Source organism: Crotalus tigris, unplaced genomic scaffold (assembly GCF_016545835.1).
Source record: "Crotalus tigris isolate CLP2741 ecotype Arizona unplaced genomic scaffold, ASM1654583v1 scf7180000018974.730210, whole genome shotgun sequence".
NCBI lineage: Eukaryota > Metazoa > Chordata > Lepidosauria > Squamata > Viperidae > Crotalus > Crotalus tigris.
In genome coordinates, this window is record NW_024097305.1 from 554,771 (window position 1) to 693,875 (window position 139,105).

The following is a 139,105-nucleotide window of genomic DNA, read 5'->3' on the forward strand; positions in this document are numbered from 1 at the left end:
GATAATACCCGTGTAGGGCAATGTGGTAAGATAACCAATTGTATGAACTTCTCCTTTTCTACTAAGTGTGAACGCTAGATATAAACTTCTCCCTTTTACTGTGTTAAAAGTAGATACGAGTCACCCCTTGGGCAAAGCGGTATTGACAACCTGTGTAAAAGTGACGCCCTGGGAGAAGCCCGGAGTTCAGAATTTGCCATGCTAATGCTCTGAACCTTTGCACAAATAAATCTGTTTTCTCCAACTCTTCGTGGTCTTCTGAATTAATAAGAGGATTTCTACTACCATTATCTGGTGAGCCAGGCAGGAAATAAGGAGTCTTGGGGCTCTCTGGAGGGCCCACCCCGTTGCCAGGGGCCCGTCGTGTTAGGGGGAACATCCCAGGCGCCATCGGACCCTTTACTCTGAGGGACTTCCCTGTGGCGCAGGGCTCCGGCGGCAGCGGTCGGCCTCTCCAAGAACCATAGGTGAAGAGAAAGGAGACCAGGAAACTTTCCAGCTGGCCAGAGGACGGAGGATTCGCCTGCAGGCAAGTATTGGTTGGGGAAAAATCCCTCCCTGTAAGCAGGGACGGAGGAGAGGACTGATCACCCTCTCTTTGGAATAAGGTGGGAGGAATTTTGTGAGTGTTTGATGTGAAAGGCTACTGCGGTTCCCAAAGGTGGCTGTGAGTGTCCAGCACCCTGGGTTAGTAGAGAGTGAGTGGCATTCACAGTTCCCACTGGAGACCGTGCTCATCCAGCTCCCTGGGTCGAGCGTGAACAAGTGGAAACCCTAATGTTATCCTGAGTGGAAGGACCCCTTACCTTCCTCTCATCCCTTTTCCTCAGTTGTCTTGCCTGATGCCCTGGGAGGGTCATGGGGGGTGGTGGAAGTGTGCCCCTTACTCCGTTGGGGTGTATGTTGAAGCATTTTAGTTCTGCGTATGGGACCCAGGACTATGGTATTAAGTGGAGCAAGCACAAGTTGAAGACTTTCTGTGAGGTAGACTGGCCAAGCTTTAACGTAGGCTGGCCTGACACGGGGACATTGCATCCCTCTGTCGCTTTAAAGGTACATCAGCCCCATGTTAGGATACCCAGACCAAGCCCCCTATATCGTTGTGTGGCTCGGCTTATTGCAAAGACCTCCACCTAGGAAGATTCATTTTATTTCAATTCAAAAACATGGAGTTAAAGGAAAGCGTGCAAAAATCATATTCTTTATCCTCCTTTTCTATGAACAATGCTTTCTTGATGGTAAAAGATAATATAAGATAAAGCTCAAGTGGAGGAGGTTGTTCCAGGACATTTTTTCTTCAGAACCCAGGTAAGACCAAACTAGGGCCTTCAAAGGCACCTGTCTCACAGAAGGAATGAACTCCAGAAGTAAAACTCAAACCATTTTGTAAAGCTTCAGTATAATCTATACAAGTAATTTAATGATGGAAAATGGGATTGGAATTTCCATCACTAAGCACATCATATAACTACATTGCTTAGCAATGGTAATCCAGTTAGTCTCTGTTGCTCTCTTTAAGCGAGGACCTCCCAACTAGTAACTTTTTGTCAGCGTCCCACAAGTAAAGGGGAAACCGGCAGGAATTTGAAAGTCCCAAGAGGCTTGCAAGCAGGTTCGTGAGTGGGTGAGTGCTAGAGTGAGTCTGGGGGTATGGGTATTGCAGTACTAGTGTGTATGTATGGAAAAGGATGATACTGTGGTGCTAGTATGCACTGTAGCAGTGGTGGCAAACCTATGGCATGCGTGCCAGAGATGGCATTTGAAGCCCTCTGTGGGCACACGTGCCATTGCCCCAGCCTCGCCTCCCCCCATGACCCCACCAGCAACCCCTGGAGGAGAGTTGCCCCTGAGTGTGGCCCACACTCAGGTTGCCGCTATGATGGGGGTGCCAAGAGGAAGGGGAGGTGGCAGAAATAGGGGACATGGAATGACTTTAGGCCGAAACCAGTGTGCCATAGATAAAAAGGAAGGGCACTGGAAGGGTGAATGTTCAGAAAGGGATAAGGATGAAGAACAAGGAGGGGAAAGAGGCAGGTTTGTGAAGAACTACAGAGGTGGCCCAGGAAGAAACCAGGGAGGGAAAGGACGAAGAGGAGGATTTTCAAGAATTCCCCTCATAGGCCTGGCAGAAGTGGAGGAATGGGACTGAGACCAACTGGGTTCAGCCCGCCTCCCGGAACCCGTGGTCAGTCTAACAGTAGGAGGCAAACCTATTCCCTTCCTTGTGGATACCGGAGCCACCTGATCAGTCCTAACTCAACCCCTGAGCCAAGACTCCCCCCACTCCATCAATATACAAAGAGCAACGAGGAAGATAATACAGCGACCATTTTTGGAACCCTTAATTTGCACAACAGGAGGAAGAACCATAACTCACCAGTTTGTATATATGCCAGATTGATCCCTAATTTTAGTTTACTAGCAAAACCTCTGTATGAGGCAACAAAGGGGAGTGATAAAGAACCGTTGCGATGGGAAAAGCAGGAAACTAACAGTTTCACCACTCTCAAGGAAGCTTTAATGCGCGCCCCTAGTTTAGGGCTACCGGATTTGGAAAAGCTGTTTCAGCTGTTTGTAGATACGAAGCAAAATGTGGCAGTAGGAGTTCTCACCCAGAAAGTAGGAACCTGGCATCGTCCTGTTGCTTATCTGTCTAAGCAGCTTGATAATGTTGATAAGGGTTGGCCTGCTTGCCTTAAAGCGATTGCTGGAACTGCATTGTTAATACAGGAAGCTAATAAATTAACTTTTGGTCAGGAACTTGATATTTATACGCCGCATGCCCTCAAAGCTGTCTTGGAAGCAAAGGGACATTTATGGCTGAACAACCCATGCATGTTAAAGAATCAAGCCCTGATAACACATAACCCGATGGTTATATTAATACAATCAAACTCACTGAATCCAGCCACATTGCTGCCTGAATCAGACCTGGAAACCACACATAGCTGCATTCAAGCCATTGAAGAGACTTATGCTAGCCGCCCGGATATGAAGGATGTTCCTCTTTCCGATTCCAATTTTACAATATATACAGATGGAACTAGTTTTGTGCAAGAAGGAACTCGGAAGGCAGGATATGCTGTAGTAACTTTGGAGGATGTATGGGAGGCTGAGCCCCTCCCCCCAGGCACAACTGCTAAGTTGGCTGAATTGCATGCATTGACTAGAGCCCTGGAGCTGGCAGAAGGAAAATGTGTTAACATTTACACAGATATGTGTAAATGTCCAAATATGTCCAAATATGCCTTTCTGACAGTGCAAGTCCATGGAGCGCTATATAAAGAAAGAGGTCTTATTACTGCAGGAGGAAAGGATATCAAGCATGGATCTCAGATATTGCATTTACTGGACAGTGTGTGGGCACCCGGGGAAGTAGCCGCAATGCACTGTAGAGGGCATCAGAAGGGAGAGTCAGATATTCAGCAAGGAAATAATAAGGCAGACCGGGAGGCTTGTATAGCAGCACAAAAGACTAGCTGTGCAGGCAAACAACCTAGCTGCGTGTGTCCCAAAAGAGCAAGAGCAAGCTAAACCAATCTACTCCCTGGATGATTTGAAGCAAATAGAGGCACTTGAAGCACGGCAGGAAGATGGTTGGTGGATCCTGCCAGACCAACGAGTCTTTATTCCAGGATATATGGCATGGGATGCAGTGCAACAAGTTCATAGGCAACTGCACCTGGGGAAGACTGCGTTGGCAAATGCCTTGCATTGGGAGGTCTACATTGACAATATACACAGCATTGCTGCAAATGTTTGTGCTAGGTGTGAGATTTGTGCGGCTAACAACCCAAGGCAAGGACCCCGACTGCCTCAAGGACACCAACCCAGGGAAAACTACCCTTTTGACTCCTTGATGATTGATTTTACTGACATGCCACATTCAGGTCCCTATAGAGCAGTGGTTCTCAACCTTTCTAATGCTGCGACCCCATAATACAGTTCCCCATGTTGTGGTGACCCCCAACCACTTATACATCACCAGGTGCCAGGGATGTGGCCAAAGAAAAGGGGAAAAAAATGGCGGACAGCCTTGTTTGGTGACCCATGTGAAATGGTCATTCGACACCAAATGGGGTCCCGACCCACAGGTTGAGAACCACTGCTATAGAGCAATGCTAGTTATAGTATGCACATACACTGGATGGCCGGAGTGCATCCCAACAAGGACAAAAAAAAAGCAACTGCGGTCGCAAAAGCCTTGCTCCACATTATTATTCCCCGGTATGGGCTGCCATCTAGAATCTCTTCAGACAATGGTCCTGAATTTATCCATAGAGCCACCCAAAAGATAGCTGCTATGTTAGGAATAACATGAAGCTTCACTGCAATTTCCATGCTCAGTCGGGAGGAAGGGTGGAGAGGATGGATAAAACCATTAAGGAAAAGTTGGCAAAAATATGTCAGGAAACCCAGTTCAAGTGGCCAGACGCTTTAAACATGGCCCTGGTTGCAGTTCGGTGTGCCCCACAAAGGGGGCTGCTTATATCACCGTTTGAATTATTATATGGCAGAGTCCCTAACTTACTCAGGCCAAATGTGCAGAACACTGGACAGGTGGCAGATACTATCAAATTGAGACAGCTGCAAGCTCTTAACACAGTAGTCCAGCAGTTACAACAGTACGTCTTGACCCAAAGGCCCCACGTCTTGATTACACCTACGCATAATATACAACCGGGACAGGAGGTCTGGGTGAAGGACTGGAAAAGGGAAGTTTTAAGCCCTAAGTGGAAAGGGCTGTATATTGTTGTTATGTGTTCTCCCCTTGCTATTAAGGTGGCTGAAATCAAATCGTGGATCCATTGGTCCCGAGTTAAATTGGCTGCCCCTGCCCAGTGGTCAGTGAGAAGTCACCCGGCTCAACCACTGAAGCTGACAGTCTGTAGGCTAAGAAGGAGCCCCTCCCTTTCTGGTGACATCCCAGAAGCTGTCCCCCTGTGAACGGGAGAGGTGAAGAAAACCCCTGCAGGTGTTACTCCAGAGGCTAACACCCTTCGCACAAAATGAGTTTTCCTGAGTTTAGAACTTCTTCACTCTTGATCAAAGTTGTTCCACTGAGACCTTGAAGTGGTCAACAGTGCTGTTATATTGTATGTTAGTTGTGTGTCCTTGGTGCTCTCTGAGCTTGGTGGCTTTCTTGGAGACATTTCATTCAGTGCACTGATGATGTTACCTAGTTTGGTAATGAAATATCTGCAAGAAAACCACCAACCTCTGATAGCAACAAGGACCCCACAATTAACACACAATATAACAAGCATTGTTGGCTACTTGAAGGTTTCGGGTGAAACAAATTTGATCAAGAGTGAAGAAGCTCTAACTCAGGAAAACTCATTTCACTTTCAATCCAGAGTTACAAATATTCTCTTCTATGCATTTTTATTGTCTCTCTTTCAGACTAATCATTTCCATCTCCTTCAGTTGTGACTATGGTGCTGGAGAAGACTCCTGCAAGTCCCCTGGACTGCAAGGCAATCAAACCAGTCAGTCCTAGAGGAGATCAACCCTGACTGCTCTTTAGAAGGCCAGATCCTGAAGTTGAAACTCAAGTACTTTGGCCACCTAATGAGAAGGAAGGACTCACTGGAGAAAAGCCTAATGCTGGGAAAGATTGAGGGCAATAGAAGAAGGGGACGACAGAGAATGGGGTGGCTGGATGGAGTCACTGAAGCAGTAGGTGTGAACTTAAATGGACTCCAGAAGATGGTAGAGGACAGGAAGACTTGAAGGAACGTTGTCCATGGGGTTGCAATGGGTCAGACAAGACTTTGCAACTAACAACAACAACAACAATACTTAAGAAGAACTTTAGAAATTAAATATAAGGAACGGTTGCGAGAATTGGGTATGTCTAGTTTAACGAAGAGAAGGACAAGGGGGGACATGATAGCAGTATTCCAATATCTCAGGGGCTGCCATAAAGAAGAGGGAATTAAGCTATTTTCCAAAGCACCTGAAGGCAGGACAAGAAGCAACGGGTGGAAACTCATCAAGGAGAGAAGCAACCTAGAACTAAGGAGAAACTTCCTGACAGTGAGAACAATTAATCAGTGGAACAGCTTGCCTCCATAAGCAGTAAATGCTCCAACACTGGAAGTTTTTAAGAAGAGACTGGACAGCCATTTGTCCGAAATGGTGTAGGGTTTCCTGCCCGAGCAGGGGGTTGGACTAGATGACCTCCAAGGTCCCTTCCAACTTTACTACTATTACTATTACTAAATTATTTTTATTTAAACAACCCATCAAGAAATCCTTAAAGACAGAAATTAAATAAGGAATGAAACCTAGGAAAAAAATATTTTGGAAATGAAAACCCATAGATTGGGATTAGGGACAGCTGCAGTGAGGTGGGTGTCAAATAAGAGAAGATGGTGTCCATAGCTACAACATTGAAGTTTTCTCTCACAAACATACACACAAAACACAAAAATGTTTTTTTGCCTGAAAAAAAAGAAGGTGGGATATTAATCTGCAACTCTGGAAGAAACTCCATTTCTTCCAGGTGCTCAATCTGGGAGCAGGGTAAATACACTTGTAATCCTAAAAAGAGATACAATATTTTAGTCAGAATAATAGAATAACAGAGTTGGAAGGGACCTTGGAGGTCTTCTAGTTCAACCCCCTGTTCAAGCAAAAGGCTCTGTAGTACCATTTCAGATAGAAGGTTGTCCAATCTCTTCTTAAAAATCTTCAGTGTTGGTGCATCCACAATGTCTGGAGGCAAGTCATTCTACTGATTAATTGTTCCATCAGGAAATTTCTCCTTAGTTCTATGTTGCTTCTCTCTTTGATTAGTTTCCAACCATTGCTTCTTGTTCTGCCTTCTGGTGCTTTGGAGAATAGATTGACCCCCTCTTCTTTGTGGCAGCCCCTGAGATATTGGAAGACTGCTACCATTGTCACCCATAGTCCTTCTCTTCATTAAAGACAGGCTTAAGATACAGAAGGATCTGGACAGACTTGAACACTGGGCACTAACTAACAAAATGAAATTCAATGGTGAAAAAAGCAAGGTTCTACATTTAGGCAAGAAAAACCAAATGCACAAGTACAGCATAGGTGTCACCATGCTCAATAGTAGTAACTGTGAGAGGGACCTCGGAGTCCTATTAGACAATCACTTAAATATGAGCCAGCAGTGTGCTGCAGCTGCCAAAAAGGCCAACACAGTGCTAGGCTGCATTAACAGAGGGATAGAATCAAGATCACGTGAAGTATTAATACCACTCTTCAATGCCTTGGTAAGGCCACACTTGGAATACTGCATCCAGTTTTGGTCACCACGATGTAAAAAAGATGTTGAGACTCTAGAAAGAGTACAGAGAAGAGCACCAAAGATGATTAGGGGACTGGAGGCTAAAACATATAAGGAACGGTTGCTAGAATTGGTTATGTCTAGTTTAACGAAGAGAAGGACAAGGGGGGACATGATAGCAGTATTCCAATATCTCAGGGGCTGCCATAAAGAAGAGGGAATTAAGCTATTTTCCAAAGCACCTGAAGGCAGGACAAGAAGCAACGGGTGGAAACTAATCAAGGAGAGAAGCAACCTAGAACTAAGGAGAAACTTCCTGACAGTGAGAACAATTAATCAGTAGAACAGCCTGCCTCCAGAAGCAGTAAATGCTCCAATACTGGAAGTTTTTAAGAAGAGACTGAACAGCCTTTTGTCTGAAATGGTATAGGATTTCCTGCCTGAGCAGGGGGTTGGACTAGATGACCTCCAAGGTCCCTTCCAACTTTACTACTATTTCTATTACTAAACTAGGCATACCCAATTCCTGCAACCATTCTTTGTATGTTTTAGCCTCCCATCCCCTAATCATCTTTGACATTCCCATTCCATATGGCAGAGAGGTCTAGAGAGCATCCTGAAGAAGTTATGCAACAGCTGTTACGAAAAACAAAACCATCTTATTCGGAAGGGAGAAGATAAGGAAGAAACTCAAGATTCTCCTGAGGAAAATCTTCTGTGATTATACCCTGTAACAATAAGAGTTGAGTTACAATGCTCCTTATGGGGTCCACTTCCCAACCTGGTCTACCCTGAAGTGTTAACATATATTTGTGTATAAAAATATTTACATAAACAGGAATCATTCATTTGGAATCATTTTACTAATACATAATTATGGGGTTCGTATTTATTATTTGATCAATAGCCCCTGGTTGGTTGGTTGGTTTTTGCTCATTTTACTGTCTATTAGATTATTTTAGTCTGGGCTGTCTGATTGAATTTAACATTCTTCATTGTTTTTATGTTTTCTCTGATTTTGTACACTACAGTAATCAGAGTCCACCAGAGTTGGCAGCCAATCCATTGCATTTAAATAAATAATAATCAAAGGCAAGTTAAGCAACTCTTCACTTTAAAAAGTTCTTCAAGAAACCACTGTACTGTGGGTTTTTTTCAGCCAAAAGTGTTTTGTGTACTTTTAAGTATCACTGATCCAAAGGAAATTATACTTGCATTTTCCATTGGGCTACTATAGTAAATCTGGCCATGAACAAGACAAAGTAAATTAATTTCTTACACTGCAGAAATCTTCTAGTGAACTGGGATTCAGGAAGCCATTCTACTAAAGGCATATTAGGAGGAGGAAGAGTACAAATCAAGCAGAGATACAACAGGGAAATTCTTTCTATATAATTACTATAGCACAGTGGTTCTCAACCTTTTTAATGCCGCGACCCCCAACTGGTCATAAGTCGAGGACTACTCAACTAGTGCAGCACCGTTTGCAGAATGGGACTTTTGGCGGGCTCAGCAGGGCAGAGATAGCCTGGACAATTCCTATTGGCTTTTGAAAGCCAATAGAATTAGACTCTATTCAAGAGAGTCTATTCTATTGCTTTCAAAAGCCAATAGAATAAAAGGGAGTAGCACAGCTAAGGAAAAGGGGGGAAAAAATGGCAGACTGCGTTGTTTGGCGACCCCCATGAAATGGTCGTTCGACCCCAAATGGGGTCCCGACCCACAGGTTGAGAACTACTGCTATAGAAGATATTTCAGCCATAAAACCATAGTACAAGAATTAAGGGGAATAGTATAGTAAGCTGTTCATAGGGCTACAATTGTAATTATAGGATGCTATAGATACATTAGGTTATATAATTAACATTTTGTCTTCAGGCATATTAGCCAATCTCCCCCCCCCCCTCTTTTTTTTTTTTTTTTAGAATTGTTTAAGAGAATTGTTTAGAATTGTTTAAGAGAAAGGTGGGCACTTTGCTGGCTGAGGAATTTTGGGAGTTGAAGTCCACAAGTCTTAAAGTTGCCAAGGTTGAGAACCCCTGACTTAAAGTCTTTCAGGGTGTTTGTCTTTCTGGATCTGGTAAACTCACTAGGTTTCTCTCAAAACAAATCTTTATAACGGGGTTATCCAGCCTTGGCAACTTTAAGACCTGTGGATTCAATCCAGAGAAATCCTCAGCCTGCCACGCTATCTGGGGAATTCTGGGAGTTGAAGTGCACAGATTTTAAAGTTGCCAAGGTTGGATGCCTCTGTTTTATAGGATGGTGAGTTAGTTGACTGATCAGAGGGTGAATGGACAATATTACCACCAGGATGGGATTCATGAAGATACCCTCTCAAGTTGGCTGGTGCATATTCTTGGGCTTCTGGGTCCAGAAGTAATGGGACAGCAGTTCCAACCCATCTACTGGCCCACACATCTGGATGACTCCAAGTTAGGGAAGACCACTGTTGCTTTTCCTTGCCCAGATGGCCTTTCCAAACCATCCCTTTTGTATCTTTCTAATTTGCCTTTCCCATTTTGCTGTGTGGGTGTGATGAGCTTCATATATTATCTAATGACAAATCTAAAGGTGCTGAAGGGCTGGGCCTCATAGCCGATGGGGAGGGATTAAACTATCTCTACACACATGTTGGAAAAACAGGCGTTTGCAACTATGCAGTTGGCCAATAAGCTGGCAAGAGCCAGGTTGATCCATAGCACAATCCTAAATCCTGACTTTTCTGGAGCTCTTTGCAGAGTAATGTTGGGCCAAGGGAGGGAAAAATGCCAGGAGATGTTGAACTGTCCCCTGGGAAGTAGTATGGAAAAGTAGTCATGCTCTCTTTTGTAATGGACACCACACACTGTTTTCTTTCCAGCACTCTGGTCACCGAGGCTGGTTGGATCCAAGACATCTTCACACGGCACCATTGTTCGGCATTTTGTCTTCTTCCTTCCCCAGTTGTCCCTAGGAAAGCAATTGACCTTGGTTTCTTTGCCAAGCCAAGTTGGCCCTTGCGGAATTTTGCTCGGCGATTTTTGAACCATACCTGTGATGGGGCCAAGAAGGGTTGGGGAGAAAATGATACTTAGCTTAAGTATTATGGAAATTTCCCATTGTACAAAAAAAGTTCTTTGCAGCTGTGGAACTGTAAAGTCTGAACTTTGAAAGTGGAATTCAAGCAAGGGAAATTCCTGCCTTGCAGAAAATTAGCAGCACAGGTGAAAACATTTGGGATCAGCTATTTTATTATTATTTTTCAAAGTGTATACATATAATCTTCCATTTACAACCACAAATGGACCATAATCTCCAATGGATTGTTAAGTGAGCCATACCCAATTCAACCTTTTTTGCCATGGTTGTTATGTGAAATATGTGGTTGTTAAGTGAATCAAGTCTCTCTCATTCACTTGGCTTGTTGGATGCCAACAGGGAAGATCACGAATGGTGATCATGTAACTCCAGAACACAGCAAACCAGTGTAAGTATGTGCCAATTGCCAAGAGACAAACTGAGATCACAACGATGGGGCTGCTATGACAGTCATAAGTACGAGGCCTGTTGTAAGTCATTTCTTCTGTCCTGTTGTAACTTCAAACGGACACTAAACAAATGATGTATGTTGAGGACTACCAATATATCGCTGTATAAGGATTTGTCTTAATGATCATTCTAAGTGCTTCTTTCTCTTCTCTTTGACTCACATGAGAGTACAAGGAGTTTGCCCCATGCTACCCACATAATCAAATGTGAGGAAAGCAGAAATACACCCAGAGACAGATGCAATTTATTTCTTCATTACCTGGACAAACACACACCCCTTATGCTGGTAAATGAGTCAGAAAGAATCCATGTGAGTAGGACAATGTTTCCCTATGCTGGCCACTTCCAGATGAGTAAACCTCAAATCCCAGAATTCAACAACCAGCGTAGCCATTGATTAGAAATCTGGGAATAGCAGTCCACACATCTTAAATTTGCCAGGGTTGGGAAACGTAGTATAGGACTTTGGGATACAAGGTAGCTCTTAATGCAGAGCTCTCAACCTTTGCGGGTTGGTGGCCTGGAGGGAAAGGGAGGAACAGGGAAATGTGCCTGTGCACCTGCGCAAATGAGCATGCACACACAATGGGGCGCTAGCACTCATGCGCATGCACAAACGGGCTACTAATGCCCACGTGATGCTGGTGGCAGAGCTAGCACCCCATGCATGCGCATATACCTGCATGCACTCGCCAGCCATTCCTGTGGCCAACAGGCCCAGTCCCGGGCCATGGCCCATAGGTTGGAGACCCTTGTCTTAATGCAATAGTGTACTTATTCCTTTCTTATTAAGAAAACATGTCTCCAACATGCTCATTGCTTTTAATTACTCCTACAAAATGCACTTTCTAATGCACAACTCTTTTTAATATATACATTTCAAATGTAGTTATCCATAACGGACAGTTGTTAACACCTAATTTTATCAAATAGTTAGATTTCATGTTTCATCACCTAATTCAGTGTTTCTCAACTTCAGCAATGTTAAGAGGTGTCAACTTCAACTCCCAGAATTTCCCATCCAGAATTCGGGGAGTTGAAATCCACACCTCTTAAAGTTATTAAGGTTGAGAAACACTGCCCTAGTTTATACCATTCTATATGAAAGTTTGAAGATAGGAAAATATGACACTAGGGGGCGCTGTGGTTGTTAGACTGCAACTTACAACATCGAGAGAGGTCCTTGGGGTTCTCTGCACTTGGTTGTTTTCTTGCAGATGTTTCATTACCCAAACTAGTTTTGGGATAATGAAACATTTGCAAGAAAACAACCAAGCTCAAAGAGCACCAAGGGCACCTCATTTCAACACAGAGCTACAAATATTTTCTTTTATCAGTAAGTACAACATTGTCTTAGCAGATGTCATCATCTTATCATTTAAAGAGTATTCATAGGCTTCTTTTCACAATTCCTAATTAAAACAAAACAAAACCAAAGGTGGATCACTCTTCTAGGGCATGTGCATGTAAAAAACATACATGCTTATATGGGATGGTATGCACCCATTGCTAGTCAGTCATCTTTGAACTGCAAAGCCAAGTTCTTTTGCATGGCAAATGGAGTGCAATCAAATTAATTGAGATTAAACTTTCCTGAATGTGCAATGAACGTTAGCACACTCAGGAAAGTTGTTAAAATCTCCACTTGTTAAACTGAACAGCCAGTTGATACATTCTGGGTGCAGGAAAACTTATTACACCATAAAGAAGAGCAGAATTGCAGGTAGCTTGAATAATGTCCAAGATAAGGGTAAATAGGATGTCCATAAGGGAACATAAGGGTATTACAAAACATCCAGGAATGCTCCTGTAATAAATTGTGAAAACTTGAAAAATAAGACTCCAAAGCCCTGTTCAGAGAGAGTTGTAAAAAGTCAAACCACTAATTAAGTGATTTCTGCATTTCCATTTATGAGGATGTGCAAATCCACTCAGTTTTCTGCAAAACTGGTGCCCAGATTATGACAAAGATCATTCAAAATAATGTGTAATGGGCAATATAATGAAATTTATAAGCTCCATTTGAATCAGAACCACTTCTCATTGGGGGTGCAGGAGAAATTTACTTAAAGTCACATTCAACTGCCAGGATTTGAATTCTGTAGTTTTGGGACAAACACGGACTAAAACTTAGTTACCTGTTGAAGTTATATGTTCTCCAAATTTTGCTATACAATTTGTCGATCAAAAAATAAGGTAACTTGGGAAACCTCTGCCCCCAAATTCAAAGCAAGCCTTAGCCAAAAATTATTTAATTAACGGGAAGAGCAAGAGGCAAAACAAGAGTCTAAGCCAGCATGTGTTTCACGGTTAATTTAATCCTCTTACTGGCAGTGGCCAATCTGCTGTTTTGTACAACTTTATAATTATTGGCAATTAAGAATAACAGAATAACAGAGTAGGAAGGGACCCCCTGCTCAGGCAGGAAACACTATAGCATTTCAGACAAAGAGTTGTGCAATTTCTTCTTTAAAACCTCCAGTGTTAGAGCATCCACAACTTCTGGAGGCAAGTCATTCCACTGATTAATTGTTCTAACTGTCAGGAAATTCCGCCTTAGGTCTAAGTTAGTTCTTTTCTTAATTAATTTACATCCATTGCTTGTCCTGCCTTCAGGTGCTTTGCAGATTGTAATCCAGCTGAGCACAAAGTACCAGAAGATCTATACTTGACAGCTGAATCTTTGTTAGGGAAGTTTGACACAGCAATAACAAAATGAAACCAACAATAACCTTTGCAATAAAATCTGTTACCTTGAAAAGCTTGTGATGATGATTAGAAACAGAGGCAATACTGTACAGCAGTGTTTCCCAAACTTGACAATTTTAAGGCATGTGGACTTCAACTCCCAGAATTCCACAGCCAGTGCTGGCTGTGGAATTCTGGGAGTTGAAGTCCACATGCCTTAAAATTGTCAAGTTTGGGAAACACTGCTGTACAGCAACCTTGGCAGCTTGAAGATGGGTAGACTTCAACTCCCAAAATTCAAGGCTGGCTGGCTGGGGAATTCTGGGAGTCAGAGTCCACCCGTCTTCAAGTTGCCCAGGTTGCAAAACACTGCTGTAGAGACTATAGAAATGGGAATTTCTGATGGCCAATCTTCAACATTCATCTGGAAAGGTTACAAAGGCTCACCTGAACTCGAGCTTCAGGTAGGTTGGCAGACATGGCCAGGCGCTCCCTAGTGTTCACATCTGGGTAATGGGTCTCTTTGAAAGTGTTCTCCAGAGCCTCCAATTGTTCTTCGGTGAAAGCTGTACGGCTCCTCCGTCGTTTCTGGGAGTGTCCATAGGGCAGGTCCAGCAACAGGGCTGTGTGTTTGGAGAATGGGGGAAGGGAAGGGTCATCATCGGTGACTTTTATCTCCCCAAATCATTCCAAGTCAAACACTCTCTTCGGATCTGTAAGTACTCTGTCAGTGTCAAATTAGAGCAAGATTTGATGGGCAGTCCCCCCTTTTCTGCTCATCCCCCCCAAAGAGGCATCCACGGAAGGGTCAAGGCTATCAAAATGGCAGATATAACTGAACAATAAAAGTCCTGCCCCTTTCCAACGTCTGTCATGTGCATCCCTCATATGTAAAAAGAGGCGGGGCTTTGATCGCCCCAGTTGCGCCCAACGTTTTGACATCATTCCCATATTTATTTGTTTATTTATTTAAAGCATTGATCTAGCCGCCCATCTTTTAATCAACTCTGGGCAGCTCCCAATGAAGAGACATAAAATCACATTAAAGGCAGTCCTGGACTTACAGATAGTCCTTGACTTACAACAGTTTGTTTAGTGACTGATCAAAGTTACAACGGCACTGAAAAAAGCGACTTGTGACTGTTTTTCACACTGCACTTACCACAGTATCCCCATGTTACTAATTGAACAACTGCATTGATCCACTTAACAACTGTGGCCAGAGAGGTCATAAAATGGGGCAAAATTCTATTAAGAATTGTTTCATTTAGCAACAGAAATTTGGGGATCAGTTGTGGTTATAAGTCGAGGACTACTGTAAAACAATCTAAATGTAGTAGAAGAAGAGGTAGAGCCTGGGGCTGGAGTCAAGAGAGGAATCAGTCTGGAGTCATTATGCTCCCACGAGCGATCCAAGTCCAGCCACTCTTGAATGCCATTAACTCTTCTTTAGTGCCAATTTAGTGCTAGGTGTAAGTTGGCTAGATTCTTGTGTAGAGGCCTGAGCCATTAGTCAATTTAACTGAATGTGTGATGTTGATTCTTTGCACCTGACAACAGATTAGCATGTTGCTGATCCCTTCAACCAAAGAATGTTGGCTGGTGGAGACTTCTGCAATGGCCCCTGCTCATTAGAATGGCCTCAACCCTGTCAATCTTTCTGTAAGGCTTTAAAAACCTGTTCTGTATTCCTGAGCCTGGGGCACTGAATGTGTCCCCATTTCCTGGCTTTATTGTTAACTGGCCAAGTATCTCAGCTGCTGTATATGTTTTGGATGTTTTTTATTGTTTTAAAATGTGTTTGTTGGTTTTAATTGTTGTATATTTTTTAAATTGTAAGCTTCCCAGAGTTATTGGTTGAGATGGGTAGAGGAAGGAAGGAAGGAAGGAAGGAAGGAAGGAAGGAAGGAAGGAAGGTGTCAATGCTGCTAACATCGGATGGTCTTGCTTTGACAACAGATGGAAATGCAGCCATTTTCTCTATTGCTGTTAGAATTAGTTGATGCTGGGAAGGGAAATAGGGATGAGAGTCCAGCTAGTCGTAACAATAATAACTTAGCCGTGGGAACCCAAGGACATTGGGCCCAGAGCTGATAGTGTTTTGGCAGGCTGGAGAGCTGGGGAGAAAGCCCGTGCCTCAAGCTCATTGGGGAATGTGATTTATGACTGTTTATTGGAGGAGGGAATTATACTTTGTTACTTTGTATCCAGAGGAGGGGAATTTAGTTTTTATTTTCAACTATGTAGTGCCAATTCTTTGTTTCTCAAATAAAAGATTATTTAAGATAAACAATGCCTCAAAGTTCTTTTGAAGAGTTTCATCTGTCGGAACCATGACATTAGGAAGGAAGGAAGGAAGGAAGGGAGGAAGGAAGGAAGGAAGGAAGGAAGGAAGGAAGGAAGGAAGGAAGGAAGGAAGGAAGACTCAGCCAATTAAAACATTAAAAACAACAAAAACCTGGTGCCAAATCAAAGTTTTACAACTACCCCTGTGAAATTTGGAAAGTGCTGGCAAGGGAGAGGAGAGATTGAATCTTTGTCATTCCCCTTTGAAGAAACCTATCCACTGTTTTAGAAATGAGGCTTAAATTATAGACAATGATGGTTGAACAAGGTATGAAGGCCATTACCAACCTGACAGTGGCTGTGTGACCTTCTCAGTGCCAGCCTGACAGACAAGACTCTCTCACCTGCCAAATGGTCTGCCGTGAGGACCCTGCAGGAAGCAGAGGGCTGAGTCCCAGGAGTCGAAGGCAAAGTATAACCCTCCAGTGTTTGTTGAGGGGGCTGCAGGTTGTACCCCAGGGATGGGAAGGCAGGAAGTGGATAAGCAATGGCTCCATGAAGGTAGTACATCATGTCTGCTCTCTTTGCCTGGAGGAGGCGAAAACAGAGGAAAAGAAAGAGGTGAAGATATATTGTTATGAGTTGATCGACATTCTTTCTCATATCATTCTCAAGGCTGGGAGCCGGGGTGGGGTGGGGAGTCTGGAGAGAGGAGGTTGAAAAATTCAAGATGGTGGACACAACCACTCAATCAAAGCTCCGCACCCTTTTTTGTGCATCGGAATGCAGATCGTCCTCGACTTATGACCACAATGGAGCCCCAAATTTCTGTCGCTAAGCGAGACATTTCCTAAGTGAGTTTTGCCCCATTTTACGACCTTTCTTGCCACAGTTGCTAAGTGAATCACTGCAGTTGTTAACCTAGCGACACAGTTTTTTAAGTGAATCTGGCTTCTTGGTTGGCTTGGCTTGTCAAAAGGTCGCAAAAGCTGACCTCAGGACACTGCAACTGTCATAAATATGAGTCAGTTTCCAAGTGTCCCAATTTTGACTACGGAGGATGCTGCAACAGTGTGAAAAATGGTCATAAGTCACTTTTTTCAGTGCCGTTGTAATTTTGAACAGTTACTAAATGAACGGTTGTAAGTCGAGGACTACCTGTATACTGTACATTTTAAAAAGTCCAAAGACAGGCAAAAAAATGGTGCAAAACTCTGAGGGAGAAAACAAATCAGGAGGAACTGAATATGTACGACCTGGGAAAGGGGGATATGATTAAAACCTTTTAAATATATTAAGGGTGTGAGTAAAGTTCTAGAACAGTGTTTCTCAACCTTAACAATTTTAAGGCATGTGGACTTCAACTCCCAGAATTCCACAGCCAGGCTGACTGTGGAATTCTGGGAGTTGAAGTCCACATGCCTTAAAATTGTCAAGGTTGAGAAACACTGTTCTAGAAGGTAATATTATCAGTATTAAGCAAAAATCAAGAACATGGCAGCATAACCTCAAACTGGCAGAAGTGAAGTTCAAAAAGAACATTAGAAAAAATTACTTCACAGGAAGAGTCCTGGAAGCCTGGAACCAACTCCCAGTGGAGGTAAGTGGGTCAGTCATCAGTAACTGCGTTTAAACATGATTGGGATAAAGTAACGCATATCCATCATCCGACAAAAATTAATAAATAAAATATAAAAATAATAATTAAAAATAACAAATTAATAACTTAAAAAGGAAACAAAATAAAACAAAAAAACCCTCGAAGGGCAGACTCTATGGTCCACTAGATCTTTTTCTGCCCTCAGTTTTCTATGTTTCTGTGACACATTTTTTTTTTAAATCAAATGGGAGTTATTTCTGCATGACTTTTTTTTTACCCTTTTTGCAGCTCCTTCTGCTGTGGGCCTTTCACCACTGCCAGGTTGTGCTGCTCTTCTGCATTGCAACCCTCCCTTTAGACTGGCAGAAAGCTGTCCCAGCATGCAGTCAGCCGTCACACAAGTCAAGGCAAGCCAAATCAATTTTGCATTCTGCCTTTAGACCAGCGGTTCTCAACCTATGGGTTGCGACCCCATTTGGGGTCGATCGACCATTTTTCGGGGGTCGCCAAAGGCGGCGATCCGCCATTTTTCCCCCTCAGGGGGCGGCGCCGCGCATGGGGGCGCCGCCGCGCATGCGCGCTGCACATGGGGCGCCGCCGCGCATGTGTGCCCCCGCCCCCATGCGCGCGGCAGCGCGCATGCGCAGAACATTTGTGTGACGGGGGTCGCCGTCACACAAACGTTGAGAACCACTGCTTTAGACGATATTGGAACCAGGGAAGCAAACATCGCTTTAACATTGCTACAACTGAGGACAAACTTAAACCTGTGCTACTCGTGCCTTAGGGACAAAAAGATGGCAGGTTGTTTGATCACAGGTAACATGTCAGTGTTATCAAATCTGAAGTTTCCCTTGCCGTGTTGGAACTTACTCCATAAGTTATTGATTTCCTTCGCACCTTGTCGCAATCAATTCAATTCTCAGCATTCGCACAATACAGGCAATCTTCAACTTACGACCCCAATTGAGCCCCTAACAGGCAGGACCCACAACACACCCTGCCTTCTCATCCTCGTGGATGTAATAGGTTGGATGTATTAGGGGAGAGGCGATCCTTCAAATAAACCGTATTATGGTTTAATATCATGCCGTAACTCACCCAACACACTAAAATAACAGCTGGCTTCCTACGACGTGGTTAACTAAACCAACTCAGTCTGACATTAGCTCAGTCGAGCATGTTGTCTGAATGTCCCGAGAGACATCTGGCATTTGACGTGACAGATTCTCACTAGTAATGTATGCTATTCGGCTATCACTAAGCTAGCAAACTCCTAAAGAAAATAGCCCAGATAGTCAATATCAATGGCCAGCAGATGTTCTACCATAGGATGTTCAAAATGAATTGGGAGAAAATGGCCAAACCGCATTTATTATAGCCGAGGAAATTTTCTTCCAAACTTTGATCTCATCATAATATAGCATAATTGCCATTATTATTAGTTTACACAATCACAGGCCAAGCTAGGAAGGTTTGCTTGCAAATGGAGCACAGTGTGAAAAAGCGAGGATAAACCCAAGCAAAAAGTGCAATGAGGAAAGTGCTGTTAAGATACAAGGAGAATAAACAGGAGGTGCCCTTAAATAAAACAGGGCTGGAAAATGGTAAGAAATATAACATAGTTAGGCTTATATAATACAGGTAGTCTTTAACTTATGACCACAGTGGAGCTCAAAATTTCTGTTGCTAAGTGAGACAGTTGTTAAGTGGACCATTTTAAGACCTTTCTTGCCACAATTGTTAAGTGGGGATCCTAGGACACTGCAAATGTCATAATTATGAGTCTGAATGACTATGAGGATGCTGCAACAGTCATAAGTATGAAAAATAATAATAAGTCATTTTTTTCAGTGCTGTTGTAACTTCAAATGGTTACTAAACTAACTGTTGTAAGTCAAGGGCCGTTTGTACTCTTAACCCAAATTTTGAGCTGGTACAAGGTACTGAATCCTAAACTAACCAATTGCTTACCTTTGCAAAACGTCCCAAACCCTAAGTCGTCACCAAGATTAGCAGTAGCCAAATGCAACATGTATGGGAATGCACCTGCTAGGTTTATATTTAGCTGATTCCCTGTGTTGTGTGAACGCAACCAGTTCTATCAGTCTGGGGTACAGGAGGAAAGGAAGACTATTTCACCTCTTATTCCAAGAAACCTTTGGAAGTGTTTAGACAAATTAGTGCCTCAAGCCCATCTGCAAAAGACCAGAGCCTAAAATCACCAAACCCACACCACAACACAAATCAATTTTCTCTGAATTTGGCATGTTGCGTTTATCTCTAATTCAGAAGTGTTACCTTTGTCACACCCGTATCACTTACCAGCTGCAAGATCTCTTCTTTACTCTTTCAGCTTTGCGGACCTGGTGACAATTCCTCTTCTCTTCTGCTATTTAACCACTTTGGGATAGGGGAAAACAATATATATATCCATCCACCCCCACCTCCCCTTACCATCTCATCCCCCGCCTACCCAGGCCATATCCAAGAGGAACATAACCAAAGATGGATTAAAAAGTGTGGGGTTTTTTTCCCCTCTCTGGGAGTGGGGCTGGGGGGCTGGGGGGATTTGAGTAGTCTTAAGCAGAGCTCAGGGACGTGTGTGTGTGTGTGTGTGTGTGTGTGTGTGTGTGTGTGTCTCCATGTGTCCATTTTGTTCACCATTCAAAATGTGGATTAATTTTCAAGGCGGGTAAAAGAATGCCAAGAGTTGAAAAGCTGTGTCCTCCCTGCTCTCTTTGACCCTCCAAGCGGGCCTCCGGCTTCTGCCTTTTCTACTAAGCGGTCATTAATTTCCAAAGAGAATAGAATGGAAAAACTAAGGGACCATCCAATTCTATGAAGAAAAGATTTCTCAACGTTGAAATCTTTATTTGCCTAACCCAATAACTTTTAACATTTTGAAGACAGAGTAGGAAAAAACTTTAAAGAAAGGTAGCCAACTAATTAAGAGAGCCAGAGAGGGAAGTAATGAAATGACCAAGGAGTGCCTTTGAGTTGTGAGTGACTGCACAGAAAAATGATCTTCTTTCCTTCCTCATTCGTTCACTCCTTCGTTCCGTCATTCATCCAGTTTTGGTCACCACGATATAAAAAAGATGCTGAGGCTCTAGAAAAAGTGCAGGGAAGATCAACAAAGATGATTAGGGGACTTAAGGCTAAAATATATGAAGAATTGGGTATGTCTAGTACATGAAAATAATAGTAGTAGTAGTAGTAGTAGTAGTAGTAGTAGTAGTAGTAGTAGTAATAGTAATAATAATAGTAATAATAAAGTTGGAAGGGACCTTGGAGATCATCTAGTCCAATCCCCTACTCAGGCAGGAAATCCTATACCATTTCAGACAAATGGCTGTCCAGTCTCTTCTTAAAAACTTCCAGTGTTGGAGCATTCACAGCTTCTGGAGGCAGGTTGTTCCACTGATTAATTGTTCTAACTGTCAGGAAGTTTCTCCTTAGTTCTAGGTTGCTTCTCTCCTTGATCAGTTTCCATCCGTTGCTTCTTGTTCTGCCTTCAGGCGCCTTGGAAAATAGCTTGACTACCTCTTCTTTGTGGCAGCCCCTGAGATATTGGAACACTGCTATGATGTCGCCCCTCGTCCTTCTCTTCGTTAAACTAGACATACCCAATTCCAGCAGCCTTTCCTTATATGCTTTAGCCTCCAGTCCCCTAATCATCTTTGTTGCTCTTCTCTGTACTCTTTCTAGAGCCTCAACATCTTTTTTACATCGTGGGGACCAAAACTGGATGCAGTATTCTAAGTGTGGCTTTACCAAGGCATTGAAGAGTGGTATTAATACTTCACGTGATCTTGATTCTATCCCTCTGTTAATGCAGCCTAGCACTGTGTTGGCCTTTTTGGCAGCTGCAGCACACTGCTGGCTCATATTTAAGTGATTGTCCACTAGGACTCCGAGGTCCCTCTCACAGTTACTACTATTGAGCAAGGTTCCCCCCTGTACTATATCTGTACATTCAGTTTGTCTTGCCTAAATGTAGAACCTTACTTTTTTCACCATTGAATTTCATTTTGTTAGATAGCGCCCAGTGTTTAAGTCTGTCCAGATCCTCCTGTATCCTAAGTCTGTCTTCTGGAGTGTTGGCTACTCCTGCCAGCTTGGTGTTGTCTGCAAATTTGATGATTTCCCCATCTATACCCTCGTCCAAATCGTTGATGAAGATGTTGAAGAGCACTGGGCCCAGAACAGAGCCCTGGGGCACCCCACTACACACTTCCCTCCATGTAGGTGCAGTTCCATTGAGAGGACTAGGGGTGATAGGATTGCAGTCTTCCAATATCTCAGGGGCTGCCACAAAGAAGAGGGAGTCAAGCTATTCTCCAAATCACCTGAAAGCAGAACAAGTAGCAACGGATGGAAACTAATCAAGGAGAGATCCAACCTGGAATTAAGGAGAAACTTCCTGACAGTTAGAGCAATTAACCAATGAAACAACCTGTCTCCAGAATTTGTGGGTGCTCCAACATTGGAGGTTTTTAAGAAGAGATTGGACAACCATTTGTTTGAAGTTGTATAGGATCTCCTGCATGATCAGGGGGTTGGACTAGAAGACCTACCCGGTACTTCCAACTCTGTTATTCTGTTAATTTTCAGGTCACCCATTCATCAATCAAGCAACAATGCTATTTCCTCCACGGCCATTCAATTAAACTGTTTATGATCAACCTTATCTGCGGTGGTCTTATTCTACTTCCGCAAGCCTTGCCAGTACAATTGCATCTGCTCACAACAAATGCCCCCCACTATGTGAGTTTTTGCTTGCTGATCATCGCTTCAAGGGATCAGTCAATTTTTATTTGGTTCAGGGCTGATTGATTGATTCTGCAGTCCATGGAATTCTTAGTAACCACCTCCAGATCCATAATTGGAAGAGGTTTATCTTCTTTCCCTTGCTGTTTTTCAATGACCAATTTTCACAGCCAGGAGTTACTATTGGAAAGGCCATTGCTTTAACTATTCTGATCTGTGTTGTTATTGCCTTCTTCAATAGCGCTAATCTCCTATTTATTTCTCCAGTACGCCATCCATCTTTATTCTTCAGCACAAGAAAATTAAAATACAGATAGTCCTCAACTTATAACCCCAACGCCCAAAATCTCTGTTGCTAAGTAAGACAGTTGTTAAGAGAGTTTTGTCCTATTTTATGACCTTTCTTGCCACAGTTGTTAAGTGAATCACTGCAGTTGTTAAGTTAGTAATATGGTTATTAAGAGAATCTGGCTTCCCCATTGACTTTGCTTGTCAGAAGGGCACAAAAAGTGATCACGTGACCCCGGGATACTGCAACTGTCATAAATGTGAGTCAATTGCCAAGTGTCCGAATTTTAATCACGTGACTGTGCTTCAATGGTTGTAAGTGTGAAAAACGGTCATAGGTAACGAACAGTACTAAACAAATGTTTGTAAGTCAAGGATTACCTGTGTCTGCCATTGTAAAGATAGTTCTCAACTTATAGCCATTTGTTTAACAACCATTAAAAGTTAAAACAGCAGTGAAAAAAGCACAACCAATCCTCACACTTATGACCATTGCAGCATCCCCTTTAGTTACATGATCAGAATTTGGGTGCTTGGCAACTGGCATGTATATATGACAGTTGCAGCATCCTGGGATCATGTGATCACCATTTGGGGCTTTCCCAGCTGGCTTCCAAAAAGCAAAGTTGGTAGAGGAAACCAGATTTAGTTAATAGTCACACGATTCACTTAACTGCAGCAATTCGCTTAGCAACTGTGACCAAAAAAAAAAGGTTGTGAAATTGGGAAGACTCGCTTCTCAGTTGCCTTGATTAGCAAAGGAAATTCTGGTCCTGAATGGGACTGTAAATTGAGGATGCTGTAAACATCTTTACTGTTTTCCCAAAGCTGCTTTTTCAGGAAGCCACTGGACTTTCTTGTTTTTCTTTGAGGACATTTCACCTCATCCAAGAAGCTTCTTCAGCTCTGACTGGATGGTGGGGTGCATTTTTTTAGAGAGACACTGAGCCATTTGGAGGTTTACCTGTGTCCTCAGGGTCACCTGAATAAGGCAAATGGGTGTGGAGCCTTCTTGGAACTGCTGAAAGGACTGTGTCCTTCCATCCAGTCAGAGCTGAAGAAGCTTCTTGGATGAGAAGTGAAACATCTTCAAAGGAAAACAAGAAAGTTCAGTTGCCTCCTGAAAAAGCATCTTTGGGACAACCATGACCTGGATGATGGAGAATCTCCATTGAAATCTTTACTGTTTGTTAACTGTGGAGTCAGTTACTTTTGTAACAGTTAATATAAACCCAAATGTTTCACTTTCCATCTTTGCTTCCACTTTATCTAACAAAATCTAACATCTCTTTATCTCAAACTGAGTATGTGTGGCCCTCCTGTTGTTTTTTTCTAGCTATCATTTCTTCACGCTCTGTTATTCTGAGAATATATTCATGGTATTTAACACTTATTTGTCTAGTTGTTAGGGCACCAAGTTAGGAACCAGGAAATTGTGAATTCTAGTCCCGCGTTAGGTGGGACTGAAAATCTCCATAAACAGGAGATGGTGAGTTCTAGTCCTCTCTTAGGCGTGAGAGCCAGCTAGGTGACTTTGGGCCACCCACCCCAACTTTGTGGTGAAATACAATATCCAAGATTCTTACAAAATTGCAGAGTTAAGGAAATAATTTCCCAAATATTTAATATCTGAATTTACAACCCAGCAATATTCAGGTTTTTCCCAAGTTAGAAACTTTTTTTTCCACTCATTCCCTCAAGTCCTTAATCCTCCTTACTCCATTGGCCAAGGGAACATTGCATTTAGAGGGAGCGGTTACTGGGGAAAAAAATGAATAATTTGCTGTTTTATGAGGATGCAACAAGCAAACAAAGGGTTTAAGGAGAAGACTTGAGCTGAGCTGGAATGACCCAACTGCAAACCTGTTTGGGGGGGAACTCCCCCCTTGTACCAGATGACAGACACAGCTGTGAAGTCCCATCTGAGATCTGGAGACCGAAAACGATTAATTATCTAAACCCTTTTCAAGCAGATGCCCTCCATGTGTATGGGTGGGATGATAGAAATGATAGTTCAGTTGATCTGGGAGCCCCCCCCCCGCTTAGGAAAGGATGAGTTATCCTCAGAAATTGAGAGGAACGGAGGCCTCCTTGTTTTCCAGACAAAATCATTGCAAGAGTGAAGGCGTATAAGGCATATGTGGGCCTGCATATAAATCCACTCACGGAGTGGAAAAGACTCAGGTAAAACTCAGCTTCAAGTTTGTAACCCAGAAGCTGAAGTGAATAGCAGCTTGTGGGTTTGTGATATATGTGGCCTGCAGGTAGTCCTCGGCAAACAACCATTCCTTTAACTATCATTTGACGTTACAATGTCACCGAAAAAAAGGGACTTTTGGCCCGTCCTCACATCTATAACCATCACTGCATCCCCATGGTAATTGCAATTCAGTCGCCTGGCAACTGGTACGTACAGGTTGTCCTCGACTTACAACAGTTCATTTAGTGACTGTCCAAAGTTACAATGGCAGTGAAAAAAGTGACTTATAACCATTTTTCACACTTACAACCATTGCAGCCTCCCCACGGTCACATGATCAAAATTCTGATCCTTGGCAATTGGGTCATACTTGTGACGGTCGCAGTGTTGTCCTGGGTGTCATGTGATCTTCTTTTGCAACCTTCTGACAAGCAAAATCAATGGGGGAAGCCAGATTCACTTAACAACCAGGTTACTAACTTAACAACTGCAGTGATTCACTTAACACTAGTGGCAAGAAAGGTCATACAATGGGGCAAAACTCACTTAGCAATTGTCTCACTTAGCAACAGAATTGTGGGGCTCCATTGTAGTCGTAAGTCGAGGACTGCCTCTATTTACACCTGTTGTAGTGTCCTAGGGTTACGAGATCACCATTTGTGAGTTTCCATGTTGGCTTCCAACAGGCAAATTCAATGGGGGAAGCCGGACTCGCTTAACAACCAAATGATTCACTTAACAGCTGTACTTATTTGCTTAACCACCCTGGCCAAAAAGGTCATAAAAAATCAGGCATCTCACTTAACAACCATCTTTTTTAGCAACCAAAATTCTAGGCCCAACTGTGGTTGCAAGTTGAGGACTACCTATATATAAAATTAGCCAACTGTATCTGCCACCCAACGAATCATCCAGTTTTAGATAACTAATGGAAAGAGAAATTTAAAAACTCAGCTGCAAACTTGCAATACGTGGAAAGGAGAAAAGAAAAGAAAAAAGCAGCCTGCAGATGCTCAGAGGCTTCCCCTTTGCAGTTCCTACAATGTAAGGACCCACCCCACTTTGCATCTTAAGAAGACAGAACTCTTGGAATAGTTCTTCCAACAGGAATCCTTTATTAAGAGAAAATGGTTGCAGGCATGCTAGACAGGACTTGGGGTCCAAGCTCTCCCATTCAAGGTTTTAAGGGGTTCCCCAGTAGTCCCACCCAATCAACCCCCCTTCCCAGTGATAGTTTCAAGTATCACAATTCCACCCCGTTTCTTCTTTCTTCCGTCTGGATGGAGACTTCAGATAACTACATGAAAGGCAAATACTCTTCTTTGTTAATGCTAATGTTCTCTGGTGTTAACGCTTTGAGGTTACAATAGGTTACAATAAACACACATTCAGCATTCAGCTCTTTGAAGTCTACTGAAGGAAGTGAGGGCCATAAAGCCCCTTTGTTCTCCCCCTTCTCTCCCTCTTATGGCAGAATCCAAAGAAGGCAGAATTGGGAGTTTCTATATTTGATAATTAAAGATGAAATATGATTGGATTCTGACATCCGGCCCCTCTTAAAAATAAGAGAGATCCACCTGAAAGAAAACACAAGTATAAAATTTAGTCAGGCTTGTTAGGATACTCTGTGTGAAACTTCTTCAATAGCTTCGGGGCTCTGACATGACGTTTATGGACCCACTCATTTTGTGAGGGAGGGAGGTGTTTCCAGGCAACTAGGTACTGAGTTGCTCCATGATATCTCCTAGAGTCAAGGACTTCCTTTATTTCGAAGTGTTGTTCACCCTCCACCATGATTGGAGGTGGTGGGGGGGGGGATTTTTGGCCGTAGAGGTGACTGATGCTCTCTTTTCAGCAAGCTGCAATGAAAAATTGGGTGTATTTGCCTGAGATTTTTGGGTAATTCTAATTCTACTGTTACTGGATTTATGATTCTTTTAATTGGAAAAGGTCCTATGTATTTTGGTCCAAGTTTTTTACAGGGCTGTAGGGACTTTAGGTATTTTGTAGATAAGTACACCATCTCTCCTATAATGAATGGTGTAGGCTCAACCCTTTTTTTATCGGCTTGTGTTTTGTAAGCCTGCCTAGCTTCATCTAGTGCTTTTCTGACTATTGGCCAGGTGTTTTGTAATTTTTCCATCCATTCTTTCAGCGAGGGGATCGTTGGTTCGTTTGGGGTTAATTCTGGCATGGGGTTGAAACTTTGACCGGTGGCTATTTGAAAAGGAGTGTAACCTGTGCTGGAGTGGACTGCATTATTGTAGGCAACTTCTGCAAAGGGGAGTAAGTCCGCCCACTCGGTCTGCTGGAAACTAAGAAAACATCTTAAATATTGCTTAAGTACTGAGTTCATTTTTTCAGCCCCCCCATTTCCTTGAGGGTGGTGGCTAGATGTCAGTCCCTGAGTGGTTCCTAAGAGGGATAAAAATTCCTTCCAAAATGCAGACGTAAATTGCACCCCCCTGTCAGAGATGATGCGTTGGGGTGCCCCATGCAATCTGTAAATGTGTTGGATGAAAAGTTTTGCTAAGGCTTTTGCAGTGGGAATCTTTTGGCAAGGGATAAAGTGCACCTGTTTGGAAAACAAGTCCGTGACCGTCCAGACCACAGTATTCCCATTGCTTTCTGGCAATTCCACTATAAAATCCATGGCTATTTCTCTCCAGGGGGCTGAGGGACTTGCCACTGTTTGCAATAGTCCTGGCACTTTCCCTTGCAACCTCTTTGCCGTGGCACATTTTGGACAACTGGCTATATAACTTTCAATGTCCTTTTTCATGGATGGCCACCAAAATTGCCGTTTAATTAAATGTAAAGTTTTTACAAATCCAAAATGCCCTGCTGATTTTGTGTCATGGCAAAGGTGCATGAAAGTTACTCTTTGAGTTGTTGGTATATATAACTTTTCCCCTATCCAAGGCAACCCGTCTCTCATTGTGCACACATTTTTGTTTTTCTGGAACCAATCATCTGTTTCCAAACTTTTTCTGAATTCAATTCCAGTTTGGCTGTCCAGTTGTGGTTTTAATTTGGCTTGGGTTCTTGTGGTTACTGGTGCTGCCAGTTGTGACTCTGCCATTATTGGTCTAGAGTCTGTGGTTCGTGCGCTGTTATATTGGGGCATGCGAGATAGTGCATCTGCCAGGAAGTTCTTTCTTCCTGGTAAATGTTTGAGCTTAAATTGGAATTGGTGAAAATGCTGGGACCAGCGGGCTTGTTTGGGATTGAGTTTCCTGGAAGTTTTCAGGGCTTCCAAATTTTTGTGATCAGTCCACACCTGGAAGGGGATTTTGTTGCCTTCCAGGAACTGTCGCCATGTGAGTAATGCCCAACGTATCCCATAAGCCTCCTTCTCCCATACGGGCCAGCGCTGTTCTGTTTCCGTGAGTTTCTTGGATGTATATGCACAGGGTTGCAATACTGCATCATCATTTTCTTGTAATAGCACAGCCCCCACTGCCACATCACTTGCATCTGCCTGTATTATGAAGGGCTTGTCCATGTCTGGGTGCCTTAGTACTGGTTCGGCAGAAAAAAGTCTCTTTAGTCTCTCAAACGCTGCTTGGCACTCCATTGTCCATGTTAGTGGCTGGCTAGGTTTTACTGAGGATGTTCCCTTCGTTTTTAGTAAGTTGTGAGGGGCAAGGCTATCTGTGCAAATGAGGGGATGAATTGGCGGTAAAAATTTGCAAAGCCCAGGAAACTTTGTAGTTGCTTTCTTGTGCGGGGTGGTGCCCATTCTAATACTGCTCTGACCTTCTCTGGGTCCATTTCAATGCCCTGTGGGGATATGCGATAGCCTAGGTAGTCTATCCTTTCCTGGTGGAATTCGCATTTTGAGAGTTTGGCATATAGGTGAGCGGCTCGCAGCTTCTTTAAAACCGCTCTGACAAGTTTGACGTGTTCTTCTTTTGTTTCGGTAAAGATAAAGATAAGAATGTCGTCCAAGTAAACAAGGACCCCCTTAAACAGGTGCTCCCTTAGAACGTCATTGATTAATTGCATAAAGACTGCAGGGCCCCCTTGTAATCCAAATGGCAAGACTTTGAATTGATAGCACCCCATGGGGCAGTTAAATGCAGTCTTCCATTCGTCCCCTTCCTTGATTCTCACGCGATAGTAAGCTTCCCTTAAGTCTAGTTTAGAAAAATTTTTCCCTTTCGATAGGTGTGACAGCATGTCTTTCATGAGGGGCAGCGGGTATAGGTTGCTTTCACTGATTGTGTTCAGGGCCCTATAATCCACGCATAAACGTAAAGAGCCATCCTTCTTCTCTCTAAAAAGGACCGGGGCAGCCACTTTAGGCTTAGCTGGTTCAATGAAACCTCTCTCCAGGTTTTTTTTTATAAATCTTTCCATTTCCTCCTTCTCCTTTGGGCTCATGGAGTATAATCTGGGTTTCGGGAGTTTTGCCCCAGGCTTGAATTCAATGGTACAGTCTGTGGGTCGGTGGGGGGGAAGCTCATTCGCCCTCTCCTCACTGAAGACTTCAGCAAGGTCCCTATATTCCTCTGGTATTTCTGTTAATCTTTTTTCCTCTCCTATGGATGCTTTTTCTATTCTTGATTCTGGTAGCCTCTCTTGGGGTTTTAAGTCCATAGGGTCCCCCTTCGGGAATTTGATTTCTGTCGTCCTCCAATTTACCCAGGGGTTCCATTTTTTCAACCATTCCATCCCTAGAATCATTGGGCATTCCATACCTGGGGTCACCACAAACGTTAAGTCCTCTTCATGGTTGCCCAGGGAGAGGTGTATTGGCAGAGTGGCTAGGGTAGCTGGCACCCCCCCTGCTATGGATCCATCTAGCTGGCCAAATGAGATTGGTTGTTCCAGTCTCCTGGATGGGATGCCCAGATTCCCCACTAGTGTTGGGCTAATGAGGCAGCGGGTGCAGCCAGAGTCTATTAAGGCTTTCACCTTCACAGCTTCGGGCATGGGGGGGATTAATATAGTCACTGTTTTGAAGATGGGTGTGATGCGTCCACTTACCAGGGGTTCGCCTTCCGAGCTGTCATCTGAGGCATCCACCGTCCCTGTGGTGTAGGCTGGAGTTCTTTCCCCTTGGTGAGCAGAGGTGGGGTTTTCTGCAATTTCCATCATTTTCATGGCTGTTTCTTTTGGCTTAGCTGAATACCCTCTGGGTTTGTTGATTGGGGATCTGTCTGGGTTGTGCTGGGGGGCCTTTGAGCGGCATTCTACAGCTCGATGCCCTTCTCTTCCGCACTTGAAACACCCCATCTGCTTCTTGGCTGTATCCGATGATTTCACCGGTTGGTGTGTCAGCTCAGGCGGGGGGCGGCTCCATTGTTTTCCTCGGCGATGCCTCTTCAATATGTCGATCTCTGCTTCCTCTGCCAAGACGTACCATTCCTCAAGTCGATGTGGGTCTCCTCGGGGCAGGCAAGCATCATATAGATCATAGTTTAGTCCGTCTTTGAAACGGCCAAGGAGGATGTCTTCTGGCCAATTCAGTTTGCTGGCAATGGCTCGGAATTCTTGTGTATACTCAGCCACTGGGCGTTTGCCCTGCCTCATCGTTGTTATTCTTTCACGGGCTTTGCGATCAGCCAGGGGGTCTTCAAATCGTCTTCTCAACGAGGACATGAAACGGTTGAAGTTACTGAGTTCTGGGGCATTGGAGTCATGCAGGTTCACCACCCAATCTGCAGCTGGTCCATCCAGGGCAGATTGCACGATCCGGATGCGGGCTTTGTCGCTGGGGATGTCCTGCCCATATTCCTCCATGTAGCTGAGGACTTGGGTTAGGAAAAACCCCAAGCGTGTTGGCTCCCCTTTGAATTTCACCTCCAACGGTGGACGTCTTGGAATGGATCGGTGCCTCCATTGTGGGTGGTAGTGTCTTCCGTCCAGATTTCCATCTTGGGTCCGGTAGGGGGTGGGAGCTCCTGGATCAGTAAATGTCCTTGGGGTTGCAGGTTCCACGTCCCCCTCGGTGTCTCTCCCTTTGTGGCTCCAGGAACTGGGGCGGGCGTAGGGCTCAGGAATCTCCTCTCCTAGGGAGCTGAGAGTTCTCTTCATCAGGTCAATAGCTTTCTCTAGGATCCAGTCTGAGTACGGCATACAGCTTCCTCCCTCTTTACTTGCGTGCAGGGATTTCTCCATCTCCTGCTTCCATTCTGGTTGCTTGGTCCCCCGTCTCAGGGTCACTTTTCTTGATTCCTTTCCCCACTCGCTTTTCTTTCCAACGCCCATCGACCAGTGAGGCTTGTGGTCCTGTGTCTCCACCACTTCTTCTTCTGAGAAATCTGGCCTCTCGGATCCCAACATCTGGCAAGGTTCCAACTGGGTCAGCGGCTCTCTTTCCAGGGAGTTTTCTCCCTCTCTTGCTTCGTTGTCTGACATGGTAAATTTTTGCAAAATCCCCCGGCAAGGGTCTCCCTTCCAGGTGGATTAATTTTGCAAGTCCTGTCTAATGTAAGGACCCACCCCACTTTGCATCTTAAGAAGACAGAACTCTTGGAATAATTCTTCCAACAGGAATCCTTTATTAAGAGAAAATGGTTGCAGGCATGCTAGACAGGACTTGGGGTCCAAGCTCTCCCATTCAAGGTTTTAAGGGGTTCCCCAGTAGTCCCACCCAATCAACCCCCCTTCCAGTGATAGTTTCAAGTATCACAATTCCACCCCGTTTCTTCTTTCTTCCGTCTGGATGGAGACTTCAGATAACTACATGAAAGGCAAATACTCTTCTTTGTTAATGCTAATGTTCTCTGGTGTTAACGCTTTGAGGTTACAATAGGTTACAATAAACACACATTCAGCATTCAGCTCTTTGAAGTCTACTGAAGGAAGTGAGGGCCATAAAGCCCCTTTGTTCTCCCCCTTCTCTCCCTCTTATGGCAGAATCCAAAGAAGGCAGAATTGGGAGTTTCTATATTTGATAATTAAAGATGAAATATGATTGGATTCTGACATACACTGTATGTCCGATTATTGAAGGTCTGGCAATGTATCTGTTTCTGGAGGTAAATAATGCTCACTCCCATCTTTGGAGGGAATCCGAGCTGACCTCCTGCCGTCCACATTTACCAGGTCAACATCTTCTTCAATCCCATCTCATTTGACCCATGCCTGGGAGATGCTGTTACGTGAGGACCATCATCTAGGGCTCATCAGCTCTGGCCTTGCTCCCCAGCCGCCTCCTCCTCCTCCTCCTCTCCAGGAGACCCACCCCAACGTGGGGCTGAAGGGCCCCTGCCGAGCAGCATTGACGGGAAGTCTGTGCGGTTTACTGCTCTCCCAAGAGCTCTGCAGCCCTGGGGTCAGAGGGGATGGGAGATGATCGATGCAGCCTTTTGAAAGGTCACTTCAACTCCACTGAGTCCCAACCTTTTGACAGCCGAAGCAAACGAGAGGAGGGGATAATAGACAGTCAAAGGAATGGAGGGCTTTGTGGCCCAAGTATTGATTAGGAATTGGGGAGCTGCTGGACAGGCAGTGCTAAGCAGACTCCAGTCATGGAGCAGCATTCTTTGCCTTTGTACACAATACGGTATGTGGAGGGGGGGGTGTTTGTCACCCAAATCTTTTTACCCCTTCATTCTGACTTGATCCCCATTCTCAGGGAAAAAAGATTAAGTCAACAAAACGCCTCTTCCCTGGAAGAACAAAGTCAAAGTCGGTGACTTGTTACCAAAATGTTATTGGACAAAAAGCAAGGACCCACAGAATTAGGAGATCAGATTAGCCCCTGATGAAGCCATGGCTTGCTTATTCAGAGTTTGAGCCAGTCACAATGGCCTCAATGCCCATGGTTCACAAATAATGGCCAGCTTCACACATTAGAAGGAGATTAACTAGCCAATCCACCCAACAAGTTAGCATTCGTTAAACCAATCAAGATGTTCTTTCATCTGCACTGCTGATAAGGATAGCAATCAGGTAGTCCTTGATTTATCACCGTAATTGAGCCCACAATTTTGGTCATAAGTCATGGCAGTCATAAAAGTATCCCCGTGTGACCACACCATTTTTGCAGCAGTTATTAAGCAAACATAGTGGTCGTAAAGCAAACCCATTGTTTGCTATGAGGTCATTTTTGCAGGAAACCAGAAGTAAACATCGATTTCTGGCAAAAAATGTATAAATTGGCCTCATGTGACCACGGAGCACTGCTTACAGTCATAAATGTGGGTCAAAATACATGACCCACAGAAACGTCTTCAGCTCCATTCCCCACCATCCAGTCAGAGCTGAAGAAACTTCCTGGATGAGAAGCGAAATGTCTTCAAAGAAAAACAAGAAAGTCCAGTTGCCTCCTGAAAAAGCATCTTTGGGATTCAAACGAAATGTTTTGGGAACGGTCTCTTCAGTTGTGGGCTGGCCTGTATGCAACTGCATGCCATCCCCGGTTGTCTGACCTTGAGGTTGTGTCTCCAGAAGATACAGTGCATAGTGAACTTCCCCCCTCTCCCATCCAGCTTCTTCCCCCCAAAGTTCATGACAGACTGGTGTGGAGCAAATGCAAAAAAGTGCAGGCGTGAGGTGGCAATTCTGACAGAGTCTAAAGCAGGAAGTCATTCAGAGGCATAATATAATGCAGTGGTTCTCAACCTTTTTAATGTCGCGACCCCCAACCGGTCGTAAGTCAAGGACTACTCAACTGGTGCAGCACCGTTTGCAGAATGGGACTTTTGGCAGGCTCAGCAGGGCAAAGACAGCCTGGACAATTCCTATTGGCTTTTGAAAGCCAATAGAATTAGACTCTATTCAAGAGAGTCTATTCTATTGGCTTTCAAAAGCCAATAGAATAAAAGGGAGTAGCACAGCTAAGGAAAAGGGGGGAAAATGGCGGACTGCATTGTTTGGCGACCCCCGTGAAATGGTCGTTCGACCCCAAATGGGGTCCCGACCCACAGGTTGAGAACCATTGATATAATGCCTCTGATAATATAATCAGGTGAGCATGACTGAAGCTACATCAAGAAAATACTGTAGTGCTTAAAGGTTTGGGAATTCTTTTGAATGTTCAATATTTCTGCATTAATATGGCCTGAAACATGTTCTGTTCTCCACACATCTTAAAACTAGACAAAGGGAACCTAACGAAGTAGATGTGTCAAAACATTATACTTGTTCATTGATGTATTGAGTAAAATAATGCAAAGCTACCTATTTCTACGTAGCAAAAGTATGTAAATCTTTGCTTTCGGTAACTGACGTGCCTCTCTTGGGAAGCCACATCTACAACTAAACAGTTCTGTTTACGGTTGATCAGTCCTGCACATTCGGCTTGGAGGAATTTTAACCCATTTCTCTATACATCTCTGGGATGTTGGGGTGCTTCCTCACACAAACTGCCTCTTAATTCAGCTCCGTCCACTACATTTCTATAGGATTAGGGTCAGGATTTTGATTTGGCCATTAACTTTGTTTTGGCCAAAACATTAACTTTCTTCTGCTTTAGCCATTCTTTGGTCCTGTGGCTTGTGTATTTTGGGTTGTTGATCTGGTTGAATCACTCACTTTCCTTTGAACTTCAGTTCACAGGGACCCTGCCATTTTCCTGTAGAATCTGCTGGTGCAGTTCAGAATCCAGAACTTTATCAAAGCTGGCAAGCCATCCTGAGCCTTAGCAGCGAAACGGGCTCAAACTATGATACTGTCACTACCAGGGCTTTTTTTGTCATAGAACGCTCAGAATGGAGTTCCAGCACCTTTTTTGGATGGAACCTTGTAGGGTAGGCAAGGCGGGTTGTATAATGTTTGTGAGTTCCTGCACCTTTTTTTTTTTTTTTAACAAAAAAAGCACTGGTCACTACCAGGTTCCATTGATGTGATAAGCTTCTTTTGCTGGAACACAGTGGTTTCTTTTGACCAAACATATCGCTTTTCATTCATAGAACACAGAATCATAAGGCTGGAAGGGACTTTGGAGGTCTTCTAGTCCAACCCCCCCTGCTCAAGGCAGAAGATCTTATACTGGGATGGGCAATTCATTTTCCCAAGGGGTCACATGAGAAACTGGGACTGTTGTGGAGCACTGAAACAATGGGTCTGTGAAGGTTTATAGGCACACACACACATATGTAAATTGGAAAAAAATAGCCCTCCCCTTCAAAATAAAAGCAAAGCAGTTGCAATGCATACATGATATATTCTTATTTACATTTGGATTTCCAATTAACAACTGACCTCACACAGACTGGATAGGGATAGCCAAAAGGCAGGACATGGCCCAGGCCCATAAAATGCCCAGGTCTGCCTTATACCATCCCAAATAGTGATCCAATCTACATTTGAAACCCTCCAGTGATGGAGCACCCGCAAACTCTTCCATTGATTCATTATTCTCACAGTCAGAAAATTTCTCCTTACTTCTAGGTTGGATCTCCCCTTAACAAGCTTCCACCCATTGCTTCTTGTCCTGCCCTCTGGTGTTTTGGAGAATAAGTCAATCCCCTCGTCTCTGAGACAGACCCTCAAGAGCCATGGTGGCGCAGTGGTTAGAATATAGTATTGCAGGTTAATTCTGCTGACTGCCAGCAGTTCAATTCTCACCTGCTCAAGGTTGGCCCAGCCTTCCATCTTTCCAAGGTCGATAAAATCAGGACCCAGATTGCTGGGGGAGGGCCACATGCTGACTCTGTAAACCGCTTTGAGAGGGCTGTAAAGCACTGTGAAGCGGGATATAAGACTGTTATTGTTATTGTTCAAATATTGGAAAACAGTCATCATGTCCCCCTTAATCCTTTTTTGATAGGCTAGATATATCTAGTTCCCTCAACCATTCATAATACGATTTAGCCTCCAGACCATTTATCATCTTTATTGCTCTTATCTGTAACATCTTTTTTGTATCATGATGATCAGAACTATACACAATATGTCGAAAGAAAAGTATTTAAACAAAAACTTCTACTTTGGTCTGATCCATGCATAGAATATTCTTCCAATGGCCTTCTCACTTATCCATGCAGTCTTCTGTGAACTGTAGATAGGTAGCAATATTCTTTTTGGATATCATTGCATAATCCTCGCAACCCTGCCATGCACACTATTGTTGTTCAGTGTTCTCACTGATGGTGGTTTGGGAACATTGACATTCACAAATGCAGGAGAAGCCTTTAATCCCTTAGACATTACCCTACATGCTTGTTCTTGGTGTGATCACTCCTGAGGATAATAATGGTCTTGAACTGCCTTGGTGCAGTTGGTGCACAATCTGCCTGACCGTAGACTGGTTGAGTCTAAACTTATTTGGAAATAGTTTTGTACAGTGCTTTTTTTGTCACAAAACACATGGAACGGTGTTCCAGCACCTTTTTTTGAATGGAAGAACCAGTTCCTTCTAAGCTGCCAGTGCGAGTGCAGGTAATCCCCGAGTTACAAGCGTTCACTTAACGTTCTCATGCTTCCCCTTCCCTTCCTGCTGTGCGGGACTCACCTGGAAAAGGTCTGTCTCCTCGCTGCAGCGGTTCCTGCTGCCTCTCCGATCTGAGGCCAGGGGACACATCCACAGCCCCCAGCAGCCCGATACGGGCTCCGGAGGCCTGGAAAAGACCTCTGGAGCTGAGATCTATGGCCGTGGAATGATTTTGCACCCCCCCCAGTGGACCAATCCAGGCTCCGGAGGCCTGGAAAGAACCTCCGGAGCCCGGATCTATGGCTGCGGAGTGATTTTGCGCCCCCCCCCTGCGGCCCGATCCGGGCTCCAGAGGCCTTTTCCAGGCCTCCAAGGCCCGGATTGGGCTGCTGGGAGGCCGTAAAATCACTCCGCAGCCATAGATCTGGGTGGCAGAGGTCTTTTCCAGGCCTCCAGAGCCCACATCGGGCCGCCGGGGGCTTTGGACGCATCCCCTGGCTTCAGATCGGAGCGGCAGCAGGAACCACAGCAGAGAGGAGACAGACCTTTTCCAGGTGAGTCCCACGGAGCAGGAAGGGAGGGGGAAGCATGAGGTATCTTGGTTGGGGAGGCCTTGGGGGCCTGTTCCATCAATAGGCCCTCCATGGCCTTCCCCATCCTGAGATATGTCATGTTTATTTAATAAGCCATGTGCTTTTTAACGAACAAGGGAGTGATCTCGCTAAAAAAATGAGATTCACTCTACGAGTTTTCGAATTACGAGTGGAATGGGCAGGCTCCATTACATTCATAACTCGAGGACAACCTGTAAAGCTCTGGCTCAATGAAAGGAAGGTGCCCAGGGAAATCAGGGGTATTGAAGGTTGACCCGGAAACAGTTCCACGGCCCTGAAAGCAGACCCTCTTCTCTGCCTTGGTTCATGGGGTTTTCCCCGCTGCCGCTGCCTGTCCTCACCACCGTGTTGGCCACCAGGGACTACGACTGACTCCTGGAGCGAATCTCTTCGAGAGATCAGGCACGCTCCCAAAGCAGCAGCACCACCACCACTTTGGTCGCTCTGGCTCCGGAGGAAGACTGTGTGTCATCAGAGGCAGAGGAGGACGAGGTGGCAGAAGACATGATGGCTCCGAACAAGCACCCTCTCAAAAGCCACCACAATGGCATCCGTCAGCTGATGCTGCTCACGTGATCGGTGCCGCTCCATAAGGGCTTTTCCATAAGTGGAGCCAGAGCTGTGTGTGAGTTCCGTCACCTTTTTTTTTTTTTCAAAAAAACCCACTGGTTTTGTAACTTTTTCCAGCCTGGTGCATACCAACTGTTTTTCAGAGGCCTTCAAAAATCTTGTTTGAGCCAGGCCATACTTGATATGCCTCTGTCATCTCTTTGCTTAATTACTGGTAATACCCAGACTTCTGCTCTTTAAATAAAGCAGGAACTCTCATGCTCACACCTGATTATCATCCCATTGATTGAAACACCTGACTCTAATTCCCCTTCCAAATAAACTGATAATTCAAGAGATTCAACTACTTTTGCCATACAGAAATACGTAACTTTGGATCATTTCCTCAATAAATAATATAATCTTTGCAACTCATTTAATTGGGTTCTTCATTTAGTTTTAGGACTTGTGTTGAGAACAGATCACGTTTTAGATCATATTTATGCAGAGATAAGGAACCATCCAAAAGGGTTCACAAACGGTAATTGCCAATCATACCTGATATAGACAAGTGGCAGGATTATCTTGCCCGCCCACCTTCCATTTTTTGACTATATCAGGGCTTTTCAACCAGTGGTACAGGTACCACCTGTAGTACATTGGCACCTGACAGGTGGTACGCGACCATCCTACAAAAGTGGTAGTGGGGGAGGGGAATGAGCTGAACCGGTGGCAGCACCGCACAAGCCTGAGAGAGAGATGGCTGGAGCTGCAGGGCTGTCAGGGCTCAGCGGAAGCACCAGGATCAGTGCCAATCAGCTGGAATCCAGGGTCTTATGATTTACATTCAGATGCTTGGCAACTGATTCATATTTATGACGGTCACAGTGTCCCAGGGTCATGTGAAGTGACCAAAACCTGCTGTAACCACCCAGCAGACGGGGGGAATAAAAACCAAACACCCCCCACCCAACCCCCGCTGCCAATCCTCAACAGAAATGCTCACAACAATGAAAACCTCAGACAGGAGGAAGAGCGCCACCAGGTGGGCAGGCAGGTGTCTTGCTCGGCTGTGGCTTTGGGGGCACTTTTTTCAGTGCCATTGTAACTTCAAGCAGTCACTAAGCGAACTGTTGTAAGTCGAGGACTATCTGTACTTTATCACTTTTTTCTTTTTCTTTGGTCATCAAGTTTTTGACATCTTGCTAGGCAACTGGTGGTACTCGGATGTTGCCGTATCCTAAAAGTAGTACAATGGGTGAAAAGGTTGAAAAGCCCTGGACTATATAACCAGAACATTTTTTTATTGTTTACTGTAAGATGAGAACATGACAGAAGAGAAGTAAACATAACCAGAACAGGAAGCTTTCACAATGCAAGTCCAAGGGTTCAGTTTGCTTGATGAGAGTGACTGAAACCAAACTTTAATGCAACTATGAAGACTGGAAACTTGGGACTAATCTTTCTTGATAATTCCATGACAACCTGTTACAAGTTTATGGAGGCGAGGTGGAATAATATACACTGTGGATAAAATAAGCACCCTCTGTCTACCCAGTAGTAAGCTTTTCACTCTGGGACAAGGCCTAGCAACATCATGGGCATCACAAGGTACAAATTGCATCTGACACATCTGTCAATAGCTCAGCAGGACACTTAACAGTCACGCATCCTTCACCCTTCCCAAATTTGTCCCGAATGAAGCTCAGCATCTTGATCAATAACCAGGACAATAAGATTTGGGGGCAGGAGGGCAATCAGGCCCTGACCCCCGCAGAGAACCAAGAAGGCACTTGGACCAAAAAACCCACATTAATGCAAGTTAAAGCAACAGCTTCTTCATTGTGAGGGTCAAGGAGGGTTGCCTCACCTCTGACTTTCCCCCACAAAGTCAGTGCAGGCAACAACTGTCACCAAAGCAGCACAGCGCCTACATGTTAGCTTCATGGCAATTAGGGAAGCAGGATGAACACTATAGACAGGATTGTATAGAGGCAATCCCATCCCTCACATCAACACACACCAGAACCCAGGAGATACTACTACTACTACTACTAGCAGTAGTAGTAGTAGTAGTAATAATAATAATAATGAAGAAGGAGAAGTCATCTAGTCCAACCCCCTGCTCAGGCAGGAAACCCTACACCATTTCGGACAAATGGCTGTCCAGTCTCTTCTTAAAAACTTCCAGTGTTGGAGCATTCACCGCTTCTGGAGGCAGGTTGTTCTACTGGTTAATTGTTCTAACTGTCAGGAAATTTCTCATTAGTTCTAGGTTGCTAGAGTGAGGTGGGGAAACTAGGCGGAAGAAGAATTAGATATGATCACTGCCTTATTTTTGAAAACAATAACAAAGATGGAATAAATAAATAAGTAAATGGTAAGTTTATGGTTCAGAAGCAAGGAAAAGCGTGAACTGGTGTGAGAATGGAGGAATAGCACACTAACTTGGAATGACTTGGTGACTTGAGGGTGCTGTCTCCAGCTTTCAACTTGCCTATTCTTATTTTATTCTGCACTTCGTTTTAATTCAGTTTTCTATTCTATCTTTTTCATATGATTTTATAGTTTGTATCTGTAAACGGCCCACTAGGACAGTGAGATGGACACTGTCCAAATTTGATGAACAAATATAAATAAAAAAGTACTGATCAGCTGATCAGTTCATTGTATAAACACTAGCATTGTCAAAGTGTTTGAATTCACAGCTACTAAATACACCAATAGCCACCCTTTTGTTTTGAAATAGGTGCAATTCATGGAGGATTGGGCTATTGCTAATGAATAGTTTTGCTGGTTCTTTCCAATCATTCAACCGCTAGAATCGTAGAGAGATTATTTTACATACCAGTGGCTAAGGACCTTCCTGAGTACAGCTAATTAGATACTGTGAGAATCCGCAGAATGCTAAATTCAACACCTTTTTGGTTTGGCCCAGCAGGATTATTAGACACACTCCATTTCTTGTTTGTTGCAACAATAATACTGAATAGAATAGAATAGAATAGAATAGAATAGAATAGAATAGAATAGAATAGAATAGAAGCTGGAAGGGGACCTTGGAGATCTTCTAGTCCAGCCCCCTGCTCAACAGGAGAACCAGTACCATCTCAGACAGGTGATTGTCCAGTCTCTTCTTGAAAATTTCCAGTGATGGCGCGCCCATGATTTCTGGGGGTAAGCTGTTCCACTGGTTGATTGTCCTCACTATCAGGAACTTTCTCCTTAATTCCAGATTGCTTCTCTCTTTGATCAGTTTCGAACCATTGTTTCTTGTCCTTCCCTCTGATGTTTTGATGAACCACCTGATCCCCTCTGCCTTGTGGCAGCCCCTCAGATACTGGAATACTGCTATCATGTCTCCCCTATTTCTTCTTTTTTTAGACCAGCCAAACCCAAGTCCCGCAGCCGTCCTTCGTATGTTTTGGTCTCCAGGCCTTTGATCATCTTAGTTGCTCTTCTCTGAATTTTTTCCAAACTCTCAACATCTTTTTTGTGATATGGTGACCAAAATTGGCTGCAGTATTCGAGGTGTGGTCTTACTAGGGCTTTACAAAGTGGTACTAATACTTTGCGTGATCTTGATTCTATCTCTACTTTGAGATCAAACCTGCATGTGCTCTTCCAGCAAAGATGTATTTTCTGTGATATGTTGAGATATAATGCATCAATAAATGACTCATTACCAGTAAGAATTACAGTTCCTAGTTGCTTCTCAAGCCCACATCAAACGGATCGTGAGATTGAATCCTGTAGAATTGTTTTACTAGAACAATCAGGAACGCCAGCAGGATCAGACTCAGAGGAGAAATTAAGGGCCCTTATGAGCAGGTGGGCTTGCAAATGCAGCAGGAACAGACAGACTTTGTATTTGGAAGTAACAGAGATCACGTTTTTTATTTAGAGACAAGCACTTTGTGGCTAACACTAATCCCCTCAGATACACTGCCAGATTTCACCGGCACAAGAGCTGAAAAATGTGGTGCAGTTTCCTTTTGCTGTTAAATGGGAAACCCAATGCAACAGTTGTGTAAGCCATTTAAAGCACATACATACATCTCCCAAATACATCTTGCCAATAGAAAGCAAGATCATCCCAAAGTTTATTTTAAAAAGATGTACTGGAAGAGGATAGGAGAACATTACAGAAACATCAGCAACTGGATTGCTTTCACATTCAAACCCAATTTATCTCCCAGGCTGCTGCGGTAGAGACTCTTTCAGCCTCTCATTCGAGACCTCAGTGTGAATGAAGAGAAGACTTTTCTCTTAAATCAGAGGTCCTCAAACCTGGCCACTTTAAGACTTGTGGACTTCAACTCCCAGAATTCCGGGAGTTGAAGTCCACAAGTCTTAAAGTGGCCAGGTTTGAGGACCCTTGTCTTAAATGTTCAGGTACAGATAGTCTTCGACTTACGACCACAATTGAGCCCAAAATTTCTGTTGTTAAGTGAGACATTTATGAAGTGAGTTTTGCCCCATTTTATTAACTTTCTTGCCACAGTTGTTCAGTAAATCAGTACAGTTGATAAGTTAGTAACAAGGTTAAGTGAATCTGGCTTCCCCATTGACTCTGCTTACAAAAGGGGATCGCATGACCTTGGGACACAGCAACGGTCATAAGTATGAGCCAGTTGCCAAGCATCTGAATTTTGATCACATGATCATAAGGATGCTGCGAAGATTGTAACTGAAAAACAGTCATAAGTCACATTTTTCAGTGCCGTTGTAACTTTGAACGGTCACTAAATGAACTGTTATAAGTCGAGGACTACCTGTACTTCAAATGTTAAGTGTCATTCTCAAAGGTGCTTTTTTTTCAGGAGGCAACTGGACTTTCTTGAAAACATTTCGCTTCTCATCCAAGAAGCTTCTTCGGCTCTGACTGGATGGTGGGGAATGGAAGGATTTATATTCCTTGCAGATGGGGGTCTTCAAACTTGGCCCTTTTATGACTCATGGACTTTAACTCCCAGAATTCCTCAGTCAGCATGCCTGGGAATTGGACGCCTCTGCCCTAAATGGTCTACCAGAAGTGGTTAGGTCAATCCTCATCCTTTCCATGACTTACATAATTCTAAGACTTTCTGGGAGTTGAAGTCCACAAGTCATAAAAGGGCCAAGTTTGAAGACTCCTGTTTTAGAGAGTCATTGAGGCCATTTGGAGGCTTACCTGTGTCCTCAGGGTCACCTGAGTAGGGCAAATGTGTGTGGAGCCTTCTTGGCTACAGGATGTTTTCTGCCCTGTGTCCCTTCACTGTTGAAGACAGGCGCAGGCTGTTGGGGATGAGTCTGTGTTGCCTGCCTCTCAAACTGAAGCGCAAATGGTTCCTGTAGTCTGCAATGTGTTCTGGAAATCTGTGCATACTCCCTCATCATTCCAAGGGTGTTCATCCCAAAGTGCATAACTCAGGGGTAGGCAACCTTGGCTCTTTTATGACTTGTGGGCTTCAACTCCCAGAATTCTTGAGCCGGCATGGCTCAGCTTGGAAACCTCTCCCTTTTTCCTCAGCATGGCTGGCTCAGGAATTCTGGGAGTTGACGTCCACGAGTCATAAAAGAGCCATGGTTTCCTACCCCTGCCCAAATGCCTGAATTTTGATCACGTGATCGTGAGGAAAAAATATTTAAATATTTAAACCAGGGGTCTTCAAACCTGGCCCTTTTATGACTCGTGGACTTCAACTCCCAGAATTCCTGAGCCAGCATGGCTCAGCTTGGAAACCTCTCCCTTTTTCCTCAGCATGGCTGGCTCAGGAATTCTGGGAGTTGACGTCCACGAGTCATAAAAGAGCCAAGGTTGCCTATCCCTGGCATAGCTAAATGTCTGTGAAGATTCTCAGTCATCCATGTCATGATTGTCCCAAAACTAGAAAGTCCAGGTGCCTCCTGAAAAAAAGCACCTTTGGGACAACCATGACCTGGATGGCTGAGAATCTTCATAGACATAAAGCTAGGTGTCATTATAATCATGTTTTCTCCAATCCTGGGTGAAATGGAGAATCCCTCACATGCCACACAGTCCCACTCAGAAAAAAATAGTAAGCAAAAATAAAATAAAAATCCTCATAATCCTAAAGGCAGAAAGTAACAGAAATGAAAGCAACACCGTTCACTACAGGGAGTCCTTGACTTATGACAACTGAACCCAAAATTTCTGTTGCTGAGTGATGCCGTTGTTAAGTGAGTTTTGCCCCATTTTAGAACCGTTTGTGTCATAGTTGTTAAATGAATTGCTGCAGTTGTTAAGTTAGTAACACGGTTGTTAAATGAATCCGTTTCTCCATAGACTTTGCTTGTCAGTTGGTCGTAAAAAATGATCACATGACCCCGGGACACTGCAACCATCGTAAATATGAACCAGTTGCCAAGCATCCAAATTTTGATCACGTGACCGTGGGGATGCTGCAACGGAGATAAGTGTGAAGAACAGTAATAAGTCATTTCCTTCAGTGCCACTGTAACTTTGAACAGTCACTAATCAAATAGTTTTAAGTTGAGGACTACCTATGTATGTCCAAATATCTTTGTTCTCACAACTTCACTGCCATTTGTTCACTAAACTAAACTTTGTGGTTGAATGGAATTAATAACAAAATATTTTATCAATTCCATCCAATCACAACTTCCTCCATCTTCCCACTACCTCTACCCTTCACTCTTTCTTCACACTTGTGTTTTGAGAGTTAAAAATTCATTTATTCTCTCAGTATGATCAAAGAACCTCAAGGTGTCTCCTTCAAGCTGGCCAGCCGCTTTTCTATTCAATGCACAATCATTCAGCACCCCTTCAGCATTGATCCTCTCTCCTCTTGTTTTACCACACTGCACTTCTTCCTGATCCACTTTTCAATGCATTCAGGTTTTGTTTCTCTGATGTCCCCAATTCTCATTTTCATATAACCAGGTGCACAGAAACGTATTCATGCACACAGCCAGTTTTGCTTCTTTCAACATTCATGGCTGCCTTTCTATCTATATTTGCACACCTAAATATTTCTCAAATCTATTTTCTTTAACAAATATTCTCCAAAGATAAACAAATCTGTTTGCTATATATAGCGTATGTGTGTATACATATATGTATATATATGTATATATAGTGCATTCAGAAAGTATTCAGACCCCCTTCACTTTTGTCAATTTTGTTATGCTGCAGCCTCATTCTACAGTTATTGAAATTCATTTTTTTCTCCTTAATCTACACTCAATACCCCATGATGACAAAGTGAAAACAGATTTTTAGAAAGGTCTGTAAATTTATTAAAAAGAAAAAAACCAAAATATCACATTGGCTAAGTATTCAGACCCTTCACTCAGTACTTTGTTGAAGCACCTTTGGCAGCAATTACAGCCTTGCGTCTTTTGGGGTATGATGCAACAAGCTTTGCACACTTGGATTGGGGGATTTTCTGAAATTCTTCCTTGCAAATCCTCTCAAGCTCAGTCAGGTTGGATGGTGAATGTCGGTGGACAGCCATTTTCAGGTCCCTCCAGAGATGTTCAATAGGATTCAAATCAGGGTTCTGGCTGGGCCATTCTAGGACATTCACAGAGTTGTCCCTAAGCCACTCCTGTGTTGCCTTGGCTGTGTGCTTAGGATCATTGTCATGTTGGAAAATGAACCTTCAGCCCAGTCTGAGGTCGTAAGCACTGAGGAATAGGTTTTCATTGAGGATATCCCTGTACTTTGCTCCATTCAGCTTTCCCTCAACTCTGACCAGTCTCCCAGTCCCTGTTGCTGAAAAACACCCCACAGCGTGATGCTGCCACCACACTTCACTGTTGGGATGCAATTGGGCAGGTGATGAGTAGTGCTTGTTTTCCTCCATCCATAATGTTTAGAATTGAGACCAGACAGTTCATTCTTGGTTTCATCAAACCAGAGAATAAAGCTCAGATTGTAGAAGGCTGCAGTGATAGTTGTCCTGCTGGAACTCTGTCCCATTTCCACACAGGATCTCTGGAGCTTGGTCAGAGTGACTATCAGATTCTTGGTCCTCTCTCTTACTAAGGCCCTTCTCCCGATTGTTCAGTTTGACTGGACGACCAGCTCTTGGAACAGTCCTGGTTGTGCCAAACTTCCTCCATTTGAGAATTATGGAGGCCACTGTGCTCTTAGCAACCTTCAGTGCAGCAGAAATTTTATTGTAACTTTCCCCATATCTGTTCCTTGCAATAATCCTGTCTCTGAGCTCTGCAGGCAGTTCCTTTGACCTCATGGCTTTTGCTCTTCTACAGTATGTTGTCTGCTGCGAGGTATTCTATACAGGGGTGTGTGTCTTTCCAAATCATGTCCAATCAATTTAATTTACCACAGGTTGACTCCAATCAAGATGTAGAAACATATCAGCAATAATCAAGAGAAATGGGAGGCACCTGAGCTAAATTTCAAGTGTCTGAAAACTTATGCCAATGTGATATATGTTTTTTCTTTTTACAACGTTTATAACCATTTCTATAATTCTCTTTTCACTTTGTCACTATGGGGTACTGAGTGTAGATTAGTGGTTCCCAACCTTTTCTATACCCTGCACCCCTAGAACACTTCTGATATATTCTTGCACCCCTTACAAAAGTTCAAAATAATAGTAATGAATTATGCATATGCCCTATAATTTTGAAAACCCAAATTTTCGCACCCCCTGGAATATTGTCTCACACCCCCAGGGTTGGGAACCCCTGGTGTAGATCAATGAGAAAAAAATGAATTTCAAAAACTGTAGAATCAGGCTGCAACATAACAAAATTGACAAAAGTGAAGGGGGTCTGAATGCTTTCTGAATGCAATATATAAAGCCCTCCACCCCTACAATCACGCTACGTAGGGATGTCACATTTTGCTTTATTAAAAAAAATACAAAACAGTATTAACAGATATACAGTTAAACGTATACAAAGTCTACAGTTTTATTACTGTAGTGTTACAATCAGAGAAGAATTGCAGCCCCAAATGGCTGGGTTGGCCTGGGGGGAAAAGAGATCGTGTTTTTCTAAGTCTAAACTACTTAGGAGTCATTTCAAATCTTGCCTGTGAAGGAAGAGCAAAGGGCAGGCTCTAGTTGGTGAGCAACAAACATCAAAATGATAGCAGAAAGGGGGAGGGAGGAGTTTAACCAACATGTTGGTGTCTAGGGAACTTTCATTCTTGGAGGTTAAGGAGCATCTGAGCTCTCTAATAATGATGGATTAATCAGTATTAATCCTGGTACAAGCTTGTAGTGCAAATACATTCCTTTGGTTAAACAGATCGTCTGCTCACCCCAAGAATCTTCCTTTCCTGAAACCATCACTTTTACTCTAATGCTAAATAAACACATGCATATCTGAGCAAAAAGATGGATTCCACCCCACCATCTTTTAAAGTACCAAAGCCAGGATTATTAATATTCTGCTTTGCCCGTGTATTTGTCGTATTTACTTATCTGTCACATCTATAAAACATGCTTCTTGCTAACTAGCTGGCTGTGCTGCCTCTCTATTTCTATGGGAACTCTGACAGTGTTCATCCAGATCCCAAGATAGGATGCACTACCTAGGCCAAGAGGGTTCAAGCGTGGCGACTTTTAAGACTTGTGCACTTCAACTCCCAGAATTCCCTACCAGCATGGCTAGCTGGGGAATTCTGGGAGTTGAAGTACACATCTTAAATTTGTCCAAATTGGAAAAACACTGGCCTAGGCCTAATAGGAACATGAATTCCCAGCATTTTAAAATGCTCCCACTGGGCTTCAGAGTGTGATATACTCTGCAAGGGAAATCTTACCTATTTTTTTTTCCCAGGAAAGGTCTTGACAGGTTTATGCACCTCTTGCTTTCCAAACCCACCTGGGGCTTAAAATGCACAATGCTGTCAAAGGAGAAATGTAGTGTTTCTCATCTTTCATCAGCAGGATTCATACACCGCCAATCTGAAGGGTGGTCAATGGGTTGGGTCCTAAGTGCTGTGAGGCACCTCATCTTCACTGACTGCCACATCAGAAGAGATTAGAATGATGTAAACATTGATAGCTAAGATCTAAAGGAGCCTTTGTGCAGACATGCCTAAAATACACAGCCCTTCTAGAGGCCAGTACAGACTGGTCACTGTTGAGAATTGGCTACTCACACAGCACCCAATATCCCTAACTAGACCACCAACATAGGTACCCAACATACACTGTAGAATACGTAAGGGATGTCTTTCACAAGCAATAGCAATAGCACTTATATACCCTTCACAACGCTTTACAGCCCTCTCTAAGCAGGTTACAGAGTCAGCATATTGCCTCCAACAATCTGGGTCCTCATTTTACCGACCTCGAAAGGATGGAAGGCTGAGTCAATCTTGAGCTGGTGAGAACCGAACTGCTGAACTGCAGGCAGCCGGCAGTCAGCAGAAGTAGTCTGCACCACTGCATTCTAACCACTGCACCACCACGGCTCATGGGCTTTGAAGTCTTGGAACAAGGTGAGGAAAGAGTGATCCTTAGGCGCCTGTTGAATAAAAAGATAAGGCCTTTGACAAAGCAAAGGAACCATGTTACTAGCCATTGTTTAGTGGAAATGTCAATTGTGGGCACTCTTTTTTCACAACCAGAGTTGCCCACCTGTGGGAGGGGGAGACAACTGGTGGGAGGGGGGCCGCTTCCAATGGTGAGAGGCACAGAAAAGTCCGCATTACATTAGCAGGGTTGTCTCACATCCCCGTTCTTTGTGAGAAAACAGGCGAGGCAGGTGTAAGAGCTCTCCACAGGACAACAGAATTTATTCTACATACTTGTATTTTAACAACTCAGTGGCCAGAGTGAGAGACTTCATACATAACTGTTCAACTGGCAATTACAAAAAGCCATTGGAGATGAAAAAAGCCCCCGGAAGGCCCTATTACAAAATATTTCAAGTTTAACCAGAGGGAGAATTTGGGAGTAAGTTATGAATTTTCCCCATCACCTCTCCCTCCCCATTTGAGTAACAGCCCTTTGAAAATGTGATCAGTGCCAAACACGATCCTGCCTCTATCTCCTCGTTTGCAGAAAACAGAAGCTAACTTTCAAAAGCTATAAGTCCTACCCCAAGCCAAAGGCAGAAGCAGCTAGTTTGAATAACTCCTGAGCAGGGAGGAATACAAGGTCAGTGGGCAGCTTTGCCCCCTCAGTAGTTTCAAAGAAATGCTACCAGCAGCACAGACCAAAGCCATCTGGATTGTTTCCTGCAGTTTGGTAGCAGCTTGTCACTTGGGAGCGTCTCTGGTCTCTTACAGTCAAGACCTAAGCAGGAAAGCGGCGCTGGAGTCACACCCCAAGGCCTGAAATCCCTGACTTTCTATAGTTTTATTTTTCCACCCATGACCTCCTCTGCTATGCATAACTATCCCTTCCCAGGTTGTGTTTCGGTACAGCTTCTTGAGCCAGGTTCCTTCCACCTGTGCAACTCTGCTCCTAGCTTCCCTCCCTAAACTGAAGCCTGCATCCCTTCATCATCTCTTCGGCTTGCTTTCTTGACAGTCATGGGTCCATGACCACCTTCTCCGCCATTCCTGTAGCCCAAGGCCAATCGCAAGACCCCCAAATTAAATTAAAAAATGTAAATTAACGCTAGCTTTTAAAGCCCATAAATAGGACGGGGGAAGAGGGAATAGTGGAACTTAGTGCCTCTTGAAGTTATTACGATCTTCTATGATAAGTCTGTCTCCAAACCCTTCCCCACCACAGGGATGGCTGACTTTCTTGGGTCACAATGTATTTCGCCTTGACTACAATGCCTGGCATGCAGACACGGCCCGTCACTTTGCCAGCAGAAGGAGCTGCTTGCTCACAATTCCTTGGGACGCCTGTGAGCCAAGAGGGGGAAAAGTCTGGGAAGGGTCTGCTGCTGGCTACGGGTGTGTCTCTGCAGGCTTTATTATTGCCCTGCGATAAAAATGCGAAGGAGAATAGCAGCAGCGTGGAGGCGGATCATCGCTTCACTTTGGCATCTTCCTTGATCTTCCATATCATCAGCTCCATGCAGGCTCGGGCATCCTCACTGGAGTCATGACCTTCCACTGTTAGCAACCAGAAAAATAAGAAGCCTTCATTTACTTATGTCATGGGTTTATAGGCCCACCTAACTTCAACGGTGGGACTCTGGGTAGCATAAAGTAAAAAACAAGCAAAACCCCAAAATAAATACATAACTGTCAACAATGCTAAGATTGGAGATTCTTGCTTGGACAACATATGGAGATGCAGCCTTTTTCTTTATTATGCTTTACTCTTAGAATTAGATGATACTGGGGGGAGGGGGAGGAATGTGATGGGAGTTAGTTAGACATAAGATATTGTAATAAAAGATGATAAGGCATGGTGGGCGGAAAGCCAACATTTCAAATTAATTTGAATGTGAGAATGTGATTTATGACTGTTAGTTGTAGGAGGGAATTGTGTTTTAATTCCCCTCAAGGGAGGGGAAGTCAGATTTTAGCTTCCACTATGTAGGTGCCGAAGCTATGCTGCTTGAATAAAGGTTCTTTGAGGTAAACAATGCCTCAAAGTTCTTTGAAGAGTTTCATCTGTCAGAACCATGACAATAACATTAAAAAGCACACCCAATATATAAAGCGGCACCGAACATGATAATAAAAGAAGCAAAAGGGAACCCCGTTCAACTGGACTCAAATACCTTGGGGCAGGGGACAGGGGACAGATTTTAACAACTTGTCTAAAAGGAGAGGAGTTAAGCGCTCTGCCATATGGGAGGGAGGGGAAATTAGCTATTACACTAGGGGGCCCGATTGTATCCAAGTTAAGAAGACTAATATATTACGTAGATTTTAAAAAATTGCTGTTTTTCAAAAGGCAGCAAATTTTATTGCAGTGGTCGTTGAGTGAATCAATGTTAAGTGAACAACATGGCGGTTAAGAGAACACAGTGATCATTAAGCAAATTCATTATCCACAATGGGCATTTTTTTTTTTTTGCTGGAAGCTGGAAACAAACACTGGTTTCCAGTAAAAAAATATTTTAAGTTGCAGTCAGGTGATCGCGAGACACTGCAAATGACCATAAATAGCAATAGCAATAACAGGTAGACTTATATACCGCTTCACAATGCTTTACAGCTGTCTCTAAGCAGTTTACAGAGTCAGCATATTGCCCCCCCCAACAATCTGGGTCCTCATTTTTGCCCCAAAGTCTTACCGCTATCCTGGATGATGCGCTTGAGGTAATCCGCCATCAACGTACGCAATGCCCGCTTGTAAGGCAAACCCAGGCGGTGAGGGAAGACGACAGCTGTGTCTACCACCATAGAGTGGATAAGCTAGTAAGGGAAGGAAGGAGAATATTTATTGGATTCTTCTGTATATTCTTCCTTTCCTTTTGGACTTTTAATTAAAAGGGCTTAAATGAAAGAGTGTATGTTTCAAGGAAGTGCATCTCAAAAGGTAGGCCAGAGAAGGCAATGGATTTGAAGGGGGATTTACCCATCAACTAGCTATGGCCATCATGTCAGGGGAAGGGTGTGTGTAAAACATGTGTGTGTTTCCATGCAACATTTACCTTTAGTGCAAACAAGTCACTTTCTAAACTATGGCCTATCAGGATAGTTTCTGTGCTGAACATACTCAAGAGAACCGCCTGGACATCCCGAAGAGTTATTGACGCGTTCTCCAGATCTGCCTCTGTCACACCTGAAAACCTGCCAAGGAAAGGTTGGTATCATCAGCTGTTTTTTTATTTTTGTTTTAATTCTGCTGCTTTTCAGACATATGGTTACCACCCATCACGTGTGCAATTGTAGGCTAACTCTTGCTCAGAGAACCTCCTCCCTTTTCTTGTCACAAAATCTCTTGAGCAAAATGGACCCTGGTTTCTTTTTGGCAGCACTCCGACGATGATGGCTAAAAACAGAAGGCATGCCTCCCCACCATTTTCTACTGGGAAATAGATAAAAACTGTAATATGGGCAGGAATGTAGATACAACACAAATTCAACTTTCTCCTTCAAAGCCAATGCTACCCACATGTGCCACATAGCCCTCTTGACATCTCAATATTACATGTTTCTAAATATCACCACAAAAAGTGCTCCCGGCCCTGTCTTATTGGAAAGCACAAAGTTCAGAGCAATAACCCAGAAAGAAACACGAAAAGCATGTTCCTCCACAGGAAAAATACTCAGCTCATTTCTTGGGGCAATGTGATCTAGACAGATCAACGGTTTGGGAGTGCAAACCTTCTGAATTAATTTTTCTGATTCACAAACCAAGCCAAGCAGAGAACAAGGCAATGGATCTGAAATTCAAAAATAAAGATCACCAGCTGAAATTCTGAAAAGAAAGCAGCATGGAGGAAGTTAGGCCAGCCTAGCTTCCTCCATGTCACCTTCTTTCTAGTGTTTCAGCAGGCAACTCTAAAGGTGCAAATGCTTAGCACAGTGGTTCTCAACCTTTCTAATGCCGCGACCCCATAATACAGTTCCCCATGTTGTGGTGACCCCCAACCACTTATACATCATCGGGTGCCAGGGGCGTGGCCAAAGAAAAGAGGGAAAAATGGCGGACAGCCTTGTTTGGTGACCCCCGTGAAATGGTCGTTCAACCCCAAATGGGGTCCCGACCCACAGCTTGAGAACCACTGGCTTAGCAGATACCCTGGCCACTCAACTGCTGTCACCAAATGCACAGACTTTTGTTTATGTTCCTCATGCATTTTCACAATTTGTGGGGCCCTCACCGAGTGTTGTAATCCACAACTTTGGAGTCTGGTTTGACAAAGGTATCGTAGATCACTTTCAGGTCTGAGTTGATCACAGTGACGCGCGTCAGCTCTAAACCCTGCTTAGTGTAACACTGCAGAAGACAAGGTATGAGAGACACAAAGAAAGCACGTTTTAGGAAAGGTTCCCACCAGCTGTTGGACAACAATGGCCATTCATCAGACCTCAGCCAATTTTGCAATCAAATGGAAAGATGTGAAAAAGAATCAGGGGAAAAAATGATTCGGAAATGTTTCCAGTGATTTAGGTGTGGGACTCGGTATGCCTTATTTTGCCACATTTCTATTCTGCCTTCTTTCTGAGGCGTTCAGAAATTGTAATTGGTACCTTCCACTCTATGTTTTATCTCTGCAGTAACGTTCTCAGCTAGGGTTAAGTCGAGTCTTAGATCCCTCTGCTCTGATAGTCCGCCTCACCAGATGTTCTCCAGACCTATGGACTCTGCAACACCCAAAATTCCAACCAGCAGAGCTAGACTGATGGGAATGCTAAGGGATGCGGCTTCTACAAACCTAAAGAGCACCAGCTTGGGGAAGGGACGTAGCAGGTACATCTGTGTCTGAGCCCCTTCTCAATGATGCTCAAATTAAATTTTTTAAAAAGTTCAATTCTGCAAACACATGAATTATGGAAGTGTGATGAAATTTTGGTTCAGGCTTCTAGATTCTTCCCTCTTCCAGAATGCACCAGTGTATTCCATCTCCCCTTTCCCTGAATTCGAGGCAGGCAACATTTTGTGGACTCTGAGCAAGATCAGTCTTGCTAACTGTTTTGTTCTGGGACTGCCTTCTCACCACTTTTTTCAGCTGAGTTTTTATTTTCTACTTCTACAATGCAAACAAAAAAAACACGTGGGCCTCCGATTGTGCCATTGTGGCCACCATCCTGGCTTCTTTAACCACATCCTGGTTTATGTCCTTGCTGATTGCCTCCTCTTGAATCTCAACAGCCTTGTTTTACTTAGAAAACCCTTTCTATGTTACCCAATCACTTCACTAAGCATGCAAAGTGGTATCAAAGTTGTTTCCATTCAAATATACTGGACTGTTGGGGCACAACATTTAAATACACATTCCTGATGAAATATGAAATCCTTAACATTATTCTATACACATAGCCAACCTACCATTTCACAGTCCAAGGCGTAGATGCCAGGATGCCCACCTGCACGTGGCATCTTTTCAAATGTCTTCACAAAACCTTCCAGACTTTCCTTCCGGCCATCATGGACATGTTGCTTAAGGTGAGAGTGGGGGAAGAATTAAAGAAGTGTTAAAAAGCTATCCCTGGAGAAAGGATCAGGAGGTCTCCAATCTTGCCCACTTTTAGTTAGCAGACTGGTGGTCTTGCAAAATGCCAACCTGAGTAAACACAATATGGGAAGTAAAGGTTGCTTCTTTTATGGTGGATGGAGAGAAGACTGAAAACTGACTTGCTCCATAACACAGAATCAAATGATCAATAACAATTACAAGAGTGAAAGAGAACACTTTGTTACAGAATTAAAAAAAAACTGACAGAAGTTCTCAAGAACATCGGAGAGAACAACACAGAAAATAACAAGTGTATCTGGACGGTAATCTTTTCAAAGAGCAAAACTTGTGATGTCTCGGCGGAGAACAGGATGTACTTCACATATAAGGCCCAATGACAGAAGGCCCAATATTCCATCATCTTTAAGGTGGGAAAGGCTATCTTGAAAATGGGGATGTATCAAGACAGCACCCAGGAATATCAGTTTTGAGCACAAAACATTCTACACGTTCCTAGAGAGGTGTGGGCTAAAATCTCTGGGGAGCAAAACGATCTGATCCCCTTTAGTTTCCTCACAGCTCTATTTCTATATCCCTCTAAATGCCAGAGTCTCTCTCACAGATGGTGGAGAAGCCCATTTCCTCAAGGAATGCAGCAGCCTCAGGCCTGTTACTTCCTTTTCCTACCATCAGTTTCCCTTATTCTCTGTCAAGAAAAGTCCTGTTGATGTCTTCATACTGTGACCAGGGTTACTATGTAATTACGATATACTCTGAATTATAGCTTTGGGATAGGGTGGTGGTGGTGGTGGGTCAAACACAGGCTAACAGCATGATCCAGCTGAAAAAAGTACACACAGTCCTAGGCTGGGTCAACCAAAGGCTAATATTAAGATCAAGATAATTTTTTGTTTAGATCATACTTAGAACACCAGGTTGATATTTTAGGAAGGGCTTTGTTAAACTGGAGTATGTTCAGTGAGAACTTAGATGATACCAGTCCTGGAAGAAAAAAAAACTTCTGAGGGGGTATATTGGGTATGCCTTGTCTAGAAAGAGGGGGGGGGGGGAATACACAAAGATATGATAGCTGTCTTCAAGTATCTCAAAGGCTGTTGTGTAGAAGATGGGGTAACACTGATCCAGGGAAAAAAAGACAAGAAACAAGGGATTTAAAATAACTAGAAAGTTAATTTGGGCTGGTCATCAAGCAAATTTTCCAAAGGCCAAAAGCTGTTCCACCATAGAACAGACTGCCTCAGAGCCAGGATTGTGTTAGCACAAAATTGGAAAGCACTGAAAGCCCCACCCCCCAGAGGAAGAGGTGATTGGGAAAATACTGGAATGTACAGAAATGAATAGACTAACAATGACAATTAAAGATAAGACAGAGTCAGACTACTATGAAATCTGGGGAACTTTTTATGATTGGCTGGAAAGAGAATACAGTTAAAAGATAGTTAACATCAATTTAGATGGAAGAAGAAGGAGCAGATAAGGAGGGAGACCCAGGCGACACAGTATTGAATAACTGGAGGTTGTATAAATGTTTATAGAAGTATATACCGAGAAGGTTAGATAAATAGAAGTATTAATCTTATTGTATATAATATAGATAGGGAAATTTGGAGGAGTTGCTCGGACATTACCCCTGAATTGTATCTGAAGAGGGATGAGAGGGAAGAAAGGAGAGGAGAGAGAAAAGAGTAAAGGAGGGGAGAAGGAAGTAGGAAGGTTGGAGGAGAAGAGGAAAAGTGGGGAGAAAGGGGAGGAGAGTGGTGAAGGAGAGGAGAGGAAGAAGAGGGAAGTAGGGAAGAGAAGAAAGGGAGAAAGAAGGTAGAGAAGGAGGAGTGTGGATACGGTGAAAGGGGAAATGGGCGAGCAACACCAAAAGTCATGTGTATGTATTTATTTCATTTTATTAAAAGTATCTTATATATGAATGTAAAAAGAATGTATGTTAACATCTGATAAATATTACGGTATATGTATGGGGGAGAGCTTGGAAAAATAAAAAATTATTAAAAAAAAAACACTGCCTCAGGAGCAGCTTTCACTGGAGGTGTCTGAACAGAAGCTGAATGGAGTATCTGTTGGAGATACTACAATAGTGGACTCTTGCACTGAGCACATGGTTGGATTAGATGACCTCAAAGATCCCTTCCAGACCTTACATTCTCTGATTCTTTGATCTCCGTCCTTCTATTTGGGGAAAGGTTAACTTGATTGAGACTGCAGCATTGTCCTCAGTAGCCAGGGCCCCGTTCTAAGCTTCCATCTCAAGCTCTTACAGAAAATTCATGGGTGATCAGTCTGCTGAAGATTAACAAGTCACAAGGACTAATTGGATGAAATTAACACTCGTGGTAGAAGAAGAGGAAATATTTTTGATATAACGGCCCATGTGCTTCATGGCACAGAGCCTCGTTTTCTGAGAGACTGCATATTTCCATTTGTTTCTGCCAATCCAGTATGTTTGAACAGCTCCTCTCTATTAAATGCTGCCATCTTGTGGGACTGAGGAAGTGGGTCTTCTCTGTCTCTGCCTATGGAGCAGCATTCTCCGTGAGATGCAAATGGCACTCCCTCTCCTGGGGTTCTGGAAAGCCCTTAGAACCTGCATTTGTTCATGGGCCTGGATTTAATGTGAGTATTGATGCATTTGTGGGGTCCCGCTGTATCCGTTAACATTCTGATAGTCTGAGTTTGGGCTGCTTATTTGGGTGTGTGTTTTTACCGTTTGCTGGATTTTCTAGGCCAGGGGTGTCACGTGACGTGTTGTGACTTTTTTGCCATTGCCAGCACAGTTTCGTTATGATGCATCCGGCCCGCGGGCTGGCAGTTTGAAATTCCTGTTCTAGGCTATCCAAAGTCTGATGCAGGGGTACCTAACCTTGGCAACTTTAAGACTTGTGGACTTCAACTCCCATGCTAGCTGAGGAATTCTGGGAGTTGAATCTACAAAATCTTCAAAATTGCCAAGGCCGAACATCCTTGCTCTAATGCATTAGGCCGCTATCACAAATTTAATAATAAATTAAATATTTTATCCTATTACTACAGAGAATGGCTGATAGAAGGAGCCATGTTTTTTTTCAAGCCAAAATAAGATTGAAAAGCATCTCCAAAGCATCTTCTATGAAACAGAGATCAAAGTAGCAAAGCGATGGCTATACTCAGAGAGAAGGTGGTCCACTTTACCTTGTACTTCATGGTTTGACCTAACATGGTTACATACTTTTGCAATTTGGCATCCGAGTGAACCCACGGCTCCTGAACAACAGCTATAATGTGTTTCCCAGCCACCTGGCACTGCAAAAAGAGAGAGAGCGAAATGCTTAAATGGGAAATCTTCACTGTGCACAAAACCATCAATCAAAGATTAAGCAAAAACTAGTCTGGTTGAGATAATCTTGATTTTAATACCAACACAACTCCTTTCTATCACAATTCCCCTACCTGGGGAGGGTTATGTTTAAAATTATTACTTATAATAAAGATGCAGGCTAGGAAAATGATGCTAAAGGAAAAAGGAAGCAAGCAGTAGTATGAATAATTACATAATGAACACAGAAAACTAAAATAGCTTACTTCTGAAAGATTTGTAAGCCATATCATTTAAATAATCTCTAAAAGGATTATGGACTAGTTATTGGAGGAGTGGGGTTTGATGACAATTGGTCTGAGCTAAGGTGATTGTAATGAAATGGATCCCATTTTGTCTCCATCACAAATCTGATTGTGTTTATTGTCTTTCAATTGTGTCCTTGTGCTTCTTACTTAAGACAACAATAACCTTTCATGTTAGAAAATGCTCTGAATGAATATTTACTCATTTAGGATTTTTTTAAAAAAAATGTTTGCAAATCTTTGCTATTAAATGTTACTGGAACTTCATGAAAGCCCTCTTGATATATAAACAGAGTCTGAGGGAACAAATAATGCCAAAGTGCAATGTCTGTGGAGATTCTCATCATCCAGGTCATAGTTGTCTCAAAGGTGCTTTTTCAAAAAGTAACTGGACTGTTGTTTGAGAAAGAAAAACAAGACTTCACCCAAGAAGCTTCATCAGTTGTGACTGGACTGTGGGGGCATCCTATCCTTCCATTTCCCTCACCATCCAGCCACAACTGATGAACCTTCTTGGATGAGAAAAGAAACATCTTCTTTCTCAAAAAACAGTCGGGCTGCCTTTTGAAAAAGCACCTTTGAGCCAAAATGTGGTGCTTCTCTCATTTTTTTCATTGTCCTCCAACATCCAAAGTGCAATCTGACTGTGTGACATTACTATTAGAGATTGGAGAAATACATGGCCAGGAGCAGAGAACTAAAACCTAGTGGTTTGAGCTCTCAGAGCAGCTTGCAAAATGCCATCTGTGCATAACCTCACAGGTTTCTTGTGAAAATAAAAATCAATGTCGTGCACTTTGAATTCCACTGGAGAAAGAATATGCTTTTTGAAAAGAATGTAAACGATTACCTCTTTGCTTCCGCAATCTCCCCCAGTGATGGATGCATTCTTCTTTACGGACACAATTTCCAGAAGATGTTACCATGTATTCTGTGCCACAACGACAACAAATCCTGCAAGAACCTTCCAGAAGAAAAAGAAGTGGGTGAAAACATAGATTTTGGGCTCTCAGTCCATTCTTATATATCTATCTAAAACACTATAAAAATTCTTCTATTTTCTCCCAATGAGATATACGGATCCTGCTGTTTGGGAGTTCATCAAAACAGGAGCCCCTTGACCTCAACTGCAAGGGTGACTGTACTGATTGTATGAAGTGGCATCCAAAGAGCCAATGGCTCTTTTCTCTCATCTATGAACTGTTTCTAACCAATATTCAAAGAGGAAAACATTGCATAGGTTGCTTTTTTTCCCCCAACCAATCAAAAAATGCAAGAGTCCCATGAGGCAAGCTGTTAGGAGATTCAACTGCTTGCCACCTTATGGTAAGAGGAACGATTGTGTCGAGGACTGAGAAATAATGAAAGAAATCAAGTACAGGTGGTCCTCGACTTGCAACCCCACCTGGAACTGAATTTCCAGTTTGCTAAGCAAATTGGTTGTTAAGTGAGTTGCGCCCTTTTTTAGCCACCTTGTTTTGCCAGGGTTGTTAAGCCAGTTACTGCAGTGAAGTGAATCATTTGGTTGTTAAGCGATCCAGCTTCCCCCGTTGACTTCTCTTGTTGGAAGCTGGCTGGGAAAGTTGCAAATGACAATCACGTGATCCCAGGACCCTGTTGCCAGGCACCTGAATTTTGTTCACGTGATTGTGGGGATCCTGAGACAGTTGTAAGTGTGGTGACTGGTCATAACCCCCCCCCTTTTTAGTGCTGTTGTAACTTTGAATGGTCACTAAATGAATGGTTGTATGTCAAGGACTACCTGGAGTTCAGGCAGACAAAACATACTTTCTGTGTCAACATCCTCATTCATTCTGGAGAAACGTTTTGTTTCTTGTGGCAGAAAGAGTTTGCAGTAATTCAGCTGAGGAAGACCTGATTGGTATTAGCCTGACATATGGTGTCTACTGAAAAGACTGAAATCTATGGAAAAAAAAGACAGTTCCTTTCTGTCCCTGAAGGATGTACAAATAGAAGCCCCAGAACCACATTTAGCCCCTATAATAAGTCTTGGCCAGGGGTAGGCAACCGTGGCTCTTTTATGACTCGTGGACTTCAACTCCCAGAATTCCTGAGCCAGCATGGCTCAGCTTGGAAACCTCTCTCTTTCCCCTCAGCATGGCTGGCTCAGGAATTCTGGGAGTTGAAGTCCACAAGTCATAAAAGAGCCAAGGTTGCCTACCCCTGGTCTTGGCTAAGGCCTCTTCTAGGGCAATTGTAACTGCCGCAACAGCATGAAAGAATATGAAAGAAGGGGAAGATTACTAAATACCAAGAGATTAAACACATTGCTGTATTTCATCGATTCCCCCCTCAATTTCAGACCCCATAATTGTTTGTTCTGACCGTGGTTACTGTACTGTACCTGCCAGCTTATCATGCCAAAAACAACAGTATCCCCTTCCCTAAAGTAGGCACCTGTGCTATACAGCTATGACTATCATACGTGCTCTCCAATGACTGGGAAATTCTTTCTGAGAGAGCTGAAACCCTATTCCCCCCCCTCCCCAAATTACAGTTCAGCTTTTCACAAGGTTAGACAACCACACCTTCCTCTGATCTGACGGCATGAACACAGGGAACTGCTTTAGATGTAGGGACGGAATCTGTTTACCTGGCCTAGTGCTCTTATGACTGACATTAACTTTTTGCTGTCTCTGACAGAAGTCTTCTCTCTGTGTCGGCTACTTCAGATCTTTAAAGTGGAATAGCTGCAACCTAGCCTGGGCCCTGGGCCCTCCATTAGATGGATTTGCTTCCAAGATCCTAGCACCAGCCTTGAAGGCCTTCTGAGGCAATCACTCTACTGGATTCCGATGTGGCATTTTATGATTGTTAAATAGACAGGCAGACTTACAGACCACAACCTCTGAAATGTGTCCTCAGACAAAGGGCACCCTAGATCACCAATATCTTCTTCACTACAGGTAGTCCTTGCCTTACGATTTATGTGCAAAAATAAAACAATACCTACAGTAGGTAGCTTCAGAATATGCTTAAAAGCTCATTAACATCCCATCCACCAGCAGTCAGTGTAGATGTCTGCCTTGAAGGGAATATACTGGCCGAGGGTTTCTTTCCTGACCTCTCTTCTTCTTCCCATTAAACAGAATGGTTCTTAAGAGTCAGAAACTCTCCGGTCCAGCAGAACTCACCATCAGTCAATTTCTTCTCTTCCATAGCAAAGACAACAGCCCGGCCAGGTCTCTCGGGACACGGTAGCGGGTAGCCGTGCTCCTTCAACTCATCCTCTGTCAGCACATATTCTTTGAGCCTTCGGTACAAGGTAGCCCCTGAGAACGACAAAGGTTAGGAAATGTTTATCTAGCCATTTTCTCTAGCTATTTTCAGACCAATATCATCCACACACCCGGAAACATTCTGGACAGCTTACGCAGCAATAAGATGGTAATTGCAGTTGAAGCAGCATAAACCCAAAGCAAAGGCAGATCTAAGCATCAGGCGGGTGGGGTAAAGTAGGAGGAAATGCTGAGAAGAAATGCTAGGCAGCTCTTTCTACAAAGACCATCATCAGAACAATCCGGCCGGACTAGGCCAAGGCCTACGCGTCTTCAGCATTTGGTTTCTTATGGTGGTCATTTCCTCTGGGGTGATGGCGACATATCTCTCTTGTAACTTTGTTCTCCAGATGCACGGATTCTGAGATGGGCTCTCCTCAAGACAGAAATAACCCTAATCCTGATAGACCTGTCCTTCGTGAATTTAAAGCTACAGGTTATCCTCCCCTTACAACCGGTTGCTTAGCAACTGTTGGATGGACAGACTTCTCCAGTGTTACTTATCACTTGTTTTCAAAGTTCTGAGGGTTACCCCCCCTGCCCCGCCCCCTGAATCTTCGGTGCTCTCCTTTATGGCTGTTTGTAATTTCCAATGGTCACACGATCGTAATTTTCAGCAGTGTTGATGTTATTTATTTAGCGTATGGCATTGAGCATTTGGATAACTACTAAAATTATGTAGAAGGGGCATTGTCTTACCTGAACGCCTTTTCTCAGTACGGAGATGGAGAACCCACCAATGGGTTTTCTCCGTCTGCCTGCTCTTGAGACCAAGTAGCCAAACTTGACACGCCCCCTGTGCTAGGAGGCTGATGCAAGGACGAGGTGTTGGCTCTCTAACTCCTAATAATGGCCTGACTGACCTAAAGGGTGGGTGTGGATTCTCCATCTCCATACTGAGAAAAGGCATTCAGGTAGGACAATGCCCCTTCTCCAGTACAGGAGATGGAGAATCCACCAATGGGACATACCAAAGCCTCACTGTCCCGATGGGTGGGAAACAGATAAGGCCAGATCCACGTCCCCAGAAACCACCAGTTGGAGGACCCCCCGACAAAAGGAGGTGTCTGCCAACGCAAAGTGGTCAATCCTATAATGGCATACAAATGGGGAAGGCGAAGACCATGTCGCAGCTCTGCAAATCTCCTTGATGGACGCCTGAGTGGCCCATGCCGCAGATGTGGCAGCACTGTGAGTGGAATGGGCTGTGATATGACTTGGAGCCGGCAGTGAAGAAGACTGGTACGCCTCCGCGATACAGGCCCTGATCCACCTTCCTATAGTGCCAGCGGACACCTTTTGTCCCAGGGAAGCCAGACGGAAGGAAATGAAGAGGGCCTCAGATCTGCGAAAGGGTTCCGTGCACTTGATGTAACGCCACAGGGCCCTGCGTACATCCAGTGTGTGCCACTGCCTCTCCAAGTCATGGGAAGGATTGGGGCAAAAGTTAGGCAAAATGACTTCCTGTGCCCGAGGAAAGAGTGAGTTAACCTTGGGTACGAAGGCGGGATCCAACCGAAGGACTACCCAGTTTCGGTGGAAGTTGCAAAGATCGTTCCTGACCAAGAGAGCAGCCAGCTCGGAGATACGCCTGGCTGACGTGATGGCGATTAAGAATGTGATCTTAAGAGATAAGGCCCGCAATGGTATATTGGCAATGGGCTCAAAGGGTGGTTTCGTGAGTGTGCGAAGCACACAAGGCAGCTCCCAAGAGGGGTACCTGTGTACCACGGGAGGCCTAGTGTTGCATGCACCATTGATGAAGGCGCGTATCCTGAATCCATGCAAGTGAGCAACATCGACAGGGCCACCACCTGCCTATGAATGGTCGCAGGGGCCAGGCCTCTGTCCAGACTGTCAAGAAGGTATTCTACGATCTGAGGAATAGTTAATTTGTAGACATCCAGTTGCCGCCTTCTGCACTAATGGCAAAAAATTTTCCAGGTGTAATCATAAATGCGATTGGTTGCCAGCCTATGAGAGGCCTGAATCATGGTGATTGCCCGTGGTGAAAATACCTCTTGTGTCATGATGCTGCGCTCAAGCGCCAGGCGGCTAACTGTAACCACTGTTGGAGGACTTCTTGGTGTAAGGATACGCGATGCGGGGGAATCTTCTACGGAGGAGAACAGGACAGATTCATTAGGTCGGCAAACCAGGGTCTCTGTGGCCAATATGGGGCCACGAGGATCACTTCTGCCTGTTCCTGGAGCAGTTTGCGGATGGTCACCAGAATGAGCGGGAGAGGGGGGAAGGCATAAAGTAGACCTTTCGGCCACGGAGTCCGCAGGGCGTCCGTCCCCTCCGGCCCTGGAAGGTAATAACAGGAGAAGTACCTGGGGAGTTAGGCATTGCTCAACGACACAAACAGGTCGAAGACTGGATGGCCGAACCTTAGGGATTCTCGGAAAAAAGATCCGGATGTAGTCCCCATTCCGAGGGATCTATCGTAGAGCGACTCAGAAAGTCTGCCTGCTGATTCTTGACTCCCGAAATGTGTTCGGCCCTGAGGGAGGCCAGGTTGGACTCTGCCCAGAATCCCAGCAACCGGGCCTCGTCCATAAGGCACTTGGACCTGGTGCCCCCCTGCCGGTTCACGTGGGCCTTGGATGCCACATTGTCCATGAGGATCAATACGTGATGGCCCCTGATCCGGTGGCAGAATTGGCGAAGAGCTAAGTGAATGGGCCTGAGTTCCAGCCAATTGTTGTTGTGTCTCAAGTCTGCGTGGGACCAACGGCCCTGCGCAAACTGAGACTGTAGATGGGTTCCCCAGCCAAACAGACTGGCATCTGTTGTGATGGTAATGCGGTCCGGCCCCTTGAAAGGTGACCCCTTGGTTACCGCTTGTGAGAACCACTAGCGTAGAGACCTGAGGGTATGGACCGGGAGCCTCACCTGCCGGCTGGATGCGCTGGCATTCAACCGCTGGAATGATAGGAGGAACCATTGAAACTCCCGCAGGTGAAGTCTGGCTCAGGGGACAATGGCTATGCAGGAGACCATTTTTCCCAGAAGTTGGGAGAGTAAGATCAGTGGAACAGTACAGTCCTTGTACACCCAGCGAGCCAGGTCTCTGATGCTCCTGGGAGAGATAGACCAGTTTGTGGTGTCTATGATGGCTCCCAGTTGCAGAAGCCTGGATGAGGGAACGATCTGGCTTTTTTGGAAGTTCACCGAGAACCCGTGCTGTTGGAGGACCTGAATAGTTAGTTCCAGGTCCGACTGGGCAGCCCGGAAGGAGGACGCTTGGATCAAGATGTCGTCCAAGTATCACTGGATGCGTACCGGTACCTTCCGTAGATGGGCGGCTAGCACAGCCAGGATCTTGGTGAACACCCTGGGCGCCGAGGAGAGACCGAACGGGAGGGCTTTGTATTGGAAGTGATGGCCTTTGTAACAGAACCTGAGGAACCGCCAGTGATCTGGATGGATGGGAATGTGGAGATACGCTTCCATGAGGTCTACTGATGCCAGGAAGTCTCCCTGTCTGATGCCTCCCAGGATAGACTGGAGTGATTGCATTTTGAATTTTTTGTATGTGATGTAATAATTCAGACTCTTGAGGTCTAGAATTGCCTTCCATCCCCCCGAGGTCTTGGGGACCACGAAGAGGATGGAGTAGAATCCCTTTCCTTTGTGGTCCGGCGATACCGGTTCTATGGTCTGAATCTCTAGCAGATGTTGAATGGCCTCCTACATAAGTTCCTTTTTGATTGGATCCCGTGAAGTGGAACAGGTGATGAAGCGACCCGGGGACAGGCCAAACTGGATTGTTTGTAAGGGGGTCTTTCGATTGTGTCCATGGATATGAGTTCCCACTGATGGAAGAAGTGGACAAGTCTTCCTCCTATGGGAAGTGTGGTATGAGAGTCACTTGGACCTCCTGTAAGGGTGTCCTGCCCCTCGAAATGGCCTCTTGTTTTGGTACTGCTGCCTGAGTCAAAAGCCCAATCTGTCACACAGACGGTCATATGGCCTGTCCTGCCTAGGTGTGTATGGACAGGAGGGCTGGGTGGCTGCCGAACCTGCTGCCGGCCGAAAGGACTGCCTGCGGAAATAGGGAGTGGCACGTTTGTCAGCCCGTTTATTAAGATGAGCCATGACCTTCTGCTTGTCCTTGTTTTCCACAAGGTACAGAGTCAGGGCCTCCCCAAAGAGATTTTTGCCCAGGTAGGGGGCAGTTGTGAGGCACCATTTGGCCTTGGCGTCGGCCTGCCAATGTTTTAGCCATAGCATCCTTCTGGCTGTAATGTTAGAGGCTAGGGACCTGGCAGCAAAGTTGGCCGACTGTAGAGTCACATACGCAGCATATTCTGTTGCCGCCACCATTTTGCTCAGGTCCTTGTGGATCTGAATGTCCTCGGAAGGGACTCTGGCCTGAAGTTGACGAAGCCATAAGAGGGTGGTTCGGACAAAGGACGTGCAAGTGGCCGTTTTAATTGCCCATCCCGCTGATTGATGGGTCTTTCGAAAAGTTATGTCCCATTTCCTGTCGTCCGCTTTAAGAACCTCGGACATGTCCTCAGAGACTGCAGTCTGGGACACCAGAGGGGTCCAGGCTTCGTTTACCTTGGGGACCTCCAGGGCCTCAGTTAAGTCTGCAGAGGTACTAAAAATCTTTTTATCTGTCCCGCCTACAGAAGGAAATGAGGAAGGGGTTGGCGGAAAGGGAAATTGGAGCAAGTAACGAGGACTGCTCCCCTGACCACCTGACCAGGTAGTAAGTCTCTCTAGGCTTAGGTCACGGTTGTTAAAACAAGACCGAAGGCACAGTTGGGACCCGCTATAGACTCCGCCCAGAGGCCTTAGGTGGCCAGTCAAGGTGCACCAGATAGCCCAATGAAGGCTGCAGAGGGCCTGAAAGGAAGGCCTAGCAGAGGAAATGTGAGAGGAGGTTCAAAATGGCGGCTCCGATCAAAATGGCCTGGGGCCTAATCTGGGGATTACTGGGACTACAACTAATGGACGCAGGCTTATGAGGCCCAGAAGGGAACCCACGTGGCACATCCAAAATGGCAGCCGCGGGGACCTGCAGCGGTTGCTCTTATGGTCAGGGCTGTGCTGTATAAGCGGAAACCTGGTTACTGAAAGGAATGAGCAACCAAGCCCTAAATCTGCGGAGTAACAAGAAGAGGGAAAAATCCGTTTAAATCTTCGTTGCCTTCGGCGGCAACCAAAATGGAAGCCGCAACCTTCGGGTCTGTCAGGATGGCCCTCGGGCCTTCGGAGGCAAGTTCCTGAGCCATACAGGCAACTGTGGTGTTATTCGCTGTGAGGGAAGCTGGCGATCGGAACGTCTCCAATCACTCTGGAAAAAGCCTCCGTTCCTTTAAAAGTGCCGTTCGTTGCCTTTTCGGCAACCAAAATGGTGCCCGCGATCGTGCAGCTATGAAAAAAACAGCTCTGAAGGACTCAGAAGGCAATTTTGAGGCAGTTACAGCAGCACTGGCCTAACAAGGTAATGGTCAGTAAGGGAAGTTTTCCCCAGAGCCCTGGGGGAAAAAAAATGGGGAAGCTGTAGCTGCCCCCCCCCTCAAATCAGCCGATTTGAGGTAGAGCTGAGCCCAGCACTGCAGAGGGATAGTTGGGAAACAACCCAAAAATTTTCCAGTAGGGGAAAATTCCTGGATATATCTACTAACCTGACTGTGAAGGTATGAGGCAAGGAGAATTCACCAATGGTTTTTCTAACCTGCTAGATGTCTAATACCTGAGAGCCAAACCTGACATGTCTTCAAGAGCTTGAGACCAAGTCAAGACTAGGTCTCCTAGCACAGGGGGCATGTCAAGTTTGGCTACTTGGTCTCAAGAGCAGGCAGACGGAGAAAACCCATTGGTGGATTCTCCATCTCCTGTGCTGGAGAATTTTTATGATTATATACTATGGTATGCATATGATAAAAATATGTGGTCACTGTTTACTTTTGATTTCTGGCAAAAAAAAATTGCCCTTCGGGGAAAATGGCTTCACTTAATGACTGTGATGTTTGCTTAACTGTGACATTTGCTAAACGACTATTGCAAAAAAACTTGTAAAATCAGGGTTGATCAAGCATGACCAATTTAATGAACACAACTTACGTGCCTAATTCTGGGCTTAATTATGGTCGTATGTTGGGGACTACCTCTATATAAGTCTACGGCCATTACTTTGTCCTTTTGCTTCAACAACTACTATAAAGAATCCAAGATTAATTATGGACTATAGAAAGTACTTTGTCTCATCTAAATTGCATCTAAATTTCCTTCCATTCAATTTCACTGCATGACCCCTTCGGACAGGGAGAAAAACAGATTCTCATACCCACATTCTTCATGACATGCTAGATTTTAAATAAGATAATATATGTATTTTCCAAAGCACTGAAGGCAGGACAAGAAGCAACGGGTGGAAACTAATCAAGGAGAGAAGCAACCTAGAACTAAGGAGAAACTTCCTGATAGTGAGAACAATTAATCAGTGGAACAGCCTGCCTCCAGAAGCAGTAAATGCTCCAACACTGGAAGTTTTTAAGAAGAGACTGGACAGCCATTGTCCGAAATGGTGTAGGGTTTCCTGCCCGAGCAGGGGGTTGGACTAGATGACCTCCAAGGTCCCTTCCAACTTTACTATTATTATTATTATTATTATTATTATTATTATTATTATTATTATTATTATTATTATTATAACCTTTATTGTCATTTTTTTACTGTGGGCACAACCGCACACATCAAAAATGAAATTCAGTTGCCCACTCTCAAAATGAAACACATACATGACACGACACCTAAACATACTATATACAACGTATGTATAGACCCATATCCCTACATATACATAACGAATAAATATTAAATACTGTCCATCTTGAATATAAAACGGAAGGAGGAAGCTTGAGAGTGCCTTAAACATTTTCTCCTGTACTTGCCTTCTCTCTATTCTAACCTTTTCTTGTAAGGAAGGTATTCAAGGCTTTGGGTTGTTCAATTTGTTTACTAATGATCCTTAGCAGAGAATTTTCCCTTGTTCATAACTGCTGCACAGTTAACATCACTGAGTTATCTACTATGACCTGGGTTTTTTTTCCTCTCATTTAGTTAGGGACAGCTCAGTACCCATCAACATATGTGTGACGTTAGGGTTCTGTACAGAACCGTATTGTGTTTTACACAATCCATTCTGTAAGCGAAGAATAATGAAGTACTTTTGCTGATACCAATTTGGGCCAAGGGCAATTTCTCGTTAACACTAATAAGCAGCTGCCTACTTGAAATAAGCCTTCTTCTCTTCTCTCTCAACAAGACAGAATGCATTTGCAAAGATGTCCCCTTCACAACTTAGGGCCATGCAACTTGAAAGTTTATTTTTCCCCACACACCTGGAATATCTATCGAACGTTTATGTGATTGATTAAAAAAACCACCATCTTGTTTGGCTTCAAAGCTAGTGTTTTATCCACATTCAAAACTGACATGGGTTAGATCGTTTACGATTTCTGAAATGAATTGTGGAAGTTGTTAACCGGGCAACAGGCTTACTTTGGGATTACTGCACTTTTATCATGAAATGCCCTTCCCTACAGGGTAAATCTGGTCAAGCTGAAGAGGGACATTTAGAAGAATCACAGGTACCATGTATCAACAAACCTCTAAAAAGTGACCTGACCCCATTCTTCTCTACAGCTTTTCTGTGCTCTTTACAGTTTTAAAATAGCTCTGAATTGGCTTTCAACACTGATCCTATCAGTTCTCTGGTGTGAAAAAACGATCAGGCCACTTCTAAAATCAATCTGAAGGTCTTTAAAACAGACAGAAAGGAATAAAAATCACATCCCCGCCACAGTCATTGTGTGCATGACAAAAAGGGGGGACCTACCTGTCAGGTCTTCTAGCCGTAAGTTTGTAGAACGATTAAGTGTATAACTGGTCCTGGCTGCCAGTTTCCCTCCTAACATAGCTTCATGAGAAACCATTTTTCTATTGCTGGCCTCTGGAAGAAAAAGACAAGATGTCAAACTAGCAAACATCCTGGATCAACCACAAATAAAATTTCTGAGTCAATGGAAGTTCTACACAGGTCTCCACATGCTGACTGCTTTAAAAGGTCAAGACCAATATACTATGAATTAAGCTCAGAAAGTGATAATGGGAAGCAGAATTATTTTGGGGTTAACATCATACACCCCCTTTGCCAATGTACTAAATCAGGGGTCCCCAACCTTGGCAACTTTAAGACCTATGGACTTCAATTCCCAGAATTCCCCAGCCAGCATGGCTGGGGAATTCTGGGAATTGAAGTCCACAGGTCTTAAAGTTGCCAAGGTTGGAGGCCCCTGTACTAAATAACATTTGTAATAGCAGCAGTTTCAAACATGGGCAAGAATGGGACTGATGTATGGCACAAGACTGCAGTGCAACTAGCTAATTGTGCTTGCACAGATGTTATTCGGCTGGCAAAGAGATGTATTATGAAAGTTTTGCCCACAGAATTATGCTCTGCTGGCTTGGTAGGCAGTCTTTTACCCAGTCTACTGTGCGAATTTGAAGTGTGTTTTGTTAAAGATACTCCAAATGTTTAAGAAATGGAGGCTTAAGAGTATAAGGAAAGAATAAAATGAAGTGCAAAATAGCAGAGAAGTTTCAGTCTGAAAGCAAGAAGTAAAGTATAAGTACATACTTTGAACCTCCTGAGAAGGGCTGGGCAAAAGAGTCCTCAGCTTCTTCAAAGTGTTTACTGCCACATTCAGGTAGATGTTGCGGCTGGTGCTGCGCTCATACACCACCTTCTCCTCAGCAAGAGCCTGTGAACAGCATGCCCACCACCATCAGCATTTTGGAATTTCAATATACAAAATGAAATTGCTAAGGCAGGAAGTAGGAGACTAGAGAGAACTATTGTGTTAACATATATTAGGTGGCTTCCAATGCCACCAGGAGAAGGGTCAAATAGTCATCAACAAGGATAAGCAGGAAGAAAAAGGCAAGTTTCTACAATTAGTCCTTGACTTATAGCCATTCGTTTAGCAACTGTTCAAACTTATAATGGCACTGAAGAGTCACTTATGCCCGTTTTTCACATTTAAGATCATTGCAGCATCCATGATCAAAGTTCAGACACTTGGCAACTGGGTCATACTTATGACAGTTGCAGTGTCCTGGTGTCATATGATCACCTTTTGCGACTTTTTAACAAACAAAGTCACTGGGAAAGCCAGATTCACATAACAACTGTGTTATTAACAACTGACGTGATTTACTTAACAACTGGGCAAGAAATGTCATACAATGGGACAAAACTTTCTTTAACAACTGGGTTCAACAGTGGTCGTAACTTGAGGACTACCTGTGTTTGTAACAGAGGGAACAGTACTTTCAAAAATAAGGTAAAATATGTAGACCTATGATTCTCTTACTATTCAAACAGGAAGCTCAACATTGGGCTGTCTATCTTAACTTTGTACTTGCAAATGTATTTGCTCAGTGAACTTTCAATTTTTTTTTTTAAGTGATTCAATCCCTCTATCATTTGGGCCTACAGTTAAAGAAGCGCAAACTATAAGAGTTCAAAGATGCCCAAGCATTACTCCTATCATTACCATTACAAATGCACAAACCTTGTCAAATGCTCCCTGCTGTGAGGGGCAGAACTTCAAGCACTCATCAATGAAGAGGTTGAGGTACCTCTGACGGATGTTGGTGGGAACTTTGGCACCATATTCTGTGGGAATAACTGGCCTTTTCAAGGTGGTGCTCTAGGGAACATGGAAAGGGGGAAGAAAATAAGCTATTTTGATAGCACAGTTACTACAATGCTTTTCCTGCCTCTGATTGGTTCTTCTACTAAGCCATATATGAGCTATGAGCTATCTATGGTCTAATAGCCAACTTTCTGCAGTATATAATAGTCCACAAGACCATACTGCTGAGATTCAGTGGTGAGTCAAACTAATTTTTTTTTCAAACAACACTCAAAACAATCTGAATAAAAATTAAGGGTCCTTGGTGCTCTCTGAGCTTGACTGTTTTCTTGCAGATGTTTCATTACATCTACTAGCACTGCTGATGTTACCTAGTTTAGGTAATGAAACATCTGTAAGAAAACAACCAAATTCAGAGAGCACCAAGGAACCCTCATTTCAACCCTGAGCTACAATTATTCTCCTTTACTGGTATTTCCCAAATTATCCAGAATTCTGCCTAGGAATGCCTCAAATACCATTTATATACAAAGCTGGACTATAAATCCTAGAAAAAACAAAACAAAAGGAAGCACAATCTTGCACAAGTGTTTAACCTCAACACTCTTTGACTTCCAAACGTTAGAGGCTAAAATTGCATGCAGGGGAATGTTTCATGTGTTCAACTTGAAAAGTTAACTATGAAGCATATACTGGCAATTCATCACCTGCAGAGTGGGAGTATGTGCTATCCTTTTTGTGGCACTTGTGGTCGTTGTTTTAGATGCCATCCCAGCCAGTGTTCGAGCTTTCAATACTGAAGCATCAACACCGTTGGAAGAGGCCACACTTGCGGGTGGAATGATCTTCTTAAGATTTCCAGGAACTGAAAGGGTGTGCACAAAAAAAAGACAATATTCAGAAGTAAGGCGAAACTCTGAAAGAATTATGTAAGTCATGGAAAGGATGAGGATTGACCTACCCACTTCCAGTAGACCATTTAGGGCAGAGGTATCCAACCGTGGCAACTTTAAGGCTTGTGGACTTCAATTCCCAGAATTGAATTGAATTCTGGGAGTTGCAGTCCACAAGTCTTATAGTTGCCAAGGCTGGACACACCTGATTTAAGGAGAGTTGAGAAGAAGAGTGGAGCAAATGTTAAAAACCCTCTCCTGAATCTCCTAGAAGTCTTTGCTCATCTTTGCTACTAAATTTGGTAACTGAAGTTCTAAGTCATCTGGAAGGGGCCACATTAATGCCGTCTGAACTAGTCACACCTTGTTCAGATACAATTACCACTCAATACAAGGATACAATCAAGCTTACCATCTACCGCAGATTTGTTCTGCTCTAGCTCTTCAAGTATCCCAGGTAGGTTATTACTTTACTTCCTGTTTTACACGTTTTTGTTATCATTTCACTCTGTTTAGTGAAATCTATGAACTCTGGAAAAGGTGTCAGCATTGATAAAGGGTGAACATGTAAAAACATAAATAAATAAAAAGTTCCTGGCTTGCATATTTGCTACTTATTGCTGGATTACAGAGACTGGGGGAAAGAGAGATGAAACAAAAAGGGATACACCAGACTAAAGGCACTAATGGAATGATAAAAGGCGTAATAATCTAGCCATGGTTTAATACGAGGGCAATTCGGAAATAAACCTCCATTTGGTTATCAATGACAGACACTCACAGATACAGAACTTTTATTATACACATTAGAAAACTACAACATTACGGACTTCTGGTTTTGCACTGTAGTGGCGTGGCCAAGGGATTGCAGAGCTTCACACCACACAGCTGGTTTCGCCCTGCCAGGGGACCCTAAATGGGTCTAAAGTTGCCCCAGAGAGGCAATGAAGGAGGGGGCCCCCGTGGATCATGGAAAGACAGCAGTCGATCCATTTGATCTGGGGGAAGCCCTCCAACCCGACAGGAGAAAGGCTAGCTGCACACCAGTGACTAGCCCAAGCTACCAGCAGCCAAAGTCCAAAAGTACTAACTAGAACAACCGTAAGCAGCATGCTTGGAACTGGGTGAGAATATCTATCTTTTCTCTTCTATTTTGTAACTGATTTCCTGGAAAAGATCCCCCAAAAGCAAAAATTCCTCCGAAAGTGAGAAGGGAGGGGACCACACCCCCACCCTTCCATAGACCAAAGCGGCGATTTAATTTTTATGTGGTACAGAAATATATTGAAATGAACTTAATACTACAGTCTGGATGAATCTGAAAATTATGACTTTAAGACTTTACAACTGAAAAAGCATTGATGAAATTACAAGAAAATAACTCTTTGCTTTAAAAGTTGGAAAATGAATAGCTACTGACATCTAGTGGAGGATTAGAGCATAGAATAACAGCTGCATTGACTCAGAAATTGGCAAGACGCCCAGAAATAAAGAACTTGTTCCTTTGAACCTCAGTGGCTTCTTGCCAAATAGAGAACAGCTGGGAGCAGAGGAAAGAAAACACACTGGGCTACCTACTGCTAGCCTGCGGAGCGGATGCATCATGGCAAAACTGCGCCCACTGCATCGCCAGCAATGGAAAAAAAGTCACAATGCGTCGCAACACATCATGTGATATTGCGAGTTTGACACCCCTGTACTACAGAGTGAGAACTATATTTGTTTTAAAAACAGCTGGCCTTTCGGGATTATAAATACTTACTGAGCTGTCATCTCTAAGCTCAAGAATTGTTTGCAGAGAAAGAAAAACCTTGACTTTTATCTAATCTTCTAGGGGGGAAATTTACTGGAAAGCTCCTAGGTGGTTAAACATTCTGGACTGTAAATTTGACTGGCTGATAATTGTAAGGCCCCTGAATAGAAGAACTATGATAAAATACTGCTTTTAGCGGTGCTTTGATAATTGGAAACACACTGGATTATAAAAACCATATATAAAGACAAGAACTATATAAGATTTGGTTGTCTGGACTTTAAGATTGGCTGGCTTGACAAGGCTAATTATAGAGACTATGGTATCAGTGAAAGACTATCTGGAGGTGGGAGATAAAATGGATGTTACATACCTATCTAAAAGTGGTAGGAAACCACACCTAATATCTCCTTCTGAAGGCCCTAGCCTGGAACATCAGAGATCTGCAGGAGTAATACTTCAAGACAAGGCAAATATTTTCCAAGAGGAAATGTATGCAATGGTGCAAGAGATTCAAATGACAATGGTTTCAAATCATGATGAGACAACTTCGACAACATAAATGAGCACATCTTCAACTTAAACCTACAATTAAAAAAACTCTCAGAAAACGACGACAAAGAATGAACAAACTAACCAGATAACAGAATACAAACTAGAGGACAGTGACCCAAAGAGGAAAACTACAAATGAAGAGAACCACCGTCTAATACAAACAAAAGAAAACTTGCAAGATTTTGCTGCAACAATGGAAATGGAAAAGATATCTTACTTTTCAGGACTTCAAAATAAACTTGAAGATAGGAAAGAAGATCTAACAAAATGGATTATAGAGTAGCCAGGAGAATTATTAGAGTTTGGGAGACAAAAAACACACATCCTACCTAATTTGTCTTTTCTATTCTACTCCCAACAACATTCACAAAAATACAGGAAGAATCCCCTGGCAAGCTGAACACACTTACTTGGAAAGCTACTTCGCAAAATAAGAAGGCTAGAGTTAGATTCAAGAGTTTTGATGCTACTTACCAGATGGAGTACTATACGATTAAACACTTATTTGAATATGGTTAAAAGAATAGATAAATTATGGATATACAGGGGCCCTACAGTAGCCTTTATAATATATGAAATATAAAAATATTGGAATGGTATATGTGAATGAAAAGTTTGAATATTTAAAGGTAATTAACACTGAGAAAATTATGACTGATAAGAATGGTTTGAATACAGAGGGAAAATTAAGCTTAAATAAGAATGTTGAAAAAAGGATATATAGTGACTTAATAAGATGACTTTTATAAATACAATTGAAACATAAGCGGACCAGAAAAGATGTTATATGCTGATGTTACTGTTATTTCTACAAACATAAGAAAAATGTTTATATTCAACCTTGTATGTACTGAAAGTATTAAGAATTATATTTGCTTAATGTTGATAAAAGGAGAATACTATTGGAAGAAGAGAAGATCAAAGAAATATATCATTAATTAAGAGACTGATTATGGAATTATAGAAATTCTTGTTTTTTAAATATATGAACCCAGACAACACTCTGTTTACTAAGCACTAAAGATTGTTATTGTAAAAAATCAATAAAATATATTAAAAGAAAAAAGAAAAGTACAACATTACATTACTTTTTGACATAATCGCCATTCAAATAACGTCTTTCAAGGTTTGAAATTCCTTAGTAGTCGCTCGGCGCCAAATCTGGGCTATGGGGGGGTTGATCAAAAACATCTCAATGAAACAGCTTCAAAAGTTCTTGGGTGTGTCTAGCGGTGTGCAGGCGAGCATTATTGTGAACCAACAACACACCGGAAGTGGTGCCATAGAAAATCCCGTCAAATGTGAAGATGCCAAAGGAGCGCTGCTAGTGAAGTTCATGGAGCGTGGTTCGCCCATCAGTTCAGACGTCTACTGTGAAACGTTACAAAAACTCACATGAGCCATCCATAACAAGCGTCGGGGCATGTGGACTTCTGGTGTGGTGTTGGTTCACGATAATGCTCGCCCGCACACATACCCAATGGTCCAGATTTGGCGCCGAGCGACTACTACTAACATGTTATGACCAGTGCCTCAATTTGAATGGCGATGATGTCGAAAAGTAATATAATGTTGTACTTTTCTAATGTGTATAATAAAAGTTCTGTATCTGCGAGTGTCTGTCATTGATAACCAAACGGGAGGTTTATTTCCGAATTTCCCTCGTATCCTTGCCAAAGAACCTGGTTTTCCTGCAAGGGTCTTGCTACCTGGGGAACTTTATGAGTAGAAACTGTATACTGGCTCCAAACCAAATTAAAATATACAAATATAAAGAGAAATCCAAAGACAGCACAGGAATAGAAGTTAGCTTCGTTCCTGTTTCATTACTGAGCTGCAAATCTCCGAATGTGTGAGCAACATGTATTTGGGGAGTCTTTATTGAGAAAGGCATAGCATCTGCATGGCCTTCCTCCTCTTTCCCCTCAAACTGCTCAGCTGATTCAAGATCCCCTTCAGCAGGTGAGAGGATGAGGATACTCTGCCTTGCTTCTCCTACCTAAAAGAATGAAAAATTCTTCTGCCAAAAAAAAAAAAAAAAAAAACAACCAGAAACATTCACTTGCCCAACTTGGAAACTGCCGAAAGAGCCGCACTGGGCACATGAGCAATTCGCTTCCTTTCTCCTTTGTGCATAACAATGGAAGTTCTTCGAGCTGCCACAGGCAACTTTGTGGTCGGCAGGGGTTGCTGTGGCCGCTGCTGGGCCAGCTGCGCTGCCTGCTTTTGTGCTAGCTGAATCCTCTGGTAGCAGACCTCCTGGGCAGTTGGGGGCCGGTAAGGCCGGACCACTGGCTTGCTTGGGACTTCAACCTGAAAGGGAAACGGAGGGACGCTGGTTTGCATGATAAAGCAGAAACCTGTCACATGTGGAATTTGGATCCACACATTTTGGATGTATTTCAAACTGGCAAAAATATGGGTCAGAATGATTGGCCTTACCAATCCTGAGTATATGATTCACTCATACAAGACAAAACACAAGCAAAGAGGATTCGAAGACAGTGCAAACAGTGTTCCATCTACACAATTTGGGACGTATTTGTTCACCTGTGATGTTTTCATACTGAAGACAGGTGCTGAATCTATATACACCTTTGCAAAAGGGTTTGGGAAGAGCAGATGTGCTAAGAACTTGCAAATATTTGAGTTTCAGAATTTCCAATCCATTTCACAGGAGTCCTTTTTTTTCCTCTTGCTCTACAACAGCGCTTAATGGACAAATGGAAGGAACACGTATGACTTGTGAAAACAAAGAGCCCATTGATGTTCCAGAAAAGAAGCTAATCAAGATCTGCGTACACACACACACACACACACAAACAACTAAAGATCCAGCAGCTAGAATCTCCTTACTTCATTTTTTTTAAATCTTTTTTTGAATCCACAAACTGAAAAATGTAGAGAACATTTTTTTCAAGAGGAAGGAAGCTAGAAATAATTTCTGCAAAGAAAAGAATAATTTAAACACTTATAGCAAATGGAATATCTGTATGTCCCATTAACGATCTCGGAAATTTAGAGGTAAATACTCTGAAAAATACTGGTGGTTATCTAAACTGGGGCTTTTCAACCTTTTCACAGATTGTACCACTTTTAGGACATGACAATATTCGAGTACCACCAGTGCTTAGCAAGGTGTCAAAAACTTGATGACTGGAAAAAAAAGGGTGGGGTTTTGGGTTTTACTGATTAGATTCATTTGTTGTTATAGAAATGGCTAGTTTATACTATTATGGAAAATAAAAAGTTGAGATTCGATGTTAAGGCTTCATTCTACTACAGGGGTCTTCAAACTCAGCCCTTTTATGACTCATGGACTTGCCTGGGAATTGGACGCCTCTGCCCTAAATGGTCTACCAGAAGTGGGTAGGTCAATCCTCATCCTTTCCATGACTTACATAATTCTAAGACTTTCTGGGAGTTGAAGTCCACAAGTCATAAAAGGGCCGAGTTTGAAGACCCCATTCTACTACAACAGAGGAAGTTGGAAATCAATGCCTTTTCTTTTCCCCTTCTTTTTCCTTCTTCCTTCCCACTGTGTCCTACTACTTGCTTTTGTATTTTTGTATTTGTTCCATAATCTAATAAAATGTTACAAACCATGAAAAAAAGGAAAAAAATACCAGTTTTAATTTCTTCAGTGGCGGTTCCTTTGTTCTCAGGCCATGCAGAGGACCCCTGGCGGTGCAGGCTGCATGGGTGAAGCAGTTATTAAGGAGTAAGGGAATTCCCTGCTTCTAGATTAGCTGGGATCCTCAATATTTATATGTGAATGTTACATACAAAAAGTTACGGCAGATTCTCTTTATTGTTCTCCATATTTTACGGCAACAGGAATACAAAGAAAATGAAAAGCTACACATTTAGGATCACCTTGAAAGTTCCAAAGCTATTTCTAGAATCTCACATACTAGAAACAGTGTAAGCCAGACAGCCTTAAAGATGTCCAGAGATGTCCTGAGTCCTGACTGTAGCACGTATCTAAAAACCACAAATACAAACACAGAGGTGCACATCTTCAAGGCCTGAGGGAATCAACAGGTACTACTAGGTTTCAACACAGCATTCACATCCTCATATTACTTGGCTGGGCATGAGAATATGCCCCAAAATCTCATCAGCAAGAATAGAGATGTTCAAGATTGCATCACAGACAACCTTCTGATGCCATTTCAAGATCTACTTACGTGTCCTTGCTTTGTTACATGAGAAATCCTCCTTTTTTGTCCAGGAAAGAGTGTGGTTAAACTGTCTTCTGTCAACTTTTCTTCACCCCCTTCCTCTTTTGATAGCTAAAGGAAAAAGAAGAGGGAGAGAGAAATGTAAATTTCCAAAGTAATAGACGGTTTGATGTTTGTTTGTGTATCTTTCAAAATAACAAAAACACAAAGCTCATTTTGAAAAGCAGAACAGGTCAACGCTGCCTGTAACAGCTTAAAGCTTAATTTCGGGAGGGGGAGATATCATCCTCACAGGGCAAAGAAGAGGAAACAGTCTCTTACATTCTTTGATAACCACCTTCCAGATATATCAGGACTGAAACTGACAGGGACTTCTGCAGCTGCTGTGAACACATCTGGAAGACTGGGAAAAATTTATTGCTGAATTTACTATAGTAATTTTGCAGACAAGCAAATAACTTTATTTGGTCTTACCTTGCACCTGATGTAACTTCTAAATCCAGGAAACTTTACAGATTATTTTTTTAAAGAATTGCTACTGTAGGGGTTGAAGGATACTTCTTAAAAACAAAAAAATAATCATGTTTGGCCAACTGTACTTGACTACATACTGTACATAACTGACACATCCCTAATTTCCCCAATACAGGTAGTCCTCAACTTACGACCAGAACTGAGCCCAAAATTTCCCTGGCCAAGCAACACATTTGTTAACTGAATTTTGCCCCACTTTACAACCTGTCTTGTCCCCACTGTTAAATGAATCACTGCAGTTGTTGTTAGTAGCTGCAGCTGTAAAGTGAATCTGGCTCCATTTATTTTGCTTCTCAGAAGGTCGCAAAAGGTAATCCCATGACCCAGGGACACTGCAACCATCATAAACATGCCAAGTGTCTGCATTTTGATCACATGACCATGGGGATGCTGCAACAGTCGTAAGTGTGAAAAGTAGTCGTAAGTCACTTTTTTCAGGACCACTGTTAACTTCGAACACTCACTAAACGAATGGTTGCAAGTCAAGGATTACATGTATCACATATTGGAAGAGATTACTGAAGCCACAAGAAATCAAGAAAGGATTTCCCTAGGTCAGGAGTAGGCAACCTTGGCTCTTTTATGACTCGTGGACTTCAACTCCCAGAATTCCTGAGCCGTCTGGCTCAGGAATTCTGGGAGTTGAAGTCCACGAGTCATAAAAGAGCCAAGGTTGCCTACCCCTGACCTAGGTGGTTCAACAGTCTGACTGGCAGTGATTTTCCTCCAGAACCTCCAGCAGAGAAAGGCCTTTCCACAACAACTGTTAATTAGACCTCCTTCCTTTTTTTTTAATGCCATGATCTGAATCTAAGTCTTTCCACAAGGAAGACCAAGTTCTCCACCCTCTAAGCTACAGGCTTTTTAATGAAAGAAAACAGTGAAGAAGCTTTTTGGCTTGAGGCAACAGGCTTCTCTCACCCAATGTTTTCCTATATAATGACACAGTGAAAATATAACTCCTAAAGCACGAGGTATATTAGGCATCAAGCAATAAAATTGCCCCAAATCCCTAAGCAATCCCAAGAGTCGTTGCAAATTTATCTCTAATTAGTCAATACCCTGCTTGCTGTAAACCACTTTGCAAAGCCAAGGGCCAAGCATCCTTGAAATACAAAGGTATTTTATGACCCAATTTCTACTGTTTTTGTATACTAAAATAGGTCTCTATATATTACGATTCCCTTAATGACACCTTTGGCTCCCTTTTTTTTCCCCTGTGGGAAGCTATAAGCCATTACAGCCAGAAAATCCAAACTCACAGAATGCATGGAATGGAAGTGGCTGTGATCATCACCTAGTCCAGGGCTAGACAACCTTGGCTCTTTTATGACTCGTGGACTTCAACTCCCAGAATTCCTGAGCCAGCATGTCACTTACAATGTTCTAAGATAGTCCTCAACTTACGACCACAGTTGAGTCCAAAATTTCTGTTGCTAAGTGAGACATTTATTAAGTGAGTTTTGCCTCATTTTATGACCTTTCTTGCCACAGTTAAGTGAAGCAATGCAGCTGTTAAGTTAGTAACATGGTTATTAAGTGAAGCTGGCTTCCCCCACTGACTTTGCTTGTCAAAAGGTCTCCAAAGGTGATCACGTGACCCTGGGACACTGCAACCGTCACGTGAATCAGGTGCCAAGTTTTGAGTTTTGATCACGTGACCATGGGAAGGCTGCAATGGTCATCAGTGGTGAAAACTGGTCATAAGTCACCTTGTTCAGTGCCATTGTAACTTTGAACGATCACAAAATGAACTGTTATAAGTTGAAGATTACCTGTAATTCTTCCTTTTATAACACACTCAATAAGTCACATCATTTATACTTTAAGTAAATCTTCTTACAATTCAAGGGGAGGCACAGGCACATCACGTTCAGAAATTATACAATCAAGACAGGTATATTTTTAATTAAACAGGCGGCAAAGCTTGTTAATCCCTCAGCCCATCCCAGTATTCTTAGACCTTTACCTGTTTTCCTAGTCTGCCTTTGTCTTCTGTTTTGACATCAGTGGATTCATTAAAAATCCGAAGGCACTCCTCCATTGGGTCAGACTCAAAATCCAAATCCTTCTCTAGGCCAGAATAATCAATCTCGTCATCAGAGGAAGAGGAAGCAGCAGGAGCCTGGGATAACTTAAGTTTCTTAACATTTGCTATTCCATCGTAACAGGGAAAAGATAAGTCAGCATCATCTCTGTCTGAGTCTGAATTCACAACAGGGAATGGAAGAAGAGGCTGGCCCACCTGCTCCTCCTCTCCACTCTCATCACCAAAGAGATCAACATGGCTCAGGGCCCGCTGTTTAACTTTGCTTTTGGCCTCTGAATTCTCCATGGCCTGGGAGTTGGTCAGTGTTTCCTTAGACCTTTTCAAGGCAGGTTGCTTGTCTTTTCTCTTATTATGTTCAGTTTCACTAGAGATTTTGGGCTTCCTTTTCAACTCTACAGCCTGGAACTTGCTATTTTTTCTACTAGTCCCTGATTTTCCAGCAGCAGCAGCTTTGCCAACATCTTTGTTCTTGCCAGAGTTCTCCTCCTTAATTCCAAGTGTGATCACAGATTTTGATTTAGTGAGCTTCAGTCCATGCCTATCAATGTGGGACTTGCTTTGTTTCTCCTTACTCCTTTCCCCATTCTTGTGCTGTGCCTTCATGTCCATCTTCTCCTTGTCTCCTATTTTATCTAGATTTTTCTTACCCTGTGCCTTGTGGTCATTTTTCTTTTTCAGCTTATCCTTTGACGCCACTTTGTTCTTTTCCTTTGCTTTCGCATCTCTGTTAGAAGGCACTTTGACCAACTTGGCATTTTTTTCCACTAAATCTTTGACAACACTTGTTCGAGGGCTCTCGATGTCTCCCATGTCATACTGCACGGCAGTCTCTTTCATTTGTCGAGAACTAGTATCTATTTGTGGGGTTCCCTTTTCTTTGGCTGCACCCAATTTGCTTTCTGAACCTCCTTTAGATTTAAGGGGGATGGTAGAAGCTTCTTGGCATTCATCCTCTGAGTCAGAAAACCTGGCAAGGGGCTCATCATTACTAGTTTCGTCACAATATTTCTTGAATGAAGGAGAATATGCCTCCTCGTGATCAACTTCTCTCTTCCGCTTGGTCCCCTTTTGTTCTTTAGCTTTGCTCAACAGCCTGGCGGAATAATTTGAAAGAGGATCATATTCTAAATCTGTTGAAGGCTTGGAGTTGTCAATTATGTATTTGCTATTTACAACAGGGCTGCTGTACTTCTTCGGCTGAGTGACCACAGTGGGAATATATTCCAGTGAGCTGCCCTTGCATTTCGTATTGTTGAAGGAGTCCAAAGTGTATTTGCTAGACTGACTAGCAGCAGCCACTGTAAGAGGGGTAGGATTGTAATCATTATCACTATTTGCATTGTAACTACCTGGGTTATACTCCAGAGAACTGAATGAGTTGGATGTTGCTAATCCAGCAGCCTTAGAAGCAAGTAAAGGAGGTTCAGATGAGCCATACTCTTTAGCTGTCTCCAGCAGCTCTTCATACTTCTTTTGCTCACGTTCAACTTCATTCTTGGCAGCTTCAATTGCCTTGTCAAACAACTCAAGCTCCAGAATTCCAGAGGCTGACTGGACAATATTTTCCAAACTGCCATTGCTGTCTTGTGCCACAGGTTTGGGAAGTTCTGGGTTATAGGGGTCATAACCACACCCTGGAAAAGGAAGAAAAACAAGAATATTAGCATCAACCATTCCCAGAATGCCCATCAAATTCCAATTATAAAAACTCATTTGATTATAAAAGATGTGAAGGCAAAGACCCAAATGCCATAAGGCCCTCAGAACAGTCTACATCAGCAATCATTCCTGTTATGTCATCCAATCTCACTGCATAAAAGTATGGCTGAAGAGACTTTTGTGTTTTCTCCCTCTTTTCTTTAGACTTGTGACACAAATCCCTGCAGGAACATGAATATGCTTGCATTTCTTATCTAAATTTGAACTCGTTTCAACAATGAGATGGGCGGCATATAAAAACAACCTTCCAGATCTTTCCTCCTATCTAAAATTGATAATATGCAACTTCAACCCCCATATACAGGAGACCTATCCATGACAAAGTATTATCTTTCTGGTCTCAAGCAAAGAGCGTAGGTTGTATTAGCACTGTCTCTAGTATTTCACACTGGTTTGTAAAAATAATGGAGATTTTCAATTGCTTGGCCTTGAAGAAAGTGAGGAATTTTAACTAGGTATACCTTCTTTCTAACTGGATTCAGGAGTAAATCTCAGCTAATCAGATTGTCCTGTTCCTATGGGAGTTATCCTAATGCTAACATAATTAACAGTGATAGAGGATAAATCTATTATGGAGAAACTAATCCTCCAAATAATAATAGGCGAACTGCATCAAAAGTGGGACATGAATTAGCACACACCAATAATGAGACTGTGGTCCAAAATGAGAGACAAAACCACAGGACTATTGCAAGAAAGGTGAAGGAACCTTAGGCAATGAAAGGGACAGTCAGCAGACAAAGACTGGAGCACAAATGAAAAGGAGACACGCATAAACCATTTTCACTTCCAGTTCATGGTGAACGAATGTCATGAACTTTTTTTTTGGTTAAGAAGAAATATGCTTTTAATTTCTAACTGAATCCCTGATGTGGAAGAAATATAGGAGAGTTCTACCGTCTTCTTTCACACAATATTTTTACCTGATAAATCCAACATTTTACAATAGAACGAAAAATGCAGATTCACGGAATTCAGATGAGTTCTGTACTGAGGTTATGGAGCTTGTTTTGATCAGAGTCAAAAGAGGTTTCATGAACATTCAAGAACAAAGTTCACCTACAGCCATTAGCCATGATAGCTTGGAAGTCTCGCGATCATCCCAAAGACCCTCTTCCTTAGCCACATATGCCAAGAGAAAAGAAAAAACTTGGAAGAAAGTTGCTACCTCCATTCAGGGAACACTGTTACTACTAGTAATTTAAGAATGCTCAGGGCTCCAGTAGACAGGAACAAATCGACCTCACATTGTGAGAAAGGAATAGCTTAGGCAACAGGGATTGAGCTCCACCTCATCTAATTAATATCAGCAAAGACTCCTCAGAACAAGCCGAAATAGGGCACCTATTACAAGAAAAGTTCTAGGAAAAAACTATTGCTTAAAAAAGCTGTTTCCAACTCCCTTTTTAAAAAAATTGTCATTTTTTCTTCCCCTCTTGAAAGCTAAAGATAAGACCACTGTAGATAAAGGAGTGGTTTATCCAAACCACCCCATGTGGAAATATACTCTACATCCAAAGTTTGTCTCTTCTTCTACTCTCAAACTCAACTCTATCTTTTGAAATTATCCGAACTTCAAAACTTAAATATGCCCGAAATGTTGTTTTGAGCAGGTCTATGCATTTGTGAGAGCCAGTTTGAATGGTTAAGGCACCAGGTTAGAAACCAGGAGACTGTGAGTTCTAGTCCCACTTTAGGCATGAAGCCAGCTGGCTGACCTTGTGCAGATCACTATCTCTCAGCCCTGGGGAAAAGACAATGGCAAACGCCTTCCCAGAAAAACTGCATGGGCTTTTTCAGGCAATCGCCAGGAGTCAAAAACTGACTCAAAGGCGCACAGAAATACGTTTATAGTTACCTCATGCTCTGTAGCACTTCACGAAGATTTTACTGAAACTGCAATTCAAAAATTACTTTAGAAACCCTTGCAAGTTTCACTCCTTCAGAATCTGCATTTAAACACATGGCAAGAATTTGAATCTTTCTTGAACATCTGCAGTTCAAAACTTAACATGTCTATAATTAGTAAGAAAAGACCTTTATATGCACAAGTACTTGAATGTTGGTCAAACCAACTCCCAAACCCTACAAAAGATTTATTTTAGTAGCCTATTTTTTTAAAAAAAAATATCAAGCATTTCTTAAGCGGTTAAAAGTTCTGGACAACGAGTACTGGAAAAGTCCATTTTCTGTCTGAATATCTGAAAAACTGCCATCACGGACAGTAGATCAAAATCTATAAGAATAAGTTAGACCTCATATAAGGAGGCTTTCATGTTCCTAAAATTAGTCACTGTCAAAAAACATGTCAAAAAACATGCCAAAAAAGGCCATCATGGACTTAATTACAGATTAGACTTATCCAAATTCAGTTACATTTTTTCCTCTTCTCAGAAATATATATTGGGAAAAGCTCAGGAAAATAATACTATTTGCACAAAATCACTTTAAATTCTGAATACGTTCCTTGAATAAAAACCTTCCAAGGATTTTAAGCTTACAAGGAAATGTACAAGATCCAAAATGCATAAACATTTCATATCTCAGATCCTTTCCTTCCATAACAAGTTCTTGTCATGTAACATTTTAATCACAATCTTAATGCAATTCCAATTGCTCAGACAATAAACACTGTTCTGCTATTAAAAGCTGAAAGGTGAAGACTTAAGAATCTAAGTAATACTTTATTTTCTACCTAACACTATATACAACTATTTAATTGATTTCTAAACTTTTTCTAGTCAATGTTTTCATAAATAAGTCCAGAATTACCTAAAAAGAAAATACGTTAGCCAATGTTTTGGACACAGATGGCAAAGAAGAGCTAAATAGCCCACTAATATATAAAACTAAGCAGCTCTTTTGTATTACGTTTTCAATAGTACAGCCAGTACGTAAAAAGACTGCCACTATGTTATTTGTTTCTGACATAACAAAGATAAAAATCATAACCAGTGGACAAAAGTTTTATTTTCTCTTTTTACCTGGGCTCTCATGCATAGACAGACAACGGAGGTACTTGTTCATACTTTCATCCAAAGGTCTCTTTCGCTTTTAAATATCTTCTTTGCCTCTACAGCCACCCTGACACATCAGGCTATCAAAACATGTCCTACTGTACAACTGCCAGCTCTTGAACAGCAAAGATAGTTCAAGGCTGGAGGACAGCAGACAGGAAGCTTGTTAGTCCCACCTTCACATACACTGCTCTTAAAGAGGTACTTTCCTCTTAAATTACCCCACTGTTTTTTTTTTAAATAGCTCACATTCAGAACAAGCACCTCAGATACACCAAAGGTCCAAATGTACAGTAGACAAATTTCCACGTTATAAACTATGTATAGTTTAAAACTAGTTGGAAGTTGCACCTAATTCATAATGCAGTAACCATGTGCTCCCTAGCACCTGCTATCAAAAGCACATTACGCCTTTGTGAAAGTCCCTACACTAGATCCTTATAAGTTTACAAAAGCAATTTAAAGTGCTGATTGGATTTTAAAAGCCCAATGTGGCTTGGCAACTACCTCCGGGACTGTGTACTTCAACCAGGATTGTTCCAGCCAATGCTGCCATCTCAGAACAAACAAATAACCTCAGTTTTCCAGGAAGGGAGGGGACTGAAGCTAGAAAGTGCCACTTCTCAATGACATCACCCATTCTTTGAAATACCACCCTCCCTGTTTACATTTAGGAAAACACTGAAAACTAAATTCTTTTTAAGTGTGTTTGTGCTTTAAGATGGTATCACGTGTATTAAATGTGTTGAGCTGATTGGTTGGTAATAATCAACTGAAGGCGTTTATGCACTGTTGCTGACTTATTTGCAATTTTAACGGAGTTTACTATGGTCGTTTTATATAATTTACCACGGGTATTTGAATTCTTTTTGTACTGTTTTCTTTTCACTGAGAGTTATATTTTAATTGCAGTGGCATATAAATGGAATAGTGAGACTCACTGAATATAACTTAGGTTAGCATGTATTTATGAATCACCCAATTACTAAAAGGTGGCTACTGTACACATCTTTGGAAAGGGGAAAGCACCAGACATGGCCAGTCAGTCTGATACTGAGGACTGGGACAACTGAAGAATAGGTTATAAAGCGATCGACTTAAAATAGAAACTATTCAAATAATTTAACAAAATGGCTACCAGCTAGATGAAAACTGAGGAGAACCAAAGCAATACCAGCTCAGCCACTGAGATCTTCAATTGAGGTCTTACTCGCTCTGTTGCTGATGCAAAATGTCCAAAGGATTGTCCCCTAGCAAGGGCTTTCTTGTTTATGATGTCACTGGCTTTGGAAATATAATGATAATAAAGAATAATTTCCACTTCTTTTCCTCAATTCTATAGCATGATGGAAAACTAGTGGAAAAATCTGTAAACCCAATTTACAATCCAGCCCCAAATTATATCAATATATATTTTATGGGAGAAGACAACAACTGCAGGACAAGATCCTGCAGGAGAAGGGCAGTGTGGACAACCGTGGGATTTGGCAGGGTGAGAGCTGTGAACTATAAACACAAAGCTTTTGCTGTGTCCCTGCATAACAGATACAGTGCCCTTGCTGACCTTAATAGGGACATTAAAGGGAGAGGTCAAGGTAGTTGTGATGATAACTCAAATAAGCAGGGGATCGTAGTCTGAGATGAATAACTTGTTTTTGACAGGGAGAAGTGAGAATCAGGTATTACACATCAGTCATGTAAAAAGAGCAAGGCATCAAAAAAGAGAAGCCACTTTCTGGTTGGTGATTCAATTATAAGGGATGTAAATTTAGGAAAAGACACAGAGGTTTCAAAAGAGGTCAGGTGTTTTCCAGGTGCTACTGCCAGTAGGACAAGAAGCGTATTTTTAAAATAGTCAAGAATGCCAGCAAGGACTGTGATGTGGATGCTATCGTACATCTTGGCACTAACGATCTGTCCCAAAAAGATGTACTCTCTGTGCAGAACGATTTCCAGAGCTTGGGTAAGGAACTTAGCAGGATAGGCTGTAGGTTTACTTTTTCAGAGGTTTTACCAGTATATAAGGAACAAAATGGAAAAGGCCAGCATATAGCAGAATTCAATAGGTGGTTAAAGGAGTGGTGTAACGGGAAAGGCTTTGGTTATATTAGTCACGATGTCCATAGCTGGTCCAATGAAAAAATGTACAAAAGAGATGGTTTGCATCCATCAAAGAAAGGAACTGAGTTACTTGGCAATAAATTCACAGATTTTCTGGAGGAATATTTAAACTAAACAATGGGGACAGTGAGTTAATTGATACAGAACATCCCTGTCCCCGGCAATCTAAAAATTATAGGGTTATCAGTGCATGTAACATAGATGTTTGTGTGGACAAGAATATCAACCCTGCTATCAAGCAAAATCAAGCTTTTAATAGCGAGTGCCACACAAAGTGCACTAACCAAACAGGTGGTAAGAAAATAGGGGAACTCAGGCACCATACATGTTATGTAAAAAGTAAACACAGGGTCAATCATAAAGGATTCAAATGTCTATACACCAATGCACAGAGTATGAACAGTAAACAGGGTGAACTAGAAATTCAAGTAAATGGGGGCAGACATAATATTGTTGCCATTACGGAAACTTGGGATGAAATCTACAAATGGAACACACAGCTAGAGGGATTTAAATTATTTAAAAGAAACAGACAAAACAAAAGTTGCTCTCTATATAAGAAATAACTACATCTCTACTAAATAGAGCACAACAATGATGAAAACTGTCTTGAATGCATTTGGGTCAATATCAAAGGGGAGGGCGGAATGACATTGCCATAGGTGTATACTATAGGTCGCCCAACCAAACAGAGGAAATAGATGAACTTTTTGCTAGTCAGCTAACTAAGGTATGTAGGAAGCACATCACAATAGTAATGGGGGATTTTAATTACCCTGACATCAACCGGGAGACAAACTCTGCATCAAGTGGAAGATCAAACAAATTCCTGACAAACCTAGCAGACAACTTTGTCTCCCAAAAAGTAGAGAAGGGAACTAGGGGATTAGCCATATTGGATCTAATTCTAACTAACAGAGATGAAATGATAGAAGGTGTTGAAGCCATAGGAACCTTGGGAGAAAGTGATCATGCAATATTGGAATTCAACATTAGGGAAGCACAAGCAACAGAACACAGTCAAACAAGAGTCTTGGACATTAAGAGAGCTAATTTCAATAAACTTAGAGAGAGCTTGGGAAGGATTCCATGAATGAGAATTCTCAAGGGGAAAACAACTCAAGAAGCTTGGGAAATTTTGAAAAGTGAGATAATAAAAGCCCAATCTAGCACAACACCAACAAAGAGGAAAAATAACAGCTCTCAAAAGAAACTAGCATGGCTGTATAAAGAACTCTTTGATAAATTGAAGGACAAGTATAAAAAGTGGAAAGAGGGGCACATAACTAAGTCAGAATATCAGCAAATAGCCAGAGTCTGCAAAGATGAAGTAAGGAAAGCTAAGGCTCAAAATGAACTAAGGCTTTCGACCAAAGTCAAAAATAACAAAAAAAAGCTTCTTTCAACATGTAAAAAAAAAGAAAAAGGTTAAGGAAACAAGTGGGAAAAAGTAGCAAGAAGGTGAAAAGCAACAGGGAGAAAGCAGAACTATTTAATCCGTTTTTTTGCATCTGTCTTTACACAAAGAGAAAAAACATCTAACCTATCAAAAACAGATTAGAAACACAAGTTAAGATAGCCAAAAAAATGGTAAGTGAGCACCTATCCACCCTAGACGAGTTCAAATCACCAGGACCAGATGGATTACACCCCAAGGTTCTCAAGGAACTGGCAGATGTGAACTCAGAACCACTGAACTATATTTTTCGAAGATCTTGGAGCACTGGGGAACTACCAGAGGACTGGAAGAGATCTGATGTAGTTCCCATCTTCAAAAAAGAAAAAAAAAATAGATCCAGAAAACTACAGACCTATCAGCCTGACCTCAATACCTAGGAAGATTCTGGAAAAGATAGTCAAACAACGAATCAGCGAACACCTAGAGGCAAACAAAGTCAGTACTAAAAGCCAACATGGGTTTGTCAAAAACAGATCATGCCAGACAAATCTTATTGCATTCTTTGACCAAGTAAAAAAATTAGTGGACCAGAGGAATGCTGTGGATATAATTTACTTGGACTTCAGTAAGTCATTTGTTAAAGTAGATCACAACCTACTACTTGATAAGATAGAAAAATGTGGGTGATCCTCAATGGAATGTGATCCTCAATGGAACTGCATCGGGAATGGGAATGGGAAGTGTGTAGTGGGGTGCCCCAGGGCTCTGTTCTAGGCCCAGTGCTCTTCAACATCTTCATCAACGATTTGGACGAGGGGATAGATGGGGAACTCATCAAATTTGCAGACGATACCAAGCTGACAGGAATAGCCAACACTCCAGAAGACAGGCTTAAGATACAGAAGGATCTGGACAGACTTAAACATTGGGTGCTATCTAACAAAATGAAATTCAATGGTGAAAAAAGTAAGGTTTTACATTTAGGGAAGAAAAACCAAATGTACAGATATAGTATAGTTAGTACCTTGCTCAATATAATAACTGTGAGAGGGATCTTGGAGTCCTAGTGGACAATCATTTAAATATGAGCCAGCAGTGTACTGCAGCTGCCCAAAAAGCCAACATATTGCTATGCTGCATTAACAGAGGGATAGAATCAAAATCACATGAAGTATTAATACCACTTTACAATGCCTTGGTAAGGCCACACTTGGAATATTGCATCCAGTTTTGGTCACCATGATGTAAAAAAGATGTTGAGACTCTAGAAAGAGTACAGAGAAGAGCAACAAGATAATTAGGGGACTGGAGGCTAAAACATATAAGGAATGGTTGCTGGAATTGGGTATGTCTAGTTTAATGAAAAGAAGGACATGGGATGACATGATAGCAGTGTTCCAACATCTCAGGGGTTGCCACAAAGAAGAGGGAGTCAAGCTATTCTCCAAAGTGCCTGAAGGCAGGACAAGAAGCAACAGATGGAAACTAATCAAGGAGAGAAGCAACCTAGAACTAAGGAGAAACCTCCTGACAGTTAGAACAATTAACCAGTGGAACAACCTGCCTCCAGAAGCAGTGAATGCTCCAACACTGGAAGTTTTTAAGAAGAGACTGGACAGCCATTTGTCTGAAATGGTATAGGATTTCCTGCCTGAGCAGGGGGTTGGATTAGATGACTTCCAAGGTCCCTTCCATCATCATCATCATCATCATCATCATCATCATTTCAGAGAAATCTCTACCAAAGCAGTTTTAGACCAGACTTTGTTATGGCAGCCAAAAAGAATTAGTTTTTAAGAAGCACTGATATTGATCCATAAGTTGTCTCTGATTGCATTATGCCGATGTGCAAACACGTTATTCTATGATACCATATTATATGATACCATATTATATATGGTACTATATATGAGCAACTTCTAATCTGTATATAAACCTTAAGTTTGCATCAGCCATTAGCTAGCAAGATTATGCCTCATAAAAGATAGGAAGACCTAACTTATCATCTTCTCTTAAAATACAAATTATCTCTTCCTCTCATATATCATCTCTTATCTATAAACAAATCCTTAAAACCTCATTGTTTAGTCCTGTCCAGCAAAAGTCCATTAAGGGTTACCACAAATAAATGTACCTTTTGTTTTCTTCTGTTCGATTGGATTGATTCCTGGAGAATACCTGGATAAGTCCCTGCAGTTTTGTTGCAAGGTTTTTCAGAAACAGTTTGCCATTACCTTCTTCCAAGGGCTGAGAGAAAATGAGTTGCCCAAGGTCACCCAGCTGGCATTTGGTCTAAGCTGGGCCTAGAAGTCATGATCCCACTGATAAATATACATCAATATGATAAATCTTCAGTCAGTTAAAAATACAATACAATGGAAACTAACTGAATAGAAAAAAATACAGATGGTGAGAGTCAGAAAGAGATAACATTAAGGAAGTAAGATAAACCATAGAGGTAAAAATAGCTGGGTCTGAGAAAGGAAGAGGGAAGTAATAAAATAGATAAATAGTTGTTTTTAAGGAAATGGCTAGCCAGAAAGTATAGGAAAGCAGGAAACCATGCCAAATAAGATAAGAAGAGAGGAATGGAGAACAAGAAAAGAACTTATTGTTTAAAATGGGGACATAAATATATTGAGTTTAAAATAACCATAAGAAAATAATTTTTCTTATTCTTATTGTATATGTGAATATGATTTAGTATGTTATCAGGAAATGTGTATAGGCGGACGGAAAGAGTGTAACCTCATACTACCTCAGCCAATGGGGAAGGAGGAGGGCTGTCGCGGCCGGTGATAGGGATGAATAAAAGAAGGAGATATTTTGGGTTAAAACTTTGGAGAGAACCAAGCTTTGATAGCTTCTCTCCCCGCTTATTGCAATAAACGAAACAAAAGGCCTTCACTGTGTCTTGGCTGGTTATTGGTCAGGCGAGCTTGCCTCTGGTCACGAAGGAAAGTAGCCAGGAGCACATAACAGCCTTGGGGGCTCCTCCGGGATTTGCATCCGTTCCATCTTTGGCAGCCGGGGATATTCGAACGGGGAGTGCGCACCTGGGTAAGTTTTTCCCAGCCCTAAAGGTCGGATTGCCCCTGCTCAAACAAGGAGGAATTGGAGATCCCGAGATGAAAGCCAGGACCCAGTGAAAACCTAAGGGAAAGTCGGCCGACCTAAGGAAGGACTTCAACTCAGCCTGACAGGTAAGATACCAGAGGGGTATCTGTATATCAGAGAGGTGTTAATGGGCAATAAGAGTTTGAAGAGGAGGGACGCCTCCCCGGCCAGTGTGCCGGCCAATAAGGAAAAAGAGGAAAGGTATTTACATTCTGGAATGAACCCCCTTAGGGAGATGGGAATCCCTTAGGGAGAATGTTGAAGTGTTTTAAGTCAATGCTTTAAACAAGGCATTTGAACAAAGGAAGGATGATACATTACAGTATATATTTGGCCTAAGTACACGTTTGGCCAGCCAATAAATTAAATTGGGCTTCTCAGCTTAGCTTAGAGCAATGGGGAATGGATAGGAGTGGTTAAAGTCTATCAGAAACGCTCCTTGCATTTCCCCACCGCCTGGAGAACAAGCTACAAGTGCCCTAAAAGAGTAAAAGTGGAAAGGTCTGGAAATTATGTTTAATGGTCTGTGTGTTTATATTGACTCATTTCTAAAGACCTGGGGGAGGGGAGGGAGAGACCCTCTAACAGTAATATACAACAAAACAACAAGATCTTATTCCAAAAGGAAAATTTGGGAGATGGAGCTCATTGGCTTTGGAAAAGCTCCTTGAAAATAAGAATGATTGTTTTGCCTGGGGTGAAGCATTTGGAATTTTTTTGTGTCTGGTGTAAAAGCAAGAAAGGGTGAAGAAGGGTAGTTTCTTAGTAATTAGAAGGACAATGGAAGGTGTTAAAAGAATGGAAATAATCAGATGGAAGAGAGGGAAAGAGAGAGAGAGAGAAAGAAAGGAGCTGTGTGAAGTTTTATGCCTGGCCAGGATGAAAGGCGAGAACTCTGATCTGCTATTTTGTGTGAAAGAGTTAAGTAGAAAGCTATGTATTTCTTGAGGTTCCTATAGTTTGGAAGGTGACAAGAGAGGAGAAAACCTCTCTCCAAGGGGGGGGGGGGAATTGTCCCCCCTAACAGCTTTTGAAATCAGGCAATCTAGGAAAGAATTGCCCAAACTAATAGAAGATTCTATTGAAGTAGGAAAACAGGTTAGAATTTTTTTTTAGGACCAATGGAAAGCATGGGAAGGTATTAGGGTACAAATGCAGAAATTAGACAGATGGAAAACTAAAACAATAGAAGATTTATTAGCGGTAAAAGAGGCTTAGAAAGTATATGCGAAGTGAGAAGAGGAGAGAGATAAACATAAGATAAGATAAAAATCATGGCTCAATTATTGCAAACAGGCCAGCAAAGAGGATGGGGAAGAGGAAATCAGTAAGGCAGGCTGGGGGTGAGGACAGCCAGTTGGCACCAGGGGATATAAATCTCTAGGAGAAAAATTTTCCCCAGCCCTTAAATAAATAAATGTGCCTTTTGTAAGGAGAAAGGACACTGAGAAAATGAGTATGGTACCTTAAGAAGAAGGAGGGGGAAGAACTAGCAAATTTGGTGAATTTTGAGGATTAGGGGTGTCAGGGGACTAATCTGTTTTCTGGTTCAGCTTTTTAGGAACCCCTGATAAACCTTAAAGGTTGGATCCCTGGAGGAGGAAAGGGTGTACTTGGTGGATTCTGGACCACTAGATTTACCCTGAACTTTTACCTCCAGGAATGCAAATTGGGACAGGGAAGATTAAGGATCAGGGAATTATGGACATGTAGTAGAAACAACAATATTTAAATCAGCTATGGTCCAGACAGTAGTAAAAGGACCTGAACTTTGTATTGGTTAAAGGGAGCTGTAATTTGGTTGGAAGGGATTTAATTGGTAAATTGGGGATTGTTATTATGGGAAATGAAAGGGAAATAATGGTAAACATTATGGCCTTAAGTGAGGAGGCTCAAAGAAAAGTGAACCCCTCAGTTTGGGCCAAGGAGGGGAATAGGGGAAGGGTTCAAATTAAACCCTTAAAAGTAACTCTTAAACAACCAGGAGAAGCTGTACATCAGAAACAGTATAACATTACATTGGAAGGAAGAATGGGTTTAAAGCCCATGGTGGAAGAGCTATTGAAGGGGGGTGAAATTTTTGAGCAATCCTTTTAAAAATGTTTAGTTTGTTACTTTTTTAACCCAAGAATTTCTGCCTTGGAGAAGTAAGAGATGCAAAAAGAAGAAGAAGAAAAAAGGGGGGGAGGCAGTTTCTGTCTGCATGTTTGTTTGTGTGTATGTGTGTTTTTAAAGAATGGAAATTGGGTAAAATTTCCTGACTGTAAGGATAATTAATCAATGGGATAATTTTCTCCAGAAATTGTGGATGCTTCATTATTGGAGATTTTTGGGAGAAGGTTAGAAATTGATAGGGTCTGAAATGGATAGAGTTTCCTGTTTCAGTAAGAGGTTGGACTAGAGGACCTCTAATGTCCTATCCAACTCTGATATTCTGTTTTTGTATGTGTGGCATGCTTCAGTGATTTTCCTTTGCATTTTAGTTTGGATTTATCCTTAATAACGCATTTGAGGGTATTCTTGTCAAAGGAACAATCTTATGATGTTTTATTTAACATCTGATAAATATGTGTCTTTGGGACTCCTTGCTACTGCAGAAAAGATGATTAATTGCTGCATACTGTGTGTGCACAATTTGTTTTCCTTTTCCTTGGAGCCAAGGAGGGGGAGGGAAATCTTTATAGAAAACCAATTTGGTTTCAGGGTTATAGCCACAGGCTGCAAGGCTGGATTTGAGTTCAAATCCTGCTTTAGCCATGAGGGTTGGCTGAGTGTTTTGGGGCTGGTTTATTTTTGTTCAGCCCTAGGAAGGAGGTATTGGCAAGCCACTTTTGTAAATGTTATGGCAATTTTCCTCCTGAGGGCTGTTTCAAGCAAAAGTTTTGTATAAATTTTTACTCTGTCTGGTTTAGTGAGTGGGGGAAGGGGGAGACAATCTTTTGTCTTCTTAGCTATCCTAGTGTTCTTTGATGTGCTGTCACAAGAGTGATTTGAATGTTATTTGCCTGAGACAAAAAGGCATTCCAGAAATGTTGGCCCAATGCTAATTGGTGAGCCTATGTGCTTTATCTTTTAGAATCCTGAATGTGTTATTTACAATAAGTTTATTGAGTTATATTTTTGTAACATGGTATCTAATCAGGGTGAAAGGGGGAGGAGAAAGAAAAATGTGACAATTTTTGATAGAGCTTCCATGGACAAGTGTAGTCTATCTGATACAGGACAAATGATTTTTTTTCTTTCTTTTCTTTCCTCCCCTTTTAAGATGTGGAAGCAAATACATTTTTATGTAGCTTCCCAATTTTGTAAGATCTTATTGTGGGAATTATAAAGAAATGGGAAAGCAACTTTTTGGCAGAAGAAAGGATTGAGGGTGTTTAGCAAATAAAGCCCAATTGGTATGAAAGGAGGTAAAATATCTAGAATATATTATTTATAATTACCAAACAACAAAAATGGTCTTAAGGAGATTCTGTGGTTATCACAAGGTACTGCAAGAATGGTGATCCAAAAACTATATGAGGGGAAATTAAAGCATAGGTGGAAATGTATTTGAAATTCTATGCTACCCTTGGAATTTATGGGATAGCCCAAAGGGCTACAGAAGGATGTTTGATATGTAAAAGGGTTAATAAAGGGTTAAGGCTCTCAAAGGAGGAAGACAAATAGCTAAATGTAGAACAAGTACTGGGGTCTCTGTCTTCTCTTTGACAGAAGGCTTGGTGGCGCAAACAACTCCTTTGGAATTTCCAGTCCATAAAATCCAGCTGGGACAGTGGGTGCTGAATCGTAAATGGAAGGAGGAACTTCTATAACCAAAGAAAGGAAGTTCCTTGTTATATCTGCTGTCCGGAGGGCTGAGAAGGGTTGGACTCACTACACATGAGCAAAGGTGGTGACTGGACCTGAAAGAGGGTAGACGGTTATTCCAGGACAAGGACTGAAAGCCACATTTAAAAGGACTTGAATGGGTAGTGGACCAGAACCCCTATCTATTTTGAATATCTTTATTAGAATTTCAGGTGACCCCAGATGAAGAACAAAGATGTTGGTGATGACTCATCAGAAAAATAAAAGTTGTTTGTTACAAATAAAATGAATAATTAAGTCCGAAGTCATACCATTAGAAACTGAAAATGTAGAATTGTACATTGTAAGAATTAGGCGGTAGATGTGCTACCTCTGTAATAGTTAGTGATTATTGTTATTGTTATTGTTGTAATTGTGGATCAATTTTTGGGTGTGAAATACTGTGTAATAATCATGAAGGGTGGATTCTACTTCTAATATTACTGAAGACAACACACCAGAACAGCCTGGGAAATAAAGGTAAAAATTTGTTTGTGGGATTTAAAGGTAGCTGACAATCATAAAGCAGTGATGGACATTGCAAAAGGAATCAGGAATGTGGCCAAAGCTCCTGAACAAAAGTATGAAAATATGTGGGGTGATTGGAGTTGGTTAACAAATTGGCTTCCCAAGTTTGAATGATTAAAACAAATAGTTATAGGACTAGTGTTTATAGTTGTGATAGGTATTATGTGTTGTGTCTGTCTCCAATGTATACCCTGCTGTATTTCATTTTGCACCAAAACATTGGGGTCAGTAGCGAAAAACATCTCTGGAGAAGATGTACAGATTCAATTTATGTTATCTAATATAGCCAAAAATGAAGATTCATCAGAGTATACAGAAATACAGGGGGGATTGATAAATATACATCAATATGATAAATCTTCAGTCAGTTAAAAATACAATACAATGGAAACTAACTGAATAGAAAAAAATACAGATGGTGAGAGTCAGAAAGAGATAACATTAAGGAAGTAAGATAACCATATAGGCAAAAATAGCTGGGTCTGAGAAAGGAAGAGGGAAGTAATAAAATAGATAAATAGTTGTTTTTAAGGAAATGGCTAGCCAGGAAGGTTGAATGGAGAACAGGAAAAGAACTTATTGTTTAAAATGGGGACATAAATATATACTGAGTTTAAAATAACCATAAGAAAATATTTTTTCTTATTCTTATTGTATATGTGAATATGATTTAGTATGTTATCAGGAAATGTGTATAGGCGGACGGAAAGAGTGTAACCTCATACTACCTCAGCCAATGGGGAAAGAGGAGGGCTGTAGCGGCCGGTGATAGGGATGAATAAAAGAAGGAGATATTTTGGGTTAAAACTTTGAAGAGAACCAAGCTTTGATAGCTTCTCTCCCCGCTTATTGCAATAAACGAAACAAAAGGCCTTCACTGTGTCTTGGCTGGTTATTGGTCAGGCGAGCTTGCCTCTGGTCACGAACGAAAGTAGCCAGGAGCACATAACACCACTGTTTCTAGCCTGATGTCAGTTTGGTATGCACTATACTAAACTCTCCAATATTAATATTTATTTTAACCTTGATCAAATATAACAACTTTATATTCTTCCTTTTATTTCTAACAAACTTGATATATAATCCCTGCAATTACTGTCCTAGAACTGTCCTCCTCCAATAAGTCAATAAACAGGCACATTGACATCAACCCAATCTACCAACCACTGAGAACGAAAGAACTACTCCAACCGCAATCCCAAAGGCAGCATTTAAAACAAACAGGCACCCCGCCACACAACAACAAAAATCACAACCCCCCACAATGACAGCCAGCCATCAAAACTACCCGAAACCAGACCATGACTCAGAAGCAACCAAATGAACAAACACCATTTGCATCACATGGACAATGCTTAAACACCAAAGACTATGGCCCATCAACAAAAACCAGCCAATCAAACAGCCCAAAACTAGACCATCACTCAGAAACATCTGGACAAATAACACCCACACCAATTTATATCACACAAAAAGGTGTTTGAAGGGCGGTGCTCTGACAGATGAGCACAATTCAAAGCGCATTGAAGATGTCCCCCTGAATGGAAACAAAATGTTTGTAACCAAATCGCCAAGCTCAGAGCTACTAATATTTAAACACATCTCAACCACTGTCCTAGAACTTGATTTCTTTTCATTTTTCTTTCTCCCTTCTCACAAAATTCTTTAAAACTTGAACAAGTCTCTTTCTAAATCCAATATAGGAGAGTCATCCAGATTGCTTTTTGGATTTGTTATTTATGTATCCTTTTAGGACATCAGCCCGTTTCATTGGTATATCCAATGTACATCTTTTTCCATATCATTCCTGGAGTCTGTCATTTTTAAATCCTCTGTTAGTCTCAGTCTTGTCCAGTAAAACTTGCTCCTCTTATGTAACATCTTTTTATATATATAAATCTTTGAGGATATAAAGTACTTAATGGCAATGTACAACACCACCAAATATATCATTATGATGCAGAAGAATTACAAAATGCACATGTCAAATTAAAAAGAAACACATGATATAGGTCAGTGGTGGCGAACCTATGGCACGGGTGCCAGAGGCAGCACTCAGAGCCCTCTCTGTGGACATGCGCGCCGTTGCCCCAGTCCTAGGCCTTCAGCTGGGTTTTATAAAACCTTTTCGCTTTAGGCTTCCACCACCGTGTGCAAAAAAAAAAAAAAAGGGTTCAATCAGTCAATTTTAACTTCTCGCGGGGAAAAAAAAGATCTTGCAAAGTTGGAAATGAATGATTGAACTTTTTAGTCCCACCTAGTCTGCCGTTACCACTGCAACCACCAATGGGCCACACCTACCCAGCACTCGACAATGCATAAGTGGGTTTTGGGTTGTAGTTTGGGTAGTCTCTAAAACAGCGGTTCTCAACGTTTGTGTGACGGCGACCCCCGTCACACAAACGTTATGCGCATGCGTGGTGTGCATGCGCGGCGGCGCCCCCATGCGCGGCGTGCATGCGCGGCGCCGCCCCCGGAGGGGAGAAAATGGCGGATCGCCGCCTTTGGCGACCCCTGAAAAATGGTCGATCGACCCCAAATGGGGTCACGACCCATAGGTTGAGAACCGCTGCTCTAAAAGGTTCACCATCACTGATATAGGCAGTCTCAACTTACAACCATTTGTTTAGTGATAATTCGAATTTACAATGGCACTGAAAAAAGCGACTTATGACTGGTTTCACATGACCACTGCAGCATCCCCATGATCATATGGTCAAAATTCAGGCTCTTGGCAACTGGCATGTATTGATGACAATTGCATTGTCCTGAGGTTATGTGATTACCATTTGTAACCTTTCCAGCTGGTTTCTGATATGCAAAGCCAGATTCACTTAACAACCACAAGATTCACTTAACTGAAGTGATTCGCTTAACACTTCTGGCAAAAAGGTTGTAAAATGGGACACAACTCACTTGCTTAGCAATAAAAACTTTGGGCTCAATTGTGGTCATAAATTGAGGATTACCTGTATAATCTTAAAGCAGGAAGAACCTTATAGCCAGGTTACATCTGTATAGCTCGGAGGAACAAGCATGATATACACTTTTCCCTGACCATAAACATTACCTACCAGGTTCCTTTCCCCACCAATTTAATTTTAAAAACCGCTTAAACTAAACCAAAAAGTGCAGTGGTGTCTTATTAATTCACCTTCTTGGAAACTGAATGTATATGTATACATTCGAACTAGACTGTGATGTTTCTCTGTGCCATATGTGTATGTGTGTGTGTATGTGGATATATGCATAATGCAACACAATTTCATTTTAATGTATGCTGATTAGTGTACATTTAAAGTGACAATAAAATTATATTCTATTCTATTTTCTATTCTCTATTCTTTTGCACAGCACAGGAGCAACTGGAAAAAGTAAGGCTCCGTGGCAACTACCTAGCAAGCAGGTTGGCAACTTGTTTTCAAAATCTTGCATATTTACTGACCTAACCTGAAGCAAGCCAGGAAGCAGAGTGGCCCTTTTACTCTGCCCATCCCTATCAGCACACAGTCAGGGACAAAACCTTTTCTAAATGCAGAGGCTCCATTTAATTACCACGCCATTTCTAAAGCTAACTGTACACATGACCACGCCCACACTTCATGACATCGATTCCCACAAATTATGCCTTGCCAGGAAAGAGCCTCGTACAAACAAAGCAACTGTGAATCGAGAAGGCATAGAATGGTAGGAGGCAAGTGTCTACACTCACTCTCTCTCTCTCTCTCTCTCTCTCTCTCTCTCTCCCTCCCTCCCTCTCTCCAGGACTCTCTCTCTCTCCAGGACAAGTTTTTTTTTTAAAAAAAACCTCTTTAATTAGTTACAATAACTTACGAACATACACATTATTTTTTCTTACGCAGATGCGATATGGGAGTCAGGGAATAGGAGTAATTGCCCCGGGAGGCTTCATTCTGCCCACCCCGTTCAGGAGAGCTGCTGCACGCATGTAAATGGCTGCTCCTGCCTACCCCATTGGGGTATGAGCGATTCTGCTCCGGGAAAAGGGAAGCTCTCCTTTGCTTTCCTCCCATCCCAAACACTCTTGGGAAATTCCCTCACACTTACAAGGTTAGTTCTCCTTCCCCAGATCAGGGCGAGGAAGAAGCCTCGCCTGAATGATCCCCTCCCCGACCACACCTCATCCCACGAGACAGGGTGGGTTATAAAGCCGCCGGGGGGGGGTGTTGCAGGGGATTTCTTTAACCTAAGAAAAGCCAGTCACGTCCCCGCCTTTACCCGACGAGACACAGGGACGCCGATGCTTTTCGTCTCCAGCCCGAGTTCAACAGCGCCACGGAACATAGCGAGAGGGCTTTTTCCTCAGACCGCAGTTGGAGGAAAGGTCACCATGCTGTCCGAGTACCTCCGAGTGTGGCGGGGCGTCTGTCGGGAGCAGACAGGGCCAAAAGGCGTCGAGGCGGTATAGGGCCATCGGAGGTGTGTTGGGCCCCGGGCGGGTGTCTGAAATGGCAGTAAGGCCTCCCGCAGGCCTGCCCGTAGGGACATTCGATGCCGCGGAAGAAGCCGCTCGAGCAGAGCATCCCGGCGGTGCATGAGGAGAAAAAAGCAGGTCGCGGAATACCCCAACCGTCGCTTCCCCTCAGCTGATTTTTCGCAGCTTCAGGCTGCGGCCATCTTCCTTTTGGGCAAGAAAGTATCGTTCCAAAGTTAATGGCGCATGCGCAGAATCAGGGCGACGAAAGAAGCCAGCTCTACCGCCTCCACTAAGGGCAAGACGTCGTAGGAAGTAAGGAACAAGGTTGCCATCTTACTTAAAGGAAAAGAAGCTGGGTCCCAAGGGCGCATGTTCCGCAAAGACGTCGGCTATAACTTTAAGGCAGAGGTCAAAGGTGTGCAGCACGGGATAGAGACGCTGAAAATTTCGCAGCCATCTTAGTTAAGGACAACATAAGGAATGCGCGTTCGCCATTGGATAAAATAGGGCAGGTCCCTTCCGGGCTTTGCATGGCAACACAGCTGGCTTGCTTTAAGGTGGCTATGAAGGTGCCTGTTCAAAAATGACTGTAGTTTATGAAAAGAAATTCATTGATATACAGATTTTAAAATAAAGTAAGAAATGAAGATTTAGAGCTTTTCCCTACAATCAAAAGGCTCAAATAATAAAACTGGCAAATCTGAACTTGAGATTTCCATCGTTGCATCCTTAGAGCAGTATGCATGCATGCTGGCTGTGGAATTCTGGCAGTTAAAAGTTTCACATTCCTTAAAATTGCCATCGTTGAGAAACGCTTTGTATCTGCATTGTTAAATGGGCTTTTGCCCCCAGGAGAAATACAGCTCAGGAGACAGTCCAGTTCCACAAGCAATTATGAAAGTAGACAGATGCTGCTATGCCGGTGTGGAAGACATAGAAATTAGATACTGACCTTTCATTTGATCCTCACAACTGTCAGCACATGCTGAAAGCCCACTGAGAATATCAAGATTGGTTCTCCTGCTTTTATTATTGCAAAGGGGAGGAAGATCTAACAGCAATACCCTTGCAACATTACATGCTGAAACTGGATGGCCAATACATTTAAATAAAATGTGGATTTAAATACATGTTTTCATGCAATATGCTGAGGTTGCATGTAGTTTGCTTGGTATCTGGGTAGTGTATTCTGTGAAGCCTAAATTATCATTTAGCTGCAGATTGTATAAAGCTGTGAATCCTGGGGCAGTTATTTAAAAAAGAACCGTATCAACCCAAATGACTGATTTGTCTCCTTTAGCTTACTAGAGAATCTTACAGAATATAACTTGTATACAGAGTGTTTTAAAAAGTTGAGATATATGTAGCAATATATGATGCTATATTGACATGATTGTGGCTGCCATTTTGAACTTTTTGACCACTTTGCAGACATCCCTACTTCTTTTTTCCCTTCAGGAATCGTTGTGTCCAATGGAACCTGTGCCCAGGATAATAAGTTTTTAAAAATATTGTAGATAACCATACAGAGGCTGAAGCTGTGATTTGCACCACCTTTTCTAGACCTGGCATCTTCCAGATTGTTTAGATGCAGCTTCTAGAATTCGTCAACATGAAAATTCCAACAGGACTGCTATTTTTGAATTCTAGGATATGATCCCAATGTACCTGGAAGACACCAGATTAGATAATGTCGAGACATGCGGGTTCTGATAACTTGGACTCATCAAAGTGATGCTCATCGGCCCATTTTGGTAATAAACAAATAAATAATAGAAGTGGATTGGGGTAGCTTTTATATCTCTGATTCCAAAAGAAGACCAAGATCTTACTCTACCAAAGAATTACAGACCTATATCTCTTTTGAATGTAGATTATAAGATTTTTTCGAAAATTCTAGCCAATAGACTTATGAGTGTGTTGAATCAATTAATACATATGGATCAAACAGGTTTTATAACTGGAAGGTATATGAAGAATAATGTTAGACAAATTATTAATTTAATAGAATATTTGGATAAAAACAACGAAGTTTCTGCAGGATTGATATTTTTAGATGCTGAAAAAGCTTTTGATCAGTTAAATTGGCAATTTATGTTAAGATTAATTGAGGAAATGAACTTTGGAGAAAAAATTTTACAGGCTCTTCGTGCTATTTATCAAAAACAAACGGCACAACTTATAGTTAATGGAGGTTTATCTGAGGTATTTTCAATTGAAAAGGGGACTAGACAGGGTTGTCCATTGTCGCCATTGTTGTTTGTTTTAACCTTGGAAATTTTGCTGATTAAAATCCGGGAATCACAGAAAATAAAAGGAATAGAAGTTAATAAAAAAGAATGTAAATTAAGGGCTTTTGCAGATGATTTGGTTGTCACTTTATCTCAACCAACTCACTCTGTAATGGAGTTGTTACAATTGATACATCATTATGGACAAGTTTCGGGTTTTAAAATTAACAATAATAAGACTAAAATATTGCCTAAAAACATGACCAACTTGGACAAGGAGACCCTGGTTAGGTTGACAGATTTCAAGGTTGTTAACAGGGTAAAATATCTGGGGGTTATTTTATCTGCTTCCAATGCAAAACTATGTATAAAAATAATTATGAAAGGCTGTGGGTTAAAATACAAAAGGATTTGGATAATTGGAAAAAGTTGCAATTATCCCTATTGGGGAGAATTGCAGCGATCAAAATGAATGTCTTGCCAAAGTTTCTTTTTTTATTTCAAATGATACCTATCTTAAAGAAAGAAGCAAATGTAGATGAATGGCAGAAAGGTATCAATAAATTCATCTGGGCAGGGAAAAAACCAAGAGTAAAACTTAAAATCATACAAGATATTCGAGAGAGAGGTGGACTCAAGGTACCGAATCTGAAATTGTATTATGATGCTGTGGCGTTAACATTAATTAGTGATTGGGTTAATTTAACAAATGTAGATATACTCCTCCTGGAGGGATGGGATTTACTTTTTGGATGGCATGCCTATTTAATTTTTAATAAGAAGATGGATAGGGTTTTTAAGTCTCATATTTTAAGAACTTCCTTACTTCGGGTTTGGAAGAAATATTATAGAAGTGATTCAAGAATTCCATTATGGGCTATCCCATGGCATGCGATAGAAGGGATAAGGAGAGGAGTTAAGATGGATAGTATTTCTTATGCACAATTACTTCGATGGGATGGTAAAAATTGGCAATTAAAACGTATGGATGAGCTAGCACAAGAAAATATTATTTATTCATGGTTTCAGTATAGACAACTATTGGATAGGTGGAAAGTAGATTATAATGTGGGTCTGCTTAGACAGGATGAGAATTTGTTAAAACAAATTAGAGATCAAAGTTGAACCCACATCAAAAGAATTTATGGGGTGTTAGTGGAATTGGACTCAGAAGCAGAATTAGTTAAAGATTGTATGGTTAAATGGACACAAAACTTTGATGAACCGATTCCATTAGATACTTGGGAGATTATTTGGGTGAGGAATGTTAAATTTACACAAGCCCAAAATTTACGGGAAAATTTTTATAAAATGTTTTATAGATGGCTCCTTGACCCACAGAAAATGTCTCGCATGTATTCAAACCTGCAGCCTAAATGTTGGAGATGTGGTTGCTTGGATGCTACTTATTATCATATTTGGTGGTCATGTAAAAACATAAAAGCTTTTTGGATTAAGATATGGTGGAATACTCAAAGAATTTTTAAAAGAAGGATACAATTTACCCCACAACTGTTTTTGCTGGGTATTGTTTCGGATTGTGATAACAAAGAGACTATATTAATGTTAAATTTAACTACAGCGGCCAGGTTGTTAATAGGGCAGTGTTGGAAGAAGGAATCTTTGCCTACCTTGCAAGAATGGTTTTTTAAAGTTTCCTACTTAGCGGAAATGGCAAAGATTTCGGCTTTCTTGAAAGAGCAATCGCAAGAGAAGTATTTTTTGGTGTGGAAAAGATGGATAAATTTCGTACAATATAAGTACGATATAAAAAAATATTATTTAGTTTTTGAATAATTTATATTTAAAGTTTAAGATATTATTTAGAAGTATAATTAGAAGTATAATTATTATTACTTTTTTCTTTTTTTCTTTTTTTTCTTGTTTCTTTTTTTTTCCTCTTTCTGATTTCTATATATATTGGTGTTAAAGTATTTTATAATTTGTTTAATGACTATAATCAAATTTGTTTATGGTTTATTGGTGTTTAATTTTTTTCTTTTAAGTTTTAATTAAGCCTGTATTCAGCTCTGGGAAGATTGGGGGAGGGTATTGGGGTGGGTTGGGAGGGTTTGGGGAAGGGAATTTTATTGTAAAATTTTAAAAAATAATAATAATAAAAAAAAGAAGTGGATTTTTGGTAAAGTACCCTTTTCCTTAGAAACAAAAAAAAACTCCTGTACAAATACCTCCATGATTTGTAATTTTCATTTTAATGATTCAATGTAATGTATTTATCTTATTTTATTAGCAGTGAATAAATCACATATAAACTTTTTTATGACCCTGTGATCCCTTAATTTGGGGTAGTTAGGGCAACTGGATGGAGCTGAGCACTTACTGGCTGGATGCCCCTCCTGATGCCATGAGGAGTTTGCAGCAGATATTTTTGCTTTGTGCCCTAGGAGAGAAATATCTGCCACTACCTAAGATTTAACTCTTCACCACCAGTTTACCACACCACTCAGCAAATAAGTCAAAATATATAAATGTTAAAATCTTTTCATACAAACAAAAATGTTAAATCTCTTCATGCACATAGGTTAAAGAGAAGAGCCTGTTTTTGTTTGTTTTATTTAAAAATAGAACAGAGAAAATACACACAAAATGGTGCACCAAACGTCAGTGCTTATTATTAAAAATACAGATCTGGAGAAAATGAAAATAACTCCTTCTCAATTCAAACACAGCACACAACAGCATGCAACAGATACACTGATCAAAATACAGAGATGGATTTTAAAGCAGAGGATCCACTAGAGCATAAACATGTGTATATAATCATGTAAAATAAATGCATCTGAAAAACCATTCTCATCACTTTTCGATCTAGCAACTGCCATAGAGGTTCTGGGATTATAAACCTTTAAAAATCATGGCAGACTGGCAAAGGTGGGGGTTCTGGTAAGATGTTTATTTCCTACATACTGGATATTATTTTCCCCTCTTCCTGTAGCCAGTATCTCAGCAGAGGAGACTATCAGTTATAAAATGCATGGGGAAAGGATTAAGAGGGGTCTTTTGTTCTAATAAAAAAATACTGTAGTATCTCCACCAAAATCAGAATTCTCCTCTAAAACTTTGGAAGTGCAACATGACTTGATTTTTTTTCTACAAAAATACATTCCAGCAGTAAGCGCAAGCTTTCATTACTATTTCAAAAGAAATAAAATATACTGTACTTTCCTTTAATAAAATACCAGTTTGATTATATAAGAGGAAGGATGGGTATTTTTTAAATATATCGATTTGTCTATCTATAAAAAAAAATCAATTGCCTAATGACATGTATGGGATAAGGTATTTACTCCACTTCACTCCCGGAGCACATCAGAAATCTAAATACGATAGGCACCCACAACTTCTAGAGCAGAAGTTATTCAAGCGAAAGAAGACATCTAACCTCGTTTTATTTTCCTACAGTGCCAGGACACAAAAAAATTGGTCTTAAACTTATGCAAAAGCATATTCTTGTTCAATGATAAGAAAGCTTTCCTTATGTCAAGAGCAATGATCAGTCTGGAACCAATGATCAAACGCACCAGTGAACTCTATGCTGGATATCCAGATTGCTTTCTTGCAATGGACAGTTGTGGATTAACTCATTGGCTACAGAGCCTCTTTCCAATACCATAAATTCTCTGTCCTGCCATTGCTTCTGACCACTGGAAATCTGTAAGGCCTAGGATCAATGGGGTCCTGAGTTCAAATAAATAAGGATGGGGCAGTGCATCCTGGAATCAGTCCACAGGGCTGCATTTGAAGACACAAGATTTAATGCTACTCCAGTTGGATTCCTATTTGAAGTTAAACCAGGTGAATATTATTTCCTGGGCTACTTTGTGTACATTCTCCTCTCCCCAGTTACCATTCCGCTTACCTCAATTGCTTTGTAATCCTCACTGTCCCAATCAGACAATCCTTAACCACTCCCTTCCCCTCCCAGACTAGGAACTTTAGAACAGGGGTCCCCAATGTTGGCAACTTTTAAGATTTGTGGATTTCAACTCCCAGAATTCCCCAGCCAGCATAGGGAGTTGAAGTCCACAAATCTTAATGCTGCCAAGATTGGGGACTCCTGCTTTAGAAGCTGGAGTCAACCCAAGGGAAAGATTGCTGTCAGGGTTAGCCTAAGTTACAGGTAGTCCTCTACTTACGACCATTTGTAAGTAAACTGTTTTTAAATTTACAATTGCATTGAAAAAAGTGACTTATGACCAGTTCTTCGCACTTACAACCACTGCAGTATTCCAAGCGGTCACCTAATCACAATCTGGTTGCCTGGCAACTGCACTTATGACCCCTGCAGCATCCCAGGGTCATTTGCAACCTTCCTAGCTGGCTTCTGACAAGCAAAATCAATGGGGGAAGCCAGCGGGCACGCTCGCAAGTGGCCATGTGATATCTCGCTTAACAACCACGACGACTCATTTAATAACCACGGCAAAAAAGATCGTAAAATGCCTGTTTAAGGGATGCCTCACTTAAACGACTACATCGCTTCACCATGAATGTTCCGGTTCTAATTGTGGTCGTAAGCTGAGGACTACCTGCACAGTACAGTCCTTGACATACGACCACAACTGAGCCCAAAATCTATGTTGCTAAATGAGACAGTTATTACGTGAAATTTGCTCCATTTTACAACAGCCTTTCTTCCACGGTTGTTAAATGAATCACTGCAGTTGTTGCGTAATACAGTTGCTAATCTGGCTTCCCCGTCGATTCTGCTCGTCAGAAGGTCGCAAAAGGTGATCACGTGACCCCGGGACTCTGCAGCCATCATAAATATGAGTCAGTTGCCAAGCATCTGGATTTTGATCACGTGACCATGGGGATGCTGCACAGTGTGAAAAACGTTCGGAAGTCACTTTTTTCAGGGTTGTTTTAACTTCAGTCACCAAATGAACTGTTGTAAGTCGAGAACCACCTATATTGCCAAGGGGAAGACTCATTAATATGGCAACATCTGTTCCCTCCTGCTTTTTGCTTCCCAGTTCCTTCTATTGCTATCCCTTGAAACATCTAAATGGCACTTCTGCCCAGATCTCATTATCCTATTCCACCTTATTTGCCAGGCTAAGAATGGTGACAGCATGGCTTGTTCTCAAAATGCAAGTGCAAAGACAGCCATGTCTGCATAAATGGATTTACGTTTTTCAGAAGCAGAGCACTGAAGGAAATCAAAGATGCTTTTATATAAGAGCCAATTCTCTCCAAATCCAAAGCAAATAGCCTAATACTAGACCAGCAGCTTCACACCAGCTATGGCTTATGGGCACTAGAAGCCACCAGAAAATAAAGCTGGATTTCACAAAACACGTACTTTTCATTTAATACAGAGCAATTACTGAAATTCTTTCATAATGGCTGCATTCATTTTTCCACCATAAATCTACTTACTGGAGCTTTGTATCCTCAAATGCCTGCTTGGGCCTGCTTCCTGTCTAGCCTTGTTGAGAGACACCTGACAGCTTGCAAAGAACCATCATCACCAAAAGCATTAAAGCATCCATTTTTAAACAAGGAACTCACACACATACACACTTGCCTGGTGTACAGCTGTGCAGAGCAGTTGCCACAGCCCCATGAAAGTGAGAAAAAGTGCTTTTAGGTGTCCTGAGTCATACTAAAAATCCCATTCCTTTCAGGTTTAGTTCATCCATGTGCCAACCATTCAGACAATAAAACTTTACCACTGGTCTCCTGCATTCTATCTTTAAAGGAATAAATACATATTTTATAAAAACCATAAACACACATGCGCACACACACACACACACCCTGAAACAGATACACCCGTAGAAACAGGTCCTCATCTTTTTTACCTTAAGTAAAGTTGACCTGGGGGGGGGGATATATATTTACATACAGTATCAGGTCAAAAGGTTAGTTACCAACACCCAATTTCCCTGTGGGGAAAAAGAATCATCTCCCACTTTTGCTGCAGTTCTAGTGTCAAAGGGCCTACGTCAATATGAACATTTCCCCAAAAGATGGTTTGCAGACAATCAATTTAGGCCAGGGATGGGGAGACGGGATGGAAAGCCATGATTTCATATGTTTTGCTGTTAGCCTTGATGGCTAAAATGGTCCCTCCCTACTCAGAGGCAATTTAATTCTGATTATTGAACACAAGAGGGCCAAAAATCATAGAGAGCAGTTTCCACCACAGTCTCTTTCTAAATGCGAAGAGTCAATCGTTTCTCCTTTATCTGTAGGTTGGCCAGAAAGAGAGGCTTAAAGCTAAGTGAAACAAGGTACTTTCATTTCCTGAGGGCTACAATGAATGTGAAAATCAGCATTCTCACCATGATAGGGAAGGGTTGAGCTGAACAGTTCCAACAATAATAAAGCAGGGGTGTCCAATCTGGGCAATTTTAAGACCTGTGGACTTCAACTCCCATCGGTCTTAAACGTTGCCAAGGTTGCACACCCCTGGAATAAAGTCTCTTTGCAGCTGGAAAACTGAGGCAAAGTGATGTTGGGACTATCTCTTTGACCAAGGGCTAGGAAATCATCTGTTACCCCTGACTGGGGGCCACAACGGATGTTCCAAAGGAACATCAACCAAGTTTAATCAAGTCTGCTGGATTAGTTTCCACAAATCCTGCCATCCTCAGCTTGGGTGGGATGGGAATGTGCATAGAGGCTACAGCTTGGAAGCAAGCAGGGAGAGGGATTTGTACAATAATCAAAATGGCCACCAAGCACAAGAAGAAGCTTTTTTTTTTTTCTGAAATAAGGCATATTAAATCATAACTGGAAGTGATGGGGAAACCAAGTTTCTGAATCAAAAAAATGCCTCTGAAATAGTATCTGGTCTCCCCCTAGAGGCCAGGTCTGGGAGGACAAGAAACATGGTGGCATGCCCCCTTTAAGGGGCGGGGCTGTCAGAGGCGGGGCTGCCAGGGGCGGGGCTTCCGGCCAAGCTGCTGCCAGCTGAGTCAGTAGGGGAGGCTCTGTAGCAATCAGATCGTCGGACCATGCCAGGCTGGAAAGTTGGGTGGCGGCGGGCGTGCTTGGTCAGGTGGTCACTCCGCATAAACCGCTTCTCGCAGAGTGGGCAGGCAAACCGCTTCTCACCGGTGTGGGTGCGGAAATGGCGGGCTAACTCATCCGAGCGTGCAAACCTCTTCTGGCAGCCAGCCCAATTGCACGGGAATGGACGCTCACCTGCAAAGAGAAAAAAAGGCAGGGAGAGAGACAAAGAGAGATGGTTATTTTGGTTACTCTCAGGAGCTGGTGGTACTAGAGCCTCCATGTGCAGAAGCAATCTATCTCTGAAGACCAGATTTTAAATAGGCAAATAGGCTAGCTGGAAACAAGACACTAGAAGAGATCCCCTAAGGCAGGGGCAGGCAACCTTGGCTCTTTTATAATTGTGGACTTCAACTCCCAGAATTCCTTCATGCTGGCTCAGGAATTCTGGGAGTTGAAGTCCACGAGTCATAAAAGAGCCAAGGTTTCCTACCCCCTGCCCTAAGGTAATGTTTACAGTTAAACGGTAGCATTCATCCCAAAGGTAAATAAGTATAGTACAATCCAAACAGAAATCCTAAATGACAATGAAAAGCTTCAGCGAGCTAACAAGTTCACTGCGACATAAGCTCTGAATTATTTTTATCCTAGTAAAACCCAGAGGATTTTATGGGAAGAGAAGCAAACTAAACCATCCCAAGCAGGAATTACAAACTTGAAGGACAGAAATCAGTTTAAAACCAACAAAATTAGTACAGAGAGTCCTCAACTTACGACTGGTTACTTGGAGACCATCTGAAGTTCCAACAAACCTGCCTGGGGGGTATTTGCAATCCAGATTCAAAGTTCCAATGGATGCACCTCCACTCCCCAGCAGTCATGTGACCACACTTTGGGATCTTGGCAACAGGGCCTCTTTATTTGTATTCTGCCTTTATTGCTTTTACAGATAATTTAAGGCAGTGAACATATCCAACGTACAATCCTCCACCTATTTTCCCATCAACAGCAACCCTGTGAGGTGGGTTGGCCTGAGAGTGTGTGAGTGGCTGAATACGGCTGCTTGCGGCATCCTGTAGTGACATGATTGTGTTTCACGATGGTTTTGCCAAAAAACAACATTTATGTCCAGTTTTCAGCAAAACCATGCCCTAGCAAACCACTGGTTTGCTTAGCCGTGGATTCGCTCAACAAACACTGCAAAAAGCTCATAAAATCAGGCTGGTCACATGACAGACCTGTTTAACGGCTGTCTCGTGTTACTACTGAGACGGGCAGGCTTCATTATAGTCGTAACTTTAAGGATTATCTGTTTCAAGAAAGCTTAAAGGACTTCTACCCTGAAGTAGTTGGCTGTACATGAGGGATCTTGAGAAAGAAGATTAGCGGTGGGGATGAGGGGACAGTTCTATAACTGAGATGCTCTCACTCAGATCAGCCTTTCTCAACTTTGGCAACTTTTAAGATGACTGGACTTCAACTCTCAGAATTCCCCAGCCTGCAACATCAATTCTGGGAGCTGAAGTCCACTCACCGTACAGTTGCTGAGGTTGAGAAACACAAGTCAGCAGAGGAATAAGTTCACAGAAAGGTTTGGGATTTTGACAGAGATTCTACACATTTGTGAGATGCAAGTCTGACATCAGAAGAACAGCAAAACTGTGAGATTACAATTAAAAGCGTGATTTTTTTTCTTTCTTCAGGGCATAGAAGTATATTGAACTTGTCAGACAATACGGAACAAAAATCAAGAGAACTTTGCTGCAGCTTAAATGCTTTGAATTTTGTGAATTAGCTGCAATATTATTCCTTTTCACATACATGTGGTCCTCGACTTATAACCACAGTTTGGACCAGAATTTCCACTGGTAAGCAAGATGATTGTTAGGGTTGCACTCAATTTTACAACCTTTTTGGCCACCGCTGTTAAATGAATCACTGCAATTAAGCGAATTACCCAGTTGTTAAGAGGATCCAGCTTTCCCCCATTGATTTGTTTGTTGGAGGCCAGCTGGAAAGTTCGCAAATGGCCCCAGGATGTCGCAACCTTTGTATATACACGCCAGTTGCCAAGCTCCCAAATTATGATCCCGTGTCTATGAGGATTAGTTGTAACTCACTTTTTTCAGTGCTATTGTAATTTTGAACAGATGCTTAGAATGAATAGTTGTATAATTCTACTTCAGTGTACTACATGGTTGAAGCATAACAAGATTTTTCTCTGATTTATCATTCATTCTGAAGGCTGGCCCTCCTTCAGATTAGCTAAACCAAGAGGAAGCACCCCTATCAGTCAACATATACTGTACTGCTACAGCCCTAACCTTTCCTTGATATGGCCTATTTTTCTATTACATAATCATTTCCATTTCATTCCTTATTCTTAATGAGCAGGTTTCTCTGACTCACTGGGCCAACTGCAAGGAAACTGTGAGTTCTAATCCCACCTTAGGTATATTTCCTGACATAACAATTAACCAGTGGAACAACCTGCCTCCAGAAGCTGTGAATGCTCCAACACTGGAAATTTTTAAGAAGAGACTGGACAGCCATTTGTCTGAAATGGTATAGGGTTTCCTGCCTGAGCAGAGGGTTGGACTGGATGACTTCCAAGGTCCCTTCCAACACTACTATTACTACTACTATTATTGTTGTTGTTATTTGAAAGGTGGCTGGGTGACTTTGGGCCAGTCACTCTTTCTCAGCCCAAGCCACCTCACAGGATTGTAGTTGTAAGGAAAACAGGAGGAGGAAGCAGTATTAGATATATTCACCACCTTGAGTTACTTGTCAATTAATAAAGGAGGGATAAAAAACAAATAAATACATTTGTATGGCCATGCATCTTAAAGCCAAAGTCTGGGCGGCTCACAACCAAAGGATAACACAATATATACATGCAGTAAAAACAGAAAAATGTAAAGCTATTGATAATGTTTTATAAATAACTTTGGGCTCTTTAACTTGGAAAAAAGGAAAGTGAAGAGAGAAAATATGCAAGAAGATAAAATCAAGCTTACAACCACAACGGAGCCCAACTGTTTCTTCAAAACAGTTGCTAAGTGAATTTTGCCCCATTTTACATCCTTTCTTGCCACGGTTAAGTGAATTACTACAGTTGTTCAGTTAGTAACACAGTTGTTAAGTGAATCTGGCTTCCCCGTTGACTTTGCTTGTTAGAAGGTTGCAAAAGGTGATCACGTGACCCCAGGACAGTGCAACCATCATAAACATGAGTCGGTTGCCAAGCATCTGAATTTTGTTCAAGTGACCACGTATACCATGAGGATGCTGCAACGGTCACAAGTGTGAAAAATGGTCATAAGTCACTTTTTTAGTGCCTTTGAACTGTCACTAAATGAACTGTTGTAATTTGAGGACTAGTTGTAATGGGGAGAAACAGATTTATTTACATGCATAGATCCCTTTCTAGCATGCTTGCACTGGTCCTTCATTATTATCATTAGCACATCACTGTTCCAATAATACCCTGAACATCAGCATTAACTTATCTAAGTCTCTGTCTGCCCTCCTTCAGATCTCCGGAGGAATCCAGGATAAAAAAAGAAAAGAGTCCAGTTATCCAAGGCACAAACAGCTTTATTACTGTTCCTGTTATTAACATGATTAAAAGGGATGCTGGCAGTAATTAAGCCCAACCTTCCATTTTGCTCCTAATCTTAGTCCTTTAAAAAAAAGAGGTTCTTTGAGCCCTAAAGCACTTCAGAGGAGCTTATTCCCATATATTATTTGTATCGCACTTTTATTTGTGCAATTCAAGGCGTTGTAACTAATGGTCTCATCTTCTATTTCCCTCAACACTGTTTTTCAACCTTGGCAACTTAAGACTATGAACTTCAACTCCCAGAATTCCCCAACTAGCTAGGAAATTCTGGGAGTTGAAGCCCACACAACTTAAGATCGCTAAGGCTGAGAAACACCAATCCTATGAAGTGGGCTGGACCAAGAGAGAGGGACTGATCCAAAGTCATCCAATTGGTTTCTTTGTCTAAGGCAGAACTAGAATTCAGTCGCCTGGTTTCTAACCCTAGGAGTTTTAGCTGCAACATCAAACCGGCTCTTTGCAAGTCCTTCTCCATTTTTGCCTCATTTTAATCTGCTTCTGTTGCGGCAGACTGCACTGATATAGATAAGCGATTCTGCCACAGCCTTGTGTTGTCCACCCTAACAGTCACAATAGGGTTTACACGGGCTTATCTCATTCTACCCTGAATCATCTGCCGGGCTCAAGCTGTTTCCATGCTGGCTCAGGAATTCTGGGAGTTGAAGTCCACAGGTCATAAAGGGGCCATAATTCCCCACCCCTGCTCTAAACCAACTTTAGGCTCCATGGGTGGGAGACAAGATGCATACTTACAGGGAGTTTCCTTCCCAAGATAAATATTTGTTTTTGTTGCCACTGGATGCAAGGGAGAGGAACCAAAGAGGAAAATTATTTCTGATGCTAATCAACAGAATCAGAATGATTATTTATAATCAAAGGCCCAAGTAACTGAAGTGCTCCCAAAGTTGTGTCATAACCCCAAGCTATCAAACCAAGCTCTGCCACGTTGTCAGGCTGGTAGTGGGCCCCAAATTCTTATGTTGTCATAAGAATTCAGTAGCATATTCATACCGACCTCATTATTCCCAACATAATTATGTCTACTAAACACAAGAAGGCACTCTTGGAAGTCACAATATGGTTAAGAATGTAGCTCATGCTTGCAATGAATTAACAATACACGTTGCCATGCACACTGGAAACTGCACTGAACTAAGTGAGACTATTGCTATTATAATGGCAGAGATCTGAACTTTGAAAGAAGACACCAGCTTTGAGTGGTGTTTTTTTAATGGAATGATAAAACAAAAGTAAATGTAGGTCTCAATAATATCTATTATCAAGAATATGGAGCAACTATAAGCCAGACTTTGTCCAAAAATATCACTGTTGACATCTACAGAAGAGAAAAATAGCAGATAAAGAACTATGGTTAACATACAGGGATTTATTCATGCAAGATAAGGAAGAAATTAAAATGAAAACAAGGAAACTATCAGCAACAGATGGACACTCTTCAATGGTTTTCTTATAATCAGATGTAATAGTATGTGGCAAAGACTTGGGGAGAAAGGAAGAGAAGCTGCCTAGAGCAGGGATAGGCAACCTTGGCTCTTTTATGACTCGTGGACTTCAACTCCCAGAATTCCTGAGCCAGCATGGCTCAGCTTGGAAACCTCTCCCTTTCCCCTCAGCATGGCTGGCTCAGGAATTCTGGGAGTTGAAGTCCACAAGTCATAGAAGAGCCAAAGTTGCCTACCCCTGGCCTAGGGAATGGTGAGATAAGAGATGGAATAACCCACAGCTGCATAATGGGTAGAAAAAGAACTAAGGAGAGACCCTCCCCAATTTTGCAGACTGTAAAGGAGATGGGGAAAATACAGGTAGTCCTTGACTTACAGCAGTTCATTTAGTGACCGAAGTTACATCAGGATTGAAAAAAGTGATGCATGACCATTGCAGCATCCCCATGGTCAAGTGATCAAAATTCAGATGCTTGGAAACTGACTCATATTTATGACAGTTGCAGTGTCCTGGGGTTAAATGATCACCTTCTGTGACCTTCTGGCAAGCAAAGTCAGTGTGGAAGCCAGAGTCCCTTAACTGTGTTTCACTTAACAACTGTGGCAAGAAAAGTCAAAGTGGGGCAAAACTCATTTAACAAACGTTTCACTTAACAACAAAAACGTGGGCTCAACTGTGGTCGTAAGTCAAGGACTACTTGTATGTACCTTCAGACTTAAAAGATTTTGTTAATGTAGGCTTACAATAAAATAGAATTAGCTTGTGGTCTTGTTTCCTGTCTGGTCTACCTGGTAAGGCCAACATCCAATGAAGGAGAGGTTTATTACTGTAGTTATCTTATGGTAGGATGGGCAGCAAACAAATTTAATAAAATAAATAAAAATAAATATTATGGATAAAAGGAAAATCGGAAGCGAGAACGAAGAACTGAATCAGAAATAGAATTATGTGGGAATGATGATTATATAATAGCTAATGTACAATCTGTTATTAAGATTTGAACAGATGAAAGCCTGCATAATGAAATGGGCTACAAATTTTGATTTGATATAAACATGGATCTATGGTAAAAAAATGTGGGGAATGGGGAATACGTTTATGTTGTGCTATAAATTTAAAAGAGAACTTTTATAGGTACCAATGCTATGTAATACCTGCTCAATTGTGTAAAGTGTATAAAAAGGATATCCAACCAACGTTAGAAGTGTGAAAAGGAAGAGGGGGGTTTTCATCATGCATGGCGGGTTTGTGAAAAAGCAACAAAATTTTGGGTACAAACCTGTACAATGCCAAAAAAAAAATTACACACTGATATCACAATGCAATTATTATTCTTACTCAGTTTTATGGACAAGGAAATAGAAAAAAATATACAAAATTAATATTGTATATGATGATGGTATACAAAAAGTTGGAAAATTAATAAAATGCTTCCAGTGGAAGATTAGATTTATAAAATTAACTGAAGGTGGAGAAATGGCAAGCTGACCAGTTTGGTCAGAGAAAAAAAATGATAAGGACTTTTGAAAGATTAGAATTCATATGGACTTTCTATGGAAAGAAGAAAAATACGAATGGTTGATTTTGGGACCTAGAGATTAAAAATGAGACAAAAGAGGTTGGGGAAAAGTTTAAAATGATAACTACTTTTTAGAAAGGGCAGAGAACACATAATTGAATGTTTTTTTTATCTTTCTTGTTTCTCTATTTTTTATCTTTCTTCTTGTTTCTTTTCTATATTTTACTGAAAAAATTGTGTGTGTGTGTGTGTGCATTCTGCAATCTACTTGACTTCAACCCAGTAGATTCTCCAAGTTGTTTAGAGACTCTCTCACACTTCACCTGCTGACAACCTGTTAATAACACAATAGCATGCTGTCCAGGGGATTCTGGGAGTTGAAGTCCATACATCTTAAAGTCACTGAGGTTGAGAAAGACTATGTAAACCAGTGGTTCTCAACCTGTGGGTCAGGACCCCATTTGGGGTCGAACGACCATTTCACGGGGGTCACCAGACAATGCAGTCCGCCATTTTTTTCCCCTTTTCCTTAGCTGTGCTACTCCCTTTTATTCTATTGGCTTTTGAAAGCCTATAGAATAGACTCTCTTGAACAGAGTCTAATTCTATTGGCTTTCAAAAGCCAATAGAAATTGTCCAGGCTGTCTCTGCCCTGCTGAGCCCACCAAAAGTCCCATTCTGCAAACGGTACTGCACAAGTTGAGTAGTCCTCGACTTACGACCGGTTGAATAGTCCTCGACTTACGACCGGTTGGGGGGTCACAGCATTAAAAAGGTTGAGAACCACTGATGTAAACCATTGAAAAATGAAGACTCCTGACTCCTATCCAAGGAGAAGACAGGGAGCCCTCCCTGGAAGGTTTAGCAGATTGTGTAACTGGTTATTATTCCTTCCAGATTCGTTAAGTAGTGGTAGTCAATAGAAAATCCCAAACCTAAGAAAAATAGGGGGTAGCTTGAAACACTGTGCTTGTTAAAGGTTTAATGTTAGCTTTTAATGAAAGATTTGATGGGCACCAAAAGCAGCGACATAAAGAGAACATAAAGAGACACAGTTCCCTTTAATTATGCTTGTGGGAGGTTTTGCAGGGGGTCCCTATGGGAGAAGGTTGGCCTCAGGCAGCAGATGGTGGATCTTATGTGACTAGACAGGACTTTTTTTTTTTAATTTGAGCATCAAAAAAAAAAAAAGAATGACAGAGAAATGGAGGAGGATGACCAGGATAAGAGGAAAAAGAAGCCTCTGCTTAAAACAAAGTCTGCTAATGTGGAACTGCAATGCAAGTAAAATTTTCTCAGGGAACAAAATGGGTTCTTAAACAAGGAGATCTCTGCATAGAATTCCTTTCATTACATACCATAGTTTCATTTTCAAAAAGCTGTTCCTGGCTTCCATTTCCATATATATTTTTATTTATGTAATAAATTTATGTACCACCCATCCATCAAAGTGATTCTTCCTTGCTTTGGGGTTTTTTTTTTCAATTTTTCTTAAACTTTCATTGTTTGTATTTGATGGTCCTTGTGCTTCAAGGAAAAAAACATGGAAAGAAAGTTCACCCAAGTTGGGCCTACGCTATGAAGGGAGTTCTTCAGCCTATCATTTATTTATTTTGGATTTTTTTATCCAGCTTTTGTTTTTATAACTCAAGGCAGCAAATGTACACAATCTTCCTTCTCCTATTTTCCTCACAAGAGTCCTGTGAGGTGACAAGGGGCAAGAGAGAGTGATTGGTCCAGTCACCAGCTGGCTTTCATGCCTAAGGCGGAACTAGAACTCACAGTCTCCTGGTGATTGGTTCAAAGTCACCCAACTGGCTTTCATGCCTAAAACTGGATTAAAACTCGCCATCTTCTGGTTTCCATCCTGGTGCCTTAGCCACTACACCAAACTGGCTTTATACCAATGGTATCTTCTGGCTTATCCCGTGAACATTGCTGCAACATCAGAAGTTGCCTACAATACAATCCAAGTTGGGTTTGACTTGCCAAAGGGTATAAATGTTCAACTCCAGTTGGCACCATTAATCTAGTCCAGTGGTTCTCAACCTGTGGGTCGGGACCCCATTTGGGGTCAAACGACCATTTCACGGGGGTCGCCAAACAAGGCTGTCCGCCATTTTTATCCCCCTTTTCTTTGGCCACGCCCCTGGCACCCGGTGATGTATAAGTGGTTGGGGGTCACCACAACATGGGGAACTGTATTATGGGGTCGCGGCATTAGAAAGGTTGAGAACCACTGATCTAGTCATTCAGTTTATCGTGCCTTGATATAAATAAGTGGCAATTGGAGAAAATGATTGGATAGGGAACACACAGGTTTCTCCTTAAAAAAAGCAAGTGCACATTGCATAAAACTACAAGCTCTCAGATATGGAGAAGGTTTATTGATCCATCCAGTAAACATTTGTCACTTTTTAGGCATAGCAGTTTAATGTACAAGTAAGCCCTCAACTTACAAGTATTCCTTTAGCAAGCATTTGAAATTATAATTGCACTGAAAAGAGTGACTCGTCCTCACATTTACAACCACTGGGGTATTCCCATGGTCATTTGATCAAAATTCAGGTGCTTGGTAACCAGCATGTATTCACAATGGTTGCAGACTCCCAGTGTCAAGTTATCACTATTTGCAACCATCCCAGCCAGTTTCTGATAAGCAAAGTCAACAAGTGAAGCTGGATTTGCTTAACAACTAGGTGATTCACTTAACAATCGAAGCAATTCACTTAACAACTGTGGCAAATAAGATCATAAAACAGGTGTTAATCACTTAACCACACCTTGTTTAGCAATGGAAATTCTGGATCCAATTACGGTCATAGGTTAAGGGCTACCTATACCTAAATAGATTTATGGAGAAATCCTTTAAAGATTAAAGATGTCAGTGTGACGTTAAAGGATAGAACAAAACTCTGGAAGTTGACTATGAGAAATCAGCCTCACACTCTCCACATGGATGGAGGCTAAAATAATAATCTAGAGAGGTTGGCGAATTTCCAGTATTATTCCAGATATTAAAGACTGACATTTGGAAATATGTAATTTATCCATTCTGGAGAAGGCAACATTTTCCACCAATCAGAAGGTTAAGCAAATTCTTTTGTGGTATAGATTTTAGGGTAATTTTAGAGTAATATTTTGTATCTGATTACTATAATATTATGTAGTATTTTAGTAAACCAATGACTGTAAACTTTAATATATAAGACACACCTTTTTTGTTTGTTCCTCTCTCGCTTTTTTTTCTGGTTTGCTCAACTAAAGTAAAGAATTGCTTAACTAAACTTACTTATTGTAGTGTATCTTGGTATTTTGCCTATATTTTGTCCTCTTCTAAAATAATGAATAAAAAAACCCCTCCCAAATCATCATCAATCAGATAGAGATTTCCTGGCACAAGGAAGAAAGTTGGGAAAACAAAAACATGTTTTAAAACGTAACACAATACGTGGAAAAAGTTGAAAAGTAGGATTGCAAGTTTTTAGGACGATTAAGAAAAAGACTAGCACCATGAAGAAAAGTTAACCTTCATTTATTGTAAAACCCACTGAAAGAAAAATGCTTTTTGAAGTTTTCTTTTGAAGAAGAAAGGATTTTGCTGGATAGAGCATGGAAATTCTGCCCCTTTTTAACTTTGACAGATGCAAACAAATGTTGTGGAAATCAGTAGCAGAGGATGAAGGCAGAACAAATCAAAGCAAGCCCCACATTTGAGCCAATAGGTTTTTTTTTAATATTTGTTAGTTTACTTCCATCCCACCCTTATTATTTTTTACAAGTAACTCAAAGCCCTGAACATATCCAACACACCTTCCTCGTGTTATTTTCCCCACAATAGCAATCTTGTACGTGGGTTGGGTTGAGAGTCAGTGAGCCTGGTGCAATGGTTCTCAACCTGTGGGTCGGGACCCCATTTGGGATCGAACGACCATTTCACGGGGGTCGCCAAACAGCACAGTCCGCCATTTTTTTCCCCTTTTCCTTAGCTGTGCTACTCCCTTTTATTCTATTGGCTTTTGAAAGCCAATAGAATAGACTTTCTTGAATAGAGTCTAATTTTATTGGCTTTCAAAAGCCAATAGGAATTGTCCAGGCTGTCTCTGCCCTGCTGAGCCTGCCAAAAGTCCCATTCTGCAAATGGTGCTGCACCAGTTGAGTAGTCCTCGACTTACGACCGGTTGAGGGTCACGGCATTAAAAAGGTTGAGAACCACTGACCTGGTGCCTTAACCATTAGACCAAACTGGTATTCTTCTTCCAAGCTTCCATTTCTTACACACACAAATCCACTTTTTCATTAAACTTTCTGCAACTCAGCAGCTTAACGTGAGGGAGAGAGGTCCCTTGCCTGGTGTTGATTGCTGTTATTAAATCACAGGGAGTACATTTCATTCCTGCTCCTTGCCTTCTGCCCAAATTACATCTGCAAATATCTCATTTTTAATCTCCAACTGAGGACAATTTCACTAGGGGACAAGATTAGTTTTCAATTTGAAGAACAGGACATAGTTACAAAAACCCAAGCACCAAATGACTTCACAGCTTTCCATTATGTCACACGAAAGTCAGTTTGGCATAAGGATTGTGAGTTTTAGTCTTGTTTTAGGCATGAAAGCCGGCTGGGTGACTTTAGGCCCAGGAAACTGTTGAGTTTATTTTGTTTTGTTTTATTTTTTATATCCCACCTTTATTATTTTTACAAATAAATGAAGGCAGCAAACATATCCAACACACCTTCCTCCTCCTATCTTCCCCACAATAACAGCCTGTGAAGAGGGTTGGGCAGACTGGCCAAAAGTCACCCAGCTGGCCTTTGTGCCTAAGAAGACTGTGGGTGTTTCACTTTCTAGCTTGGTGCCTTAACCATTACACCAAACTGGCTCTCTAGTTCTAGTCTCACCTTACCCATGAAAGCTGGCTGGGTGACTTTGGGTCAGTCACTCTCTCTCTCAGCCCAATCCATTTTACAGGCTTATTGTGGAGAAAATAAGAGGAGGAAGGAGTATTACGGTAGCTATGTTCGCTGTCTTGAGTTACTTCTAAAATAATAAAGGCAGGATAACAATAATTAAATGAATGCAGGCATGGAATAATACATTTTTGCTGGATTTACTGCCCACTGCTAGCCTCGGGGCATTTGGCTTTCCCCACTTAACCCTCTTCCCTTTATATCCAGTGCCTTACTGTCCAGGGTCTTTACGATCCTGCAATACTGTCCTTTGGCTTGCTTCTAAAAGACTAAAATGTCCAAATCTTTGCATATGGAACAGGTCTGCACAAGTGGCCGACTGTTGCAAGACCCTGTATACTTAACAGCTTGTAAATGCATTCATGTGCCAGCTTCAGCAAGATCGGAGAAACCACCAACTTTAAACATGATAGCATCTGGGCAAAGAAAGCCTCTCCCACACTGGTTTTTTTTTTTTTTTAATCAGGCTTTTATGCCTTTGCCTACACAATCCTGCCAGCTGCTTAACCCAGCTATCCGCCCACCAGAGGATTAAGGGCACCAAACATAGCTGATGCAAAACAAGCAGCCGAGGTTTCTCCTGGCACATTCAAAGGATCCTGGCTATCAAAATTCATCCTTTTTTTCAGCCCCATCTCCTTTTACATGCACAGATGGATAAACATTGAGCACATTAGAAATATAGGAAGATCGCAGCGAGGCATCTTGGGAGTTGTAGTTTCAGAGTGGCAAACACAGCCAGGTTGGGAAGAACTGTCCTAGAGTGTCCTCCTTTGAACCCACCCCATTAGTGAATGGTCTCAGCAGCCAACTTGTCTTCTGTACAAGCCCTTGTTCTGTACAAACCAAACAGTAAATAGCCTCTCATAAACTCACCCAAGCCACACCACATTTAACACATCTGCACTGACTTTGTACCCAGTTTTGGAAGGTGTGGTCCCTGAGAAGTGAACCCCACCGAGTCAGCATCCTCCACAAGATGGCAACAGTCATTTGCTGGCCCTCCCAACACCCCTGCAAAAGTAGGGCAACTTGAGCAAGGACTTCTGAAGGTCATCAGTGGATTTCCTCATTGAGGGGTAGTTTGAACCAACTCCTCCTCTTCCCAGCCCCACACCCACACTTCAGATTATACTGGTCCTTTCCAAGGAACCTCATTCAGGGCCCTGCTGACTATTTCTCTTGGGAGCAGGGCTTTTTTTCTCATAGAAGGCCCAGAACGGAGTTCTGGCACCTTTTTTGGATGGAACCTTGTAGGGTAGGCAAGGTGGGTTGTATGATGTGTGTGAGTTCCGGCACCTTTTTTTTTTTAGGAAAAAAAAAAAAAAACACTGCTTGGGAGTGAGTTCCAAGCACATGGCAAAGAGGTGACTCCAAATAATGATCTTAGCTGCTGGACCCCTGGCTCTTCTTGGCAAAATTCAACTCTTTTTTATGATTTTTATCTCCTCTCCTTTCTGCAGAGCCAAGCTTTGCGCTCCCAACGACAAGGCAGAGAGGTGGTCGTTTGGCGGACACACCCACGCGGCTTCTATGCTCGCGCGTTGCTCCACCCACCCCGGGTACCTCCCTTTGTGTCCCTCTTCAATTGGGGGGTGGGGGAGCCGGGCAGGCAGAAGAGGCTCTGGATCCATGGGGAAAAATCCAGGGCTGGATCTCCCTCCCCGCCCTGGGATTAAGTTCCAACGGGGAGGCCCCCATCCCATCAGGCCACCCCGGATGGCCCCACCTCTCTCCGATCGTCCGGCGTAGGCAGCAATCACCAGGCTCTGCCAACAAGAGTGGGCGAGATTTGAAGCTCGCAGCCATCTCCAAAGGAACCCTTCGGAAGGGGCGGGGGCTCTAAGCGAGCCAGAAAGACACCCCCCCCTTCCTTGCGGGGGGCCCCGCCTGCCAGAAAGGCAGAGTCTACATTTGGAAGCGCCGTAGTGAGAGCAACACCTCCCTGGCGCGCCTAGAGTTCCTTCTATTACGGTAGCCTGCTTTGGAACATAGAGGCTCTACTGCGCCATCGGCAGGACAGGGCCATTACCTGCAAGTACCCTAAGGCTAAAGACCCGCACCGATCAGGACGGGTCGCCAAAGTCTCCCCCGCCTCCCTCCTCCAATGCACTTTCGCTTTCGAGCTGCCCGGCCAAGCACGTGGGGCCAAGGATCCCCAGGGCGGGGGTGGCGGCGGCATCTTGCTTTCCCTGGAGGGATCAAGAGAGGGTGGGAGGTGAAATCCTGCAGATCATGAGCCTGAGAAGCAAGGGAGGTTAGGAAAGCGACCAACCCTGCGAAATGCCTCCCTCCCGGACCGAGAGGAAATCCGTGCGCCAAAGCCGAGAGAGGCGCGGTCTCCACGTGGGTGGAGACCTGGGGGGGGGCGGGAGGAAGCGGGAACAGGGGTGGCCGAGGGGGCCCAAAAGATGCGGACTGAGAGGCGGTGGAGGCGGTTCTGCAGGGCCTCGGGGTACCCTGTTGGGGGTCTCAGCCGGGAGCAACAGGGAGAGGGAGGCGGGATCCAATCCCGGGCTTGACTCGGCTCTTACCGGTGTGCGTCCTGAGATGCGCCTTCAGATGCGACGATTTGCCGTAGACCTTAATGCAGCCTTGGAAAGGGCACTGGTGCCTTTTGGCCGGGGAGATGGCGGAGAGGCTGGCGGGGCTGTCAGCGCCGGCTCTTCGGGGAAGCTCCCCCGCCTGCGGCAGGACCGGGACGCCGCTTCGCGGCTCGCCCCCTCCGGGCGAAGAGGAGCAGCTCCCGCTGCAGTCCGAAAGCGCAGAGTCGGGGCGCCCCGGATGGCGGGCGCTGGGGAGGGAAGGGGGACGCCCGCCTCGCTCTTCTTTCGCGCTGATGAGGCTGGAGGCCGGGTGGATCAAGGCCCCACTGGAGATGGACATCAGGCACTCGGCGGCCAGATAATCCAAGCCAGACATGACGCCGCTCCAGAAGCGGGGAGCCGTCGGAGGCGCCTCTTGGAACGGCTCGCCCGGCCTCCCAAGCGAAGATCGGACGCCCGGCCTCCCGATACAGCGGCTGGCTACACCAACGCGACTGCCTCGCCCTGGCGCAACGTGGAGACGGAAGGAAGGGTGGGGGAAGAGCCGCCTGCCTCGTCTCCGCCCAGCCAGGGAGCGTCAGGTTGGAGGGCAGCCGAGGCTGTGACCCTCCTCCCCGCCGAGTCTCCACCTTCCCAGGCGGGGGGGAGGGAGCGGAGCGGGTGGCTACGGGGGAGGAGGACGTCGGTTTAGCGCTGCCAGCCTGGGCTGCCAAAAAAAAAAAAAAAAATCCGGGCGAGCGCTGGACGGCGCTGTGGATGCGCCTGGGTTGATTGGCGGAAAGGAAAGTCCGCACCGGGATCAAGGCTGTTATTTTTCCCAATTAACTAAAATAAGTCCGCTTTAGGGCTGCAGGTGGTCTTAAGAATGGTGGCGTTACGAAATGTATTAAGGCAGTGTTTCTCAACCTTGACAATTCTAAGGCATGTGGACTTCAACTGCCAGAATTCCGCAGCCAGCATTGCTGGCTGTGGAATTCTGGGAGTTGAAGTCCACATGCCTTAAAATTGTCAAGGTTGAGAAACACTGTATTAAGGGCTGCAGCCTGAGAGTGCAATTGTAAACTCATTAGTGAATAAGCAGTTGGATGCAAAGGGACATATGTGGTACAACTTATTTATTAAATTTACTTGCTGCCTATCTCGTCGTGGGGCTATCATAAAGTGAGTTGGAAGGCACTTTGGAGATCATCTACAGTAGTCTATCTCTCAGAGAAATTAATTATATTAATACAGAAATGAATTACTGTACAACAGTGTTTTGCACATTGGCAACTTTAAGATGGGTGGACTTCAACTCCCAGAATTCACCAGCCAGCATTCTGGCTGGGGAATTCTGGGAGTTGAAGTCCACCCATCTTAAAGTTGCCAGAGTTGAAAACTATTGCATTACCTACACGATTATCTCTATTTGATAGGAACTGGAAATATAATTGCAATTCTAAACATGCTGTTGCAGTTGGGGGTTCATTTGCGATATAGCTGTTTATATTGAAGTGAGGTGCTTAGAGAAGAGGGTAAGGCTGAACTTTCTGAGGAAATGAGGTGTGTACTGTGTAAGTAAAGAAATAAGAGCACAATCCCAGTAACACCCATTCATTTGTGGACTCTGAGAATCCTCCCCAGTGATTTCTCCTGGTTATTTATTTACTTAATATATATATATATATGGCCACCCAACTCAAATCAAACTGATCTTGAGCAGCTTACACATTTAACAAACCCTAAGGAAGAGGATATAAAACCGCAATACAGAAACCTCCAAACCAGTGGTTCTCAACCTTTTTAATGCCGCGACCCCCAACCGGTCGTAAGTCAAGGACTACTCAACCAGTCATAAGTCTAGGTCTACTCAACTGGTGCAGCACCGTTTGCAGAATGGGACTTTTGGCGGGCTTAGCAGGGCAGAGACAGCCTGGACAATTCCTATTGGCTTTTGAAAGCCAATAGAATTAGACTCTATTCAAGAGAGTCTATTCTATTGGCTTTCAAAAGCCAATAGAATAAAAGGGAGTAGCACAGCTAAGGAAAAGGGGGGGGGGGAAATGGCGGACTGTGTTGTTTGGCGACCCCCGTGAAATGGTCGTTCGACCCCAAATGGGGTCCCGACCCCCAGGTTGAGAACCACTGCTCCAAACAATAGTGAAAGAATTGAAACTAAAGTGGCAATTGCTGTGCAGAAAATAGGAGAATGGAGTACAAGTAGTCCTCAAGTTACAACCACAACTGAGCCCAAAATTTCTAATTGCTAAGTAAGATATTTTTTAAGTGAATTTGGTTCCATTTTACAACATTTTTCCACAGTTGTTAAGTTAATCCCTGCAGTTGTTGTTAGTAACATGCTTGTTAAGGGAATCTGCTTCCCCATTGACTTTGCTTGTCAGAAGGTCATAAAACATGATCTTGGGACACTGCAACCTGTCATAAATACATGCCAATTGCCAAATCTCCGAATTTTGGTGACGTGATCGTAGGGAATGCTGCAACAGTCATAAGTGTGGAAAATGGTCATGTCACTTTTTTCAGTGCGGTAGTAACTTTGAACAGTTACTAAATGAATAGTTGTAAGTCGAGGACAACCTGTATTAGGTATGTTTCCCTTATTATTTATAAAAAATAAAGGCTGGATAAAAATTAAATGGATAAATAACTCGCAAATAGCAACAACTGCATCAGCTGGGTGAGGTGCTAACTTTTCCTCCAAAGGCCTGGAAAAAGAGCCAGATCTTGATTGCCTTTCTAAAGACAATCAGGGTCAAGGTCAGCCAAGATCATTCTGTATAATAGGGGCCACCACTAAGAAGACATGCCTCCTGGGTCCTACAAAATGCCAATGAAGGGAGCCTCAGAGCATGTGGAGCAGGCAACATCCTGGCAAAAAAGCACACTCTTAACTGGTTCTGTGCCCTGTAGGGCCTTAAAGGTGATAATCTTAAATTATACTTGGAGGGTAAAACTGGGAGCCAGTGGAGCTCACAGAGTATGGTCCTATGTTGTATAACAAGAAATCCCCATCATCCATGTCGCTGCATTGGGGTTCAGTTGTGGCTTCATGGTAGTCCTCAAGGACAGCCCCGTGTAGAGCACATTGCAGTAATCTGATTGGGAAGTGACTAAAATGATGTGGTGGAATGTAGTCTGGATTCCCAGAGGGGAGGGGCTGCTTTTCAGAGGGCAAAGAGGCAGTAGAGCTTGGAAAGTTTGATTGACAGAAAGAGGGTTAAACAGCTTCTCACTAGCTTTTCTCAGAGTAGAACATAGAATAATAATAATAATTAATAATAATAATAGTAAGAGTTGGAAGGGACCTTGGAGATCTTCTAGTCCAACCCCCTGCTTGAGCAATAGACCCTATACCATTTCAGACAAATGGTTATCCAGCGTAAAGGCCTCCAGTGATGGACCACCCACAGCTTCTGAAGGCAAATGATTCTATTGATTGATTGCTCTCACCATTAAAAAAATTATCCTTAGTTCTAGCTTGGTTCTGTCCTTGGTTAGTTTCCAACCATTGTTTTTTGTCTTGGCTTCTGGTGCTTTGGGAAATAGATTTAGTATAACTATAGTTATGCAAATGCTTGCTTTCATCTGTCAAGATTCTGTCTATAGATGAAAAACAATAAAGGAAACTTCTGTTAAGTAGCATCCACAAGTTGTTCTTGGTTCTTGGGCCTTGACAGATGGTGTGTGGGACTTGTTTCCTGTTGCTGCAGTTCCTAGCATCCCATTGGCCTCCCACAAGCTGTTGGGTCCCATGTTTATCTGGTTTGCAGGTAAGAGAAAGATCAATACGTCCCCATTGCTACCTTATTGGTGAGTAGAATATTTTAAAGTCTTCAGCTGCCCCTTCTATGATTTGAGTACCTTGAAAGAAAAAAAGAAATCTGTCCCTTCCAGGTATCCGGGGGCCTTGAAACCTTGTCCCTAGAGCAGGGTTAGGCAACCTTGGCTCTTTTATGACTCATGGACTTCAACTCCCATAATTCCTGAGCCAGCATGGCTCAGCTTGGAAACTTCTCCCTTTCCCCTCAGCATGGCCAGCTCAGGAATTCTGGGAGTTGAAGTCCACGAGTCATAAAAGAGCCAAGGTTGCCTACCCCTGCCCTAGAGGGTCATCTGCCTCTTCAGAAAGACCCTCCTATTGAGGGGCTATACAAAATCCACGTTGTTGTCAATATTGGATATGCTAGGCTCTAAAATCATATTTGCAAAGAGGATAAAATGACAGAGTCATACGTGGGGTCTAGCACTATTGAGTTTCTTGAGGTGCTTGTGCTGTTGGAGCTGAAATGGGCAGTGATCCTATCAGAGATAAAGGAGCCTGTACAAGATTCCATCTAGACTCATGGATGCTTTACCATAAGGGTGTCCAACCTTGGCAACATTAAGACCTGTGGACTTCAACTCCCAAAATTCCTCAGCCAGTCATACTGGCTGGAGAATTCTGGGAGTTGAAGTCCACAAGTCTTAAATTTATTTATTTATTTATGAGACTTATATACCGCTTTACGTGCAAGCACTCTCTAAGCGGTGTACACCAGTAAGCAATGTATATATATATTTACATTGCCCCAACAATCTGGGTCCTCATTTTACCTACCTCGGAAGGATGGAAGGCTGAGTCAACCTTGAGCCGGTGAGATTTGAACCGCTGACCTGCTGAACACAGTCAGCTAAAGTGGCCTGCAGTACTGCACTCTAACTGCTGCGCCACCTCCGCTTCTTGGACAAGGTTAGACACCCTTGCTTTGCTATCAGCCCATTCTGTCCATTCTATTCCTGTTGTTCTCTCAAAAGCGGAGATATCTACTCTATAGGCAATTAAATCTGTTGGCAAAACCAAATTCCTAGAAAATCAAAATAATCCAAGCAGAAGACTCAAAAAATAACAAACCCCACACAATTTGACTTGTTAATCACTCCTTGCTAGCAAAACCCAGGCAGAAAACAGCTGGTTGCAGTGCTTTCTTAGTTGGAAATTGCTGATTGCCAGCAGAAAGCTGGCCTGGTTTTTTGTTGTTGTTGTTGCTTTTTTTTTGCTGGCAGGCAAGAAACAAAGATGCTTTCACAGTGACCGAGAATGTTCAGTGACGTCACTGTGCTAGCCCCCACCTGCAGTGGCTTTATAAGGTTGGCAAATAAGAGAGGGGCTTGCAAAGTGGTATCAGAGTGGGACAGGACTAGCTACCTCCTGCCCAATTTGTCAATGACACCCCCAGAGGTAAGAGTGGGTTTGTACCACATGCTTATAGATATAAAGGTGAGTTTCATGTTCACATAGCATGTGATGTTTAAACCCCATTGGATGATGGGCTGGGTCACACAACATGCTAAGATAATAGTTGGGTTTATGTGGGGTTTTGGGTGCTCTTTGAGCTTGATTATTTTCTTGCAGGCATTTTATTGTTATTATTTTATGTCTAGTTTAATGAAGAGAAGGACTAAGGGTGACATGATAGCAGTCTTCCAATATCTCAGGGGCTGCCACAAAGAAGAGGGAGTCAAGCTATTCTCCAAAGCATCTGAAGGCAGGACGAGAAGCAACGGATGGAAATTAATCAGAGAGAAGCAACCTAGAACTAAGGAGAAACTTCCTGACAGTGGAACAACCTGCCTCCAGAAGCTGTGAATGCTCCAACACTGGAGGTTTTTAAGAAGAGACTGGACAGCCATTAGTCCGAAATGGTATAGGGTTTCCTGCCTGAGCAGGGGGTTGGACTAGATGACCTCCAAGTTCCCTTGCAACTTTATTATTATTATTATTATCGATCATCGCACAGTCAGCCAGATGTTCAGACTGGATTTGGCATTTTGTCTACCTATCGAGTCCTTACCCAGGACCTGGGATAGGCAGATGTGGATGTTTGATGGTATTACAGATATCGTCGCAGGATGGAAGCAGTTCCTAGTAAGGCCGCCTTTTGCAATTGACTAATAGCGAATTTGTCAATGCCAATGGTGTTCAAGTGGTGCTCCAGTTGTTTTGGGATTGCACCCAAGGAGCCTATGACTATTGGTACTACCCTTGCTTGCTTTTGCCACAGTCTTTCTATTTCTATTTGTAGGTCTTTGTATTTTGTTATCTTCTCCAGTTCTTTCTCTTCTATTCTGCTATCTCCAGGCACTGCCACGTCCACTATCCAGACTTTTTTGTCTTTCTTATCGACAATTGTTAAGTCTGGGGTGTTATGTTGCAGGTGCTTGTCTGTTTGAATTCTGAAGTCCCAGAGCAGTTTAATTTTATCATTTTCTATGACTTTCTCTATTTTATGATCCCACCAGTTTTTGCTTACAGGCAAATGATATTTTTTGCAGATCTTCCAATGCACCATTGTTGCTACTTTGTCATGCCGCTGCTTGTAATCAGTCTGTGCAATCTTCTTGCAACAGCTTACCAAGTGGTCCACTGTTTCTTCAGCTTCTTTGCATAGGCGGCACTTACTGTCTGTTGCTGTCTTCTCAATTTTGATATTATTATTATTATTATTATTATTATTATTATTATTATTATACTAGGTAACATTGTCAGTGCTAGAAGAAAGTGGTGTTTTCTCTAACCCTACTCCTTTAGCACTGATGATGTTACCTAGTTGGGTTAATGAAATGTCAGCAAAAAAACAACCCAGCTCAGAGAGCACTAAGGACCCCATAATCCAACCCTGAGCTACAAATATTCTTCTCTATAAAACAATAAATTGCAAATTAACTAAAACTATTATAGGTGGATCTAGTATATTGGGTGAATCAGATTCATTGGCGTTTGGTTGTCAGACTGAGAAAGGAAAAACGAAATGGAATTTGGAAGATACTGATTATTGTAAACTGGGAAAGCTTTGGGTATGGCTACAAAATACTTCCAAAGTTATTACTAAATTGTCATTTTTAATGTAACAGAGGAAAATATGTGGTGAAGAAGCCTATTAGCTGCTTTGATTTTAATTAAATAAAATGAAATAAAACTGAATTTAGTTTTTGTCTTAGAATTGTCCACTAGTTTTGGAGTGTAATCCCTATCATGGCATTCAAAGACTAAACATGATTTCTCGCCTAGGAAAAGCAGATATAAGTAGTCCTTGAATTACGACCACAACTAGAATAAGAATTTCTAGTGCTAAGCATAATGATTGTTAAGTGAGTCATGCACAATTTTATGGCCTTTTTTGTCACAAACATTAAGTAACTCACTGCAGTTGTTAAGTAAATCACAAAATCATTAAATGAATCTGACTTTGCCTTATCTTTGCTTGTCCAAAATTGGCTGAGAATGTCACAAACGTTAAGTAAATCACTGCAGTTGTTAAGTAAATCATTTAGTAAATGACTTTACTTTAGTAACTATGAGAGGGATCTCGGAGTCCTAGTGGACAATCATTTAAATATGAGCCAGCAGTGTACTGCAGCTGCCAAAAAAGCCAACATAGTGCTAGGCTGCATTAACAGAGGGATAGAATCAAGATCACGTGAAGTATTAATACCACTTTACAATGCCTTGATAAGGCCACACTTGGAATATTGCATCCAGTTTTGGTCACCACAATGTAAAAAAGATGTTGAGACTCTAGAAAGAGTACAGAGAAGAGCAACAAAGATGATTAGGGGACTGGAGGCTAAAACATATAAAGAATGGTTGCTGGAATTGGGTATGTCTAGTTTAACGAAGAGAAAGACGAGGGGGGACATGATAGCAATGTTCCAATATCTCAGGGGCTGCCACAAAGAAGAGGGAGTCAAGCTATTATCCAAAGCGCCTGAAGGCAGGAAAAGAAGCAACGGATGGAAACTAACCAAAGAGAGAAACAACCTAGAACTAAGGAGAAATTTCCTGACAGAACAATTAACCAATGGAACAACCTGCCTCCAGAAGTGGTGAATGTTCCAACACTGGAAGTTTTTAAGAAGAGACTGGGCAGCCATTTGTCTGAAATGGTATAGGGTTTCCTGCCTGGGCAGGGGGTTGGACTAGGTGACCTCCAAGATCCCTTCCAACTTTATTATTATTATTATTATTATTATTACTATTTAGTAAATCACAAAGTAAATGACTTTGCCTTATCTTTGCTTGTCCGAAATTGGCTGAGAAGGTCACAAACAGTGATTACACAATCCGGGATTCAGCAACCATCATAAATGCCTACCTGTGGTAACCATGGGGATGCTGCAATAGTCGTAAGTGTGAGAACCAGCCATAAGCCACTTTTTTCAATGCTGTTGTAACTCTGAATGTTTACTAAACAAACGATTGTAAGGCAAAGATTATCTGTCCTCCTGCTCTAACTAGCCAAAGTGTTTTTAATATTGCTTTTAACTATGTCTCCTTTATGACTTTTCTTCATAAACCGTCCAGAGTCACTTCACTCAGGGGAGAGAGGGTGTAAAACGTTGATAAATAAAAACAGTAAATAAGGTATGTGTGAATTATCAATGGCTAGAAAGAGACAGAATTTCACTAAAGTCTAATCCCGAGAAATAAAATAACTGGTGGAAATAAAATAACGGGTGGCACAGATTTAACTTCCCCCCTGCTGTTTTTCTCTCTAGTCTAGTGTGTGAAACATGGGGGGGAGGGGGAGTGTTTGTGTGTATATGTGGAGACAGACAGGAAATTGCTCCATGCTTCTTTACAGAGAAATGAAAGAGCTGATATTTTTTTTCCACCAGGTGGTGGTGGAAACCTAATGCAGACCAGACAAATGACTCTTCACTTGGCTCATCTTGTGTGAAAAAAAAAGCTGGCACTCGCCTCTCCTGTACACACCAATTAAAGAGTTTTCCCCTGTTTGAGACAACATGAGTGTCTCAGTGGAAGAAGGGACCCAGGCTAGAGAAGAAGGAAATATACTTTCATCAAAGGTTAACAGACGTACCGGTAGGAAGACATATAAATGGCCGCACAAAAAAAATTGCCAGATTTTGAACTACCACATTGGCAATGGTCAATGCTGAATAGGGTTTGCAGGTGATACGGCATCTGCTGGGGCTCACTGTATAAATGGGGCATAGATGTTGAGACTCTAGAAAGAGTGCAGAGAAGAGCAACAAAGAGGATCAGGGGACTGGAGACTAAAGCATATAAGGAACGGTTGCTGGAATTGCCTAGTTTAATGAAGAGAAGGACGAGGGGGGACAGAATAGCAGTCTTCCAATATCTCAGGGGCTGCCACAAAGAAGAGGGAGTCAAGCTATTCTCCAAAGCACCCGAAGGCAGGACAAGAAGCAACGGATGGAAACTAACCAAGGAGAGAAGCAACCTAGAACTAAGGAGAAACTTCCTGACAGTGAGAACAATTAACCAGTGGAACAACCTGCCTCCAGAAGTGGTGAATGCTCCAACACAGGAAGGTTTTAAGAAGAGACTGGACAGCCATTTGTCTGAAATGGTATAGGGCCATGGTGGCAAACCTATGGCACGCGTGCCACAGGTGGCACACAGAGCCCTCTCTGTGAGCACTCGCACCGTCACCTCAGTCCTAGGCCTTCAGCTGGGTTTTATAAAACCTTTTTGCTTTAGGCCTCCGCCGCCGTGTGCAAAAAAAAAAAGTTCAATCAATCAATTTCGCAGGAAAAAAAAAACATCTCACAAAGTTGGAACTGATTGATTGAACTTTTTGGCCCCACCCAATCTGCCGTTACCACTGCAGCCATGCCCACCCAATGGGCCATACCCCCTAATGGGCCACAGCCACCCAGCACCGGACGATACATAAGTGGTGTTGAGTCCGTGGCGGGAAAACAGACACGAGAAGCAGCTGGAGTTCTCAGTTTCATTTATTCAGCGTTCAGCTTACAGGAAGATGGCTTCAGCCTCGCCCAAACGCCTCGCAGCCTCTTATATAGGCAACTCCCGGGTAAATGGGTTACTTTTCCCGCGCCAGCACCCGCGCATGCGCACGGCGCTGGCGACAGCCTGTCTGGTCCCGGGCAGCTTTGCACCTGCCCGGGACTGCCTGCAAACGCCCGAGCTGTTTGCAAGGCTCGGGACATAACAAGTGGGTTTTGGTTTGCAGTTTGGGCACTCGGTTTCTAAAAGGTTTGCCATCACTGGTATAGGGTTTCCTGCCTGAGCAGGGGGTTGGAATCCCACATCAAACTGTTGATCCCATTGTGACCAGCTGTAAATTGAGGGCACATACTGGCCCAGTATCTGATTTTTTTTTCCCTATAAACACTGCTGCACTTCAATGGTTAGATGGTCTTGTCATTGGTATCTGAATACAGGTAGTCCTCGACTTACAACAGTTCGTTTAGTGAGCATTCAAAGTTACAGCAGCATTGAAAAAGTGACTGATGACCATTTTTCACAGTTAAAACTTTTGCAGCATCCCCATGGTCATGTGATCAAAATTCAGATGCTTGGCAACCGGCCAAGGGTCATGTGATCACTTTCTGTGACCTTCTGACAAACAAAGTCAATGGGGAAGCCAGATTCACTTAACAAGCGTGTTACTAACTGAACAACTGCAGTGATTCGCTTAACAACTATAGCAAGAAAGGTAATTAAAATGGGGCAAAACAAATGTCTCACTTAACAACAGAAATTTTGGGTTCAGTTATTTCCCAACCTTGGCAACTTTAGGAACCATGGACTTCAGCTCCCAGAATTCCCCAACCAATAGGGGGAGTTGAAATCCACACGTCTTAAAGTTGCCAAGGTTGAGAACCTGAAGTTCCAATGGCCCGGGAAAAAATGACTTATGTGACTTATGTAACTTTGGTCACTAAACAAATGGTTATAAGTCGAGGATTCCATGTAAAACACAGAAATAATTATAATGCAGTGGAACAACCTGGAGGCAGGTTGTTCCACTGTTTCCCAGAAACAACAACAACAACAAAAAGAAACAAGAACCTGCAGGCATTTTGAGAAAATAAAATGTGGAAGGTGTCTATATCCAGTGCTTGTCTATCTTTTACTATGCATTTTTGTGATTAGCCACATTTCAGAGGACAACTGTTTTTTTGAGAGTGCCAACAATATGTATTCAGAATTCCAGTATGTCCAGTAGCCCCAAGAATTGGAGAGTCTTTTTTAGAGGTATGTTGGCTGGTTTCACTCTACAGGAAATTTATTTATTTATCAAATTTACATGCTGTCCATCTCTTTATCCAAAGTGACTCTGAGCAGCTAAGTCATAATATAATTAAACATGCTTTATTTAATAAACCATAACTGGAAAGTTTAAACAAAACAAGTTTAAAGAAGAAAACCTGGTTTACAAACTACAATGGCAGATTCATACAACATTCTAAACCAGTGGTGGCAAACCTATGGCATGTGTGCCAGAAGCGGCACTCAGAGCCCTCTCTGTGGGCACGTGCACCCTCACCCTAGCCCCGCCTCCCCCCATGGCCCCACCACCAGCAGCCCCCCCGGAGGAGAGTCGCCCCCAGGCACAGCCCGTGCAGAGCAGCGCAGCCAAGGTCATGGCAGCCGGGTAGCAGGGGCAAGACTCCGTCCTCGCACCCCATCACATGCAGATAATGCTGCAAGACATGGGTGGAGGGTGTGGCCGCCATGGCACTACAAGGCCATCTGGATGATCTACTGCAGCAGGCTGTGGAGGCAATGGGTGGCCCTGCGGGTGGGTGGGGGCGGGCGAAGCGGACGAGTGGCGGGGCTGTTTTGGGGCATTCGGTCTCTAAAAGGTTCTCCATCATTGTTCTAAACCAATGGTTCTCAACCTGTGGTGCATGAACCCCTGGGGAGGTCTGTGATGTCATCACAGGAGGATCCACGAAGGCTTGAAGAAATATTATTTAAATCTTGAGTAGTTACGTTTTGGGAGTCCGTGGCCATGATCCGTGGCCACAAAAGATATTTAAAGGGGTCCGGTTGATGAAAAGTTGTGAAACTACATTATGGCCTAGAAGTTGTACAAACTCAGCCACAGACTTGAGCTTTCCACATTATCTGGCTCTATCCAAGAAGATTGTGAATGTCCACACAACTTTCTAAGGGTGGTTTGGATGCAACATTTACCTATGTAAATAAACAGGAGATTATTCAGTTAAATCAATATCACAGATTCACTCAAACACTGACTCATAAGTTAGCCACAAAGGCTGAGTTTGCATAACATGCTTTGGCAGTTTGTTTTTTTATTACATTTCAATTTTGTCTATTCTCAGAGAACTCTCGTGACGCCAGTTTATTTTATTTATTTATCTAGCTCTCTTATGACTCACCCCAATCCAAAAGGAAGCGTACACTCTACAAATTCAATAAAAAGAAAACCAAAATAGAAAGTGAATCAGATGACTATCAAAGACACACACACACACACACATCACATCCAAGAAAAGATATATCCAGTTGCATTAAGTAACCATGAAGTATGAATTACTGGCTGCTGAAGGCTCAGGTGCTAATTGGTATGGCATTGATGTGTGTAACTTCTTAAAGAAAAAAAATAAGAAGCTAGTGCAAACTGAGAAGTTTCAACTGTCTCTGAAGGTTGCCAACACCATGCAAGACAAGATGGTGACTTTTCATCGCCCGTTGTGTTGAGCAGATGCAGGGCTGGCTCCCCCATTGTGTTCCTCCTGCTGGAACTATAGCGCTGTGGGCTTCCCTTCACCATCCCAGCCTCCCTGAATTTCCCAGGCATAGGATGACAAAGGGAAAGCTACAGAGCCAAGCAGGGCAGTGGCTGGGTATCCTTCCGGGTCATAATTCAAGGGAGCCGGATCACACTGGAAGAGAAGAGAAACGGGGAATGAGTGCTCACAGAAAAGAGACTGGGGAAGGCGGTGGGTTAATTAAGGACACAGAAGATTCGGAAAAGGGGTTTTTCAGGGTCCTGTGCATTGGGGAAAAACAAAGGGAGAAAAATCAATAAATTTAATTCATACATTTACAGGGAGCCCTCGACTAACGGCCACAACTGAGCCCAAAATTTGTGTTGCTAAGTGTGACAGTTGTTAAGTGAGTTTGGCCCCATTTTACAACTTTTTTTTGCTACAGTTGCTAAGTGAGTCACTGCAATTGATGAGTTAGTAACACAGCTGTTAAGTGAATCTGGCTTCCCCCATTGACTTTGCTTGTCCGAAGGTCAAAAAAGGGGATCACACGACCCCGGGACGCTGCAACCGTCATAAATACAAACCAGTTACCAAGCATCTCAATTTTGATTGTGATCATGGGGATGTGGCAATGGTCATAAGTGTGAAAAACAGTCCTACGTTGCTTTTTTTCAGTACCGTTGTAACTCTGAACGGTCACTAAGTGAACTGTTGTAAGTCGAGGACTACTTGTATTATGCAGAACATAACGCCCTAACTTAACACCTGCAGTGATTCACTTAACAACTATGGCAAAAAGGTCATAAAATGGACCAAAGCTCACTTAACAACTGTCTTGTTTAGCGATAGAAATTTTGGTCTCAATTGGAGTTATAAGTCAAGGACCACCTGTATGTCTGTTTTGTTATATGATGCCTTGCTCTTCTTTTCTATTAGATCATCTTTTTTCTGTGTTTGGTTATGATAGTTCCTTTTATATTGGTTTTCTGGTACACTTGCAGTTAGCTAGCCAGCGTTACGTATTTAAGATGGGCAGCCATACAATTTTGCTAAATAAACAAGACATACAGAGAAGAACTTGGCATGGTTGAGCATTGTCTGCAGGAGTTCGACATCCCCATTTCGTTTAGAGTGGTCAAGGACACTTTCAGTGTAACTCTGTGACTTTTTCAAACAAGGTCTCCTAAATAAACACAAATTCTGGAGTGGGAACTTTTAACACACTGCAAATGACACCTTTCTCCCATGTATAAGATCATTAGAATAGAACTGGGCCAGAGAAGACCAAATACCTTCTTGGAGGTAATCCTTGATTTACAACCACAGTTGGGACTTGAACCTCTATGATTAAGTCATTAAATGCCCGATTTTATGACCTTGACAACCAGCTTACCCTTGCGATCCTCAATTGTGATTCGAGACCTTCCGACTCCCAAAAGGCAAAGTCAGTTGGGGAAGCCGAATTCATTTAATGACCACATGATTCGCTGAACAAGTGTGGTAATTCTCTTAATGACCATAGCAAAAATGGTAAATAAAATCTGACTTTATCAACCACACCATTTAGCAACCAAAATTCCAGTCCCAATTGTGGTCGTAAATTGAGTATGAGCTATATTAGTTCCATTAACAAATATATGACAGTATTGTTAGATTAATTTCTTTATGCCCTTTCTAAGAATTCTCAGAGTGGAATTTGCCTTTTTCACAACTGCTACAGGCTGAGATTACCTTTTCATGCAATTATCCTCCACATTCCCGATATCTCTTTCCCAGTTAGATCCCCCTCGGTCCATAAGCCAGGATGGAAAAACAGATAAAAATGGAAGTTCTCTAGTCTCTCTTCCTCCAATAAGTGCATCCAATGACTCTGGATCAATTTAATTCATTGGGTTATTATGGGGATGGCAATAGAATTAGGGGAGACAATCTCAACTTCCCACTTAAGGCCACCCAGAGTCACCATCTAGAGGTCCTATAAATTTATTTAATAAGATAAATATTCAGTAAAACAATTAGTAATCCTAGTAATGTGCAATGTTAAGGACTTTTGCCCCCCAGCTGTAGCATTTTACCCTGTTTGCATTTTATTCCACATACCGAACTACATTTACCTCATGAATGCTCATTGCAGGCCTTCCAGACCCATTTCTAAAAGAGTCTTTTAAAGTTTGCGGTGCCCCCTTTAATCTCCCTAAATGCTTTGTGGCATCTCTTTTCTTCTACTGCAGATCAAAGGTCCTGTTGCTTCTCTCCCGGGAGACATCCTAGGACTGCCCCCCTCGTGCTCAGCTTTCACCCTGAGCTAGGATAATGTCTGTGAGAATTCGGTGACCTCGCGAAGGAAGGAAAGATAAAGGGATTTTAACCAGGGTTAGCTAACGCTAATGCTGTTTTACAAACACGTGACCTGAGATGCCAGAGATCCTAAGCTTTCCTTTTTTTCCTCCCTGTTCGTTAAGCTGCTAGTCCACATTTGGCTGAAAGTATTTGCTTCAAGATGACCAAACAGCGGCTGAATCCTCTAAAGCAGTGGTTCTCAACCTGTGGGTCGGGACCTCATTTGGGGTCGAACGACCATTTCACAGGGGTCGCCAAACAACGCAGTCCGCCATTTTTTCCCCCTTTTCCTTAGCTATGCTACTCCCTTTTATTCTATTGGCTTTTGAAAGCCAATGAATAGACTCTCTTGAATAGAGTCTAATTCTATTGGCTTTCAAAAGCCAATAGGAATTGTCCAGGCTGTCTCTGCCCTGCTGAGCCCGCCAAAAGTCCCATTCTGCAAACGGTGCTGCAACAGTTGAGTAGTCCTCGACTTACGACCGGTTGGGGGTCACGGCATTAAAAAGGTTGAGAACCACTGCTCTAAAGCCCAAAGGGCCATCGGAATAAAATGTTAGTGAGTTCCACATCTGCAGTAAACTTCTTTGGTGCCTGCCAAACACAGAAAAAAGTGCTAAATATATTCAGTATGTTATTGCAAAATACATTGTGCCAAAGAAGGTACCTCTTGTGTCATTTCTATCCACTACAGAATTTTTGATAAGAAACGACAGGTAATCCTCGACTTACAACAGTTCATTTAGTGACCATTCGAATTTACAACAGCACTGAAAAAAGTGACTTATGACTGTTGCAGTATCCCCATGGTCACGTGATTTACATTCAGATGCTTTGCAACTGACCCATGTTTGTGACGGTTGCAGTGTCCCAGGGTCATGTGATCCCCTTTTACGACCAAAGTCAATGGGGAAGCCAGATTCACTTCACTGCCGTGCTATTAATTTACGAACTGCAGTGATTCACTTAACAAATGTGGCGAGAAAAGTCATAAAATGGGACAAAACTCACTTAACAAATTTCTCACTTAG

General features: G+C 42.5%; 3 protein-coding genes across 5 annotated transcripts; all 3 read right to left on the reverse strand.

The window, feature by feature from the left end:
- Positions 1-8,919: 8,919 nt before the first annotated feature.
- Positions 8,920-35,192, reverse strand: LOC120314692 (diencephalon/mesencephalon homeobox protein 1-B-like). Of its 2 annotated transcripts, XM_039358041.1 has the most exons (4): positions 35,152-35,192; positions 16,171-16,354; positions 13,928-14,103; positions 8,920-10,295 (listed from the first exon to the last, which is right to left on the reverse strand). In XM_039358041.1, exons 1-4 carry the CDS (start codon positions 35,176-35,178, stop codon positions 9,918-9,920), a joined length of 765 nt encoding a protein of 254 aa, XP_039213975.1. In that variant the 5' UTR covers positions 35,179-35,192; the 3' UTR covers positions 8,920-9,917. The 2 variants fall into 2 exon arrangements, with proteins under 2 accessions (XP_039213975.1, XP_039213976.1); XM_039358042.1 differs by lacking the exon at positions 8,920-10,295 and having other exon boundaries at positions 13,717-14,103.
- A 10,756-nt stretch (positions 35,193-45,948) lies between these two features.
- On the reverse strand, positions 45,949-100,452 carry REXO1 (RNA exonuclease 1 homolog). Of its 2 annotated transcripts, none has more exons than XM_039358031.1 (16): positions 99,810-100,452; positions 79,613-81,327; positions 77,116-77,220; positions 74,992-75,238; positions 70,432-70,589; positions 69,641-69,778; positions 68,704-68,827; positions 67,903-68,016; positions 59,898-60,035; positions 57,593-57,706; positions 56,351-56,424; positions 52,986-53,096; positions 51,817-51,932; positions 50,641-50,779; positions 50,281-50,401; positions 45,949-49,144 (listed from the first exon to the last, which is right to left on the reverse strand). In XM_039358031.1, exons 1-16 carry the CDS (start codon positions 99,985-99,987, stop codon positions 49,056-49,058), a joined length of 3,681 nt encoding a protein of 1,226 aa, XP_039213965.1. In that variant the 5' UTR covers positions 99,988-100,452; the 3' UTR covers positions 45,949-49,055. The 2 variants fall into 2 exon arrangements, with proteins under 2 accessions (XP_039213965.1, XP_039213966.1); XM_039358032.1 differs by lacking the exon at positions 99,810-100,452 and adding an exon at positions 84,397-84,553.
- Positions 100,453-106,915: 6,463 nt separating this feature from the next.
- Positions 106,916-123,856, reverse strand: KLF16 (Kruppel like factor 16). The gene is made up of 2 exons (XM_039358043.1): positions 123,207-123,856; positions 106,916-109,288 (listed from the first exon to the last, which is right to left on the reverse strand). The coding sequence occupies exons 1-2, from the start codon at positions 123,592-123,594 to the stop codon at positions 108,990-108,992; spliced, it is 687 nt and encodes a 228-aa protein (XP_039213977.1). The 5' UTR covers positions 123,595-123,856; the 3' UTR covers positions 106,916-108,989.
- Positions 123,857-139,105: the final 15,249 nt, after the last annotated feature.

What these genes read in the sequence shown, in the direction of transcription:
- REXO1 (XM_039358031.1), bottom strand. Translation starts at nt 99,987, where the DNA reads ATGCTCTGCTCGAGCGGCTTCTTCCGCGGCATCGAATGTCCCTACGGG. An exon ending in ACGGCTAGAAGACCTGACAG is followed by an intron (nt 60,036 to 67,902) that starts GTAGGTCCCCCC and finishes TGTCGTTCTCAG; the next exon opens with GGGCTACCTTGTACCGAAGG. An exon ending in ACGCCTTGGACTGTGAAATG is followed by an intron (nt 51,933 to 52,985) that starts GTAGGTTGGCTA and finishes TGTCTTCTGCAG; the next exon opens with TGTTACACTAAGCAGGGTTT.
- KLF16 (XM_039358043.1), bottom strand. Translation starts at nt 123,594, where the DNA reads ATGTCTGGCTTGGATTATCTGGCCGCCGAGTGCCTGATGTCCATCTCC. An exon ending in GCATCTCAGGACGCACACCG is followed by an intron (nt 109,289 to 123,206) that starts GTAAGAGCCGAG and finishes TTCTCTTTGCAG; the next exon opens with GTGAGCGTCCATTCCCGTGC.
- LOC120314692 (XM_039358041.1), bottom strand. Translation starts at nt 35,178, where the DNA reads ATGGAAGGCTGGGCCAACCTTGAGCAG. An exon ending in GCTGGGCCAACCTTGAGCAG is followed by an intron (nt 16,355 to 35,151) that starts GTGAGAATTGAA and finishes CGCCTCCTCCAG; the next exon opens with GCAAAGAGAGCAGACATGAT. An exon ending in TACCTGAAGCTCGAGTTCAG is followed by an intron (nt 10,296 to 13,927) that starts GTGAGCCTTTGT and finishes GCCCCATCACAG; the next exon opens with GTATGGTTCAAAAATCGCCG.